Source organism: Crocuta crocuta, unplaced genomic scaffold (assembly GCF_008692635.1).
Source record: "Crocuta crocuta isolate KB4526 unplaced genomic scaffold, BGI_CrCroc_1.0 scaffold367, whole genome shotgun sequence".
Lineage (NCBI taxonomy): Eukaryota > Metazoa > Chordata > Mammalia > Carnivora > Hyaenidae > Crocuta > Crocuta crocuta.
The window spans coordinates 6,288,469-6,432,647 of NW_027527936.1; the positions used below are offsets into that span (position 1 = coordinate 6,288,469).

The 144,179-nt window shown below is 42.3% G+C and overlaps 4 protein-coding genes across 7 annotated transcripts; 2 read left to right on the plus strand and 2 right to left on the minus strand.

The window, feature by feature from the left end:
* Positions 1-4,175: 4,175 nt before the first annotated feature.
* ATPAF1 (ATP synthase mitochondrial F1 complex assembly factor 1) lies at positions 4,176-32,418 on the minus strand. The gene is made up of 9 exons (XM_077752167.1): positions 32,090-32,418; positions 28,914-29,022; positions 24,696-24,746; positions 24,003-24,065; positions 20,773-20,823; positions 19,541-19,588; positions 15,565-15,660; positions 13,546-13,653; positions 4,176-7,092 (listed from the first exon to the last, which is right to left on the minus strand). Exons 1-9 carry the CDS (start codon positions 32,416-32,418, stop codon positions 6,898-6,900), a joined length of 1,050 nt encoding a protein of 349 aa, XP_077608293.1. The 3' UTR covers positions 4,176-6,897.
* A 4,314-nt stretch (positions 32,419-36,732) lies between these two features.
* On the plus strand, positions 36,733-38,214 carry TEX38 (testis expressed 38). Of its 2 annotated transcripts, XM_077752213.1 has the most exons (3): positions 36,779-36,844; positions 36,930-37,069; positions 37,479-38,214. In XM_077752213.1, exons 2-3 carry the CDS (start codon positions 37,066-37,068, stop codon positions 38,084-38,086), a joined length of 612 nt encoding a protein of 203 aa, XP_077608339.1. In that variant the 5' UTR covers positions 36,779-36,844; positions 36,930-37,065; the 3' UTR covers positions 38,087-38,214. The 2 variants fall into 2 exon arrangements, with proteins under 2 accessions (XP_077608338.1, XP_077608339.1); XM_077752212.1 differs by lacking the exon at positions 36,930-37,069 and having other exon boundaries at positions 36,733-36,844.
* Positions 38,215-39,766: 1,552 nt separating this feature from the next.
* EFCAB14 (EF-hand calcium binding domain 14) lies at positions 39,767-78,961 on the minus strand. 2 transcript variants are annotated; one of them, XM_077752168.1, is made up of 11 exons: positions 77,807-78,961; positions 76,211-76,359; positions 69,985-70,130; positions 60,465-60,563; positions 55,445-55,555; positions 53,315-53,419; positions 52,168-52,359; positions 50,386-50,466; positions 47,644-47,755; positions 46,514-46,639; positions 39,767-43,166 (listed from the first exon to the last, which is right to left on the minus strand). In XM_077752168.1, the coding sequence occupies exons 1-11, from the start codon at positions 77,986-77,988 to the stop codon at positions 42,991-42,993; spliced, it is 1,479 nt and encodes a 492-aa protein (XP_077608294.1). In that variant the 5' UTR covers positions 77,989-78,961; the 3' UTR covers positions 39,767-42,990. The 2 variants fall into 2 exon arrangements, with proteins under 2 accessions (XP_077608294.1, XP_077608295.1); XM_077752169.1 differs by lacking the exon at positions 52,168-52,359.
* A 48,470-nt stretch (positions 78,962-127,431) lies between these two features.
* Positions 127,432-142,978, plus strand: CYP4B1 (cytochrome P450 family 4 subfamily B member 1). Of its 2 annotated transcripts, XM_077752214.1 has the most exons (12): positions 127,432-127,611; positions 134,911-135,052; positions 135,235-135,279; positions 135,799-135,926; positions 136,724-136,848; positions 137,166-137,317; positions 137,471-137,577; positions 138,342-138,532; positions 141,190-141,323; positions 142,123-142,187; positions 142,288-142,370; positions 142,795-142,978. In XM_077752214.1, the coding sequence occupies exons 1-12, from the start codon at positions 127,432-127,434 to the stop codon at positions 142,976-142,978; spliced, it is 1,536 nt and encodes a 511-aa protein (XP_077608340.1). The 2 variants fall into 2 exon arrangements, with proteins under 2 accessions (XP_077608340.1, XP_077608341.1); XM_077752215.1 differs by lacking the exon at positions 135,235-135,279.
* Positions 142,979-144,179: the final 1,201 nt, after the last annotated feature.

A 144,179-nucleotide genomic window follows, 5' to 3' on the forward strand; every position in this document is an offset into this window, starting at 1 on the left:
GGAGGGGGATGTGAGTGAGAAAAGGGCAAGGTGAAGGGGTCACTAAGGTGACCTCAGTGAGTGGCATTGTGGGGAGATGACTGCCAGGTGGGCCATGACAACTCCCGAAGGACCGCCACCCTAAATCCACTCTGGCCACCCCAGTAGGTGGCTCAGGTCAGGCCCCAGGGGTGTAGTGCTAGGGTTTTCAGTCCATAAGCAGGTGCTATGGTTTTCAGTCATCTCAGGAAAGATGGAAGGAAGCCTGATCTGCAGCAGAGGCTTCCAGGCAACTTGAGAGCTGTTGTCATACCCCAGCAGAAGAGGCTGTGGAGTAGAAAAGTGAACGGACTTTTCTGGGAGGCTCCGGCTATTGTGGGCAGAATGAAGTCCAGCAAGAAGACAAGAGTGAGGGGTGGCTAGGTCTCAGTACTGGCTGGGGAAGAACTTACCATCACTCAGAGCTGTCTCAGCAGGGCTCAGGTCAGCTAGCAGTGGGGACAGATCCCAAGCCCTGGAAGTCTTCAAACAGTTGCCCAGTGGCTCGATGCTCTAGAGAGGGCTGCTGTCATGGTAGGAGGCTAAACTAGACCACGGTTTCTCAGTCTTTCTTGGGAACGATTTCTTCAAATGACAGCTTATGGAAAGTCCAGTAAATACAACACTGCTTCTCTGGTTGAGTTTGGGGCAAGGACCAGGCTCCCAGGATTCCTACCTCTAAGGAACTGTTGGCATTTCCTGAGGCACAGTTGAAAAGTAGCAACAGGACAGTCTCTAAGATCCTCTCTCTCTCTCTCTCTCTCTTAGGCTCTATGCCCAGTACAAAGCCCAATGCAGGTCTTGAACTCACAACCCTGAGGTCAAGACCTGAGCTGAAATCATGAGGCAGATGCTTAACTGACTGAGCCACCCAGGTGCCCCTCTAAGATCCTTTTAATTAATTAATATTTTTATTTTCTTTCTTTCTTTATTTTGAGAGAGAGAGAGAGAGAGAGAGAGAGAGAAGCAGAATCCCAAGCAGGGTCCATGCTCTCAGTCCAGAGCCTGATGCAAGACTCCAATCCAACAAACCTTGAAATCATGACCTGAGCCAATATCAAGAGTCAAATGCTCAACTGAATGAGCCATCCTGGCACCCCTAAGACACTTTTTTAAAAAGTTTATTTAGAGGGAGAGAGAGAGAGAGAATGAGCAGGGAAGGTGCAGAGAGAGAGGGGAGAGGGAATCTCAAGCAGGCTCTTTGCTGTCAGCATAGAGCCCGACATGGGACTCAGTCCCACAAACCATGAGATCATGACTTGAATGGAAACCAAATGTTGGAAGCTTAACTGACAGAGCCACCAAGGCGCCCCAGCTAAGACTGTTTTTAATGTTAAGATTTGGTAAGTCAAGGCAGGAGCTTGAACATGCTGTGCTGGTACCTTAAAATACTTGTCTTGCTCCAAAAGTTTGGACACTGTCTCTCAGTTCTTCCTGCTTACATATCCTGAACCTGGCTGCCTCCTCTGATGGCTCCGTGGTTTTGTTTTCTATGTGCAGCCTCCATAATAAGAGCAAGCAACACGGCCACTGCCTGAGGCTGGATCCAATCACAGTGTGCTCACCAGGGCTGGATCTCATGGTACAAGGGATGCTTATAGTCACAGGTGGTCTGGGCTGAGCAGGCATCCACGAGGAATTTAGTCAACATTCGCTGGGTATTTTCTCTCTGTGCTAGGCTTCATGGAAAGATAATGTCCAATAAGATGTGATCCCTGTCTCTGAAAAGTGTCTAGTCTATGGGAGAGACAGCCTTGCAAATGTGGAGCACAAAATGCCAGGGAAGCACAGAGGAGCACATGATGGGCATTGGGGAGCATGGCAGATGTCAGGGAAGGCTTTGGATGCTTAAGTGGAGCTTTGAAAGACATAAGAATTAACTTGATGAAGGGGAAATGGGCAGTCGAGGCAGGCAAAAGTATCTAAACAGACCAGCACAGTGGTAAGAAAAGCATAATGTATTCAAGGAACTACTGGTCACCCAGAACATCTGGAGCTAACGCAGTGAGTGGGGGTCTAGCACGAGATGAGCCTGGAGAAGTTGACCAGATCCTTGAAGCTCCTGTGTCCTGTGAACTGATCCAAAGGGACTTGGTTCTGAAAGCTCTAGGGAGCCCGGGAGGATTCATAATGGTTCAAACCAATTTTTCTGGCAGCCCTTCTAGTTCCTGAGGTCTGGAGAGTTCAGAGGTAGCCCTGTGAGCCTGCTCAGTGGACGTTAACAAATGACACCATTAAGTCTGGAGCCTGGACAGTCACTTTCTATTCCTGGCTTGGCTCCTGATGCAGGCAGTGACCTTTAAGCCATCTCTTCCCTTTCTGTGCACTGAGTCTCTCCTTCAGCAGAACAGGGACAAAAGTGCTGCCACCTCTGTGCCACATTCGAATTGGCCAAGACCAGAGTGTTCCATGGTGCACAAAACAAGTTCTCCTTAGAACATGATGCCATTTGAAATAAAGTTTGGAGAAATCAGAAACATTTAACGCGTGCATTTTGTTCTTTAGTTGACAGCAGGAAGATTGGCATACCTGTGTCTCAGAGCAAGGGCTGATTCAAGAGGCACCCATGACTTCTCAGCGCCTGAGCTGGCTGCTGGAGCTGGGGTTAGGGGTACCTGGGAGGCTGCCATCTTCTCGGAGCTGGAAGTAGGGGAGGATAGGGTTGGTGTAGAGGGGAGCAGCGCATCTTACCAATTAGCAGGTTCCTGCTGTCCTCACAGGGTTGTGAGGATTGAGATAATCCATGCAAAAGGCTTACATGGCGCCTGGCACGTGGTAAGCCTCTGATCATCTATGCTAGTGGTACTGCTACTGTGTATATATTGTGAGGTCAGCTCTGAACTCACCGGGCCTCTCTGTAGGGAGCGCATATTCTTTGAGACCTTGATATTGTCTACCTCTTATTCTCTATTACAAGCGTAATTGCTTCATGTTGGGCACCATGACGTGGCAAGATGTGCATCCCCACAGTACCCAGCAGCATTTTTTAGCCTTCTTCACCCCTCTTCCGAGATGGCACTGGTCAGTTTGCCTTATATTGTAATTATTCATGTCAGTGTCTCACTTGCTGAGCTGTGAGCTCAAGGGAATGAACCTGTAAACTGTACCCAGAAACTCTCATCCTTAGCTTGGCCCTGCTTCAAGCCTCAGCACTTGCTGTTCTACCTGGTACTTTCCCTCAACTCACATATCAACAACCACCTCTACAGAGCAGGCTCTCCTGACCACTAAGTTACTGCCTCCACTCCACATTCAGGCACACTATTTTTTTTATTTTCATAGCACTACCAGTATTTGAAATAATCTTATTGATTTATTCATTTGCCTTCTCCACAAGGATATAAGCTCCATGAAAACAGGGGCCTTGGGGCGCCTGGGTGGCTTAGTCGGTTAAGCGTCCGACTTTCACTCAGGTCATGATCTCGCGGTTCGTGGGTTCGAGCCCCGCGTCGGGCTCTGTGCTGACTGCCAGCTCAGAGCCTGGAGCCTGTTTCAGTCTGTGACTCCCTCTCTCTCTGACCCTCCCCTGCTCACGATGTTTCTCTCTCTCTCTCTCTCCTAGAAATAAATAAAACATTAAAAAAAAAAAAAGAAAACAGGGGCCTTATTTGTCCTGTCTATTGCTGTATCCCTCAGTTTCCTGTGACTGTGTTTGGCATGTGATTGGTACTCAATAAATGTTAATGGATGCTAAATCAATGCTAAGTCAAATGACTGAGGGTGGGCATTTACACCTCTCCTCCAAGACTGAATAAGGTCAGTATTGTGGAGACTACAAAAAAACAGAATATGTGGTTCCTGCTTCCAAACTGGTTGAAGAAAGCAGCAGAACTGTGACCAGGTGCCAGATGTGAGACACAATGGCAGAGGGAAGTGAGACTCAAGCTGTGGCCAGAACAGAGCTTGAGGCAGGGATCACCCTACTCATCTTCCTGCACAGCAGTTGGAGTAAGTGCTCTGCAAGTGCCCGCTGAATTGCCCTGGGCAGACGGCCCACCGTGGTAATGCCAGTGGACTGTGAGACACACAGACACTGTGTACAAGCTAGCCTCCTGGTCTGCACAGATTACTACTCAGTAAGTTCCAATCTGTAGGTGTTGAGAGATTCGGTTAAATTCAGAGTATTTAAATACAGGTACACATACAAAAAGACCATGTTTTGGCTAAAATCCACATCATTTATTTATTCAGCAAACAACTCAGTATCTTCTATGTTCCAGGCCATGTCTTTGGCACTGGGAATGGAGATAGACCCTGGCTCTCAAGGAGCTCACAGTCTAGTGGGGAAAAAAACATACATACGTAAAGAATTATACTGTAAAGTGAGCAAAGAGAGACCACTATGGGAGGCAAGAGCAAAGAAACTGATCTTAAGGTTAATGTCCTGTCTGTAGGAAAGAAAAATCTGGCTAATGAGAGATTTTTTGTGAAGAACAGATAAGGCAATGGTTCTCAAAGTGACTGGTGAGTCAGCTACATCCCAATCATCTGGAGCATGTCTTAAACACAGATTCCCAGCACCTTCTGAAAAGATTATGATTCAGCAGGGTGGGGGAACTGAGAATATGCATTTTAAAGTGCTCTAGGTAATTCTACTGCAACTTAAAGTTTGAGAACTTGTGAGATATGGTTTGCTCTTTACACCAGAATGAAGAATGATCTCTGCATCTGAAATGCTGATTTGTGTTGGTCTTTAACGACAGGAGAGAGAGTTGAAAAGAGTGGCATTGACATTTATGAAGCTCTACTGTAGTCTATGGGTAAGACTGTTTAAATTCTCGCAGTAATCCTATGAGGTAGATATTATTATAATCCACATTTTACAGATGGAGAAACAGAATGAAAGGCTTTAGATAATTTGTTCAACATTACAGAGCTAATGAATCCCAACACTGACATCTGAACCCAGATTTACTTAACTCTAAAAATCGTCCACTTCCTGTAACACCATGTCCCACCAGGGTTCAAATTTACTGATCGTTACAATTTTCTTTTAGTTCTTTGCCAGATCTCGCCAGGTAAATATAAAGAGCAGCCAGATGGCATTTTGACCATGTCCAATATAACTGTCCATGTATACATTCTTTTCTGGCAAGTGGGGATTTAGGGCAAAGCTGGGAGGAACGAGCAGCCAATTAATTCTTATTTCTTCTTCCATCATCTTATTTCTTCTCACCGTCTGGTGGAGGTGTTATGAAAATGTACTATGGCCAAGAAGTGGGTCCATCCAGAGGGAAAAGCACACATCACCGGATACCCACAAAAGCAACTCTACCTGATGTCAAAGATTCCTGGGACTCCAAACATCCAGACTCAAGTTCCTCAATAAATAAACTGTCAGAACAAAGGCAGGTCCATAATTTGGATTAGAAATAGCTCAACCTTTGGGGATGAGCACTGAGTGTTATGTGGAAACTAATTTGACAATAAACTATTTGTGTAAAAAAATAAAATAAAATAAAGAATGTCACATAAAAAAAAAAGTAGCTCAACCTTTAGAGAAACTGTGAAAGGCTAGCAGCTTTTCCAGCTTAAATATACACTATCTCTTTCTACACACAGACTCAGAAATACAACAAAATAAGACACAGCTTAGAAAATCATGGGAAGACCAATCTCATCTTAAGAGCTTGGAGACAGGCCCAACCTATAAACAATCTTCCATAGTAAAGAACATATACACACGCAATCTGCAACTCCTGGTTACAGGCCCACTTACCAATTCAGTGTCACACAGGCAAACCGCAGGCAGGAGCAGCAAGGTTGGAGCACGTCAGGTCAGGAAAAGGAAAGGCATAGGAAAGGGGTCGATGACACTGAGGGGCCCCTGGACCCTCAGATTCAGAAGGCTGGTGTGTAACCAAGCTCTTCCATCACTGAGCTTGGAGCCACAACAGTGACACTACGAACCAAATACGAATTTTCGGCGCTGGAGAGCTCCTTTCTTATATTTGGAGTTTTAAGCAACTGCTGAGTACAAAGATGGGTTTTGATCAGTCCACTGATTCACACCAACACCAAGGACAGCACGTAGGTTAGATTTCACTGTTTTGTATAAAAAGACTGTAAGCCAGACTTTATTTTATTGCTAGATTTTTCCCGCACCCAATCTGGGAACATTTGCTTCCACCTACTTTTTCATTTAATACTGGCATGGTTTAGAGTTGTTTAAAACAAACAAAACATGCAAATCTGGATCAATCCTCTCCTTACAAAAGTGTTGATTTATTTACACTGTACTGACTCTTCCCCTCCAGATATGCAGCTTCTAGAGGAGGAGGTGCCACAAACCATGGTTTAACAGTACGCAGGCCGTACTGGTGTGTTTAACTACACCTGAAATCTACAAGACCCTCCGACAGCTACACTAAAGACAAGTCTGGGGACATCTAGATGAAGTCTTAATCCTTATGGCAATATCTGGTTGTTCTAGAGTCTAAACAGGGTATTTGGGCTATGCCTTTGGTCAGCCAAGGGGCACACAGGAAGAGTATGCAAAGCCCACATCTAACTATAGCAGGTCATCAAGGTTATTATCCTGTCACAATTTTATACATATGAGGAACTAGTCATTTGGGAGCTGTGCGGTGCTTAGCGGTATTATTAAACTGTGTAAAGTCAAATCAACCATCTTGTGGATCCTCAGCCCTCTCTGGTCATGACCACAAACGCTTAAAAAAGTGTTTCCTTTTCCTACCTTCATTCCTGAATATCAAGTAAAAGGGCTCACCTCCATGATTACTTTTTGTAATAAGCCTGCAGGTCAACTCATTAGAGACTGCTCCTTATATCTGCTAAGCTCCAAAAGTTCAAGGGGGGAAGTGGGTTTTAAAAAACTATCCAGGGCTGAGCAGACACTGTAAGCCAACCCTTACAGCTTTAAGTCTTTTCCTGGTCCTGGGCACATTTCAGTTCTGCTCCAAGTCCACTTTGCTCCAATTCAGCGATGACAGACATATATTTGAACTCATTTGGCCTGAAGTTAAAGGTCTCCACTAACTCATAGGTCTCCTTCCGATCAGTGGCATAGAAGAGCTGAACTTGGTTGGCAATGCACTGGGCCTCAGCAACATTCTGTAAGATAAAAAGAGTATTGAGGTCCTTCCCTGAACAGGGCCAGAAAGCTCTGTGAGTTCTGTGGCAGGTGGAGGGCCTTACTCAGGAGTCACTGCTTCTAGAAAGCTTCTATGACCACCTGACATCCAAGTCTTTGTAAGGTGCCCCTTGTCTGTGCACCCAAATTACCCCATGCTGGCCTCTACCATAGTATGTATCATATTATATTGTATCTGTCCTTCTCCCCCCCCCCACCCCCCGCCTTTTGCTTTTTTGTGTCTTCCCTAGTATGAATTCCTCAAAGTATGTGCTTGCTCTACATTCCTGTACAGGGTCACATCTGGTGAATGTTTGCTGAATAAAGTAATGAATATGTCAAAAATTCCCCTCCTCGTTCTGTTCCTCAGTAACTGTTAAGTACATCTCAATGGGGGGGGGGGAGAGCAATAGTGAGAGTCAGTACTAAGTTTTTGACTAACCAGACATACTATTGAATAAACACTGTTTCTGATACCATCTCAGTCAGAAAACTAGTGCCAAAGCCAGCTGTGTGGTTCTACAGTTTGTCCACAAATTCTGACACTTCTCTCTTTGAGGGAGCTTAGTTTCCCTTTCCTTGAGTGTAGGCTGTATGTACTGACTTGCTTTTTCCAAATGGACCACGGTGAGATGAAGGAGAATGACTTCTACTAAGTCACAGAAGACACTGTAGCTTGTGTCTTGCTATCTCTCTTGAATTACTCTGGGGAAAGTCAGTTGCCAAAGTCATTAGGACATTCAAGTAGCCCTACAAAGCAGCCAATGTGGCAAGGAAATGAGGTTTCTTGCCAGTAGCCATGCCACGGGCTTGGAGGTCCTTGAGCCCAATCAACCTTCTTCAGATGACTACAGCCTAAGCCAACATCCTGGCAGCAACTTCATGACAGACTCTATGCCCAGAGCCATCCAGTTGTGCAGCTCCTGAATTCCTGACCCACAGAGTCAATGAGGTAATAAATTTTTTGTTTTAAGCCATTAAATTTTGGAAGAATTTGCTATGTAATCTACCAGCAAAACTCCACGGGAAGAGAAGGGTCCACCTTCTCTAAAGCTCAGTGGCAGGGAAATGGTGCACTCTATGTAACAAAGATTGGGTCAGGACACAGGCTATAATCTCAAAACCTGACAAAAGAATTACCTCAAACAACTATTACTTTTGCTTCCTATGAAATTCTCTAGTTCTAGCTGGTCAGAGGCACTTATTCATTATCACTGTGTTCATACGCCCAAAACCCAACCACAAAAGATAGTGGAAAATTCCCACTAAACCTAACTGCCAAAAGTGTGCTATGTCTAGCTACAGAATGATGGAAATGGATTTATAAATACCATAGGCTGCTTTACCTCCACTCCCTCCCATGGGGCTTTTAGGTCATTTCTCACAGGCAGGAACTAATCTCTGAGACTGGATTTTCAATCAAAAGCCTTCTTCTAAAATGCTGGGTATTTCAAATTAATAGAATTTTAGAGCTGGAAAGAGCCTCAGAGATCACCCAGTCTTCTTTTAATAGGCCAGGCAATCAAAGGACATGAAGTTCAGGGATGGGTCCAAGGTCATTTGACTAGCAAATGGCAGAGCCAGGACCAGATCTCTGGACTCCTAGACTGGTACTCCCTCTACTTCATCCTGATACTGTTTCTGGTGGGGCAAGATAATTAACACTGGTCAAGGCTGATAACTCTACTTCATCAATTTTACCTTTCCTATACTCAAACATGCCTCAAGAGTAAACCACTTCGAAAGCAACTGCACTGCCATAATTGGAGGCAGATACCACTACTTTCTGGTCCTATGAACTATAGGGACCTCTGACAATCAACTTTAATTTGAGGCTCAGAATAGTGGCAATAAGGGTAGTTTCATCTATATTCATTCTAGAAAGGTACTGTCCACACTGCAGAGTCCTAGGGATTCTGTGGAGGTGCCTCAGGTCCCTTTACCTCTGTGTTATATCAGAGGCTGTTATATCAGAGGTTTTACATAATAAGATTTTGTTTGGATAAAGGGTTATGACCACTAGTTTGAAGACCACTAGTATGGTGGGTAGGGAGACGTGTATTTGTCTCTCATGGAGGGTTATGGAAAGCCCCACCCCCTGCCTTAGTTCTCAATATGAAGCAATAGTCTCCTCCCTTTCTAGGACTCAAGAAGATAAATATATTCATTCCTATGTTGCTCCATAAGGAGGTTTATTAAGAAGACTGATTCCTCCCTTTCTTTCAATCTTTCATATCAACTTACCAAATCCTGCCCATTTTACTATCTACTTCTAGGGCCCCTCTCTTTCCATTACCCTTACTGCTCTACTTCAGGTCTTCCTGATCTCTTGCTAACACTATTGCAACTGTCTCCTAAATAATCATACTGACCAGGCTAGAACTAAAATATATTTAGGAAGCAAATAATCCAGATAAATGGCCTGGGTCACTCCCTGTTCAAAAACCTTTAATAACACTTTCATGTTCTCAGGATAAAGCCAAATCTCTACACACGACCCACCAAATGTTCTTTTTAATATATAAATGATACTAAAAATCATATATATGCATATATATGATACCAAACTGTTTGTAATACCTCCAGTCTTAACTAAATGTTCTTTTTAATATATTAATGATATTAAAAATCATATATATAATGTTATATATCATATATATATATGATATATATATATATATATCATATATATATATGATACCAAACTGTAATACCTCCAATCATTTTATGCCCCCGAGCATGTACTTACGCTATTCCCTTTGTCTGGAACCTTCCTCTCCCTTGCCTCCCTTTTTATCTGGCTAAATTTCTGCTCCTTCCCAGGTGTCATCTCTAGAATCTCTCTTCTTCCCGCTCCTGGACCAGGGAACACCCCCTGCATAAGCATCCCAGCACTCTATCCTAGCCCTGACTGCATTCCAATGACATCATCTATTGACACAGAGGTAGAACCAAATAAGGTTTTCAAATATTCTACTAAATTTCGGCATCAAAGTTATTAGTTCAGAAGAAACCTCTCATTTCTGTGTATGTCTCTTCATTTGCCTTACTGTATTTAGAAGTACTATGCCAAAGTGCAAATTCACGCACGAGCAGCAAGGGATCATATATTCATATTACATCTCTACATCTCCCATCTCTGAGTCACAGGCTCTACAATAAACTCTAACATGTCTAGTTCTGTACTGCATAAGAAACTCACAGTCACATTGATTTCTATGAGGCAAATGCATGTTGTTTGGCATGCTGTCCAATATTATAAGGCCAGGAAGCAAATTTTAATCTTGATGAGCCCTGTGCTGCAGTTTGAGACCACCAGAGTGAGGTGGTAAAAATGCCAGAGCAGAAGGCCCTCCTGTGACTGCTAGGGTCCACACTTTCAATATGGTTAGATGCTGGACTTTTTTAAAGACCAGAAAGAGAGTCTCTGTGTCACTCCCTCCCTCCTGTGGTCAAATCTTAAACATTGTCATTAGCAGTAACTATATCCTCTCCAAATCTCAATTTGAAACATCCACATTTGGTCTACTATTTCCTATCTTTTAAGCTCACTCCCACCTTCAAAAATGTTTTAATTCCACCAGGACTCACAATTCTCACGGTCTCTAAATCTTCTTTATGTTTTCACTTCCCTCTTTATCCAGCTTGCATCCCAAAGCCAGTAATTATAATCATTCTTCTGCACTCACCTTTAACTTACTGGTCCCTTATACTTCATTAGACCACATGGCTGAACCATAACCCCAGTTAAATCCAAATCTCAGCCCTCTCTCTGTGCCTGTTCCCACACAGCCAGTCTCTCTTCCATTCTCCTAGACCACATGCTGACAAACACTTCCTGTTAAGGGACAGACAGCTAATATCTGAGGTTCTGCTGGCCCTATAGTCTCTGTTGCAACTACTTAACTCTGATGTGGACCTAAAGCAGCCATAGAAAATATGTAAATAAGTATGGCTGTGTTCCAATAAAACTTTATTTACAGACACTGAAATGTGAATTTCAAACACTTTTCACAGGCCATGAAATATTCTTCTTTAGTTCTGCCCCTCCCCCCGCCCACCATATAAAGATAATAGAACACATTTTTAACTCATGGACCTTCTAAAAACAGATAATGCATTAGATTTGGCCCACAGGCTGTGGTTTGCCAACTCTGTCCTAGAAAACCATTTCACACTTTCTTTTTTCCACTCAATTGTCCAATACCTATTCCTTCATCTTCACTCTCAAGCTGATGACCTTTCTTTCTAAGCATTCTGGAGAGAACTTCTACAAAATACCACCTACCACCTTTATCCATTTAACTGTATTTGTGTCTGTGTATATTCTGGCTTCTCTCCTATTATATTTCTGGCAAAGATCAATCCCTCATTTCCAGACTTGCCCACTCAAAAATACTTCAACAATTCTCTCCTCTTTCTCCTGTATTCCTTCCCAGTTATTTCCCTCTCTACTGAATCTTCCCATCTGCATACAAATATGTTATTTCTCTCATACTTAAAACAAAAACCATTGTTGTCCCCACTTGTCCCACTCCAGCTGGTGCTCCATTCTCCCCTTCCCTTCACAGAAACATCCTTGAAAGACTTGTTTCTGCTGACTCTTTGTAATTTTTCTTTCCATCCTCTCTTAAATGTACTCCAATGATGCTTTTGTCCTACCCCTCCTCTGAAACTGTCCATAAAAAGCTTGCTAATGATTTCCATGTTGTGACATCTAGTAAATTCTCAGTCTTCATCTCATTTGCACCACCAGCAAGTGAGACTTGGCCAGTTGAGCATTCCCTATTCCTTGAAACATTTTATCTTAGTGTTCAGGGCATTTTAGCATCTTAGTTTTCCTTCTATCTCACTGACTATTCCTTTTAAATCTTTGCTGATGCTTCCTCATGTCTCCAGGCTTAGTTCTTAGATCTCTTTTCTTTTTATCTTTATTTACTTCCTTGGTGATTTCATTCAGTCTCATGGTTTTGTTTTTGTTTTTAATGTTTATTTATTTTGAGAGAGAGTGTGAGTAGGGGTTGGGGGGAGCAGCAGAGACAGGAGACAATTCCACACACAGTTCCATCTCACAAAACCACAAATCATGAGATCATGACCCGAGCTGAAGTCAAGAGCTGGACATGCAACTGACTAAGTCACCCAGGTGCCCCCAGTCTCATGGTTTTAAATAACCATCTGCATGCTGACAACTCCCATATTTATATCACCAGCCTGGACCTCTCACCTGAACTCCAGGCTCATACATCTAACTGCCTACTACTTGGATATCTAACAGTTATAAATATATATATATAAAACTCGGATTTAATATATCCAAAACTGAGCTCCAGCTCTTCCTCCCAAATCCTTCCTTCCTGCAATCTTATCTATCTCAGTTAATGGCAATTGCATAGGATTTCGGGGGACTTCTAGTTGAGTGTGATGGTGGAAAGAAGAATGAGAGAAATAGGACTGAACAGTTTTAGAAATAATAGACAGGGAAGAAGAGTTCCAGTTCTGGTTCCAGACTTGGGGCTTACTGCTACTGTGAGACACCAGCTGAGTATCCTTACTTTTCCCTTCTCTGTAAGTAGCTGGTAAGAGAGAGAGGAAAAATAAGTGGGTGCTGTAATGAAGAATCTTGCAGGGAAGAGGCACTAAAGTGTCTACTATCTTGAGGATATCCTGAACTTAAATCATGCCAAAGAAATGAGAAAGAAATGAGCAAAGACTAGACAAACTGGTTGTACAAGAACCATAAAACTGCTCCTGGCCCTGGATATACAGAAAGAACAAACACAATGGACATCATTACCTGTGGACATACGGTTGGTGCTCGAGGTAGGAGGAGGAAGGAAATCACTATGTATGATGAAGGTAGTACACGTGAACAGTGTGCAGGAAGATAAGAGATTGAGAACTATTCTAGACTTCGAACTCTTCTTTATACTTAAGAAGCCATTTGCTTGTCCACACTCTCTTACTTGAAACCCCCAGGGCCAGATGTGTTTTGGAGTCAGAATTATTATATTCTATAAAGCCAAGAGGTACATTAGGCAACTCCCCATAATCAAACACATTAATAGTTCCTTAGTAAAATGTACAACTATTCCACATCAAGTGGGATTAATAAGGACTGTAGCCTTACATCAGTTTAAATGAAGATTTAGCTACCAAGTGAGTTCAAGTCAGGTAAGGTTTTGTAACCAAATGAATTATGAGAAAACTTCGTTTTCAGAGGTTATGGGCTTCAAAATTGTGAATAAGTGACTGAGTTAGTGATTGTACTAACTTCAACTTGGAAGAGCTCGTGCAAGACAAAATTATGACCAACTTTAAGTAAGAAACAAGTACATGTAGGTCTCTGGAATTTGACCTCTCATGATCTTTGGCAGAAGAATATACCTTCAGGGCCACCAGGTAAATCCAAAGAGGTAAAAGTTAATTCTTACCAAAAAGGTGGTATCCATTTCTGCTGTCATCAGCACTATGCCCTTTTCTTCCTTAAGTTCAGGGTAGTGATATAAAACCAACTGGCTGGCTGCAGCATCCCCTCGGGTCTGTAAGGAGAAACACTTATCAAGGGTCAATAAGGTACCACAACACAAAACTGCAATTTCAGAGCAATAGAGAGTCTGGAGGAAATTTGGGCTCTTAACAGCCCCTTGGGTGGCCAGTGAGTCAGAGGACTGGTAGGTGGGGGGATGATCAGGCTTGCCAAGGCACTGTGAAACTGACAGTTTGCAGTGTTATTTGTGTCTTCAATTGAAAAAGGTTTGGCTTTTTTCCCAGAAAATGTTTACAGTAGGCAGTGAATCCTTCATCATGGCCGTATATTTAAAAACAAAACGGAACAAGCAGCTACCAAATCAAGTTCTAAAGAAAGCAATATGCCTGTGTAATTGCCACTTTTATGGACTAGTGCATTTCACAGTTGAAATCTACTCCCCTTGGCTGGCTCTGAAGACTGAGCTCTTTTAAGCTGTAGCAAACAGCTGGAGACTTTGCACATGGGCCAGATTTGTAATGTGCAGTTTTAAAATATAATCTGAGTGGGAGATAGGGGGGAAAAGAAGAATGGGAACATCATAATTTCATGAAGAGTGGACAGGGCAGTGGTTATCAGACCTCAGTCCAGACTAGGAAGAGAGGCTGGGTTCAGAGTTAAAGCCCTCATATAGTGCAGGAGGAAACAGCTATACATTTAAAAAAGATCTCTGGGTTTCATCTCTAAGTTTCAGCAAGTCTTTCTATCAATACCCAACTATTGCTAGGGTTCAGCTTCTCAGTTTTCCCCCATATACTTCAAATATATTGATCATTTTGATCATAATTATGTTTCTGGATCTTTTTACTATACTTGTCTAAGAGTTGGCAGGAGGGCAGGGACCATGTTTCACAGGTCTCCAAGTCCTAGCATCGTCTCTAACACAGCAGCATAATGGTTCCATTCATAGACTTTGGAGTTGATCAAATCCAGCCCCGCTTTCACCTATTACCACATCCATCCATACTAGCTCACCTCCTAACTTCTCTGAGCTCTTCTCTCTAAAGAGAAATAATGACAGTAACTATCTCATGGGACATTTGTGAGGATTAAAAGACATACTTTAAAAAAAAAAGATATAATATATATAAAACACTTGATATAGAAAGTGCATCAAGTGTTGGTTATAATAGTATGTGCTGAATAAATGTTATTTTATAATTCATCTACAAAGTAAAAGCTGCTCCTTCATTCTGCTTTTTCTCTCCCCGACCCTGCCTTTTTTTTTTTAAACAAACATGATACAATTTTAGGATACAATCACATGGGATACAGTAGTGAACAAACTCTCATTCTATTTTGTACTTCCTTTTCCTAACGTTCAAAGCCATTATAACACAAGCTTGTGGGTTTTTGGGCCATATTTGGCCTCCAAATACAGAATATCAATCCTAGTTATGATCTGATTTAAACTACTGACTTCTTTTTTAAAAGTTTCAAATGTTTTAGATTGAATTTCTTAATTCTATACTTGGGAATAAAAGAAAGAAAGAGAAAGGAAGGAAGGAAGCAAACAAAACAACACCTATGGAATGGAAACTATGCATCTAGCATCTTGGAAAGTGCTGACTTGGTTAATAAAACACAAATAAGACATGGAACCTACCTTAGGGTTAAAAAGATAACCATCATAGTTCACCCATGTCTGTTAAGTGAGGCACAACCAGTAAATGGTATAGAGGTCTGGGGAAGAGATACAATAGACCAGACGCAGTCAGAAAATATGTTTTGGGGTCTTTTCCAATTTCTAGGTATTGACTAGGGCCTAGAAAGCTAGCCTAATATACAAAGTATGACAATTCATCAAGGCCAAAGCAAATACTGCTGGGACTTAGTAGATACTCTGTGTCCTCAAGCCTCAGCAAGGGCTCATAGTCCCACAAAGGAAGACTCTTTCCTCAGGGGTTGAGCACAGGCCACCTACCTGAATATTTATAAGTGCAGTGAAGTGGAGTTCAGTACCTGTCCATTGTCCTACAAAGAACTCATAACCTTCCCTTCTTGGTAGTGCACATAGAAACTATGGGAAACAAAGACACAAGGAAACAGATGAATAAATAAAATCATTTGTTCTACATCCAACCGCCTATATCATTTGCTCCATTTCTTCACTGTTTGGTCTTTAAACATTTTTTTAAATTATGAAATTCATAATTTTGTGATAATTTAACAAGTACTCATATACTTCCCAACCCACCTAAAAAAGAAAACGTTAGAGATCCAATTGAAGATTTCTCTGTCACCCATTCTAATCCCATTCCAGAGTAACATTTATCCTGCATTTGGTGTCTGTCATTCTCTTTGAGGTTTTATACTTTAAAGTGCATGCACATATCCATAAACAAGAAATATTACATGTTTAAAATCCTGTTGCATATTTAAAAATTTAAATCTTACCAAACTATATGTACACTTTGCAACTTTCTTTTTATACTTTACATTATACTTGAGATTTGTCTGTGTTGATAAATATAACTCTAAATCATTAATTTTCACTGTTGTATGGAATTCTACTATAGAAGATTACTGCAATTTATCTGTTCTTCTGTTGATAGCATGAGTTTTTCAATTTGTAAACTTTCTAATGCTGAATTAACTTTTGTTCCAATTATTATAATTGCTTCCTATTCTATCATCTGAGGCTGATACTGGAGCATGGTTCTAAACACAAAGAAATGATTAGTTTTATGTTTAGAACTGGGGATGAGTGGTGACGAGAATGGTGGCAGAACAAACAAAGTAAAATGAGTGCAATGCATGTTAGTCATGGAACTGTCTCCTTATGGCCAATCACTCAGGCTCTATTTTATTTTTATTAGATGACATAAACTCAGTGCCTATCTAACAGGCAACCAATTTGATTTCTGACACTTCTGGTCAGGGTGCATTTTCTAGAATTTTATATAAATGGAACCAAAGAATCTATACTTCTTTTTACATGATTTCTTTCATTCCACATAATTGTTTTGTGATCTATCCATGTTGCTGCATGTATCAATAGTTCATTCCCTTTTTCTTAAATGTTTATTTATTTTTGAAAGAAACAGAGTGTGAGTGGAAGAGGGGCAGAGAGAGACACACACACAGTCTGAAGCAAGTTCCAGGCTCTGAGCTCTTAGCACACAGCCTGACACAGGGCTTGAACCCATGAACTATGAGATAATGACCTGAGCTGAAGTTGGACACTTAACCGACTGAGCCACTCAAGTGCCTCAATAGTTCATTTTTTCTTATTGCTGAATAGTATTCTACTGTATATGTATATGTACACACAGAACCCCCACTGCCAATTTCTTTATGTACCTGTGATACATTTGGGTATCTTTTAATATTTGGTTATTACAAATAAAGCTGCTATGAACATACGCTTTCAATTCTCGGGGAAATTCTAGTGAGTAGAATAACTGGGTTGTATGTCAGGCATATGTTTAACTTTTAAAGAAACTGTCAGTTTGTTTTTTAAAGCACTTTTACCATTTTACACGGTTATATCAGTAGTATATGAGAGTTTCAGTTATTCTACATCCTTACCAACACTTGGTATCATCAGTCTTTTTAATTCTGGTCATTTTAGTGGTATCTCACTGTGGTTTTAATTTGCAATTCCCATTATGAATAATAATATTGAGCACATTTTCAGGTGCTTATCTGTCATTCCACTTCACTGGTGAATTGTTTGAATCTTTTGCCCATTTTTAAATTGGGTTGCCTGACTTCTTAAGTTGTATTAATTTTTTTAAAATTTTTATTTATTTTTTAAAATTTACATCCAAGTTAGTTAGCATATAGAGCAACAATGATTTTAGAGTAAATTCCTTAATGCCCCTTACCCGTTTAGCCCATTCTAAGTTGTATGAGTTTTTAATATATTCCTAGGTACAAGTCACTTGTCAACATGTCTTGCAAATATTTTCTCCCAGTCTGTGGCTTGTCTTTTCAAACTTCACAACAACATCTTTTGAAAAGTAGAGAATTTCACTTTTTATTTATTGCGGTAAGGTATATGCAACATAAAAGTTATCGTTTTAACTCTTCCTAAATGTACAATTTAGTGGCATTAAGTATATTCACATTGTCGTGTGACCATCACCACCATCCATCTCCACTTTTTTAATCTTTCCAGACTAAAACCCCGTACCTGTTAAATGGGAACTCCTCATCCCCTTTTTCCTCATCCCTTGGCAACCATCATTCTACTTCCTGTCCACAAATTTGACTACCCTGGGTACCTATACCTATTCTAGATCTAAGTGGAATCATATAGGATTTGTCCTTTTGTAACTGGCTTCTTTCACTGAGTATAATGTCTTCAAGGTTCATCTATGTTGTAGTATGTGTCATAATTTCCTTTCTTTTTAAGGCTAAATAATATTCTATTGGGTGTATATACCACACTTTGCTTATCTAGTCATCCATCAGTGGACAACTGGATTGCTTCCATATTTGGGCTATTGTGACTAATGCTGCTATAAACATGACAATATAAGTAGAAAATTTTGATGAAATCTGATTTACTGATTTGATTGATTTTTTTTCTTTATTATAGTTTGGGCTTTTTTTTTTAATTTAATTTTTTAATGTTTTATTTATTTCTGAGAGAGACAGTGTGAACAAGGAAGGGTGAGAGAGAGAGGGAGATACAGAATCCGAAACAGGCTCTAGGCTCTGAGCTGTCACCACAGAGCCTGATGCGGGGCTCGAACTCACGAACCATGAGATCATAACCTGAGCCAAAGTCGGATGCTTAACCGACTGAGCCACCCAGGTGCCCTAGTTTGGGCTTTTGGTGATATACTTAAGAAATCTTTGCCAAACTCAAGATCACTAACATTCAACCTAAGATTGCTTTTTTTCAGAAGTTACATTTATATCTATTACCTGTTTTGAGTTAATTTTTGGATATGGTATAAGGTAAGAGTAGAGGTTCATTTTTTTGCATAAGGATATCCAAACTATTTTGCACCATTTGTTGAAGAAACTATCTTTTCCCCATTTAATTATCTTGGCACCTTTGCTAAAAAATAACTGACCACACATGTTGGTCTATTTCTGGATTCTCTCTTTGGTTCCATTGATCTATATGCTAATAACACACTGTCTTCATTATTGTAGCTTTATAATAAGTCTTAAAATCATGAAATGTAAATCCTCTAACTTTATTCTTTTTTTTCAAAATCATTTTGTTATTCTAGGTCCTTTGGACATCCAAGTAAATGGATGGATTTTTAAAATCACTTTGTCAATTTCTTTAAAGAAGAAAAAAGCCTACTGGAATTTTGATTGGGATTATATTTACTCTAGAGATCAATTTGGGGAGAAAGGACAACAATACTGAGTCCTCCAATCCATGATCATAGTACACCTCTCCATTTACTTAGATGTTTTTATTTTCTCTCAGTAATATTTGGAAAATCTATTTGAGAATCTTAGAAATTATTACTGACACCCAAGTCAGCTGGTCCACTTCATCAATTCCCTTTCCCTAATGTCTTCTGGCAGCTCATTACTCCAGCAACAATATCATAATTCCTTAGGCACATACAGTCAGGATAGCATGGACAAAATTGAAAAGAAACTGCCAATAAAATAGAAACTTAAAGGATGGTGAAAATATTAAGGTCTAAGGCGTTGCCTCCCACATTCACTTATACTGAAAGAGATCCATATCAGAAAGGGCTATGCTGTGTCAGAGAGCTAAAAAGCCAGAGATACTTATTGGGACAAACTTATTGGGACAAACCCAAAATCTCACTTCTCAGTAGTTAGCATGTGAGCAACTTTGTTAAATAAACAGAGCACTGTAACATGTGAGATAGTATCGAGTATGAAGAGATTGGATAGAAAACATCTTTATTTGGTAGAACTGATAAGCAATCCTCATACGGACACTAGAAACTTACTGTTGGACAGGACTGAGCTCGGGTCCAGATCAAGTCAAACTTCTCTTCCTGTAGGTCAGAAAAGAATAAAATTAAAAAAAAAAAAGAAAACATAAGGCCTCAGTTACATTTAAATTCACCATGACTGAACTCTAGAACTAAAACACAATTAAAACTGTCTCTTAAGTTCTGTCATTTACAAATCCCTTTTACAACAGAGAGAAAAATGGGATGTTATGTTTTGCTGTTAATTGTCAGAACTACACACGAAGAGTGGATACTTCAAATGTTCCAAACTCTGCAAGAGACTCTGCCAAGTGCCACTGAGGCTCTCTGAGGGAGAGCCAAGAAGGCCTATTCAAACAATGAGTCAGTATTAGAGATCTAAAATATCACAAAAAGTACAGATCCTTTTGGCTGCTGAACTCAGGAAGGGCAAGGGTATATATGTGTAAGAGGTGGGGAAAAAATGATAGCAATACTCTCAGAGCAACCAAAAGACCTGGCTTTATTTTTCTGTCTCTAAGTTTACCTCCTTAATCTTAAACTTAATACATGTAAACTCAGTATCTATTTGTGTGTTTGATATAACTTCAACAACTTCCTCTTCAGGAAAGAAGAAGAATAGTGAAAGAACTAGCTGATAACCCAGTACGTCAAATACTTCCTTATGGCAGAAGTCGGTGGAAGGACACTGAACCAGAAGAAGCCAGCAGTACCCCTTCCCGGTCACAAACCTCAATGGTCAAGAAGTGGCCAGTGACTATTTCCAATATAGCAATTTCAAGAAGGGAAAAAATAAAGAAAACACCACTTGCTAAGGGGAAATGCCAGAAAAAGCCTAGGAGGAGGCTCTAAGTCAGTTCAGTAATAGGTCACTTATGGACAAACGGGGAAGAAAAGGTATGCTAGAGGCCCTGTCTGAAATTCCAACAGTGTGGCTGGAAAACACCAAAAAGAAGCAAAATACATTTGGAAATTGCTCAGCAACATGAACTTATACCATGTTCCCTTGTCAGAGACTTGAATCGAAGAGACATTTCTAAACCAGAAAGAGGGAAAACAAGAGCCATAAATATACCATATGGAGCTTCCAATCTTTGGTGCTTAGGGCATAATAAAAACCCTCAGAGCTATAAATGTAAGTTCTCAAGAGGCAATAAACACTGGAAAAGTAAAGGCAACTGCCTGCTAAGGGTAGAGACCTGAACTTCATGCTATAACACTTTCATTTTCCCCTCCAAACTACTTACAGGAATAACTGCGTAGACTGTATCCTTTGCTGCAAAATACTGCTGCCAAATCTGTACAAAAAAGAGAGGGTGTCTGTGACATGTGGGTAATCTTTTCAACCTGCGCCAAGAAATGGTGACAGCTTTCATTGCTCAGAGTAATATGCTATTTGACAACAGGGAAGAAAACCCAGCGTAATGCTTTTATTACTAGTACATGATTACAAAAAAGATTTAATACCATCTACTCTTCTAGATGATTAAACTGTAACTCTTAACAAATTCCTGTCAGACAAATGGATTCCGTGATCTTGTTAATCATTTCTCTCAAGATGTGCCTGTAACAGACAAGCTCTTTCCTCATATCTTCTCTTTCCCCTCCCCAAACCCATATTCCCCAGCCAACTGTGGGCCTTCTCAGACAGCCAGGACAGCAGTCATTCAGAACTCAGTGTCTGAAGTCAGGCAGACCTGGATGCAAATGCCAGCTCCAATCATTTGCTGGCTATGCTACTTTGGGCAAATTATTAGAAATCACTGTATAACATCAATATAATCATTGTAAAATAGCAATAAAATCAACCTAACGGGATTGTTGTGAAGACTAGCTGAAATAATGTAGGTTTGTGCTTAGCACAACAGAATCACAATGCAAACCAGAGCCAGGGTGCTCTGAGGGCATCAAAGAGGCACTTAATCCAAATTAGAGAATGAGTGCCAGAGGAAGGGACACTTGGCTGTATCCTGGAGAATGAACAGGCTGTATCCTAAAGAATGAGCCAGGTGAACAAGGAGGCTGGGAAGACAAAGAGCTTGGAAGAGGCACATTCTAAGCAGAGTGACAGCATGGGCAAAGGCACAGAAGTTGGGAAAGGCATCACAGCCAAGGTGACACCTGAGTGAGCTTCTGAAGAACAGACCACCTTCCTTTAGAGATGCTCTGCTTTGTCAACATTTCCATTAAAATGGGTGAACTGAAGACACTAATCAATGTATGATCTGACCAACACAGGGTACAGAAGGACTATTACCTCCCAGGACCTGGGCAAATCACTGTCAATGCAGCCTAAGGCTGCTTTGCTTTTTTTTGTTTGTTTGGTTTTTTTGGCATGTTAGACACTGTCTTTTCATTTTAAGGACAGCACATCCAGCTATTTTTGTTGAATCTATATTAGTAGATAGTATATGAATCAACACCGAAATTTATAAGATGGACAGATGTTTCCTAACACAGCTGACCTTGGCTATTCAAAATTATTTTAGCAAACACAAATTTATGTCTAAAATTATAAGTCTGAATGATATTTATCATATGATCAAGATGCTTAGGCCTGGCTTCTCTCTCTCCTAAAGGACACGCTTGGTGTCCACTTTCTATTGGCACCTCTTCCCAAAGAGGTCTCCTACAGACTTTGCATAAGGCTCTATTAACAGAAGTTAGAACCCTATGCTGTTCTTATCTGTTTTTGTGTCTGTCCTTCTACTAGGCTAAAACTCCTTTACAGTAAGGGATTCTCTCATTTAATTTCTGGGTCTGCCATATAGCCTGACATTTAATAGGTATTTAAGAAATGCTTCTGCCGAAATAAATGATGCAGCACCCAAAGAAAACTCGTGGCAACTGGCACAACTTCCTGAAAGGGAATATGAAGCAGAGTCAAACAGACACGGGTTTGAGTCCCAGCTGTACCACTGACTAAGTTACTTAATCTTACAGTTTCCTCAACTGTAATTTGGAAATAGTAACACCTACTTTATAAGGCAGTTATGAGAATTTAATGAAATAGTGCATATGAAGCAGCAAGTACAGTACCTAATACACAGTCTACTGCTTTTATTATGATTTTTATTTTCTCAATATACTTAAAATAATACATGGAATTATAAGAAATACCAATAGATAGCTTATTACAGTGAAATTAGAGAGAAAAGAATCACAGACATGGAAATGTAAATAGCAATGCAAATCAAGGTATGTGGAATGACCAGAGGCAGGACAGATCAAAAGTGCTTTGAAAGAAGGTGTCCAGAAAGTTTCCTGAAGGAAATCCTATAACAGAGGACTCTGAATGCCAAGCAAATGAATATGGGAAGTCAGTGAACATTTGCAAGCAGGTTACTAACATATTGATTATTTTTATTCATTTACTTAAAAACACAAATGTAACACTTACTCGGTGCCAGGCACTGTTCTATGTACTTTACAAATATTAACTCATTTAATTCCCCAAATACCTCTATGAGATAAGTATATTATTATCTCACTTTATAGATACGGGAACTAAGACCCAGAGAGGTCGACTAACTTCTCAAAGTCATTTACGTAGTAAGTGGCAGAGCTAGGACTTAAAACTGGCAGCTTGGCTCCAGAGTCTGTGTTCTTAACCAACACACTATGCTTCTCCATAACGAAACTGGGAAGGCTGTGAGAGCTGGAAGAGCAGGGGGAAATGAGAGCAAGGAAACCTATTCAGACAGTAGTACAGCAAGCCAGGAAACAGTACTGGTTATTTTATTTTATTTTATTTTATTTTATTTTATTTTATTTTATTTTTTGAGAGAGAGAGAAGGTTGTGCACATGAGCAGGGGAAGGGCAGAGAGAGAAAGGGAGAAAGAGAATCTTAAGCAGGCTCCACACCAATGTGGAGCCCAACACAGGTCTCGATCTCACAACTGTGAGATCCTGACCTGAGCGGAAATCAAGAAAGAGTTGGACATTGGGGCGCCTGGGTGGCTTAGTCGGTTAAGCGTCCAACTTTCGCTTAGGTCATGATCTCACGGTTCGTGGGTTCGAGCCCCGCGTCGGGCTCTGTGCTGACTGCCAGCTCAGAGCCTGGAGCCTGTTTCAGAGTCTGTATCTCCCTCTCTCTCTGACCCTCCCCTGTTCACGCTGTCTCTCTCTATCCTAGAAATAAATAAAAATATTTTAAAAAAAAGAAAGAGTTGGACACTTAACTGACTACGCCACTCAGGCACCCCATTATGGATGATTTTAAATAAGATGTGGGCAACAAGGGTGAAATAGAAAGGCGAAATGTGAGTTGATTAGACATAACGGCAATAAAATCAAGAAGGACAAGCTTTCTCATGCCATTCTTTTTCATGTAATTCATCACTTTTGCCTTCTATGACCACCTTTCATTTTAGCTAAAAAGAGGTGTCAAGAAATGTATGCTCCTTTCTACTTCCAGATTTGGCTTACAGAGCACACATTTTCACAAAGTAGGCCAACCCATTTTCATTTCATTACCTGTCTTATTTCTTCTGCAGTTTTGTCTTTCACCATCTCAATGTTAAAGATTGAACTGAGAGTCTGAATGACAAAATAAAAGGCAATTAACATCCACAATTAAAAAAATAAAATAGTTTAGCTCTATCTGTAAGCCTTGTCAGACACAACACGTCAGGACAGTGGAGTAGATCTTCAATAAGTAGAGAATATATATAAGGAAACCTGCATGCTCAGAGAAGTGAACCCCTAAGCCCAGGCAGGTTTACACAGTACTATTCCTGGGGAGTATCTATAAATATTTTCCGAATGCTTCACCCTCACTAATGAGCACTACAGCACCTTGCAGCTGGTAAGAGGAGAAAATTTGGTTGTTACCTTATCTGCTATTCTACTAGGGGTGGCTCCTTATTTGCAAATTAAATGAGAATAAACATGCTTTGATTTTTCAAAAATACTTCCTATAAAAGGAAAGGGTATCTTTATTTCTATATTACTGTATTTCCTTCATATTTCCTCTAGCATCCTCAGGACCCAGACTATGCTAGAGGTTATATCAAGGACGTAAAAATTTATAGAAATATTTCTCATCTCCACAGTTGGAAAAAAAAATCATGAAATCGCGGAACCATTAGTAAATACGTTTAAATTTGTAACCTCTTGTTATAGATGTTCCATATGACTTCAGACTTGGATCTTTAATTAGAAACCTACCTTGTCCTTAGTGAATCCTCTACTCACAGGCTGTTTCCCCAAGGGGTCCGTCTGAAATACATGATGAGATACGATATTTATCTGTGCTTTGCTCATAAGAAAAAGACCACCAAGCTAGGTGAAGTACCTGATATCTCATTTTAGTAATGTGACACTTGAGAACTCACTTTTCTCCATTCTATATAGTAACCGTACACCCTGTTCGAAGAGTTACTGCTTGTGATACAACTTTTCTATGACTAAGCTTTTGAGATACAGAGATGAAAAAAGATTTCTTTGTTAGTAACTACCATCTGATGGTACTGAGAGTCCACTCCATACCTGCCACTATGGATATGAGGGACTCCTTCCCAGAATGAGGCCTGCTTGGGTTTCCTGCACTCTGCTCTCTGATCTGCTCCACAGTGAGCCACAGAAAAATGGAAAAATGTATTTTCCAAGGCTGCTTCCTGTCTGTGACAGCACTTCTGATGGCAGCCATCCTCAGCAGACTAGGGTCTTTTCTAGCACACACTCTTAATATTCCCTCCATCAAATTAGTGATTATTTCTTCTCCCAGCCTACTATTTCTGAGGAAGGCCACAGCCAGGAAATCCTATTTTGAGATTTCTGATAGTAGGGATGGGTTCTTCTGAGTCTTCCACTCAATTTCTTAGTTCAAGTCCATGCCTTTCAGAAGTACAATCTACACCTGGGATTCTGAGGCTGAAAAACACTTTCTGCACAAAACCCCATCTTTTGTTAGTCTGTGCCTTCACGAATCCAAACCTTTCATAAATGATGGCCACAGACTAGTACCCACAAATTAGACAAAAGTCTGGTATAGAAAAACCTATTGGATACACCCTGGTCTTTTTGGTCATACCCCTATCCTGTGGCAGCATCCTAATGCAGTCTGTCCTTCATATGTAAACTTTCCAGAAAACGGAGAATTGATTTCATTTTCATACCACTCACCTTTCAGGTGCATTGTGAAAACAAAACAAATGAAGCTCTCCACCGGCACTGCTGCCTTCTCCTCTTACTAAGCCTGGTATATTCTTTCCCCAGAATGTCCCTCCAATCCATTTTTTATTTCCATTTGCACTTCTAGAAATAACAAATTTAAGCTCCAAATATAAACTTACTATGTTTTATCTAACCTAAGACACCTCTTAAGAAACACCATTATTTGATGCATCAGAAAATGATGCTAATTAAATAATAACACAGCATACTTTCAGATCATATCAATTTTAAGACAATTTTGGAGATGTTAAAATGTAAAAATAAAGTGGGCTTTGGAAATGAAATAAGGCAATTAAAATTATAGTTAAAAGTATGTGCCAGAAGCTGGCTCAGAGCCTGGAGCCTGTTTCAGATTCTGTGTCTCCCTCTCTCTCTGACCCTCCCCCTGCTCATGCTGTCTCTCTCTCTCTCAGAAATAAATAAAAAACATTAAAAAAAAAAAAAGTATGTGCCAGAAGTCTCAAGAGCACTTAATAAAACATTTATATGGGTATTTTACTACCCTCTACAGATGCTTTGGAAATCTGTGTGGACAACTTTTCTATTATTTAAAAAAAAATTTTTTTTTTAATGTTTTATTTCTGAGAGATTGAGAAGAGAGACAGCGTGAGCAGGGAAGGGTCAGAGAGAGAGGGAGATACAGAATCTGAAACAGGCTCCAGGCTCTGAGTTGGCTGTCAGCACAGAGCCTGACACAGGGCTTGAACCCACGAACTGTGAGATCATGACCTGAGCCAAAGTCGCAGGCTTCACCGACTGAGCCATCCAGGCGCTCCCAACTTTTCTATTATTACAATAGCTGACTGGACGAAGACATTTGTATGTATGGGAGGGGAAGGGGTGTCAGGAGCTGCGGTCTTCCCAATGAGATCCACATAATGAAGAATTTTCCCTCATCCTGCACAACTTTTCAGGGTCTAGTCAGATATCCTCATAAGAGAAAAACCTTTTTATAATTACTTGGGTCTAGAATCTAATTTTCTTTTGCTTTTCTCTTCTCTTTTGCTCTTCTTCCTCCCTCCCTTCCTTCTAACATGGCTTTAACAAACACTGAAATTTTCAGAAATGCAACTACTATTTAACTTAAAAGAAGGTTGTACATTGTGGAATCTCATAGAATCACTGATAACAACACTGCTCATCATGATTTGGTTTTTTTTTTTAAAGTAATAACATAACACCCCTATACCAGTCAGCATTTGCTGCTTATGTATTCACGGTGATTTCACATATAGGTGAAAGCCTCTGATGACTGCATTAGGTTTCACAGCATAGTTGTGCTCAAGAACTTAGATACTAAATTTCACTTATAAATATTTCATTTATATCATTCATTCATATAGAAACATATCATTCATATCATCTTCTAAATAAGTATTTTATTGAAGGCTCTTTCCTTTCTATTACAGGTAGGGCATTACATTGATTTTTTTTTCCCCCTGAAATTATGAGTACCAATGTGTTAACTGTCCACATACCATTTCAGTATAGAAAATGGAGAATTAAAAACAATTTTTTTTAAAAAGGGGATTTTGGGTCTCATGTGGTAGGGAACCAATGACTCAGAGTAAAGAAAAGGCTTTGGGAATGGAGTCATTAGCCCTCTTCTATCTACCTAGATAGGAAAGACAGAAAGTCATTATTTATCCAGGAGTTGCCATAATTTAAATTACATTTTATTTACATTTTTATCTTGTCATCATAAGTTGAATTTCTAAGTCTGTTTACAAAAGGGGACAAAGAGCTTTCCCACGTCATATTGAAAGTTTATAATATAGTAATATTTCCAAGAGCTACTGACTTGTAACTTTGGCACTATAAATGTTTATCATAGGAAATTACATTTGTTAAAATATATGTAGTAGAGACCTGTTTGTTCACATAAAGTTGTAAACTATGTTTGTCATAGGAGGTTGAATTTGCTCCCCAACCTTGTAATGATTAACTCAGTGCCTATTGCTTTTGTTCTAATGAACTCACCCAGTTATTAAAAATCTAAGTGGATTCTCTTAAAATTTAGAATACCTAAGGCAAAAAAAGTTATTCTCCAAATTAAATAAGTATCTCTCATTCTAGAACACAATGTAGAATCCCAATTTTCCACTATATGTTATTTCAAGTCCACACCTGGATTCCTGGTTTTAACCTCTCCCACTCCAATTTGTTCTTTTTCTTTTTTTTCCAAGTTGTTCTATGTACCACCCTAGATTAGTATTTTTTTAATATTTATTTATTTTTGAGATATGTGTGAGTAGGGAAGGGGGGGGTGGAGAGAGAGAGAGAAAGAGAGAGAGAGAATCCCAAGTAGGTTCCATGCTCAGCATGAGGCCCAATGTGGGACTTGATCTCATGACGAGATCATGGCCTGAGCCAAAATCAAGAGCCATACGCTTAACCGACTGAGCCACCTAGGTACCCCTAGGTTAGTATTTTTCAAATCTTAGGCAGTGAAATCAATTTACTAGATTGTGACCAAAGGTTTTTAAAAGAAAATAAGCTGCACTGCATGTACGAAAAGTAAGCATTGTGGGGCACCTGGCTGGCTTAGTTGGTAAAGCGTCCGACTTCGGCTCAGGTCATGATCTCGCAGTTCACAAGTTCGAGCCCCTGCGTCAGGCCCTGTGCTGACAGTTCAGAGCCTGGAGCTTGCTTGATTATGCGTCTCCTTCTCTCTCTGCCCCTCTCCTGCTTGTACTATCTCCCTCTCCCTCTCTAAAAAACAAACAAAAAAAGTAAGCATTGTTTTGTAAAAACTTTGCTTCAGTTATAATCAAATACATACATGTACTGAACTGCAATGTAAAATATATTTCTTACTGTGGCTCATGATCAAAAAGTCTGGAAAAGACTGCATTAGATTTCAACATGCTTTTCCCCAGCTTTGATTCTTGTTTGAGGATAATAATAGCTACAAAGCACTTTTTTGATCCCTGATCCCTACAACCCACTGCCATGTGTACCTTGCTTTGACCACTCCACTGCACCCCCTAGGAGCATGCCTTTTTCATCCCTCCATATCGCTACCATGACTACAGTACCTTGCCGGAAAGAGTAGGACACCCTTTATGGACGGAGCCTGAGATGAATAGAATGAGGCTATATTCATTCATCCAGCTGACCCATCACCGAGCCCACCACCAGGATATGGATTGGCAGGGGGTGGCGGGTGGAGCGCTAGTGAGCCAACAACACAAAGGGGGCAGGTCTTACCTTCTGTTCCACACATTTGATAAAGTCCCCTTGCTTGGAGTGCCCCACTGGCTGCTTCCGAAACTCACTGCGCTTCTCTAGTCGGTATTCAAAAGCAGCTGGATCAGATCTGATTAGAGGTAAACCAAAAGTTAAACTACGTGGAACTTTCTGGATTTGAAAATAACAAAGCATCATGTTCCACTTCCAGAGAGAGAGGACACAGGCATTCAGAAGTTGAAGGATTTGCCTACAAATCAAGAAAGTGGACACAGAAATCCAGTTATTTAGTGGCTGTTAATCCTCAAGGGGCCTGTATACCATCTTCTGCAGGATATTTCCTAGGGTGATGCAGAGCTTGGTCCCTCAGGTACTTATACTCTACATACTTGGAATTCAAGTCCTCAAGATAGAAGAGAACTTTGAAGTCAACTTGCTTGGATGTCCTGCTCAGGCAGGAGTCCAACAGCACTCCTAGGAGGTGTTTTTTACTTGAACACTGTTACTTGAACACATCTATTTCTTAGACATCCTCTTCCCCCCACCCCCAGGTTAAATACCTGTTTATTCAGATGCAGGTGATTCAGAGGCTTTAGGCAGCCTATTTTGCAGGAGAAGATTTAGCATCTAAGTATCTCCCTGATTCTCTCCCCAGACCTTGTTCCTGCAGATGGAATAGCAGAATTTGCCCTCTGGGTCCAAATGAAACTAGTCTTCAGGCCTGAAGTCTATGTTGGGGCTGCCATCCTTGTTAAGAAGTCTTCAGGCTGTGTAGCCAACAAGGTGACACTTGTCACTGTACACTTTAGTGAAGACATCATATGGGGATTCCAGCTCCTGGGCCATGAGACCTGTCTTCGGTGAGGTCTGCAGGATCCAAGGGCATTGCGATCACTTCTCTGGTGAAGTCCTTCCTGGTCAAGGCATTGTATGGGACCCCTCTTCCATAACACTCTATTGTAGAGGTGACGTTAAACACTACTCCCTTCATTGCCATTACACGGACCAATCTTCTTCCTCCCCTCCACAGCAGGCCAGCAACTCAGTACAGTCAGTCCAGGGGTTCTGTCCTGTGGGATGTGGCACCCACCCAGCTGGGACTGCAAATGCCACGATCAAGGTAAGTGCTGCAAGCATCCGCAGCTGTACCTGGGCTTGCCACGGTGAGTGGGTAGAGTGAGTAAGGGGCAGCCCAGGCACTGGAGTCTGTGCACGCCCACCTTGGGCAGCTTTGATTATTAAAAAACATTCTGAGCCTAAATCTATCTGTACCTTTCACTCTCAGGAACAAGGGAAAAAATGTCTAATTCCTTTTATCTGAATACTTGAAAATCACTATTATGTTACCCTCTAACTTTTTCTCTAGGTTAAATTTTCCTTAGTTGTTTTGGCCCTTCTTCATATATGTATTTGTGAATATTTCCTCACTATAAACCTGCTCTCTGGAATCTGTCCACACTCTAGATATAGTGGGTGTGGAGCTAGAATATCCTACCAATTCACCAGAGCAAAGTATGATGTGAAATCCAGATACTAGGCTGGAAGGGGTCAGCAGGGTACAGAGCCTTGTCCTACTGGCTCACACCAAACTTGGGGCTGTTGCTACAAGAGCCCAGGTTTCCGTGAGTAGAGAGAGACTGACAGATACTACAGCATGAGAACTTTGTGTGGAACACTATGGAATATGGACACTATCCAGAGTCAGTGCGGGTGCTTTGGAAAGCTCACTTTAGTGACAGCAGTATGTGTAAATATTGATGGGAAGGAGAATGAAACCAGCCATTCACTGGTTCATGAGTAAGAATGAATAGGAGCTGTGCAGTATTCAGAGTATGTATTGACAACTCTTCTAAGATGCCTGCCTGTCTATGAAAGGGATAGATGAGAAAAGGCTGGGAGGGAATGTAGGTCAAGGAAAGGTTTTAAAGATGAGAAATCCTTGAGTATATCTGAATGCTACTGGAAAGAGAGAAAAAAATTCTTCCTTTATTGTCATTTTTTTTTCTCAAAAAGAGAAGGCAGATCACAATAGCAGCGGTCAGCTGAACTGGGGTGGAGGAGTGGAGAAGACTGGCTGGTGGATGACTGCAAGAGTACAGGAGATGACAAAGGAGTAAATTTCGGCCATGCAAGTAGAGGTGAGACAGGACTCAAAGAAGTTATAGTAATCAGTCTTCGGTTTCCTTTCTAAGACAACTGCCTGCCTACCCTGCCAAGTTCTCTCCCAAGCCACTTTAATTTTCACCTTTGATCTTCAGCTCTTCCCACTTCAATTCTTCAGACCCTCTCTTGGTCCCCTTACACCCACCTCAACCCTCTTGATCTCCAAGTCCTTTTATCCGGAAACTGAGGAGTAGTGTTAGGAGCCCTGGATTCCAAGTCTGGTGAATCCCAACCAGCTATGCGCCCTCTGGCAGGTCTCTAACGCTCATTCTCAGTTTCATCTTTTTTTTTTTATTTTTAATAGTTTATTTATTTTTGAGACAGAGAGAGACACAGCATGAGTGGGGCAGGGGCGGAGAGAGAGGGAGACAAGGAAACTGAAACAGGCTCCAGGCTCTGAGCTGTCAGCACAGAACCTGATGCGGGGCTCGAACCCACAAACCGCAAGATCATGACGTGAGCCAAAGCGGACGCTTAACCGACTAAGTCACCCAGGCGCCCCTCAGTTTCCTCATCTTAATGAGAGGATTGGGTGGATGATCCAACTGGCACAACGTTAGTCTTTGACGCCCTGCTCCCTCCCCCAACCCCCTTTCCTTGTAGTCAGGGCTATAGCTAGAAACCTGGGAATCCCAGTTCTAGGCCAGGCCCCAGTGAATCAATATGTGACCTTGAGCAAGTCAAGTCCCTTCTCTGAAAGGCTCTATGTTCCCATTTCTATAATGAGGGCAGGTCTCTTGGAACTGCCTACTTCATAAGAGCTGACACAAGATTCCACCTCGGCATTTTGAGAACTAGAGCACAAAGACAACTGCGGGAAGAGCGAGGACTTTGCAGAGACTCTCAGCTCTGAACCTAGCTGTGTAATGTTAGCAAGTGACCCTGCTTCTCTGACCCCAGACGCACCACCTATAGAATGGGGCAGTAACTGGGCCCGCATCGCAGGGCTGTCGTAAGCACCGAGGGCGTCGGATCCGCCAGAAACGCGGGCCGCGCGCCGCCCCTCCCCGCCCGCCGCCGGCCGGCGTCCGCACCTGCGCAGCTGCTGGATCTTGTCCCGGTAGCGGTCGTAGAAGGGGTTGGCCTCGAGGTCGGCCCCGGCCCCGCTACCGTCGGCGCCCCCCGCGGGCCGGCCCGAGCCGCGGCGCACCGGGAACACGCGCAGCTGCGCGGGGGACACGAGCCCCAGTCCTAGGGCGCGGCTACGCACCGCGCACAGGCCCCGGTACAGACCGGCCACCTGCAGCACGGCGGGGCCCGTTCCGCCGGCCGCCGCCACCGCGGCAGCCATGGCCACCCCCGCCTCCTCCTCCTCCTCCTCGTGCGCGTCGGCCTCAGCCCGCGGCCCGCGCGCCTGCTCCATCGCGCTCCGGGTCCTCTGTGCTCCGGCTCCTGCACCGAGGTTCCGCGCGCACAAGGTTCCGGGCTTCGGGCGGGCTAGGTGAGGCGCAGCGGGGAGGAGGGGGCTCGCCGCTCGGCCCGCTGCTCCGAGCGCCACGGCCCGCCTCCTCCCTGGAGCCCGCCGGGCTCCACGCCCTCCCTCTCGGGTCCAGCAGTCTGCACTCCACGTCTCCTCCTGAGAGCCGCTCGCACCTGCTCCCGGTCCTCACGGAGCTTGCTCCCTTTCAGATTCTTTTGGCATTCTCCACAGTAGTTGTCCTTCAGCATCCAACGCCCTTTCATCAGCTATAATCACAGGAACAGCGTCTCTTTACTGGGTGTTTTTGTGTGCAGAACACCAACTGCTTCATACACTGTGAGGCAGGCATTTTCCTCATTTTACCAATGGAGACACTGAGGCTGAGCGTCATTAAGAGACTTGTCTAAGTTCTACCCAAGGACTGAACTCTGCAAGATGTCAGCTGCCTCTGGAGCCTTGTCTCCCTGTGCTTCCTGACATCCACTTTGAATGCCAGCCAAACTGAACTACCCTTCTCCCTAAAGAGATGCCTCGGTCTGTCCCTGACAAATCTTTATTTTGGCTGTTTTTGATCCTTGGAATGCTCTTTCTTTTTATTATTATTTTTTAAGTTTATTCATTTCGAGAGAGACAGAGAGAGCAGGCGGGAGAGGGGCAGAGAGAGAGGGAGAGAGAGAATCCCAAGCAGGCTCTGCACTGTCCGCACAGAGACCAAAGCAGGGCTTGAACTCTCGAAAGGCAAGACCATGACCTGATGCTTAACCGATTGAGCCACCCTGGCACCCTGGAATGCTCTTTCTTTCCTCTCTCTTGACCCAATACCATCTTCTTCATTTTTAAAGTTTACTTATTTTGAGACAGAGAGTGTGAATAAGTGTGAAGGGACAGAGAGAGAAGAAGAGAGAATCCCAAGCAGGCTCCCCACTGTCAGTGCAGAGCCTGATGCTGGGCTCAGTCTCACAAACCATAAGATCCTGACTTGGGCTGAGATCAAGAGTGGGAGGCTTAGCTGACTGAGTCACCCAGGTGCTCCACCACAATCTTCTTCATCCCTTTGAACCAAGTGGGAGCTCCTGAGGTCATGGATAGTGACATCAACATCTCTATGTCTCACCTGCTTCCAGCACAGGGCCAGCCCTGGAAAAAGCCACGTATGATGGCACTGATCAGTTTGCCTTCATGGAAGTCTTTCCTGTCTGGGTCTTACCTGGTAGAACCCCTTGCTGACTGGTGGACTCCTCTGGGGGCAGGGACATGATCTTCAACTCTTTACAGTCTAACCTATACTCATGGAGATTGGCCCTAGGCCCTGACCTGTGCTGGAATAATGTGGTAGACTTTGAGATTAGTAAGTCCTTCAAATGTGCTGACCTATACCTGCCTCAGGATCCTTGCACCGGCTGATTCCTCTGCTTTGATCTGCATGAGGCTCCCTTCTCATCATTTATGGCTCAGTTCATAAGTCAGCATCTCAGAGGGACTTTTTTTGATGTCCCCTACCCCTTTATATTCTTTATCCAACTACCTTATTTTATTCTCTTCATAGCAATTCTGACTATCTGAAATTCTTAGGTAGTTATTTCCTTGTTTATTCATGGAGCAGGGTAACATTCTAGAGGGGTAAGAGACAAAAAATAAATAGTTCACCCTTGAATGATATGGGTTTGAATTGTGCAGGTCTACTTACCTGTGGATTTTTTTACAACACTGTAAATGTGTTTTCTCTTATGATTTCCTTAACATTTTCTTAGCTCACTTTATATGTAAGAATATGGTATATTACTGCATTTACAAAATATGTGTTAATCTAATGCTGATGTTATTGGTAAAGCTTTTGGTCAACAGTAGGCTATTAGTAAAGTTTGGGGGGAGTCAAAAGTTGCACATGGATTTTCAATGGTGCAGGGGATCATCGTCCCTAACCCCCATATTGTTCAAGGGTCAATTGTAATGTTAGGTGATGATACATGCTATGCAGAAAAACAAAACAGGCTAAGAGAAATAGAGAGAAGTGGACACTTGTGCAGAGAGTTGACTGAAATGAAGGAATCATCTGTATGGATATCTGGGAGAAGAGCCTTCCAGGCAGAGGGAACAGCAAGTGCAAAGCCTTTGATATAGGAGCATGCCTGCCCTACTTGTGGAACAGCAAGGAGGTTCTTATTTGAAGAGGTACGGGTGGTTAGATCACTTAGGGCTCTATAGACCTTGGTTGAGGACATTGTTTATTCTGAGCATGATGGAGAGTCAGTGTAGGTTTTGAGCAGAGAAGTAACATGCTCCACTTTTTTTTAATCTACTTTTTTTATACATTTATTTATTTTTGAGAGACAGAGTGAGACAGAGCGTGAGTGAGGAGGGACAGAGAGAGAAGACACAGAATCTCCAGGCTCTGAGCAAGCGTTCAGCACAGAGCCCAATGCGGGGCTCGAACCCACGAACTGTGAGATCATGAGCTGAGCCGAAGTTGGACACTTAAATGACCCAGCCACCCTGGCCCCCCACTTTAATCTACTTTCTTAAAGGCTCATTCTGGTTGCTGGCGAAATACAGGGCGTGTTGGGGGAGGGGTGCGGCAAGGATGGAAATTCTCCCAAGGGTGATCAGTTTGTTGTAGTTTACCTGAGACTTTCCTGGTTTTAGCTCCAAAAATCCTCTGTCCTGGAAACCTCCTCAGTCCGGGGCAAATGGGGATGGCTGGGAACCCTACAGGAACCAGTACTCAGAGTGGGGGAGGGAAGGTGCTTAGAAAGAAGTGATAGTGACGGGTAAGTGGTCACATTCTGGATGTGTGTTGAAGGCAAGGCCTAATGATTGTGTTTATGGAGCGAATGCGGCCATAAGAGAATAAAAGGAGTCCAGGGTGGCTTATAGGCTTTTGGTCTGAACAACTGGAAGGACAGAGTTGTCATTTACGGAGAGGAGGAAGGCTAGGGTAGGTTTTGGAGGAAGGATGATCAGAAGTTTGTTTTGGGGCATGTTAGTTTAAGATACCTTAGTAGACTTAATCCCCGTAATGGTAGGCATGTCAACCAGGCTGTTAGGTGAATGAGTCCAAAGTCCTGGGGAGCAGTTTGGGCTGGAGATAAATAAAGTGTGAGTTGTCAGTCAGTGCGTGTATAATATTTAAAACCACAAGTCTGGATGAGATCACTGAGGGAATAAATGTAGACAGAGGGCTGAAGATTGAGCCCTGGGGCACGTCGACATTTAGAGATCAGGGAAAAGAGAAGAAATGAGCAAAGAGAATGAAAAGCAGGAGTGAGTGAGATAGGAGAGCCAAGGGCAAGCGGAACCTGGAGGGAAATCTGTGCTGAGTAGTCACGTGCCAGGGGACCCTAAAGGAGGAAGTAATTGAATGGTGGTGCCAAGAAGCTGAGCTAGGCCCACGGGCGTACCTGCAGGGAGGCTGACTTGGGCTTCATTAGGGAAGGGCTTTCTGACTGAGCTGCCATGGGAGGTGTGGCAAGTCCCTGATTCAGGTGAGTCCTGCAGCTTTGGCTGCTGGGTAGAGGAGGTCTACCTCCAGACCTTAAGCATGACAGGAATTGGACTACCCAGCTCTCAAAGTCCCTTCAAACTGGAGATGATGGGATTCTGGGAAGCCAACAGAAACAACTGTCACGGAGTCGGGGGGCTGAGCTGAGCCTTGAAGGGTAAGTAGGTGTTCAGTCAGGGAGGAAGTGGAGAGGGCACTCCTAGGTGGAAGAGCGTTATGAGCAAATGTCTGGAGATGTGAACAGGCAGGGTCTTGAATAGAGTCTGGCCTGGTCAGAGGGGGAAGGTAGTAAAGGATAGGGAGGAAGGTGAGGCTGACATGTAGGGCCGGATGGTGGGGGAGTTCCCACAGGCCCTGATGCTCAGGAAACATTGGCTAACACTTGTTGAAGGTAACTAAATAAAAGATAAATTGTATGAGCCAAGGACTGAGGCATTGATCACTTAGCTCCCTTGAGCAGGTTTCAACAGGAATCCATCAACTGTCTCTTAAAGCCCAGCAACATGGATAGACCCTTGAGAGACCGGGGGCTCCTTTCCTGGGGGGTTCTGTTCACCATAGGGGTGGGGGGTGGAAAATTCAGTGGGTGGGTCAGTCCTTGGCAGAAGAGATACACCATACCTATGTGACACCATTGGATTAGAGTCCTTTTCCTTCCGTTAACCCAAGACTTCACAAGCCCTGCCCCTAGAATGTTTAATGCTCAGAACCCAGTGACCTCACCTTTAGGGAACAATGAGGCTGAGCATTACAGGGACTCCTATTGGCTGGGCAGATGGGTAGGTGAGCTCCCTCTCCCCAGAGCCATCAGCTGGGTACCAAGGCTCGACCTTATGGATTCGCAGCGGGAAGACCTGAGCCTCCCTAGTGGTAAATGCCCCCCTTCAGTCCCTGCCCCTCGCTTTGTGCCCTTAGTTTGGGGCAGGCACTCAGGGTAGATCTTTTACATGGACAGGGTGATGGCTGCCCGCATGGAGGAGTGAAAAGCATTTAGGATATCGTTTCCTCTAGAAAACTAAGGATTGAGGGCAGAGACCACGTTTCTCTGCTGAACCAGAGGGGGGTGAATACCCTAGGGCCATCACAACTGAATGGGTAAGGGATACGGTGGAATGGGATGGGATACTGGTGTCCCCATCAACTGATAAACTTTTACTTCCTTGATGGGCCTTGCCTTTGGTAAGGCTTCTCAATCTGATGGATTGGATGGGTCCAGGGTGGCGAATCAGAGGCTTGACCAAGCCTGGGCAGGTCATGCCCCCTCTAGACCTAACTTTCCTTATCTGGTAAGGACTCAAGGCGGCCCCTTAAGCTCCCTGGAAATCTAGCATTGACAGAATAAGAGAATGATGAGACGAGTCAATGAGGAGGGACGGGAGGAACAGATAGTGGTTGAGTGGATGGGATAACTGATGAAAGGGCTAAGGAAAAGAATGAGAAACAGCTCAGGCCCCAGATTAGAGCTATCAGCCAGCTTGCCTCTTTTTCTTTCTTATTGCCTTAGTGTGGGTTTCATTGTACTTTGGAATCTTGGGGCTGTGTTCTGTGGCAACCGGTGGCTGCATTCTCTTTCTGCACTGGAGGAAGAAATTGCGACGGGAAGAGCGTGCCCATGAGTGGGTGGAGGTGATGAGAGCCGCCACATTCACCTACAGCCCCCTGTTGTACTGGATTAACAAGCGTCGGCATTATGGCATGAACACAGCCATCAACATGGGCCCTCCCCCTGCTGTCACCAAGACCAAGACTGAGGTCCAGAATTTAGGTGCTCTGTGGGAATTGGACATCCCTGGGCACAGGAGCTCTGCTGCCCAAGACAGCAGCCCCATGGAGGAGGCCCCTGCACTCCCGCAACCTGCACTGCAGCTGGTCCCGCAGGAGCCCTTACCTTCCCCAGTGCTGCAGTCCCGGACCAGCTCCCCGCTCCCGGTGCCCATCTTTCAGGAGGTGCCCTTTGCCCTTTCCCTGTGCAATCTGCCCCCAATGCTGAACCACTCGGTCTCCTACCCTTTGGACACCTGTCCTGAAAGGAATGTCCACTTCCATTCCCTCCCCACTATGGCCCATGGAGACCACTGCTTCAGTGCCAAGCCTTTTGCTTCAGAATTGTAGCCTCCTCTCACTGAGGAGGGGCAGAGGGGCAGAGCAGGAAAATAGAGCTAACCTCAGGGAGCTGGTACTGACACAGAGGCCAGAACCCATCTGGATGTCACATTATTAAAGACTAAAAAAAGTCCAAAGCTCCCTTGTGTCTCATTTGTCTTTAGGAGGGCAATGTCCTTCCCCTGTTTGATGGAGGCACTTTGCAAACCTAGCTGAAGGTCACCAAACCATAAGCGGGAACAAGAGGGCTGGCTGTGGGGAGACACACTGGATCGATACACATGAACTCAACATCCTTCTATTCAGTATTTAAGACCAAAAATGCATGCCAGGCCCTGGGCTAGGTATCCAAAGACACTGCTGTGCTGTGGGATATTAAACTCAGCTGTCGTGAGTGATAGCTGCTGAGGGGGTATGAGTTAGGGCGATTCACAGTGGCCTTGTCACAGACAAGTCATCATGAAATCCACGAGCCACGCTGCATTGCTGGCTCAACTGCGTTATTAATATTGATGATGCATTGAGTTATGGTTGTGTTGTCACTTCTCATACAAGAAAACTGCCAAATAGACATCATAATCCTCTTGGTTCCAAGAACATCTGGCATATCGTTTTTCTGTTGCAAAGCCAGGTCTTAAATTTACATCTTCCTGGCATCAAAGATCTTGAAGCCTTCTCAGCATACCCCATAGTGTCCCTACCCTAATGATGTCTCGTTAGAAAATATTTGGCAAATGATTGTGTGCATGACTGTAGAGTGTGATTAACTTGGTCTATGGATTGGTTTAGGACTGCTCATTAAACCCCCTAAAATTACACACAAAATGTATTTTTTCTCAAATCTTAAAAGTTATGTTTTAATATTTATTTTTCAGAGTGTGAATGGGGAAGGGGCAGAGAAAGGACAGAGGATTTGAAGAGGGCTCTGTGGTGATAGCAGCGAGTGCAATGCAGGGCTTGAAGTCACAAACCATGAGATTATGACCCAAGTCGGAGTTGGATGCCTAACCGACTGAGCCACCCAGGCATCCTGGTTCTACTTTAAATATAAGAAGGCCCAACTCTCCCCTTGGATATAAAAATTTACCTTCACTTTAGGAATGAGGGAATCATCTTACCATATGTGTAAAAGAGCTAAGCTTTCTGTAGTCTTCCCTGAAGGGAAGGGCCTTCAATTGTGTATGTTTGCTTCTGTGTGTGTAATCCCAGGACCCTAGCAAACATGTAGAGCTAATTTTTCTCAGTGTATGAAAAAGCCCCAGCCCCTATATGACCCCTCTCTTAGAATGGATTTCTTCCACCCCCTTCCCTTCAGAAAGCAGTGGAACATTCCTTGTAAACATGCTCTTCCACTGAATCTTTAAAAAATGACTCCCAAGAACCAAAAAACCCCCAAACAGAAAACAGCAATGGAGACGTAAGACGAGCTTGGCTGATACAGAGAAGGGAAGGGCCTCACTTCTCCCTCACCGCTCCCCCCACAACCCCCTATTGAAGTGAAGATGCCCAAGCAGGAGCCTTCACTTCTTTAGGTCGGACTCTGTCATTCTTAATGCACACTCTTTCCCATCTGTTAGTTCTTGCTTTTGGGAGGAGGGAGTCTATAAAAATAGGGATCAAAGGACATTTATTTTCTTAGTAATTGAAGGTCAGAGGGGAGGGGGACCTTTAGTCACAGACACAGTGGGAGAAAAAGGAAATGTTTTATTTAGATAAATTAAAATAGCTGTATTACTGATATGAAATAAGCAAAGCTTAAGTCAGAGACCTTGAATTCACTCCCTACATAGAACCAAAATTGCTTATACAGTACCAAAATAGCTCCACTAAAGCAAAGTAGATTTACATTTCTTAATATGAGAAAACAACAAGGTAGGTTAGGTTCGTATAACAAACAATACACACTCTATAATAAAAGTCTCAGGAATACCCAAATGTGTTCTGGTTTGGATATGAAAGAAGGAACCACATCTAGCTGGTGTTCGTAAGCCAATGAGGTGTGTAGCAAACAAAAGCTGTCACTTAAAACAACTCAACAGCAGGCCATTAGGAGTATGAGCCCATCACAGTCAAAGTCTTCAACTGTGACGAGCAAGACCAGTGGTGGGAGTGAGGGACAACAGGTACGCCCAGCAAAGCAACGTAATGTGAGGAAACACCAATGGAAGGAAAAGTAGTCGGTGGCAGGTGAAGGGTGTCCCCTTTAGCTTTGCTGTATCAGACACGTTTCTAAGTGCCAACCCTCTCTGCCCTTAGGATGGATGACACTACAGTCATCCCTAAGCCAGGTTCTCTACTCCTTTGATTCTTCTCTTCCTAGAATACCTTTTTGGTCCTCTGATTTATAGGGAGGCTCTCTAAGTAAACATTATCCCAGATAGTAAGGCAAAAGAAAAAAAGGGCCAAGAAGCAGTGCTTTGGGTAACTTAGGAAAGCAGCAGCAGTAGGAGCTGCCAGAGTAAAAAGCTAAAAGTATCTGAAACAGAAACCAAAACCCAATCTTCCCCTGAGATGAGGCAGATGTGGCTTGACTACAGCTCAGAAGTCCCAGGCTGGAGAAGTTAGGACAACTTACAAATGAAACTCCCAAATTAACACTGAGTGAGTGGCTTATAAAACTCTTAAGCCAGTGAATCTGCCCAACTTGGAACAAAAGAGCTCAACAAGCCCTGGGTCAGCCCGAGAGACAGGGCAGCAGTTACAGTAAAGGGATTCAGTCTGAGGGTGAAGCAGAAACCCTTCCACCGATGTGGCAGGGAAGACGCACATACTGCTGGCTCCGGGACAGTGCTAGCTAGCCAGACAAGCTGGGGGTGGGAGGGACGGGTGACCAACTGGAAAACAAAACTGACTTCTCCAGGTATAGCTATCTGCTACAAAAGAAAAGTATAGGCAACAAAGAGTTAAAGTGCCCTCAAACGTATCTGCCTATGAATAAGAATTTAAAACTAAAAAGGACAAGCTACATTACCCTCAAGTGTATTTCATATAAATCAGTTCTCAAAAAAATACCTTCCACGTACAGACATACTATTTATGGTACAGTATATACAAATATAGCAGTATAATTCAATTTATTGCTAGAATTTTATTTGGTTGTTACAAAATCTGTAAGGGTATATATATTTAAAAAGGGGGTGGGCATGGAAGGCAGCCAGAAGAAAAAGAGTTATCTTCAAGGTACCTAAAGTGCCAGGCTAGTTTTATACTATATTTTAACCTTCCCAAGAAAGTGAAATAGCTCAGATGGGCAAGGGAAAGGTTTTTTGTGTTTGTTTTTTTGTTTTTTCCAAAAGAGAGAAGCACAAGCCATTATGAGGTAAGCAGACACATTCATGGGAAAAGACTTCATCCTGCTTTAACTAAATTTTAATATTTTTAGAAAAAAAATCAAGGTTAAACTGAACATCATATAAGGAAAAAACCCAGCCCTAAAATGCCCGACTGCATCCATGGGTAACAGGGCAACTTGGATAAAGTTAAAATAGAAATGAGCTCTACTAAAGAAGTCTATGCCATGAAAGCTCCAGTTTCTCCCTGATGTGGCCTACGGCACCACTTAAGTTTCGCAAAGTTTTTCCTTTTGTGTTGTCCAAAGCCTGCCTCTTCATATAGCACAGCACACACACAGGTGTAATTCCTTCCGGTCTGGGGACCTTTCCCACTTTTCTGGGGGCCTACAGAAGTATTCAATGGGAGAAGTATTGCACTTGCTTGTTATGAGATCCGAAGAAACTTGCTACCACCACACGAAGCCCCCGGTACAGGCCTGCTCCACATGGTTCGGCATCCTCTGGACAGAGCCCCTCTAGCTACTTCTGAGCTGACAACTGTTAAGGGAAACAGGATTTCATGTGCTGCAGTTCATAGCTTCTTTGGCCTCAGGCCACAGAGGAACATGAGGTTCTTCTTAGTAAGCCTCCAGGTAAAATCTCAAGGACCTTCCTGGGTCAAAATGAGGAGCAAAGCTATCCTCTAAAGCTCCTCCTGGGTAGCCAGGCTGTGACAGTGAGCGGAAGAGTGCTGCCCTGCCCCTCAGAATGGAGACCGCGTCAGAGGTGGCGGTCAGCTCTAGCTTGAGGATGGACTTAGGTGGGTGAGGGAAGATAATCTAGCTCACTCAGTGGGGAAAACGTAGCTCCCCACTGGATAACAGGATTCAAAGTGAGAAAAAGAACCCCAACAAGACTTCTCTGGTTCAGAGGCTGGGATTAGCTGAGGGGACAGGAACAAAGACCCAGAATATTATTTTCCTGAGCCTGGGGGCAGCACTGTCCTACGGTGTCACCTCCCCAGTCTACTCCTCAGCTTCCAGGCCAAACCCCGCGACAGCACCGTAAGGAGACAGGGACATAGTTTCAGCGGTTAATAACAAGTCATTTGTTTACATCCTGTTTCAAACCGTTCTTCCTACTTCCCATAAAATATGCACAATTCTTTTTCATTTTAAATATTTACAAACAGAAAAGGTCTACCTTTTAAAGGAAAGACATTTTCTGAGCCTGTATAAAGTGCAGCTAATTTAAGGCAAATTTATGTGAAATATAAAAGGTGGCTTATTCTCTCTATATATACATTTTCCCGTTTTAAAAGATAAGGTCTCCTTCCCTAAAAAAAAAGGAAAGAGGAAAAAAAAAGAGGGCTTGACTTTTCTCTGGCAAGTTTGAAATTAAGATCTTAATCGGTTTTAGGAAATGAGGGATTTCTGAGTATCACATAAGTAAAATGGCCTTCTTTTTTTTTTTTTTAAAAATAACTTTTTATAGCTTTTTCAAACAAGTTAAAAGGTGGCAATGTGTCTGCTACAGTAGTTTGGAGGACTGGAGGATTGATGGGTAAGTAAAACAGTTGTTCTTGTTAGGTGCGTAGATATTAGGTAGTCCTGGGTGTATATCTAAAAAAGCCTGATGAGACTAGACACCTAAAGCTACCCTTAGCTCCAGGAATGAATATCTTCCATCACCATCAGAATCAAACTCCTTCAAAGTATCTAGTCCTGGCACAGCAGAGCCCAAGGAGTTCCAGATGTCCTGGTAGGTCAGCTTCCCATCCATGTTCTGGCCAGTCTTGTGGAATAAATCCTGAAGATCTGTTAAAAAGGAATTACAGAAAATATGTATGTCTATACATACATATAGCTACATTTACTTAACAGTTTGTTTAATTTAAATAGTTTATTTTATTTTTATTTTTTTAAATTTTTAAAAATGTTTTATTTATTTCTGAGAGAGAGAGAGACAGTATGAGCAGGGAAGGATCAGAGAGAAAGGGAGATACAAAATCTGAAGCAGGCTCCAGCCTGAGCTAGCCGTCAGCACAGAGCCCAATGTGAGGCTTGAACCCATGAACCATGAGATCGTGACCTGAGCCGAAGTCAGCTTCTTAACCAACTGAGCCACCCAGGTGCCCATAATTAGTTTATTTTAAAGTTTACTAATTTTTGAGAGAGAGTGTTTGTGTGCGTGGGTGTGTGCATGCAGGAGAGGGGCAGGGACAGAGGGAGAGAGAAGATCCCCAAAAAGCTCTTCCCTGTCAGCACAGAGCCTGATGCGGGGCTTGAACGCATGAACTGTGAGATGATGACCTGAGCCAAAATCAAGAGTCAGAAACTTAACTGACTGGGCCACCCAGATGCCCCAAATTTACTTAATAGTTTAATAAGTGGCCTCAACTGAATGCAAAGCACAAAAGAAAACCTATTTTGCAGACTTTGTTTCCAAAAGATAAAGTTTAGTATCTCACTAAACAGAAAGACAATTCTTCATCCTTTACGAATGAGAGGAACTACTGAATGGCACTATCCTTCCAAAATAGAAGCAGTGACAGATAATCACAGGAGAAAGAGTGGGCTGGGCTTTCTCTCTGTCCAAGGCCTTCCTTATAGATTTTCCAGACTTTACTCTTATGTTGAACAGGTAAAAAGGACTGCAGAGGCCTCAAGAGCTAATGATAGGAGCTGAGCCTGTAAAACAGACTCTGGCATATTGTTAGTTAAACAGAGTTACTATGACCCAGCAATTCCATTCCTAGGTATATACTCAAAAGAAATGAAAACATATGCCCACACAAAAACTTGTATGTGAATGTTCACAGCTGCATTATTCCTAAGAGCCAAAAGGTAGAAACAATTCAAATGTCCATCAGCTGATGAATGGATAAAATGTAGTGTTATACATACAATGGAATATTATTCAGCCATAAAAAGGCATGAAATACTGCTACATGCTACAACATAATGGACCCTGAAAACAGGCTAAGTGAAAGAAGCATATACAAGGCCATGGATCATATGATTCTATTTATATGAAACACCAGCACAGGCAAATCCAAAGATTTTGGTTGAAAGATTAGTGGTTGCCAGGGTCTTAGGGGTGGGGGAATAGAGAGTGAGTATTTAACGGGTACAGGGTTTCTTCTGGAGAATAAGATAATGGTGATGATTATATAACGTGTGAATATGCTAAAAACCACTAGATTATACATTTTAAAAGCGTGAATACTATGGTACTATGAAATATATGTCAATTAAAAAAAAGAAAAAAGAACCAGAGGGCTACAGATCTCTTTAAAAGCGATTAGTATATATAAAGCATCAGGCACATGTGCTCTCTCTCTTTCCCCCCAGCTGAGAGACCACTATCACCAGTTGATCTGTAGCTTCTTTTTTATTTCCAAGATATTATTTGAGCCAATAGGATTGGAAAGTTTCTATCAATAGTCTCTTCTGGTATTTTCTCAACGGTCTCATAATGAACACTTAGGAGGGCTGATTATTCACATAGTATTTTAAAAGGAGTTGATTGTGTCTCCACGGAATGACTTAGATTTAGTCTAATATCAAGAGACAGTCAGGAGGCTAAGGTTTCTTTAAAAGTCTTCCTCAATCACTTCCTCTCTTCATGTAGCCAGCTCCACACTTGGATTCTATAGGCCCCTTGCTGTTTGGTACTTAGGAGGAACGGCCTCAAGGGAGGGGAAGCAGTGCATCCCCTCCATCAAGGAGTTCTGCAGCCAAGCTTCTGAAGAAGGCTCTGCTTTCACTCCTGAGACAGCCCCAGCGTAGCAGCTCAAGAGTCTCAAAAGCTCTCAAACCCAGAAAAGCAGGTGGGACGCTTGTTCTCAATGGCTGCCACCAAGTGGCTAGCTGGAAAATGTGTCTTTTTGTGCATATGGGGTATGAGTTTATAAAATGTGCTATGCACTTGGCAGCAGTATTCAAATAAAAATCCTATTGCTGCTTCGGGTTATTTCAAAAGTGTAGTCATCCAAAGTATGTAAGGCCTATGTTAGGGACTGAAGTACAAATGTTAAGGTGGCTATTTCTCAATCTGCTCTAACAGTCTTTCCTCCATGCATTCTCATCAATTCTTGATGTAATAAATGCAGAGTGGGAGAAGGCACCTGTGTTGCCAGTAAACACAATTTAACATTCTTCTGTCTCCCCAGAAGGCAGAGAGAAAAAAGCCTGGAGATAAGAGAAAAAAGTAATGCATTTATATGGCAATAGAAATTTAAGTCTTCTATGCTTTAACATTAATTGTAGCCTGTAGATAACTCAGTCACGTAACAAATATTCACGTGTACCGGGCCTTACGCTAGAGGCTGGGAGTAAAGCCAATTTTCTATCTCCCCAGGAAATTACAACACAGTGACATGTGCTAAACAGGGGCAAACACAAGATATTATAAAAGAGCATACACAGGAAGAACCTAATCCAGTCCTGGGAGGTAAGAAAATGTTTCCTGGTGGAATGGTATCTAAGCTAGGGTGGAGAGCCAGGCAAAGGTAGGTGGACAGGAATGAGTGATTTTCCAGGCAGTTAGTGAATGCAAAATCTGGAGACTAAACATGAAGAATAGTGCACACTGTTGGAAGCAAGGCAGACACATTTTTTTCTATGAATCATATCCTTCTTACTAATGTTTATCTTGCTGGTTCAGCCAGAGGACCCCTCATTTTTAGAGGGCCTTCGCAAACAGGGTCAGCTTGTATTTTGCTATCCCAGGGTATCATAGTTGCCTGTTTGCCTTCTCCACTAGACTGACACATCCTGGAGGAAAGTAGATCATGTCTTACACTGTATTTTTACTGCTTAGCACTGGGTCTAATTAGGCACTCCCTGAATGAATGAAGACTCTATTGTGGATTGGTTGAGAGTGCAAACTTTGGCGTCACACTGCCTCGGTGTGAATTTTGCCTCAGCCTGTTATTTGCTGTGTGGACTTAGGCAGTTTCCCTATCAATAAAATGGGCAGAATACATGAATATTTATGTTCTCAGGATTGTTAAAAGGATTATATAATGCATGTCCTATCAAGTATCTAGCTCACAGGAAGTGCTCAATGTTAAGTATGATTCTTTTTCTTAGAAGTTAAAAAAATGAAAAGGTTATAGCTTTCAACATTTCCCCTATTACTCGATAGTATAAACATTTACCTTTGATGCTAGAGATTCCTGGTAGGGCAACAGGTCTTAGCTGGGCAGTTTTCTCAATGTGAGCTCCAGGAGACTGTGGAAATTCTGACCATGCTGATGGCTTTGATGTGAAACTCTGTACTTGCTCTGTAACAAACACAAATCATTTTATAGTATTAGCAAATCTATACCAAAATAAACCAGTACTAATGGTCACCTTTTAGGGCAGTTACATATGTACCAAGTAGCACAGTGACCATGTGAAGTTACAGGCATGGGTTGGGATATGTCGTGTGGGTAAGTGAAGATCAACCAGTCTCATATAACATTAAGGTTTAAGCTGTGGTCCCACGGGAAGCTCTTCTAGTACAAGTTAGCTTTATATAGGTTTAGATGCTAAGGGTTTAAGCTGCAAGTGAGAACAGCATTGGATATCTGATATCCCAGGAGCCAACCATGCGCCTGATCCGGGGTATGTGCCACCAGATCGGCTGGTGCTGAAAGAGGGCTATTGCACGAGTTATGTAGCATGATGTTAGGATAAGGCCTCCCACTGTAGACTGTTCCCCCACCCAAAAGAGAGTAAGAGAAGTTGTAATGCTTTCCCCAAAGTGAAAAATATTCATGTGGGGGGGGGGGGTCAAAGCCAATCCAGTCCAGTGCTTTAAAAAGTTATGTCCTCGAGGCATCTGCTGATATTGATTAGGTATGTCCCTAAAGCCAATGGCCTTTCCAACTCAATGATCCCATCATTACTTGCTAATGGTTTTTCAGAAGGACTAATATTTATTTTTAAGTAAATTTTATGCACTTAGAGTAATGAAAAGACTCCCATAAACAACATTTAGGGCTGGTTTAATATATACTATGACAGCTACATTTTTGCCCATAATTGGATGCAGACAGCATGGAGAAGTCTATTTCAAGCTAAACATTACCCATTCTTTCCTTAATAGACTGGAATACAAATCATGTACAAAATGGTTTTTTCCTAAATGAAACCAAAGTGTATCATCTTCATCTCGGTGCACTCAGGCATCATTCCCTCGGTCTGATCAGTCCTGCTGGAACACCTGTCCCCACTCCCTGTGTGGGAGGCGAGCTGCCCAAGCCTGCGTGAAATATGCAGAAGCCGGCCCTGAGTATCTCACCTTTGTCGGTGGTGTTTGGAGGCCTGTTGCTCTCAGGTTTGTTTGTGAGAGCACTGATCAGCTGCAGTTTCTCTCTGAGCTTGGATACTTGAGAATCTGAACTATCTTCTTTCTGCCCAAAATAAAGATCACAGAAGGCTTAAGGTGGAACGAAGACTTTATCTGATTCTTCATTATATTCCCAGAGCCTATTTAGCAGGTAGTGCTTGACTCCAGTAGGTTCCCTATTAAAGGTAATGAAGGAATGAATCAACAAATATTAGAGATACCTTTGGTACTGAGTTGATGAGGGCCTGGCTGGATTTGAGACTAGACCATTAAGGGGACATTAGGCGACAGGGAATGTGAGATTCACGGTGAACATTTGGCTGACGGGGGAAGGCAGGCGTGTGTCAGCAGTAAAGGAAATAGTACCCTTGCTCAGGTGCCCATGCAACACCCATTTCCTAAATGAGTAGATATTATTTTCTAGGAGCTATTTCACACTAAATAATTCCTGACTATCTTACTTTACCTTGTGACTAGACAACTTTAGGTAGAGTTTTATGCTCTTATCATCTTGAAAAAAAAAAGAAAAAAAGGCAACCAACCCTGGCTTTTCCTTTTCTCCCCCTTCCACGCCCTTGAGGGCTCAACTGGTGGCAGGAGCCATAGGGCTATAAAATTTCTAATACCAAGTTTACTTACTTATATTTTTTAAAAAAGTTTTTCCCTACACCCTTCCCTCATTTCCAGGATGATCGAGAGTGACATACAAAAAAAATACATTTAATTATAAAAAGACAGAAGTCTGTTTTCTACAAGGCTTAGGTTTTTTATATAAATATTTTCTTAATTTAAAAGAGGGAGAGAGAGAGAGAGCACAGCGTGGGAGAGGGGGAATGGGACAGAGGGAGAAGGAAAGAGAGAAAGAGAGAATCCTAAGCAGGCTCCACGCTCAGCACGGAGCCTGACGCAGGGCTCGGTCCTATGACCTTAGGATCATGACCTGAACCGAAATCAAGAGTCGGATGCTCAACTGACTGAGCCACGCAGGCGCCCCAAGGCTTAGGCTTTTCTAACTGCTTAGGCTAGTGTGATAGGTCCTGATCCTGTGTTCAGTCAGAACACGGACTCATTCTGTGTGTGTGTGTGTGTGTGTGTGTGTGTGTGTGTTTTTAATTCAATTATTTCTCTGACCTTCATTTCTATTCTAATAATTATATAGAAGATCACCCCTTTATTAAGGGGCTAACATATGGACACGATGACTAAAGCTAGGTACTAAATACTTGAAGAGTTTATGAAGAAATTAAAGAGAAATTATATCTGGTTAGGATGCTTAAATGAAATAGGACAGAGGGACCAATGCACTGGGATGACAGTTAAAAACACAAAGGGTCTGAAAGCAAAACCAGGAAATTTAGGCAAAAAATGTGCGCGATTCTGATGTTTATGTGATTCTGACGTTTATTGTTAAAATATGAACTGTTGAGGGGCGCCTGGGTGGCTTAGTTGTTAAGCGTCCGACTTTCGCTCAGGTCATGATCTCGCGGTTCGTGGGTTCGAGCCCCGCGTCGGGCTCTGTGCTGANTAACCACCTGTTACTTTCTACGCTCAACATTTATATCTGGATCTTCAATTTTTCTTGTCATTCACCAGGTGTGGTATTTTTATTTATTTATTTTTTGCAGAAGAGGTTAGAAAATGCAACAAAAGCCTGGCTCACAAAATATGAAAATTTTAATATATCTGGACAATATGAAACAGTTAAGGAAGAACAAATATAGATACACAATATTACATTGAAAACTGCCTGTCCTATGGTTCATTTCCAAGTTCATTTCCTCTGAACTGAGCTCATATCTTTGAGCTCCTCAAACACAATATGCATCTGAGATGGTATTTTAGCCACACAGCCACAATCTTCTTGCCTTTACTTTATCTTAGCCCAGATCATATAGTTTTGAACACTACTCTAATCACAGAGAATGTTGCAAATAAACTCTTTTTCCTGGGACATCAAAGCATATCACAGACTGTCTTATCTTGACAGTATGTCAGGGAAGAACTTAAAAAAAAAAACAAAAAAACAAAAAAACCAGGAAGGTACAAGGTGAAAGGGACTGGCTGAGGCTTAAATGGACTATGTATGTATTGAGACTGCAATCTAAAAATAAATGTTTAGGTTAGACACCAGTTTTAGATGACCTATGCCTCTGTTCTCTGTCATTAGTACAGATAACTTATTGTCTTAGCTTAAAAGTTCTTTCCTTAGGGAAGCTTTCCTGACCTCTGTTAACACCCTCATCATACCCTGTAATTTTCCTTTGTAGCATGTATCATACTCACAGTCAATTATGTAGTAATGATTTTCTGACTGATGGACTTTGAGCTCCACCAGAATAAGGGTCACATGTCTATCCTGCTCATTGTGGTCACCCCAGCTCCTCGAAAAGGGTTTGTCAGGGTAGCTGCCTGACAAAGTACTCACTTATTCACTATTAATTTAGTAATTACTTTGTCTTGAAGTCTCAGCAAATGAAACCAAAGTGCTCCTTTTGAGAAAGAAACAGTCATTCAAATGCACAAAGATGCTGTTGTGTTTTGTTTTGTTTTTAAGTAATCTCTACCCGCAACGTAGGGCTTGAACTCACAACCCCGAGATCAAGAATTGCACACTGTACCAACTGAACTGCCCCTCAAAAGCACAAAGATGCTGATGCATTATTTTTACTTCAAAATAAGCCCCCTGTTACTTACCTCTATGCTCTGGGCTTTTAATGTTCTGTTGGTTCCTTGATGCAAGGACTCTCTTTTCAGAGTGGCAGCTCTATCATCCATCTTAAAGGGTAAAAACAGTAAGATTAAAGGCAAACATTAAAACTTAAACATCTAGCACTTTTGAAACAGAGTAGTCAAACGTAAAGGTTCTCAGAACACTTTCAACAGAAATACCAGTAGGAGAACGGAGAGGAGAGAGGGAGAGAGGAGAGAGGGAGACAGGCTGCTGAGACACAAAGCTGAAACCACTGCTTCACAAACTGTCACACGTCTGAAGTACAGAAGGTGATGGGACTTATACCCAGAGCCAAGCTAGGCATGATGCCGTTGGAAGAAACAAACAACAGGACACAGTGCTATTAACAATTTCTTCTTTTGGAGAAAAATCAAGTGGAGGGGGAGGGACTGTATGGGGAGTCTGGGCAGCAAGTTCTTACAATTGGCCTTGAAAACCTCAAGGCCCAACACTCATCAAACCACCACAAATTCCTAGCCCCTGCTTAGTTTAGTTGAGTTCAAAGGGGCTTTTTAAAATAAGGCTCCTTTAGGGCACCTAGGTGGCTCAAGTCAATTAAACATCTGACTCTTGATTTTGGCTCAGGTCATGATCTCATGGTTTGTGAGTTTGAGCCCTGCGTCAGGCTTTGCACTGACAAGTAGAGCCTACTTGGGATTCTCTCTCTCTCCCTCTCTCTCTGCCTCTCCCTGCTCTCTCTCTCAAAAATAAATAGAAAATAAAAACATTAAAAAATAAATTAAGTAAAATAACACAAGGCTCCTTTAATCCTCACAGCTGTATAGTAAATCCCATGCCCTCATAAAGCAGGAGTGGGGACAGGTCTTCTGACTACACTCTCAAAGCCATGCCAAGCCGCCAAGGCTCCACTGAGACAGAGCTGATTCAAACCCTGCCTTGCAGGTGCCGGAGTTCAACTTTACTTGTGGGCTTGCTTCTAGCTTTGCTACTTACTTGAACTTATGCTACAACTCCCCATTTTAGGTATCCATTTCTTCACATATGCCTGTGTCTTTGTTGTAGGAAATCTTTAAGGGTGGGGCCTGCAGATATTAAAAATCAATCCACATGGATCCCAGCACAATATAGGAAAAACACATATTAACAATAGCATGAAAACCAGTAAACCACATGGTCTGCCAGCACCAATAACTCAGGTCACTGTTTCCTCACATAAAATGGGAGGATGGACTCAATGATCTCTCTAGGTGAGGAGCTGGTCTGACCTGGTCTGTTTTAAAATGGCTTTCTCACATTAGATGCCAAAGGATCCCCCTAACATGCAGACAAAGCAGGATAAATCTGAAAAGCCAAGTTCAGGCTTAAAGGAAGGGCAAAAGATTCTTCAGTTATGGTCACTGTCATTGCTCCCACCCCTAACAACTGAAAAAAGAGCAAGAGGACCTCTCTTGGAAACATGTACCAGAGCTTCCCTACCAGATGGGTCTCTGGTAACATAATAGGCAGCTAGTCATTTCTGCTGTCAGCCTGTGGTGAAGCCTTGGCAAGCAAGTGAGCCCCTCTGCATCTCTCTTCCCAGATCAGGGTTAATTAACTATACCCATGCTATTCACATCACAGAGCCAGTGTGGAGATGAAAGGAGGCAGGATGGAGCATAGTCCACAGGTGTAGCCTCTCAAATAAGCCTGGAGACTGCAGCTGAAAAGTCTGTGGAGTGCCATCCACATGCAGACAAAACACACTGCAACACAGAACATATCACAGAAGAACTGAAGAGGCTTACCACGCTGAGGGACAGGTTCGCTTGCTTTTCTACCTTGCTCATAGCAACCAGATCTGTTTCTATCAAGTTGACTCTCTGGGTAAGGTTCCTGACTGTCTCATTCAATCCCTTGAGTTTAAGATCATTCTGTTTGTGGTACCCCACTAGGGCACTGTTTACCTCCTCTAAAGAGTTGTGAAGGTACAGGATATCCTGGAGTGGAAATAAATCAAATTGCAGAATCCAGCTAAAGACATACATTAGACAAGCAGGCCAGCAGCACTAACAACCATTACCACGTCATGTTACCGAAGTAAACTCCTTTTCCTGGTTTAGACCATTGATTGTCTGTCTTGGCTTTGTCCCTCCACTCTCAATTGCTCTGAGTTTACTCCCTCTGGAGTTGTTTGACCTCAGCTAGACAGGAGGAGGAAAGGGGGACTACCTACATGATTCACTCTCTGGTTCCAGAAAGCTGAGAGCTTGGAAATTGATTTCCCAATGTTTACCTCACCTGCTGGCAGGAAAGCTTGCTGGGTTATTAACTGAAACACCTATTAACCTAATTTGTCAGAACAAAACTACCTTAGGAACAATACCAATTACTGAATTGGCTCATGTAGCAAAACCATAACAAGTAGTGCATTATTTAGTACAAGATTCAATTATTTTTATTGACATCCTCTAGTACTGATTGCTACTTAAAAAGGAATGATGACTATAGGCTTTAGAGGGCATTAAACTCAGGACAGGAATTCTTAGTGAAGATTTCCTTTATTCTCTTTAATGTATTTCTGAAGTCAATAGTCTTTTTCCTCTTCTTGTCTATAGTCTTAGAAAGCATCTAAAATGCTTTCTGTTACGTTAACTTGTTCAGATCTCTATTTTTCATAAACAGTTTCAGGATAATCTGGCTATTCTATGCCTTTCAAGATGTGAAAAGGAATTTACTCCACTGAATTGACATGCAGGGAAAAAAGGAGAGTGCCAACGAAGAGTCAGGATGACACTTTGGACCCCAAAAATAGCAACACACATTGCTCCTGCTCAACTCTCAGGCAGGCAAATATATGCATGGGATGGGGCCCCCCAACACGGAGCCCAACTATTCAAGTGGACCCCAGAGTCCATTGCAGGCACAGGGGGTTAAGCCAGAGACAAAAAGTACCTGTTTCAAATTCTCACTGTGGGTTTTATTGTCCAGTTCTGATGTAGCTGAAGGTGATGGACTGCTCTGGTTGCCTCCACTGGTCTCTTTCAAGAAGTGCTGATTCTGTTTACAGGAATGGAAGTTCGCAGAGGCACGTAATTACCATCTGGGATGGTCCCAAAACTTTCTACCTTCCTAAAGAGGGCATCCACAATTAATCAACACGTAGTTCCCAGGAGCCTATAGGGTGACCAGTCTTGTGCTAGGTCCTGAGGGCACCAGATACTTTTGGGGATGCCAGCCTAAAGTGTGGACTGGACCAGCAGCACCCAGACACCTCAGCGAACTGAGATCTCCCCAGTCTGTTTCTCAGTCTCTGAACGGGATGAACTCCCCAGAAACCAGTCCTCCTCTTCTCCATTCCCTCCCCTCCATTTGCCTTCAGTACTCTCAGAGAAACTGTAGAATCACTGTAACTTCCCAGGGGCCTGAGAACTCAGTCTGAACTTGGCTAGTGTCATCATTTCCCCAGGACTAAAGAGGTTTGTATATTCAAAGATCGGCCAGTCATGTAATCACTGGCCTTGGGCACTGAATACAACAACCAGTCATGCACCATAATTAGCTTTTCTGTTTTAACAGCACATGCCAAGATTTATCTCTGAAGGTTACCCTTCCTTTCCCATCCTCTTCCCACTGCTCAGGTCTCTCTTTGAAGACACTGAAGTATAACACGTTTATATATCCTCTTTTCCTCTAGTGGAAAAACTTTGCACGGCTTAACCTTTCAGAATCTGTACCTATGACTTAACTCAGTATATAATGTGCCAGTGGGAGGATTACCACTGGCAACTATGGAAGTTTAAAAGTGGCAGATTTAATTATAATAGAATGCAACTGGGGGAAATAAATTGTTTTCCCTGAAATCCTAGATATTTTATCAACCCTGCTTTTATAAGAAACAAAAGGCACAATAAAGAAAAAAGTTAAGAGAGAAGAAAAAAAACTCCAAGCAGAAAAAATTCCATGGTTCTCTACAGCATGAAGTTTTGAGTTAGGAAAAAAAGTTATTTTGGAAAATATTTAATTACTTTGAGAAAATGCTCCAGATATTAACATAATAGTAATAAAAGAACTGCTGAGTTAGGGATCTTTATTATTATGAATCCCCCAGTTACTCAGCAGCAGAGTTGGAACTAGAATCCGGAGTTTCTGAACACCTAGCACTGCTTTTTCCTCTGGGTCAGCCCCACGAAATAACAGTGAGGAATGGTTTTGAAGAAATGAAACCCCACCCCCCACCCCTTTCTATAGCTCTAATATAGCCCAGGTCTCCTGGGTACAAATGCCTGGTTTAAAGTCAAAACTCTAAAGCTTGAGAAGAACATGTGGGATAGACCTAGAAATTAGTGAAGACGCTAGGGAACCTTTGTGTGAGTGAATAGTCCTGATCTCACGTACATATAGTGAGGGCTGTGCCATCTTTTTCACCCTTCATAAATCTTTCATGGAGCAGAGTACCCACTAGGTGATGAATTAAGGCCTCTGAATGACTGCAGATAGCTTACACCCACATAACACTAAGAGACATCTGGAAACAATTCTTGAGCACTGCAGGGGTTTGCTTCTGTCTCAGTTATCTGCTGCTTCATAACATATCATCCCCAAACTCTGTGGCTTAAAACAACAATTTATTTCCCATGATTCTGTGGGTTGACTGGGTTCAGTGGGATGGGGGTATTCTTCTGTTTCACATGGTGCAGGCTGAAGTCACACATATGGCTGCATTCTGCCCGAATTCCTAACCCACAAAATAGAGAGAAATAACAACATGTTGTTTTAAGCCACAAAGTTTAGGGTGATTTGTTATGTAGCACTTAATATCTGTGACACTTTCCTTTCCTTCTTCTCCATTTTCGTTCCTACCCATTCAACCCATGAACTATTGTATCTTACTATTTCTTCCACTATGTTTGTAAAAGACTCAGTTTTTAATTTTACCCACCTTAACTGCTTAATTTACACATTACATCTTTTAACAAGGTGCTTAGTAGGGTCTGTTTAGACAAATGGGTAACTGGTATTGTTCCTGTTACACAGAAGGTAGGCAGAATGCTGACTTTTTGCAGCATTTGTAGATTTCCTTACCATATCACTCCTCAGTAAGTCCATGGTTTTCTTATGTTCATCCACAGTTTTCTGTACTGCCTCCACAGCGAGATGGACACTGTTTAAAGTATTGCCAATGGTAGCTACGCTCTGAACAGATACATGTTGTAAGATCAGTGGGTTTTCCTTTTCAAAAATTTTAATAGCTTTTTAAAGATATGACTGATATACAATAAACCTCATATATTCAAAACCTGTAACTTGGTAAGTTTTGACATATATATACACACCTGGGAAACCATTGGCACAATCGAGATAATAAACACTCATCACCCCCAAGTTTCCTCAGGCCCCTTTGTAATTTTTCCCTCTCCTGCCCCCAGGCAACCACTGATCCACTATATATCAGTTCGCACTTTCTAGAATTTTGTATAAATAGGACCAGTGAATGAGCATGTGGAGTTTTTTTGGTTTCATTTTTTGTTTTATTGGTATGGCTTCTTTCACTCAGCTTCATTATTTTAAGATTAATCAATGCTGTAGCCACTTAGCTTGTTGCTGAGAAGCATTCCATCATCTGGATACATCACAATTTATTTAACTACTCATCTGTTGGTGGACATTTAGGTTGTTTTCACTATCTGACTAGTACAAATAAAGCTGCCATCAGCATTCATGTACAAGTCTTTATGTGGGCATATGTTTTCATTTCCCTTCATATGCTTTCTCATCACCATCATACCTAGGAGGTGAGTGGCTGATCATATGGTAGATACATGCTTTTTTTTTTTATTTAAAAAGCTTTTTACTTTATTTAAAAAGTTGCCAAAATCTGTTCTAGAATGGTTATATCATTTTACATTCCTATTGGCAGTGTAGGAGAATTCCAATTCCCTCATATTCTTTTCAATTCATACCCTCAGTCTTTTCAATTTTTGCCATTCCTTTGGCACTGCACCATTTTTTTGGGTCTATCACTGTAATTTTAGGTTAAGCACTGACCAGTGTTTTTAATTATTTCCAGTCTCTTCAAATTGAATTTCACATAGCATATGCAGACACAACTAACAGGAAACTACACGTTTATGTTTATATGTAGTTGGCCCTTCAACAATGCAGAGGTTAAGGTGCTGACCCCTTATGCAATCAAAAATCTACATATAACTTCTAACTCCCCAAAAACTTAACTACAAATAGCTTACTATTGACCAGAAGCCTACCAATAACATAAGCACTTAACACATATTTTGTATATTATATACATTATACACTATGTTCTTACAATAAAGATATTGTTGTTGGCTAAAATGAATAAATCAGGAGACTATAGATGCTGGCGAGGATGTGGAGAAATGGGCACCCTCCTACACTGCTGGTGGGAATGTAAACTGGTGCAGCCCCTCTGGAAAACAGTGTGGAGGTTCCTCAAAAAATTCACAATAGAACTCCCCTATGACCTAGCAATAGCACTGCTAGGAATTTACCCAAGGGATACAGGAGTGCTGATGCATAAAGGCACATGTACCCCAATGTTCATAGCAGCACTTTCAACAATAGCCAAAACATGGAAAGAGCCTAAGTGTCCATCAACGGACGAATGGATCAAGAAGATGTGGTTCATATATACAATGGAATACTACATAGCAATGAGAAAATGAAATCTGGCCATTTGTAGCAACGTGAATGGAACCCGAGGGTGTTATGCTGAGCGAAATAAGTCAGGCAGAGAAGGACAGATACCATATGTTTGGACGTATAGGTGAATTTGGAGGAACTTAACGGAGGACCATGGGGGAGGAGAAAGGGGAAAAATAGTTGGAGAGAGGCAAACCATGAGACTCTAGAATGCTGAGAACAAACTGAAGGCTGATGCGGGTGGGGGAGAGGGGAAGGGGGGTGATGGGCATGGAGGAGGGCACTTGTTGGGATGAGCACTGGGTGTTATATGGAAACCAACTTGACAATAAATTATATAATAAAAAAAGTAAAGTTGGATTTTACTATAAAAATAAAATAAAATAAAAGAGAAAAAAAGAAAAAAATCAGAAGAGGAGCGTCTGGGTGGTTCAGTCGGTTAACTGCCTCTTTCTTGGTCTCAGCTTAGGTCATGATCTTAGAGTCTGTAGGTTCAAGACCTACATTGGGTTCTGTACTGATAGAGAGGAGCCTACTTGGGATTCTCTCTCTCCCCACCTCTCTCTGTCCCTCCCTCGTGTGCATGTGCTTGCTCTCTCAAAATAAATAACTAAAAATAAAAAAAAGAAAATCGTAAAATACATTTACAGTATTGTACTATATTTACTGAAAAAAAAATCGACATACAAGTGGACTGCAAAGCTCAAACCTATGTTGTTAAAAGGATCACCTGTATATATAAAATTATATATAGAAGACAAATAATTTTCCCAATTTAAAGGACTTTTCCTAGAGGAAAACTAAGTCTTAAAAAAAAAATCTAGTTCATAAATCTGGGACCCACAGATAAGGTTCTCCCACAAACAGCCCTTACCAAGCCCTGTGGTAGAGCAGACAGGCAGAAGGCCACAGCTAACACTGTATACTGCCACTGTGTCACGAGCAAATGAGGGCTTTTACAGGAAAATGGGTGGAACCATTATTGCCTTTGGGGGACTCAGTGTTGCAGAGATGAAGGAAAAATTCCATGTGGCAGCATTTGTTCCTCCCTTTGCTTTAGAATCCCATCAGCAACTGCTGAGTGGAATGGACAGCGAGTAGAGGCTTACTTTGTCTTCATTAGGCTTAAGGAGCCCAAGTGGACTGGGGATTTGGGAAACATGATTCCGAAACCATCACTCTAACAAGGCCTGTCTCAGAGAAGCATCCAGAAGAGTGTTACTATTTGGCAGATGCTCCCCTTTTATTAAGATATACTGACAGTTTTGTTGGTTTTATACTAAATACATATTTCTAGCCAAGGCTGTTTTTATTACACTGACAGCCAAGAACCCAAAATCCCAAGAGATGACATTTTCAACATTTAAGAAAATCACAAGATACACTGAAGTCAGGTATCTGAGATGACCTACCACTTCAAAACCGAGCCACTTGTATTAAAAGTAGTTATCTGACAGTATAAACACACAGATTTGCAAAGAGAAAACACACTGGGTACAAGTCTCTAAGTTGGGGTGTTATCTATGCAAGCTGTTGTTACAGAAGCGACAGGCATTCAAAGACATCTACTGTTAGAGAATCCTCTCTTGCTGGATGTATGAGCCCATTAGGATGCAAGACAGTAAGCTCTTGTTCAAGATTTTTTTTTAAAGGAAGCAGCTGACAGAGCCATGTGAACACTAGAGCAAAACCCTGAAACGAGTATTCTTACCACCTGCCAAGTGCCTGGCACAAACTGGAGGAAGCTCCCCAAATGTTTATTGAATTAATGAATGCAATAAACTAATGTTGTTTTCTTTCTTTCTTTTTTTAATGTTTGTTTATTTTTAAGAGAGGGAGAGAGAGAGAGAGCAGGGCAGGGGCAGAGAGAGGGGGAGAGAGAATCTGAGGTGGGCTCCACACTGACAGCAGAGAGCCTGATGTAGGGCTCAAACTCATGAACTGCAAGACCATGGATCTGAGCCGAAGTTGGACTCTTTTTTTTTTCTTGTTAAATGTTGCTTTCTTTTTTTTTTTTTTTTTTTTTTTTTTTTTTNCAGGGAGGGCCAGAGAGAGAGGGAGATATAGAATCCGAAATAGGCTCCAGGCTCTGAGCTAGCTGTCAGCACAGAGGCCGACGCGGGGCTTGAACCCACGAATTGTGAGATCATGACCTGAGCCAAAGTCAGACGCTTAACCGACTGAGCCACCTAGGTGCCCCTCAATGTCATTTTCTAATGCAAGAGTGCCACAGTTGGTTCTATGCTGAAGATTACAGAAGCCTACCTTTCTTCCATTTGACCCTTGGGAATGACAGCAAGAAGAATTTACCTTATTATAGTTGTCCTCCTGCCTTCTCCCTCCCCCACTTTAGGTTGTAAAGCAGATGATCATCTTGGATAAACAGCAAATTATGGAGACAGAGCACATAGGTCATATGGCTATAAAACAGAAAATTCTGTTTCTGCATGTGACATAGTGTTTCACTCCTTTGTGGAAATAATTTCTAGGTTTACAGAGCCTGGCATATAATCAAATCAAATTTATCACACACTAACTTTTAAAAGTCAAAGATCCTAGATTTGGTACCCATTTTTTAGAGCTCCCTTGCTCCAGAATCCCTTCTTACGTTTCCTGCTACAGGGGCTAATGTTGCTTGTGTCTCAATTAGGCACCTCTTTCTCCTTCCTACCCCTGACCACTCTCCCCATTCAGCTCTACAGATCGCTTTATGTTATTCACCTGCCTGGTCACTGCCTCCTGCTCTGAGCCTAAATCCTAGGGATCAAGTAAACAAATTCCAAATTATTTTTATTTGCCTAGGCCCTAGAGTTTAGGATATGTACCTAGGAGCAAACTGCTTAGAGGATGTACACCTTAACCTTTATAAAATAATATATAATGTTTTTCAAAATGTTTTTTTTACCAATTTATACTCCCAGCAGGAGGCTTTGAAAGTTTCCTTTGCGCCACATCCTTGCCAACACCTATCATCTCCTAAACTTTGAATTTTTGCATTTCGCTCAAATTATTATTTTTAAAAAACCTCTTAACCAGGAAAAAAACCCAGCAATTCAGAGCAACTCTCCTGTACAAGTGGTCTTTCATGAAGACATTGTGGATGATGAATTGAAAAGGCAAGTGATGAGAAGCAAACCCATGTTTGTTAACCTAAGAGTCCCAGAAGAGAAATCCTGGGATTCAGGGAACCAAATAAAATGGTGTGAATCCATATAAACCACAACTAAACTCACCTGTTGCAAATTAAAGACCCAACTAACTGAACTAAAACAGAGATGTTCTGAACTGTTCAGAACACAGTGATACGCTCTATTACTGCCCTCACGGAGCAGCGGATTCCAAATGCCATGCTTTCAAAGAAAACTCGTTAAGAAGCTAAAATTACAGCAACAGGTTAATCTCAGTGCCCAAACACAGCACTTACCTTCTGAAGTCCCTCTACAGTGGCAGGCAGGCTAATTAAGTCCGCAGCGGACTTAACATTGGCTTTGAGGTGGTTTACTGCAGAAGTCAACAGAGAAATCTGAAAGGAAAAGAGTAACAAATAATGAAAACAGAATTTGGAGAATGAATGCTTCCTTCACAGACTCTATGGCTGCTGACAGTATGAAGGCTCTCCAGACATTATACCCGTCAGCTCACAAGAAGAGAGGAACTACAGCACCCTGGATAGAACCAAGATCTGGAAGGCAGCAGTAATACCTCTTTGTTCCCTGCCCAATTTGAACACTAGTGCCAAAAAGGGAAAGGCAAGTATTATTGCCTATCCTACTCCTGGCAGCCACAAGATCCAAAATCTTAAGTTACCAAAAAGATGCAGTAATTACAACACAATCCTTCAACAACTGGACAAAGAGGAAGCTAATGATCAAGGACCCCTGAAAGATTTCATTTTGGAAAAAAAAAAAAAAAGAAAAAAGAACACCTTGGTTATTTACTGAACTTTTGTTGCTGACCAAGTGGGAACATACATTATAAAGTAAAACCCCATCATCACAAAATACAGTCTACAGGAACTTATACAACACTTTAAACTACTTGGGGATTCAGTTTTGGTTTAACAATGCGATTAATATTTCAAACTCAATAGCTCAACCAAAGTACTACTCTGTACCTGAAGGGGCTCAATAAATATCCACTGACTTGCTGACTGAATCAGTACATGTATTAAAATAGGAATTGAATAAAAATAAAATGTGTCTTCCCTTCTGCTATTTAGGGGTAGAGTTCTAAATAGCTGGATTTCTCTCCTGAATGAGGACTGGGGAAATCTGTATAACATGTAATTTCAGGCTGTAGAAATCATATTCTAACACCTTTATAGTGTGGCTCAAAACATTCTTGAAAGATTCTTAGTTCCAAACTGTTTCCAAACTGTTTTCCTGTCCCAAATTCTAGGATGAGGACACAGCTCTACCAATAGCAATTATACTCAGAATGGCCTCACTGAGTAACCACTAAAGTTTCTGGCCACTATGTGCCTAACACTGTGGCAGGCACCAGAGGGCTCGCAGTAAACCTGATCCTTCATTCTTTCCTTCAACAAATGCCGGGCATCTCTGTGCTAAGCACTGCTGCAGGCACTATGGAGATGGTGGCAAACAAGACCATGGGACTTGCTCTGGAGGAGCTTACAGCCTAGTAGAAGGTAAGAGAAAAACAAAGAAGAAAAGCATCAGATTAAGTACTAGCAAAGAATTTCAGCAGAGTTCCTGGAGCAAGTGGCAGTGTGTTCAGAATAAGAAGTCCAGTAAGGAGCCCAGGAACTTAGGAACTGAGTTCTCTTTACCTCTTTCCTTTTAGGAGGGTATGTTCAGGGACTTTGGCCCAATTTTTATTCATTCATTACTACAACAAATAAGCCCTATTCCATATCAGTGGTGAATAATACAGATATCAGTGATCTTGTGGTATTTACATCTTAGTGCAAGGAGACAGACAATTTTATATAAGAAATACACTAGTGCGGTGCCTGGGTGGCTCAATCAGTTAAGTGTCCGACTTTGGTTCAGGTCATGATCTCACGGTACGGGAGTTGGAGTCCTGCATTGGGCTCTGTGTTGACAGCTCAGAGCCTGGAGCCTGCTTGGGATTCTGTCTGTCTCTCTCTCTGTCACTCCTCTGCTTGTACTCTTTCTGTGTCTCTCAAAAATAAATAAATGTTAAAAAAAATTTAAAAAAAAAAAAGGAAAATACTGGCCAGTGAGGTGCATTAGAAGAAAACTAAAGTGACTTGGGGTGCTCGGGTGGCTCAGTTGGTTAAGCATCTGACTTCAGCTCAGGTTGATCTCACAGTCTGTGAGTTCGCACTCCATGTAGGGCTCTGTGCTGACAGCTCAGAGCCTGTGCTGACAGCTCAGAGCCTGGAGCCTGCTTAGGATTCTGTGCCTCCCTCTCTCTGCCCCTCCCCCACTTGTGTGCTCGCTTGCTCGCTCTCTCTCAAAATAAACATTTTAAAAACTTTTTAAAAAAGAAAATAAAACTGACTCGATGAGTGATCAGGTTGCTACTTTAGATTAGATGGTAGCAAACAGTAGATTAGATTAAGCTAAGGCTTCTATAAGGAGATGAAAACTGAACAGATCTTAATAACAAGAAACTAGTCTGTTTCTTGTAGGCTGAAAGGGACAGGCTCCACTAAAGGAGGGCTCAAATTAGACTCTGATGGAGAAGTAAGGATTTTTATACATAAAAATAAAGTAGGTATTCTTTCTAGGTTAAATAGGTGAGTGTGGCATTAGGAAATAGAGAGCAACAGCATGAATAGGCATTCATGGCATTTTTCAAAATGACAATAATTTATTTGTGCGATTACTTGATTAAGGATTCTCTCTTCCAATAGACTGTAAGCTCCACAACATCAAGGACCATGTGTATTTTAACATTTTCCATAATATGCCTGGCACCCCGACAAGCATTGGTAAGTATTTACCGAGAGAATGTATGTTTTGCTGAGAAAGTACACTCTGTGTCTAGAATGGACACCGAGAAGACTAGTCTAAGCAGAGTACAGGGTAGAGGCCAGAAAGGAGGAGATAAGCCTAATAAGTAGTCGACTCATTTTTCTCACCAATAAAATGGCTAAAACAATAAAAACTATTTAACAACAATCATCTCATTGGGACGTCTGAATGTTCTAAAATAGGTGTACAAAGTCTTTGATAGTCTTCCCTTCAAGAGGTGAGACATCATCCTTTTCCCGAGTGTGGCTTGTCCCTATAGTGACTCCCTTTCAGCCTACACGATACAGTGGAAGCGACCACAACTTTGGACACTAGGTCTTTAAAAACACCAGGTCCTCCTTGGATCACTCGCTCAGCTGTCGTGCTGTGAGAACACTCATGCAGCCCCGTGGAGAAGCCCACATTGAGAGGAACGGAGACCTGCTGCCAACAGCCACATGAGTGCAGATCCTCTAGTCCCAGGGAAGCCCTCACATGATGCAGCCTGGGCCTACCTCTTAAATGCAACCTTGGAGAGATCCTAGCCAGAACCACCCAACTACGCTGCTCCCAAATTCCTGATCCACAGAAACTGTGAGATAATAAATGTTTGTTGTCTTAAGTAATTAAGTTTTGAGATGAATGTAACACAGTGAAAGATGACTAATACAGGCCATAAGGATTAAATAAGATACATAACTAAAGTTCTTAGCACAGTACATGGTACAAACAAAATACCAAATAAGTGTTAGCTCTTTAAAGGTGAAATTTAATAATCACTTGAAAATGTAATTCTCCATAAATGCTCCAAAATATTCAGAATACTCTTCAACATTCCAACTTTAAGCATTTGAAATCAATGTGGGTGAGAAACCTCAGTCCAGAGAGAGATATTCTCAGTAAACTAAAACCTCTTAAGAGTAGCAATTACATTACAGAGGTTGTTTTAATCCACGCCTTTAATGTTTATTTATTTTTGAGAGAGAGACAGAACACGAGCAAGGGATAGAGGCAGACACAGAATCCGAAACAGGCAGGGCTCAAACTCAAGAACTGTGAGATCACGACCTGAGCCAAAGTCAGAGGCTTAACCCACTGAGCCACCCAGATGACCCTAATCCACGCCTTTAAAAAGACATGAATAATACCGGGATTTGAAAAGGACATAAGGAAATAGGCATTCTTAATGAGAATATAAATTGGAGAAGACTTGTAAGAAGTTATCTAGGAGTATCTGTCAAAATTTAGGGTGTATATATCCTTTAATTTAGCAATTTCATTTTTAGAAATCTATCTACACATAACTTGCTTATGTACACAAAGATGTATGCACAAGAGTATTTACTGCTTCCTTATTTGTAATAACAAGACGCTAGAAACCATATAAATGTCTATTGCTAAGGATAAAGAGATATATTCAGGGAACAAAACAAGTTGTAGTATATATACTGAATGACTCCATCCATTTGGTCTCTCACACACACACACACACACACACACACACCCTAATCCATAAGCTAATTCGTATTAAAAGCTATTATGATTTTGTTAGAAAGGGACTAGAAGAATGCAGCTCAGACTAATAGCAGTGAACACCATTGGGGACCACAAATGTGTGTGTGAAGAGGGAATATACAGAGATGGGGGTTGAAAGGGAATTCCTTATGTATTTTATTAAGCCTTACGTAAGAATACATACTTATGTATATACATACTACTCATAAAGACAAAAAGATGGAAAAGAAATATACACAGAGTAGAAAGACACTGCAACTCTGGAAGGGTTTAATAGATTTCTTTGGCTGGCCCTTTCTTCCAAGCCCTTAACTGGGCCTTCCATGGCTATCTGAACATGCTCGGCTCAATCCTAAAGTGCTAGAAAGGAGGCCTCCCTCCAGGCAAGTATGTTTTACTCAGTACTCCAAAGTATGTACACAACCAACTCAATACCAACTTGATGGGCGAGACCATGGCTATTCCAAATGCCCCATCAATTGTGCAGTTACCTTTTGGCCACCTGAGGGAACAAATTCCTTCCACTGACAATAGGCCAGATCCTAAAAGATACAAGCTGTGTTCTAGGTGGAGTGATCTAGGTAGACACTATTCTCCCAGGTATGGCAATATCCTGAGGCTATGGTAGAGCCTGATGCTACTCAGAAGTATCTCAAGAATGGCAATTGCCTCCCAAATGGCCAGTGTAGGATGGAGGCAGGGGTGGGGGACACCTGGAACAAAAAATCCAAAAAACAAAAATCCCCCACAAATGACCAGTGTGGTTGGGGACAGCCACCACTTAACCCAAAACCAGAGGAGCAGGTGAAAGCCAGGCCTACGGTATCAGTTGCCTCTCTGAAAGAGTATGCGCTGACCATTAACTCTCTAATTACCAAACATCACTCAGGACTTATTTATAAAGCCTGAGCCCCACTCTGGTCACTAGGACTCAACTATATTCCCATAACTGCAAAGCTGGCCTCCATCTGTCAGCACCCCTCTCTTAAGACTGGAGTAGTATTAATATCTGTGGAAAATTTCAGCAAAGCTACGTGTGGAACTAGAGTGGACAGACAAGGGGCACTCTCCTTTTACTATCTCTAGGACTCCTCTAGTCTCTGACAGACATTCTAGAATGTCAAATCGGATTCAAGTATGACAGAATTTATCTCTAAAAGTCACATGCTGTAGTTCGAAGAGTCTAAAAAGTTGAATTGAGAAAAAAATCCCACATTCCAGCCAAAAGATGATTCATGACTTTTATGCATATTACATGACTTTTCATTAGCAGAATTAAAAATAACTACTGTAGACCATTTGATTATCAGACCATCTCCTACTATAAAATCTGAAATGCTGCTTTTTTTGCTTTGGGGCTAAAATTAAGGATTCTTTAAATAGTAAGTAAAAAAGTTACTAAAACAGATAATCATCAACGTTGAATAATGACTCTTAGGAGGAACCTGACATCACAACCTTTCAACTCATCTCCTGAGCACTTTATATCCTGTAGAGGATATAAAGATCCTATAGAGGATATAAAGATGTAAGGCAGAATGGAAAACTGGAAAGAAAACAGGCTCCCATGCCTTGAATACTTTAATGCTGGCAATGCTACACAGCTGTGTAACCTTGAGCAAACTACTTAACCTCTTTGAGTTTCAGTTTTCATATATGTAAAATGGAGATAACCACCTACTTCAAAGGGCTATAGAAGCAAAAAAGTATGTAGTGCATATAAGAGTGGACTGCACAAAGAAAACATTTCATCAATGGCAGTTGTCATCTTAACTGCCATCATCATTCCCATCATCATGCTTAAAGTTCACAGTACAGTGTATAACCTTCTTGTGTAATTAGATGCATACACAAATAACTATAACATAAGGTAGCAGGACTGAGTGCCAAAAGGGATATAGAACATACTATAAAAAGGTACTCAAGGTCCTCTGGCTCTTGCTGACGTATCCTTATTTCTGGCCTCTTTCTGCCAAACTATAGCTATAATGAACTACTAAAATTCTCTAAACACACTGGTTTTCATTTATCTATTCTTTTGGACAAAGAATATATTCTCATTATTCATAATAGTTATGTTCTAGAAAGTTGCAGCAAATGTTGAGTTAGTGAATACTGAACTAATTCACTGCTCCTAAGGGACGTAGAGGGTTAGGTTCCTGAGAACTCTCTGGTCATGTTTTTGGCAACTGATCAATATAATACATAATCCTTGTTTTATGTGTGTTTCTGTTTAATGACACCTTATTAAATGTATATTGCTGAACTCATGCCTGAAACTTATCTAACACACGTATTTCCTCTGTAAGGCACATCATAGCCATCCTGCACTTAGGAATACTGCAGAGTACTTCAGCACTATGCTAGGGGGACATTTTGAACAGTGAAATCATCAAAAAAACCACAAAAGTGTGAAAACATGGCACTAACTATAGTTTGAAAAGGAAATCTGTTTACAGTATGTGAGCTGAAACAAGGCGGAGTGTTACCTTGTTTGACATCAACTGGAAATGTTAGTGTTGGGTAACATCCACCTGTCAGTGGATGACTGTGAGAGCACCACAAGTAAAGATTTGGGGGTTACAAATTGTAGCAAGTAGGTGAATTCACAAATATGGACTCTCCAAATGAGGATCAACTTCACTAGTGCTTTACCTATGACACTCGTCTTTCTGCAAAATTCACCTGGCCAACTCCTACGTGCCCTTCAGGACTCAGCTCAAGATACCTGAGAAGCCTTGTCCGGCCCCAGCCATTTTGGTTAATACATATTTAAAAATACCCCCACAGCACTCATGGGGACCTGTTTCTTATTGCTCAAGAGGCTGTTTTACAACTGTTTACTCTCATCTCCTCCATTTGACTGTAAGATCCTTGAGGCAGAAGTCACATCATTTTTGGTTTTGAATCCAAGGCCTAATTCTAAAAGAGCAGCTCATTAAACATTTGTTGAATTAACAGCCTGCAAAGAAGGGGGAGGAGACTCCCTATAATGGTTGAGAATGGCTATGCGTATGAAATCAGAGGTTTCTCATGAATAAAACAGAAAAGTAAATGAGATTTTAACTAGTAGCTTAAAGGTTTCCAATGCAAAATCTGATTTTAACTTATTTCAAATTAATGGCTTTCTTTTTTCAACTCATACTGTGATAAGGACGGTTCTTGTTAAGTAGTATAATCCATTTTCTTATTGTTTAAGCTACTCTGAGTTGTTCTTTAAAAAGTAATTTGCCAATAAAAGCATCTTAACTGACAGTTACCCTTAGAGATTGAAATATGGTTAAATACTAATTTTATTTCATTTTATTTTTTAATTTTTTTAATGTTTATTTATTTTTGAGAGAGAAAGAAAGAGAGAGAGCAAGAGCGAGCATGAGCAGGGGGAGGGCAGAGAGAGAGGGAGACAGAATCTGAAGTAGGCTCCAGTCTGAGCTAGCTGTCAGCACAGAGCCTGATGCAGGGCTTGAACTCACAAACCGTGAGATCGTAACCTGACTGAAGTTGGCCGCTTAACCCACTGAGCCATCCAGGTACCCCAATACTAATTTTATTTTTATACCTATTTTGATTTAGGACAAATACGTTTTACTTGAACACATCAACAGATATGTGTAACATGAATTTCAGAAAATCACTCAGAGAGTGATGGCCTCCCCTTGGACCAAGATAAAGCTCACTTCACTACCACACATCCTCCTGTGCCCTTGCCAGAAGAGAATTCCTCTGCATCAGCCCGGTCTTATTAGTCCCCTCATGTCTGAAGATCTATGGGGACTAAAATGGAAAGGGCTTCAGTTCAATCTCTCCCAGTTTTATACAGGGGACCCTGGAACCGAAGTAAACTTTTCTGTATACCTGCCTTCCCAGGTATTTTTTGCATTAGAAATAACAGCCAGGCCAAGAACAAAATGATTCTTTTGTTGCTAGATTCCTGATTAAAGAGAGCTCAGAAGCCAAAGTATGTAGCAAACATTTGAAAATGTGTGTGACCTCTCACACCAAGTACCAATATCTCCTTTGACTCTTTCCACAATGCTGGTTTACGTGAAGGAGATGGGAAAGGGTAACACAGACTCTTCATCTTGAAAGATTTCATTCTTGCCTCTCCATGACTGACTACATCAATGGAATCCATGGCTTGCTCCAGTGAAAGATGCTAATTAATAATTAACTATTTCTCAGTGCTTTGCTGTGGTCTATTTTCACCTGATATAATCTCTGGCCAAACTGCTAATTTGCTCTGTCAATATAAGCAAGGCTACAATTTATCCTATTCTTTTTACAAAAACGGAGTGAATACTTGCTTTTCCTTTATTACTGAGAGTCCAAAGATAAATGATAATGAGTAAACACTAGGTGCTACAACCCACCAATTATTTCATGAGTGATTTAAAAAGAGTGAAATAGAACTGAATAGAAACTAAAATATCATAAGGCATATTAAGGTAAGTTACTATTTTCAGAAAGTTTTATTTAGGTTACCCATATATGTTATGTAGATAGGTGTTTACTGGGTAACGACATAAAACATTTATTTTTATGGGTTCGAGGCCAAAGTCTGAAAGCCACTGTCACAGGCCACTGATCCCTGGTCTTAAGTGCCGAACTGCCCCTCTCACACTGCTGCTGAAAGATGAGCGTAGCTTTGGAAATGTGTGTAAGTACTTTATTCTAGTACAGTGCTCCCTGCCAATGGCTGATTCTGAATGCTGCGACTCCATTCTGAGGAAGAGAATATCTTCTTAGCTCCAACGAAGATGGTATATTTATTTTTAAATACTTTGCAGGTATACCATTTGCTTGGTACTTGAGTTTTCTTGCCAATGCACAGCTTTTCTAACTAAACTGCAAAAACTGAGGACGGAGGCTATGAGTAGTGGCAAGTATAGCACCTCATATGTAGGAGATTCTTGATCAACATCCTTTGCATTAATCCTTTTCCTGTGGCAGAACCCCTCTTTTGGAATCAATGCCTACTGAGAACTGGCCAATTTAGCAACTGAAAAAGTTTTTCTATAGACTTGCTTGCCTGGCCAAGGTATTTAACCAACTCTGCTACCTCCTCCAATAGTGTACAGCACTAAACACAAGGCTGCAACTGGAAATTTATGAACTCTTATTAAACAAAATAAGCTCTCATAACCTAATATAAATCGACTACCCATTTTTCTTTGAGGTTAGAATGACATTCTTTATCTGACATCTATAATGCTCCTTAGGAAAAGCTGACTCAAGAATTTCTAACACCCTCCAAACTACTCTACTTGGTAAAACTGTTCCTTTGCAGAAAGAGCTAACATCTTAAATATTTGGTAAATGCAGAACTACTACCCATTCTACCTGACTGTAATGTGTTTGGACCACAGTACACAAAATATCATTTCAAAAAGTAAAACAACTGGAAGTGAGTGCTCTATACCTACAAATTCATACTAAACTAACTAAATATTCGCAGCTTACCCAGAAATAAAATCACACATTTGCTACCTGCTTATTCATCTCTGTGATATTTATCCAGACTTTGTTCAATCCCAGCTCCCCAGATTCAATCTTCTCGAGTTGTTTTTGTTTGCTGAGTAGTTCTTCATTAAGTTTGGGAATTTCTTGGAATGAGCTTTTCTGATTAGATTCCACTAAAAGCAAAAATAAGAATAATTATAAATAGCCAGAGTTTGTTCATGACTCCAAGCTGAAAAAATGATCATACGGTAGGAAAGAAGGCAGATTAGTAAAAGTTAATCCTGGTAGGATGACTGAATTTGTATCTATCAGCTATACTGTTCTTTTATTTATACAAACATTTATCTTTAATACTAAAGCTCCATTTTAACTGGGGCTACTTCACTATGGGCAGTACAACTTTTAAAAGTCAGATGGCATCTCAGTGTGGTTTTGATTTGTATTTCCACCTCACGCCAGTCAGAGTGGCTAAAATGAGCAAATCAGAGAACTCTAGATGCTGGCGAGGANGAGTTGGACTTGTATCTCAACTGTTTAATTTACTGTGATCTTGAGTAAATTCCTCAAATTGTTTGAGTTCACTTTCCTCATCTGTAATACAGGGATAAAATACACTTTTAAGGACTTTTATTTTTATTTATTTTTAGTTTTTAATGTTTATTTATTCTTTGAGAGAGAGAGAGCGTACAAGCAGGGGAGGGGCAGAGAAAGGAAGACACAGAATCTGAAGCAGGCTCCAGGCTCTGAGCTGTCAGCATGGAGGCCAATGCGGGACTTGAACTCACAAACTGCAGGATAATGACCTGATGACCTGACCAACTAAGCCACCCAGGTGCCCCCAGGATTTTTAGAATTAAGTGAAAGAATAGCTGTAAAGTAAGTACTAAACAGGGCTGGCCAGGCATACAATAAGTGATAAATAAATGCTAAGTATTAACCAGAGCAATTAAGGAGCTTTGTGATTAGTCAGTGAAGATTTATAAACCTTACTCCATTAATGCTCAAGGTGACATCAAAAGTTGTATCTCTAAAAGCTTAGATCTACTTTTTTCTGTATCTCAAACTGGTCAAATGGAAGATGGGTTCTTAACCATCTTTCAAGTGCTGCTATGAGGATTATGATTCTAAATCTTTTTCATAAACAGCAGTGTTTCCTTAAATCTTAAATCAACCCAAAAGCTCAAAGTGAAATAGAAGATAAAGGACCATGTTAGGTGAAGCATACAGTGATATTTGGCTTTTCCTTTGGGAAACCATATCTTCTGAATGGTTTAGATTTACCAGCCTGAAGGCAGAGGCCTGAAAGAGTCCTTCCTCTTCTGTCTTTAAAGAGTATTTTTCCTTTTCATGAAAAATAAAATGTTAATAATGGCTGATCGTCTAGAATAAAATCCACATCATTTCTTTTTAAAGCCATAGACTTCCTGATTAGTTATTATACTTCCTTTAAAAAAAAAAAAAAGCAAAAAAACACAAAACAAAAAACAAACAAAAAACCTGGCATACAGGACAGATATATAACAATTAAATTAAACAATTAAATTTTTACCAAAATTTAAGCACCATGACTTTTTTGTTCCTCTCTGTGAGGTCAGCTTTGGAATATACCTGGCACATCTTAGGCACTCAGTAAGTATCCCTGATCGAATAAATCTGGTCTTTGCTACCTCCCAACCACATTTTTCATCACTTTATATAACTCTTCAAACTACTTTCCCGCCAAGTAGATTTTCCAGACATAAACCTTAAGCCTCAGTGGCCCTGAGAACACTATTCTTTCTGCCTACATGCCCTTGGCTTGCCCCTTCTCCATTTGTTACCTCAGCCTACTTAATTCCTTTCAATATTCAACCTAAATAGCTGGGGGTCCTGGCTTGGACCACCACCACTTCACAGTTCCAAACTCTGCAAACTTAATACACTGAGCTGTAACTATTTACTCATCTGTCTCCTCTACCAGACCGAGAGCTGCTTAAGGACAGGGACCAGGTCTTATTTGTCATGTATTTCCAGCGCCCAGCAAAGTGCCAGGTACACAGAAGCACCCAAATGCTTGACCAGGGAAATAACTGTAGGGTATGAAATGGAACTAATGTTATCTTAAATAAAACAAAAAAAGTTCAATCCAACAAACTCAACAACAAAAAAATCCCCACAAAAACTGGGGATGGGGAGGTGGTGGTATCCCTACTGCAAACAAAACCCCTAACTCAAAATTCAGAATTATTTAAAATATGATATTTTTATTAATTTTTCAAAAATATGTGCAAAATGGTTTCTTTATAAATGAAAGATTTCCCTCAGTGCTTTTGTTTTTTTCCCTTCAGTGCTTTTAATGTAATATCTGATTCACAGACAGTTTGCAGGAAAACATCCATCCAACGGTAAGAACATTTTACCAGCCTAAATTAATACAGCACTTAGCATTTCACTGAATTTTACATTTTCAGTAAGGCTGTGAAGTAAAACTTATCCCACACATGCCTGCTGTCATTCTCAGGTGGTCAAATGTCCCACGTGGGGGAGGTGGCGGGGAGGAGACAAATATATAAATAACTTGGGTTACAATTATTGACTAACAAACAAATAAAGCTGACAAGCCCTAAAAACACTCTGGAAATTTAGGATTACATGAGCTAACAGATGATCATTTTCATTACCTGATTTGGAGCTTTTTGGGAGAGACCAGCTAAGTTAAGGTATTTTGACTACATAAATGCGAGGAAGTATAGCAAACAACTTATGATGATTAACTGATGTTCCTTCAACATGGAAAGCAACTCATTTAAAATTTGATATATTAATACTCACAAGAACTCACATAGCTCTTTTTCTCATCTCTAAGATCATGAAACAGAGATTTCTACATATACTCTTTGCACAGAATAAATACAAAATGGTGCTGTCAGTATTGTATGTAAACACTTTAGTTTGCAATAAACTTTTTGTAATCATTCGAACTTGTTATTGAGTCCCTAATGTGTACCCAGCCCTGCACGCAGCACTAGTACATACAGAAGACCCTGAAGCTCTCAGTCCAGGGGGTGGCAAGGTGTCATCACAGAATTACTATGCAGTGTGACAGATCTTATGACAGACGCCCAAAGTGCTTTGGTAGCATAAATAGGTCTTTGAGTTTTTATGGATGAGAAAATGATGGCTCAGAAAGAATAAGTGACTTCTCTAAGTTTTACAGCTAGTAATGAGCAACCTAGGATTCATCAGTCAAATCTTCTGCTCTTAGGACCAGAGCTCTCTCTAGAATACTCCAGCTGTCAAGACACTTCAATCCTAATGCCCTCATCACCACAAGAACACTTTTAAGTTCTGTACTAAATGACCACAAACTGCTACTCTGCCTGTGTGACTGAAGAGGAAATGGCCTGATTTATTAATATTTTCCTTCTTTTCCAAATTGTTTTCCTTCACTCTGGTGTTTCATTGTTGAATGACATGGAGGGATGGTTGAGAACAGAACCTTCCTTAGAATAATTGTGGAGGTCTTCTGAAGTGCCTGGTTCTGGAAAGAATACTGAGCTGAGTTTCAAGGCCAGTCAATACCTTCAGCTTCAGGATCAAGTTACTCCTGGACCACAAGGAAAAATACCAAGTCTATCAGCTTTGCTTTCTATTTCAGATATTTCAGCAATCCTGCCTCCTTTCCTGACAAATGTCCTTGAAAACTTATTGAAATAAAGAACAAGGGCTCTGAATTTCTCAAAAAGGTAGTAAAACCAGACCAGCAGGTGGTCTTAATTAAATCAGTGGTTTCCGGGGTCCTCTTGAAAAACAAGAAGTAGGGGCGCCTGGGTGGCCCAGTTGGTTAAGCATCCAACTTTGGCTCAGGTCATGATCTCGCGGTTCGTGGGTTCAAGCCCCGCATCGGGTTCTGTGCAGACAGCTCAGAGCCTGGAGCCTGTTTCAGATTCTGTGTCTCCCTCTCTCTCTGCCCCTCCCCTGCTCGTGCTCTGTCTCTCTTTGTCTCAAAACTAAGTAAACAAAAAAAAAATTTTTAATTAAAAAAAAAAAAAGACAAGAAGTAACTTCTTGAAATACACTTAAAGTAGAAATGTAATTCAAAGAAAGACCATTTAAGCTTAACACGACTGACCTCATTTACTCAAGATAATGGTTTTCAGAAAAAAGCTCTGATGCCAGTGGTCCACAAGGTTCAGCCTACGGACTGACTATGCCCCTGGCTCCACCCCCTAGAAGTCCTGCTTTAGACATTAGAGGGCTGACATTTCTATTGCAGCAAACCAAAGACAACAAAGCAGCTGGGCTGACAATTCCAAATCTGCTTCATTCAACTGGCTGACAAATGTAGTCAGGGTCCCAGGGGATGGTTGCTGAATAGTAGAAAGCAGGGCTCAGAGTCCAGGGTGCAATTCCTGGCATCTCCTGAATATGGTATTTCCAGGGATTGATATTAACAAGCGTTCAACAAACATTTGTTGACTGATTGATTGCCAGGTCAATTATCTGTACACTTCAAATATACATTTCTAAAAAAAGAAATCCCCTGAAAAGCTCAGCTAAGGTATAAATTGCATGGGTGTCCTATAAAAACAAGCACAGAGCAGTCAGAGAAAGGAATCTCTGGAGGGTAGAAGTGAGCAATGTTTTGAAATATATAAATAATTGCTATACAGGATCAAAACACGCACAAACCTAGGTGGCCCAATTAATTACAAAGAGAGGAGGGCACAGGCAGGTGTCTTTAGTGGTTATTTATAGTTAAACATTGTTTCTGAGAACCTCATTTCCAAGTTATGATTACTGCTTACAAAGAAAACACTGGCCTTAAAAACAGTTTGCAATACTGGTATGGACAGCCATTAAGGAGGGAAATTAACTAGAATACAAAATCTCCTTTTTTCTTATACTATACTCTGATTCCACCAGTTGATTAAACATATAGGTCAAGATGATTCTAGCAGAGAATTGTGGTTTACCCAGGCCCATTCCCTGAATCAGAAGAAAACCAAAATGAGTACTTCAACATTTTTTTCAAGCAACATCACTAAGAACTTTACTAACACAGTAACTAAGGATTAGCTGTCCCTAGGTCAGGCTTGGAACTTGAGTAACTACAGGCAGCAAAGAGAGGGTGGGGTGAAGGAAAACCTGAAGGCTATGACCTCCAAAGGACTGAGATGGGAAGAAGGGACATAGCCCTAATTCCAGTTCAGGAGCCGGATTTTGTTAAAACCTTGAGAAAGCCTTCAGTTTCTCCATGTGCTAATACTGCTAGGGTTAAGGCATTTGTGATTAACTTGAAACTGGTTCCTTACTGAGGTGCCTGAATGGGTCAGTCAGTTTAAGCGTCTGACTTCAACTCAGGTCATGATCTCACAGTTCGTGGGTTCGAGCCCCGCATCAGGCTCTGTGCTGACGGCTAGCTCAGAGGCTGGAGCCTGTCTTCAGATTCTGTCTCCCTCTCTCTCTCTGACCCTCCCCTGCTCATGCTGTCTCTCTCTCTCTCTCTCTCTCGAAAATAAATAAAACATTAAAAATAAGAAAAATAAGAAAAAAAAAGAAACTGGTTCCTCAGCTTAGAAAGTTAACCTTTGAAACCTAGAACTAAAGATCTCAGTGTTGCTAAAGGAAGATACTTAGGTTAAATCTGGTGGAAGCTACTATGCAAACAGAGTACCTTGGATGTGGCAAAATACAGCTTTGTAATTTAGAATATATAAAACTCTTCAACCTAAAAAAAAAAAAAAAAGCCTCTTAAACTGTCTCACTCATGAGACAAATATTTATTTGTGACTTGGTACACAGTAGGCACTCCATAAATGCTAGCTATTATTATTGCCCATTCCTGCTTCCATATGGTGTTTCTCAAGGAGGAAACTGACAGACATTCCCACATTGTTTCTCAAATGGCCCCGTGAGGAGGAAGGAAATAGCCCAATGTTGCTACTGCCTCTTTATCCTTGGGGAAGTATAAGTGGCAACAGGCAGAGGTTCACCAAGGGTCTAGACTGCTGGACTTTAGTACTTCCTTTCTGTACCTTAAGTGATGACTGCATGCCCATGATTTCAGATGCTAATTGTCCTGATGGTGCATGAGCTTTATTTTTTGTTTGTGGGTTTCAAAAAGACAAACGGCTGTTCCCACATTCAAGCTGACAGCTAAGGAAAAGTATAAGAAGGCTGGAAGGAATATATAATTGAGCAAACTCTTAATTCCACTTTGTGGACCTAGACATGGAAATAAGATAATACTCTGAAAAGGGCGACCACTTACTTGTTCTAAATTTTTCCTTGAGGGCATCCAGATCTTCCTTCAGGGCAACTTGCATCCACACCAAGCCAACGCAGGCCACAACACAGGCAGCAAGGATGACAAAAGCACAGAGGGGATAACAAATCTTGCAGCATCGTAAATAGTCTCCCCTGATCATAAAAATAGATTCAAACAGGAGTACAAAAGTGATTAGGAGTACAGCTCTATTAGAAATAGTATACATGTGTTGCCATATAGTTGTTTACCAGGGAAGATTGGGAAACACACTTAAATCTTAAATTCAACAGCAGGTTGAAAGTGACTAATATGACCTTACGAAGAGTTCATCTTTTGGATACAAAGGTTTCAAACTTCACATGACACAGAAAGAGGTTCTATGGGCACTGCAGCCCACAGCCATCATCATGGATTCAGGTCTTTGGAGATAAACTCATGTTAGGAAAGTGTAAAGACCAGAGTTTCTCTGCAATTCCATCACACCACTACAATTTCTCTCCTTCTTGCTCTCCAACATCTATTCCCTCCAGGAGACCCTGTTTCATATTACTGAAACTTCACAGACTTTTGAGCAAGTTTTACTGCAAACAGAATGAAAGAAATAGGAACCGCAGGTTTAAGTGGACACCTTGTGCACTCTAGCTTATTGACTCAGAGGGCAGGAAACGTGGAAAGGGGTTATATTTCACACCAAAACTTCAACCAGCACTCAAGGTCTAAAGTAACCCAACAAGGCAACTATTCCAGTAAAACTATTCCACTTCATCATCTTTTCATTCCCAAATCTAAGACTGCCCTTAACTGCTTAATTTGACAAAGCTCATTAGAAACCAAACTCTTCCTTTAACAAAATAAAAGGACAAAGACGCTCTAAACAAACAAAAACCTCAAAGGAATTCTCTTTTAGCACTGGAACCTTCTGTCTAGTCCTTGCTTCCATATCCTCAGGAGAATTCTTTTGGCGTGTTCTCTGAGTGGGTCCCAGGGCCCCTTCAAGGTTCCCTCCAGCCTTTTTTCATCCTGGGCCCAATTCCCAATGTTCTCAAAGTTCACTACTGGATCTGCCAACTGGCTGCACCGTCTCAAAGTGGTTTGGGAAAAGGGTTCCTCATCTATTTGTCTCCTACTCTCCACATATTCTCAAGGCTCACACTTTATATGTTCTTCACCATATCCTCCCACCATCAAGATTCACACTCACCAAGAGTGTGAAAAATAATCTGCAGCCTTAAAGTCCCTGTCTCGAATACATTTTTAAAAAAGGTCTAGTCCTAAAAGCTTCTTTGCTCCTATGCACCTACTCTTAGCTTTTCTGCCACTCCCAATTTGCTCTCTCTGGGCTCTTGGGACATTCCCCAAGTCCATGCTTCCACCCCGGATTCAGAGTTCTTTATAAACTTAAAAACAGATGTCTAACTTATCCTTCATTCAGAACCTGAGCTCATCTTCTCCCTAACATCTTTTCTTCCTGTTTGCTGTCCAAGGTCTACTCCCTTTTTGCTTCCTAAGAACACCCTTCTCCTTTCTCTCAACTTTCCCCTTTGGTAGTATACGGAAATGCCTATTGCCCACCCCACCCGTCACCACTGCATCACTCACTTGACAAAACGAGAGCGATTTCCAACTAAACTGAATTCCTCTTCCTCCTCAGAGCTGGATTCAGAGTCTGAGTCAGGAGGCTCAGTGCGAAGGAGTCGATGGCCTGAGCCTTTCTTGGGCTTCTTTCTCCGACTGTCTCCAGCCAAGCCGATCAATGCATTGAGCTCTTTGCGCTTCTTCATCTTCTTGTGTGGGGTGAGTGGAGCGCCCACTCCTGAGCTGCCAGGTTCGTACCCGACGCCCAATTCTCTCCCTGCCTTGGAGCTGCCTTCCAGGGTGGGAATCTGGGCCAGAGCCCTGGGTCACTCCCACCCAGGGGTGGGACTGACCAGATCCGCTGGGGGCTGGAGACTGGAGCCCAGAAGAAAGTGGAACTCAGATGGGTGGGGGAAGTCACATAGAGATGGCCAGGGAGCTGGTGATCAAAATGGGTAAGGGTCTAGGCATGGAGTATCAATTAGATAAGAAGGTGGATAGAGGAGCAACCTCAAACTCCCGATAAGTAGCTCTTTCTAACTGTGCTCCAGGAGCTGGGGAAGGACTCACAGATGGGTGTTCTGGCCTTCCGGGGCAGGACTTCCAATAGAGAGCGAAAAGAAACTTGTTCTTGAATGAGAGGAGAGGCGGAGGTGCAGAGCTAGACAGTGGGAACGCGCTAGTCGTTCTCTAGCTGGAGAGGTGACAGCGGGAGGGGGCTCGCAGCCGCTACAACCCCGACACAGCCTAGGCGCCAAGAAAATGCGCGGGTCGGGGGTGATCACTGTCCTCCAGCCTCCGCCCTGAGTTTGAAGGAAGCCCGAGACTGAGGAAGGCCTCGAGCCCGGCTTGGAGTGCTCAGCCTGCCAAGTGCCAGTCCCTCACTTGGGAGACCTCGGCCCCTGCTGTCAGGGCCAGCGGGGTGGCGCGGTGCGGAGGGGCTACGGCGGCTCAGCCCACCTGAAATGCTCCCGCCCAGAGTTCGAGGTGTTCCGGGAAGGGCGACTCTCGGCAACTCACACGCGCCGCTTCCACTCCAGCCGCGACTCCGGCCCCCGCTCCGGTTGCAGCCGCAGCTGCTCCAAACGTGCAGGCGGTGGTGGCGGCGGCGGCGGCGGCGGCCGCGGGCTCCAAACCCGGGCCATCTCTCCAGCCCCAGCTCACTTCCCCTTTGGCAGCAGTAGCCGGCGCCGCCTGCCAGTAAGCCGCGCTTCCATTGGCCGCCAGCCGGGTGACGTTACACCAGGACGCGCGTGGCGGTGAGAGGCGGGGCGTTAAAGGGGCCCTGGCTCCGGCCAGGGTTGGGTCCCGCAGGCTGATTGAGAGGCCCCGCCCCCAGTAGGGCCACCAGGGACCTGCGGCTCACTAGGCCCGAGGCGGAGTTTTCTTTCGCCAGATGCTGGGAAGAAGGCCCGCAAAATACCCAGCTGCTCGACCTGCTTGGAAAGTGCATCAACCACCTGACCCCCATTTGTGATTGGGGCTAACACAATCTAGAGCTCCGCCCCTATGACTCGGTTGCTGTTTATGACAAGTTTACGCGTGTTACAGATTAATGACCCAGTTGAACACATTCTTTCATTTTATAAATATTTACTGAGAGCTTACTACTTGTCAGGTGCAGCTCTAGAGCTGACGACCCAGCGATGAGCTAAATAACCACCTGCCTTCCTGCGTAGGGTTGTCAGATTTAACAAAATAAAAACAGGACACTAGGAAAACGAATTTCAGATAAACAACGAATTCTTTTTTCAGTGTATAAGTATATCCCATGCGACGTCTGAGACGTTTTCATACTGAAAAGACAATCATTTTTTTAATCTGAAATTCAAATTTAACTGGGTATCCTGTATCTTACCTGCCAACCCTATTTCTGCCGCTTATACTCTAGTGGGAGGAGAGCAATAACAGGCAAGTATATTAAATGTCAGGAGGTGATAAATGTTATGAGGAAAACTGAAATGTGATAAGGGGATAGGGAGTGGCTCATGATAAGGGAAGGGGCATTTGGTTAGATACTGGGAGGAGGAAAGGTGGGGAGTTGTGCAATGGCCTTGAGGAAAGAGTGACCTGGAAGATCTGCTGTGGTTGGACCTGAAGAACAAAGAGGAGAGTGGTAGGAAATGAGGGCAGACAGAATCAGGGGCTAGATCTTGTAGGCCTTTATGGACCATGAGGAAGACTTCAGGAAACCATTGGTGCTTAAAATTGTGTCAAAATTTCAGAAATAACAGAAGTTAAAACCAATGGATCATAGAAACAACAATTAGTAAAAACTCTATTGGACATACACCATTTAAAGACAGTTTGCAAACTAGGAGCACCCAAACTAAAACTTGGAATTAAGCTCAGGGATATATCACTATAAAGAAGCTTGTATAGGGGCACCTTTGTGGCTCAGTGGCTCAGGTCATGATCTCAAGGTTTGTGAGTTCGAGCCCCACATTGGGCTCACTGCTCTCAGGGCAGAGCTCCCTTCAGATCCTCTGTCTCCCTCTCTCTCTGCCCCTCCCCAGCTCTCTCACTCTCTCAAAAAATAAAAATAAACATTAAAAAAGAAGAAGCTTGTATAGTAACAAAGCAGTGACTTCACAGTGATTGGTCATAACTATTAGAATTTTCTTAAATGATAGGGAGTTGGCCAGTGGTTACCTCATATCAACTTTAGAAACAATTTTAAGTTTTGCTTATGATTTCCAGGGCCATAAGGAACTCAGGTCAAGTTAGCCTTGCAAACTTAAAGCTAAATTAAGCTTTATTTGTTTGATTAAATTGGCTTTGTCTGCTCAGGGAATTTTCAAGTCTGTCTCCATTTGTTTTTTATTTTAATGCCCCCCCCCCCCCCACATTTTTTCTTTGTCTCAGCACGCTGAGAGTATGACCAACCAATATAGCATTGTTCTTGGTTACTACCATTGATGTAGTCAGGCCAAAGAATCACACATTCTACGTTTCCAGTAGTTGAGTCATCAGGCAGGAGGGCCATGTAGTTACCATCTTCATCATTTACGTGGTTATTGCTGACTTCATTCAGTTTTCTGATCCCGATGGCTACCATTTGGCATATGAGTGGCTGCTGACAGGCATTTAAAACCCTCCAGAGTATACAACATGCTAGAGAGGTTATTGTGATGACTGTAAGGAAAACAATAACCAAGGACTGAGAAATTTCCCAGAGCAGAAATTCCCAGGAGCCAAGATTTAACCATCCAAATAACTCAAATGGGTTATAAACAGATTCGTGTTTTACCTAAGTCAATCTACATTTTTTTGAATAATGTGCAATTGGGTTTCAATTTTTTTATGACTTATTTTTTTACATAAGCACCACCACATCATGTATTAGCAAACACATACCCTCATGATTAGTTAGAACAGGCTGAACTTGAGGAGGTTGTAGGTCAGAAGCAGGTGTTGGCTAAATTAGCTTCTATTTGATGTGAGCAATCAGGTAGTTTAATGAGAAGGATTTCCATGGAAACAAAAGAAAAGCAAAGGTTAAGAGCTCAAGCAAATTATAAATACTGCTTCTGAGTTGGAGTTATGATTCTGTATAGTCATCCCCATTTCTATCAAAGATAACCACAGCAAGACTAGTTTGTTTACAAATTAAGTAGTTTCAATAAACTGGGCCTCATTATTTATGTAAGTACAGAAAGAATAGTGATTGACCATATAGCTCTTTAAAATCTGCTTTGCTAGGGGTGCCTGGGTGGCTTAGTCGGTTAAGCGTCCGACTTTCGCTTAGGTCATGATCTCACGGTTCGTGGGTTTGAGCCCCGCGTCGGGGTCTGTGCTGACTGCCAGCTCAGAGCCTGGAGCCTATTTCAGAGTCTGTGTCTCCCTATCTCTCTGGCCCTCCCCTGCTCGCTCTGTCTCTCTCTCTCTCTCTCCTAGAAATAAATAAAGATATTTTTTAAAAAATCTGCTTTGCTAGAACTTGTCTCAGATTGGACTGTCCAAAGCTTTTTGAGACTAGGAAGCCAAGCCAATGACTTGTCCAATTGTGTCTTGTTACAAGGAGAAAAGATTCCTATGGAATGTAGGCAAATATATACATATATATACACACATAATATATATAATACACATAATCATAGAAAACAAAAATAATAGGAATTTCTGAATACTGGAGGGATCAGGTAGGGAGAAAAAGATAAATGTTTTAACTTTGGTCCCAAAGACATTTTACCAAATTGCTGTAAGTTACCGAAAGCATGAAAGAAAGGAGAAAAGGGGGTTCTTTAAATCTGGAAAACAAAGCATTAAAGAACTAGCAATGTTTTCAATGAAATCATAAAAATTAGAACCATCACATCAGTTCCTTCGGCTAATTAATCCCTGTTTTGCTTCATCTTCAATTAGCAGCTTTATGAATCAATCAGCTTTCCATTGGAGCTTTAGAAATTCTTTATGTGATGTTCTGACCTTAAAGATACCAGAAACCTGAATTTTAGAATACTTGTCAGGGTTTTTTCCATTTATCTCTTTGAAGATGAAGCACTTTTGCAGGAATACTTTTGCAAAAGCATTAGAGTAAAACAATGACACTCTATAAGTGACAAAAGAGTTTAAAGTTTCGGTAAGAGTTCACATATACATACAAAGAGAATGATGAAATTGACAACTCAATTTGGTTCTTTTTGTGACATACATTTAAAAATCATGACTGATAACATACCAGAACACATCAGATTTTTAGGAATTTCAAACCATCTCTGGAACACTTATATTAACATACATAAGCATAAACTAAAGAAAGTTTAACATCGCTTCTTATTTGACTCACTTCCCATGTAATTTAACATCTCAAATGACTAAAGAAATTAACATTTTTCTTATTACTTTATTCAGAATTTAATCTGGGGAAGTTTGTTAAAAATGTCAAGACTTAAATCATTTGATAAAATACAATCATAGATCACTGTGAAACAATAATCCATTAAACCAAAGTGACAAAAGATTTAAAAAGCAAATGCAAAAAGTTACATCCTTATAAAAAAAAAAAAACCCAAAGGCAAAAAAGCTTAGCTCTTTTAATAGAGTAGACTCTGAGTTTTTCCCTAAATGATCAGAGCCTTGATAAAGATAAAACACAGACTCTTTGTTTTCTAGGCAGATTACATTAAAGGTAAAGAAAAATCTTTGTTTATAATTTTTTATTAAGAGCAGACCAATAATCTAAGAAACTTTTGTGCTTTTAACAGAGAGAAAACTAAATTCTTATTTTGCTTCAGTATACTTTTGATAGTAAAACTCTCTTTTTTTTTTAACATAAATAAATCCATTTCAATCTTAATCAGCTTGACCACACCTAGAATTCCCTTCTCAAGATTCCTTTTCCACAAACCTTATACAATTTTCTCTATCCATTTAGGTTTTGTCTTATCTTTTCCTTTCTTAATTAGGAATAATCATTTTACTCTAGGACAAATTACTTTCTTTGTTCTTTTAACAAAACCAAACAACCAAAACTCGAAGCAAAAAAAACCCCATGTCCTTCATGCCTTTCCTTATCCAAAAAACACATTCTACTCTTCTTACCTTTCTGCTTTCCATAGACAGTTATTTTTTCAACCCTTATTATTTCTAATAGTTTTAATTACATATATTTATTAAAAGTTTTAACCCTTAGAATCCTTAATTCCTAATATAAACTAAAAAGTAAGCAATTGTTGGACTAGCAAATTTGTAAACACATTTCATAATTTTTTTAATGTTTTTTATTTATTTCTGAGAGAGAGACAGCTTGAGCTGAGGAGGGTCAGAGAAAGAGGGAGACACAGAATCTTAAGCAGGCTCCAGGCTCTGAGCTGACTATCAGCACAGAGCCGGATGCAGGGCTTGAACTCACTAACGGTGAGATCATGACCTGAGCCAAAGTCAGACGCTTAACCAACAGAGCCATCTAGGTGCCCCAACATTTCATAATTTCTAGAAGCATATTCTTCCTCATGGTAACTTTTTCAATGTGGCCAAAACATGGTTAATAAATCCAATATCTTTTGTGTTTCTGTAAAAAATTAGAAAGCCAAAAGTAGATAAACTTACATTTAGCATGTAATGCTTATTTTATTTGGAGATGATTTATATATTCAATGAATATCTATTATCTAGTTTAACTTCGTATAAACTTTTATCTTATTTACATTTATTTATTTAATTTGCTTTTAACATTTATGCTTAGATTATAAACAACTAATCATCTTATTTTTCTTGTTGACAAATTTTGAAGACAGGGCTGCTTTTATTAAACCAACAAAAATTTTTTTAAATGTTTTTTATTTATTTCTAGGAGAGAGAGAGAGAGAGACAGCATGAGCAGGGGAGGGTCAGAGAGAGAGGGAGTCACAGACTGAAACAGGCTCCAGGCTCCGAGCTGGCAGTCAGCACAGAGCCCAACGTGGGGCTCGAACCCATGAACTGCGAGATCATGACCTAAGCAAAAGTCGGACACTTAACCGACTAAGCCACCCAGGCGCCCCTAAACCAACAAATTTAAACTAGCTTTCATTTATCAAAGATTATCTCAAATCACGGGAACTTGAAAAACGTTTGGATTACCTTCCATACTTCTGAGAGTATACTTGATTTGTTTAAATGCTTGATTTTCTTTAAGCCAGTTAAACAGAGCTCTTCACACATTATTTTTGGCAGTATCACCTGGAGGTAGAAAAATATCACATACGTACATGGACATACATGAAGATACAGACAGACAGAGAGATTTTACAGCTTTTTAAAAAATATTTTATCCATGTCTCAGGTATAGAACTCAAAAGAATACTTGGATTCAAATTGTGTTTCTGGCAGATGGACTAAGCTCAGAAGGCCAAAGAGTTTTTACTAGAGGTTTTTTATTTGCAGTCTGTAAAAATCCTTTTAGAGCTGTTTTTGGAGTCTTTGTCATGTAGAAGCTTCTACATATCAATTAAAGAATGCATTTTACTGTCTCAGAGATTTGGAATCATTTCTTTTAAGGGTATCCCCTTAAGGTGGACTTATCTAAGTGAAAGATTTCACAGTGAAGTTGGAGAGCTCAAAACACAAGAGAGTGGAGCTTGGATTCAAAACATACTTATCCTCAATCTCAGGGTCGATGAGAAAGCAGCGAGCTCAGTGGGCTCTGTGGGTACCAGCACCTGTTGGCTCACCAGCTTCGAATTTGTTTGAGGTCCACTTTGGGCTCCACTTCTGATGACATGAAATGTCAAAGTTCAAAAATAACAGAAGTAAAACCAATGGATCATAGACGTAGTAATTAGTAAAGATGTGTTGTACACACACCAAAAAGAGTTTGTAAACCAGGAGCACTCAAACCAAAATATGGAATGAGGCTCAAGGTTATGTTGTTATAAAGCTGCTTATATAGTAGGAAAGCAGTGACTGTTCACAGTGATTGGTTATAATATTAAAGTTTTCTTAAACTACAGGGAGTTGGCCAGTGATTAACTCATAACAGCCTTGGGAAAAGGTTAATTTTGCTTATGATTTCCAGAGGCAAAAGCAAGAAACAACTCAGGTCAAGTTACCCTTGCTAACTTAAAGCTAAATTAAGCTTTGTTTGTATGATTAAACTGGTTTTGTCTGCTCAGGGAATTTTCAAGGCTGGTCTCCATTTGTTTTTGATTTTAAAAACTAAGAGGAGGGGCACTTGGGTGGCTCAGTCAGCTAAGTGGTTGACTTTGGCTCAGGTCATAATCTCAAGGTTTAAGCTTTGTGTTAGGCTCTGTGCTGACAGCTCAGAGCCTGGAGCCTGCTTCAGATTCTGTCTCTCTCTCTCTCCCTCTCTCTCTCTCTGCTCGTGCTCTGTTTCTGTCTCTCAAAAATAAATAAATGTTAAAAAAAAAAAGCTAAGAGGAGTTATGCTCTGGCTTAGATTTTGAAAATATCACTCTGGCTTTTCGAAGACAGAGCTAACGATATTTGCTGATGGATTACGCAAAAGGTATAAAAAAAAAAGAGGACTAATAGATGACACCACAATCTTAGTGTGGAACAAATGAGAGAAGGATTGCTGTTTACTGAGATAGGGAAAAGCCATTTAGGACAAACTCGAGAAGCCAATTCAACGTTCAGATGAACTGTTTGGTGTATAGGCACACCTTGGAGATGCTGCAAGCTCAGTTATAGACCACTACAATAAAGTGAATATCTCAATAAAGTGAGTCAAATGAATTTTTTGGTTTCCCTGTGCATATAAAAGTTATAGTTAGGGATGCCTGGATGGCTCAGTGGATTAAGCATCCAACTGTTGATTTTGGCTCAGGTCACGATCTCACAGTTCATGAGTTTGAGCCCCGCACTGAGCTGTGCTCTGGTGGTGCAGAACCTGCGTGGGATTCTCTGTCTCCCTCTCTCTGCCCCTTTTCTTCTTGTTCTATCTCTCTATCTCTCTCAAAAAGAAATAAATAAACATTAAAAATAATAAATAAATGAAAGTTGTGTTTACACTATACTGTCATCTAGTAGTAAGTGCCCAATAGCACTATGTCTAAAAGACAATCTATACTTTGATTAAAAACACTTTATCTCTGAAAAAGTTAACCATTATCTGAGCTTTCAGTGATTATACTCACTGACCATGGATCACCATAACAAATACAATAATGACAAAGTTTGAAATATTGTGAGAATTACCAAAATGTGATACAGAGACTGGAAGTAAACAAATGCTATGGGGAAGATGGTGCGAGTAGACTTGCTTGACCTGTGGTTGCTACAAACCTTCAATTTGTAAAAAATGCACTTATCTGTGAGTGCAGTAAAACAAAACACAATAAGATGAGGTATGCATGTATTCATCCGGAGTTCTGGGCAGAGGCTGGGGTCTGAAATAGAAATCCGAGAGCTATCAAATGTAGGTGGTTTTCAAAACAAAGCGCTTTGAACTACTTGGAAAAAAGTCACTTGAAGTAATTTTTAGGTCCCCATTTTATTGTGGTAATTATTCTATCTTTGTCTAGGATACCCCCTCCAAAGCCTAGGCCTGTCTCTTATTTGTCTGTATGTGTCTAGCCCAGAGCTAGGCACCTAATAATAAGGAGCCAATAAATATATAATGTCTACAGAAGTGGGCAGGGTTGAATTGAGGTACTAATAGAGTTTTGGAATCAAGAGCTCTGGGATGAAATCATGCTAGTAATACTAGCTCTGTCAACACGGAAACCATTTATTTAAATTCTCTGAGCTTTCAGTTGATTAAGCATCAGGCTCTTGGTTTCAGCTCAGGTAATGATCTCATGGTTCTTGGGTTAGAGCACCGTCTCAGGGTCTGTCCTAACAGCACAGAGCTTGCTTGGGATTCTCTGTCTTCCTCTCTCTCTGACCCTCCTGCATGCTCTCTCTTTCTCTCTCAAAAAGAAATAAATAAACATTAAAAAATTCTCTGAGCCTTAGTTTTCCCCTTTGCAGAACGGGGATTAACATTTGTTTCACAGGACAGACAAATGAGAAGGTGCCTGTGAAGGGACTTTTGAAGCCTCAATCATGGTGAATTATTCTGTTTTTATTGTCTCCTTTTGTTTCCAGAACTGCGCTGCCCAGTATGGTAGCCACTAGCTACACATAGCAATTTAAATTGACATTTAACTGAATTAAACTTAAATAAAAAGTTTAAATTAGTTTCTTAGTTTCACTGGCTATTGTGTTCCATAGCCATATGTGGCTGGTGGCTATCAGGCAGCACAGAACATTTCCATTACTATAGGAAGTTTTATTGCACTAGTGCCTTCCTGAACCTCTGGAGATGAGCAGTAAAGGGTCCTGACTTCAGGAAGCATTTCACAAACACATTTTGGGGTCATGAGAGGCCCCAGGCAAGAGAGGTGGCTAGCTTAGGACAGACCTTCCCATGACTTTCCTGTGTTGTATATGTTATATCGTCACTCAGGGAATCAGGGACTGACGAATCCAGGGAAGTGGCACAGGGCCAAGAAAGCATGACTTAGCTGCAATGACTTCAGGTCAGTCAGATGCTGCCCTCTCTGCAATTGGGGCCCTACCCAAGGACTGGCCAGTGGGCTAGTCATGGATGGGGAGGCTTGAGGAGTGGAGCTGAGAGCTAAGGGGATATTTCTGCTCAGTCTGTCATTTAGCCCCTCTGTCTGTCTGTCGATCTATGGATAACAGCCCTCCTGTGTTGGGTAAACATCCCAAAGGATTCTGAGGACCTTTGAAAATAGCTGGTCAGGTGTCTTCTCTCAGGAGCTCTTGGTGCCTCTCTGGCCTCGTCCCTCATACCTGGAACTCTCAAGGCCAGAGGTGAAATCAACCTTCTCAGAGCAAGGGCTCCTGCACTGAGAAGTCCACAGTGCGCTCCCACACCAGGACTCTCCAGTGTTGTGACCCATCTTTTCATTTGGGGATGTTCATATGCCTGTGGGGCCCTTATTACCTTTCCAAAACTTGCCTGAAATGCAGTTGAACTTGACCAAATCACTCTGTGGGTCTGATGCTTCAACTTCCCTGTCTGTAAACTGGGGATAAAAATATTCCTTGCCAAGCTTTCTGCTCAGTGCTTTTTAGGGGCAGGAGTGGCATGAAAATGCTTTATGTGCTATGAAGGGTCATGTAGGACAGGTGATGCCTACTAAATCCTCCTAGCATCTCTGTGGGGAAGGTGGGCAAAGATGACATTCCTGTGCTCAAAATCCCAACCCGTATCGGTGGCAAAGCCAAGTCCTGAGATCCTCTGTTACCTTGAAAAATTCTACAGAGCACTATCACTTGGGGAAAATGAGGCACAGAATGGGGGCAAACTTGCCCAGTGTCTCAGTCAGAAATCAGATCCAGGGCTTCTAATTTTTGGGTTATGGCTCTTTAAGATCTCAAACAAATCCTTTCCCCTGGGATCCAAGTCCATGCCCGAACTCTGCCACTTGGTAGCTGTGTAATCTCAGGAAAATTACTGAGCCTCTGTGAGCCTCCACTTTTTGTGAAATAGTATCCAGGACCAACTACACAATTTGTGGGATCCAGTGCAAATGAAAATGCAGGGCTCCTTGTTCAAAAAGCAGGAAAAAAGTGTTTTTCCTTGCTTCTGTGATTTCACACTCAACCTGTTTATTATTCACTATTTAAAGTTGCATTCCTTTGAGCACGGAGGTACTCACAGGGCTATGGGGCCCTGCCTCATGACTTGGCAGGAGTCCTCAACCCAATTTTCCCTATGCCTGAATCCAAGCCCCTGCCTGGGACAGAGGCCAGGGAGCAGGCAGCCAAGAGCCCATTCTGGGGAGAGAGAGGTGGGGAGACAATGAGAGGCAGAACTATGTCAGTTGAGTTTCCAAGTTCCCAGAGCATGCTACATTATTTCATTGGACTTCACTTACAAAACACAAATTCAAAGTTAAAATTACTAAGAATTTTAAGATGATAGCCACAGAGTATTAAATCCCAGTTATGGAGTGCCCTTTTGAGTGGAGAGCTCTGTATAACTGCATTATTCACATATCCATGAAGCTGGCCCTGATAATACCCAGCTCACAGGGTAGTGGTGAAGAAGTGATGTGCCTGTCCCATAGCAAGTGTCAATAAATGTCTCAATAAATGTCAGCTGTTTCATTAATGTCATTGTTAATTATTAAATGTGATTTATTACATTTTGAAATTTGATTAATTTTTTAAATTGTTCATTTATTTGAGAGAGAGAGAAAGAACAAGCAGCGGAGGGGCAGAGAGAGAAGAAGACACAGAATCCAAAGCAGGCTCCAGGCTCCGAGCTGTCAGCACATAGCCTGACCCAAGGCTTGAACCCACGAACAGTGAGATCATGAACTGAGCCAAGGTTGGACGCTTAACTGACTGAGCCACCCAGACGCCCCTAGAATTGGATTTTAATGATGACTTAGTTGGTAATACATCTTCATTTACCTAATCGAATGTGCTGCTTCCATCTGCTATAAGAAGCCTCTCTGCCATCATCATATTTCTTGGTGGTTTGCTATGGTCAAAGTGGGGGGAAGGAACATAAACAGACATTTAGAAGTACTTAGGTATCAGGTATTTTGGTGTTAATCATCACCACAATAAGCCAATCCTCACTAGGCATTGCATTTTACCATGCTCTAACTGAGAAGAAAACTGATGTTCAGAAAAAGAGTCTTGCCCAGAGATATACCGTACATCAGTGGCAGATGCTAGGGCCTGAATCTGTATCTGTCTGCCTCTGAAGCCCGAGTTCTGCACCCAGGGAGCCCGCAGCCCCAGGCCTTTGTCTGCAGCTCTTCTGGGAAGGGACCACCAGTAAGTGTCTGTCCTCTCCTAGAAGGGCTTCATCTGCTTCCCCCAACCCTTTCCCCATTCTTTTTGCTGCTTTGCCAGCAGCTGCATCCTGTACCCTGAGGAGAGGCCTAAGGACAATGGGAAAGGGAAGGATTGGGTAGTAGGAAAGGGGCCAGCCTCCAAGCTAAACAATGGTTTCTCTCCCAGTGGGTCCCAGGCAGCCGGAAACAGCAGCTAGTTCCCAGCATTATTATGGGCAGCAGTGAGAGCTGGCCCCACTGGGATTATCCTTCTATTCTAGGCACAGCCTCTTCTGAGTTGCTGCAAGCTTTTGTGCCGTGGCTGTGTCGTAGCCTCAGTTTCCCCATCTGTCAACTGTGTCTTTAGCCTCCAGAACAGGGCCCAGTCCTGGCAGGACCTCAGGGACTATTTGCTGAATTAAGTTCTGGGGGGAGTAGATGAAACTCTAAAGAGTTTCCAGACATTGTCCCTCTTTTTGGTTACTTTATCTATCCAGCAACCCTGCTCTGAGGGAGCCTTTGCAGGGGGCTGTGTGAAGCTCTGGAACACACCAATAATATCCATGCTTTGCCCTGCAAGAGCTCCCAGGAAGCAGGCAGTGGCCTTGGGGGGTAAATGCCACAGAAGAGGTTTATACTGGAAGGAAAAAAAAAAAGCAAGTCTGGAGTGACTGGGCTTATTTTAGGATGAGAACAATAATGCTGGGAAGAAAGAAGCTGCACTGTGGCCTCCAGCCCACCTGCCCTCTTCCCCTGAAGCCTGAGCTGGAGAGGGGGCTGCAAGTGGCCCTGGACTGGCACATCTGGGGTCAGGCCTCACCCTTTCCACCCACTAGCTGTGTCACTTTAGGCAAGTTCCTTTTCCTCTCTGAGCCTGTTTCCTCATCTATAAATTGGAACTAACAAAACTTACCTCCTGGCAGTGCTTGTGGTAAGGATTAAATTTAAGTGATATGTATTAAAGAGCTTCAAGGGAATTAGCAAAGTGCATTGAGTAAACGGGGAGGCCAGGAAACAGACCTCTGAGAAATCCCATTTTAACCATGAAATTTAAATAGCACAGGCTGGGAGAGAAGGTGATGGGATCGTGAAAGGAGAGCTCTTCTGCAAAGAAGAACTGTGTGTGTGTGTGTGTGTTTGTGTGTGTGTGTGTCTGCTTCCTCAGTCAAGGCTGGGTAATTATGGATGAAGGAGTAAATTGGGAGAGGCTGAATCAGCAAAGCCATGTGACAGGCCAACTTAAAGGAGACTTCCTGGGCTCTCTTGAGTCCTTTTCTGAGGGAATAGCACTAGCTCTGTGTGGCTAAGCCTAAGACTGAAAGTCCAGCTCCATCTGAGACCAGCTCCCACCTAGAGAAGACTACTGGGACACAATAAACACATGCATGGCCTTGTGCTGCCCTCTGCTGGTTTTCTAGAAAACCACTTTTAAGATGTGGACAATTTCCATTCATATAAATGGTAACTCTCCTGTGACCAGCCCTATGTCGGGAGGTGGGAACACACAGATAGACGAAATCATATTCCTGCTATTCAAGAACTCCTGGTGTGTGTGTGTGTGTGTGTGTGTGTGTGTGTGTGTGCGCGCGCACGCGCGCGCACGCGCGTGTGCATGTGTGTGTAAGAGAGTAACAGAGACACACAGAGTAAGAGAGAGAGAGAGAGAGAGAAAGAAAGAGAGAAAGAGACATAAACAGTAAAGGTGTATCAGCACCATGATACAAGATGCAGAAAAGTTAGGGATGTCATTTAGGAAAGTTTTTGAAACTTCATCTATCCATCCATCCATCCATCCATCCATTATATATTTATTGAGTCATTGATGTATTATAAAAACTTAGCTTTGTATTTGGGCTACAACTTATCTTTGTGCTTGTTACAGCTGTAACAAAATACACAAAAATCTCTGCCTGCCTGGAGCTTATAGTCTAATGAAGGGAAATAATTCAAATAAGATACTATGGGATGATGAGCACTAAGGAGAAAAATGAAGCAGGAAAGGAGGACAGGGAGTGTTGTTGGAGTGATTGCAACTTTTGAAGTAACATTTCAATGAAGTAACATTGAACATGAGTGAGTAAATTGTACTGGACTTTCCCTCTTGCATAAACAACTAGAAAATTGGACAAATATATGAAACAACTATTCAGACATTGGACAATGCTAGCACAGGACTATGATCCATGAAAGAAGGAAAACAAATAAGGTGAGCCTAATGATTACCTTAGTTTTATGTCTGAAGGCACTTTCTGGAAGAGCAGTGACAAAAAACTCAAGTAGAGTTTCTAGGAATAGAGTACCTGAGAGGAAGGACCTACTCAGAAAAAAAAATTCCAGGAATCTATGTAGGGGTCTCTCTTGAGTCTTTGTCTAAATCCTAAATTGTGCAGGCACAGGATTAAACTTGGTGAGTGTGGGCAAATAATAACTACTGGGTAGGCCTAAGCTGAACCAGGTTGGGAGACATTAAAATTTCTGCTGGCTGCAGGGGAGAGAGTTTGTTGAATACCTGGGCATTCAGTGGAGACCTCAAGAGGGTCATAGTAGTAGGGCTAACATAGCTTCAAAGTAAAGGTACTCTAGAGCTACCTAAATAAAGCTTAAAAAAGAATAAAACTGACCCACAATTAACCTAAATTTCTGACCAAACAAAACGAAGTTCAACATTCTTTAAAGGCAGGAAGCGAAATTCAGACCCTCAACAATGGAACGTTCACAATGTCTAACATTCAATAAAATGTTTAGACATTGAAGGAAGCAGGAAAATATGACCTATAACCAGGAGAAAATTAATCTATAGAAATAGATCCAGAAATAAGGCAGATGATGGAATTAGCAGTAACAGACTTTGAAGTAGCTTATCTATCAATCATCTATCTATCTATCTACCTATCTATCTATCTAGATGTGTATAATCTATAGATCTATCTATATATATATCTATAGATAGAGAGAGAGAGATTTAAATGAAAACATGAACATATGAGGAAAGAAGTGGAAGTTACCAAATGGAACTTTAGGTGTTTACAAGTATAATATATGAACTAAAGATTATATTGTGTAATTTAAAAACCAGGTTAGGTAATGAAGAAGAAAACATCAGTGATCTTGAAGACATAGCAATTAAAAATATCCAACCTATAGCAGAAAAAGAAAAAAAGACTTAAAAAAATAAATAGAGCTTCATTACCTGTGGAACACTGCAGTGATGTAACATATATAACTGGGATCTCAGAAAGTGTAGGGCAGAAAAATATTTGAAGAAATAGTAGCCAAAAGTTTTTTGAAACAAGAAGGCTATAAACAACAAATCCAAGAAACTCAACAAACTCTAGTATAAACACATAAAAAACCATACCAAAGCACATCATAACAAATTTACTAAAAACCTAGTGATAAAGAGAAAATATTTGAGCCAGACATAAAAGAAGATATGTATTATATACAGGGGAATAAAGATAAGAAATAGCATTGAGTTCTCATTAGGAACAATGGAAGACAAAGACAAAGGAGTAAATTCTTTAAAGAACAGAATAAGATGGGGTGCCTGGGTGGCTCAGTCAGTTAAGCCTCTGGGCCAGGTCATGCTCTCATGGCTTGTGAGTTTGAGCCCTATGTCCAGCTCTGTGCTGACAGTTCGGAACCTGGAGCCTGCTTCAGATTGTGTTTAGCTTTTCCTTGCTTGCACTCTGTCTCTCTCTCTCTCTAAACAATAAATAAATATAAGAAAATAAAGAATAGAATGAGGAAAAAAAGATGTTAATCTAGAATTGTACATCAGGGAAAATACTCTTTAAAAATGAAAGAAAGTAAAAACATTTTCAGACAAACAAAAGTTGAGAGAATTTATAGTTTTTCACTTTTAAAAAGGCTAAAGGAAATTCTTCAAGCTCAAGTAAAATAATACCAGGTGAAAATTTGGACCTATACAAAGGAATGAAGAGTACCAGGAATGTTAAATATAGAATGATTTTTTCTTAGTAAAAAAATTTGAAATTAACTGTTTAATAAAAAAAAAAAACCCAACCCAGGAACATTGTATTATAGTGTTTGTAACAAATGTAGAAGTAAAATGTATGACAACAAAGGATAGGAAGGAATTATTATAGGAAGGAAGCATATTATTATGTCTCTTTCAATATGCATTAATCAATATAATATTGTCTGAAGATAGATCATGGTAAGTTACAGATGAATATTGTAAAACATAGGGAAACAACTAAAATTAAAAGATGCATGGCTAAAAAAAAAAGATGCATGGCTAATAGGCTACTGGTGGAAATATAATGAAATAATAAAAACAAGGAAAAACTCTAAAGGAAAGCAGGAAAAGAGAACAAAGGATATCAAAATTTGAGGGTTGTGGCTAATACTACACAGAGGAAAATTTATAATTTAAATTCTTATGTTAGAAAAGAAGAAAGGCTGGGGCGCCTGGGTGGCTCAGTCAGTTAAGCATCTGAATTCGGCTTAGGTCATGATCTCACGGTTTGTAGGTTTGAGCCCTGCATTGAGCTATGAGCTGACAGCTCAGAGCCTGGAGCCTGCTTCAAAATCTGTGACTCCCTCTCCCTCTGCCCTTCCCCTGCTCGTGCCCTGTCTCTCTCTGTCTCACAAAAAAAAATGTTAAAAAATTAAAAAAAAGAAAAGAAGAAAGGTTGAAAATTAATTATATAAACATTTACCTTAACATACCAGAAAAAAAGCAAATTAAATTTAAAATTAATACAAGGAAAGAAATAATAAAGATAGGAGTGGAAATCATTTAATAGAAAACAAACAATAGAAAAAATTAAACTGAAGACTGGTTTTTTGGAAATATCATTAAAATGAGAATATCTGTACTTAGGTTGATCAAGAGAAAAGAGAGAAGACACAAACTATCAATATCAGGAATGAAAACAGAAACATCACTTTCCATCCTTTGGGTGTGAAAAGGATAATAAGGTAATATTTTGAAAACTTCATGCTAATAAGTTTGACAATTTAGATGAAATGGACAAATTTTTTGAAATTTGAAAACTGCAAATGTTACTCAAGAAAAAAAGAGATGTCCTGAACAGCCCTATATCATAAAAGAAATTAAATTTGTAATTAAAATCTCTTCCCTCTCTCCCCAAAAAATAATAAAGGAGAAGTAAATCCAGGCCTAAATTTCTTCACTGGTGAATGTTATCAAACATTAAAGGAAGAAATAATACTAACTCAACACAAACTCGTTCAAAATATAACAGAGGCAAGGAGCTTTCTCCAACTTACCTTTGGAGATCAATATTCTCCTGATATTTTAAAAAACGACAAAGGCATTACACAGAAAGAAAATTACTCACTTTTTCTTATGAAAATAGATGCAAAAATCTTTAACAAATACTAACAAATTATAATCAGCTACATATAAAAGGATATATCATGACCAACTAGAAGTTCATCTTAGAAATTAAAGTTGGTTTAACATTTGAAAATTAGTGTAATTCACCCTATTATAGAATAAGGGGAGAAAAACAATATGATTATCACAATACATGCAAAAAAGCATTGACTACATCCACCATCTTTTTAAAAAATTATTTATTTAAATTCGAGTTAGTTAATCTACTTGATTGGTTTCAGGAGTAGAATGCAGTAACTCATCACTTACATACAACACCCAGTGCTCATCCCAACAAGTGCCCTCCTTAGTGCCCATCACCCATTTAGCCCATCCCCCCCACCCAACTCCCCTTCAGCAACTCTCACTTTGTTCTCTTTATTTAAGACAAAAAGCTTCTGCACGGCAAAGGAAACAATCAATAAAACTAATAGGCAACCGACAGAAGGGGAAAAGATAGTTGCAAATGACATATCAGATAAAGGGCTAGTATCCAAAATCTATAAGGAACTCACCAAACTCCACACCNGGAGGGAGGCAAACTATGAGAGACTCTTGAATGCTGAGAACAAACTGAGGGGGTTAGGGGGAGGGGAAGGGGGGTGATGGGCATGGAGAAGGGCACTTGTTGGGATGAGCACTGGGTGTTATGTGGAAACCAACTTGACAATAAACTATGAAAGAAAAAAAAAGAGTCTCTTATGGCTTGCCTCCCTCTCTATTTTTATCTTATTTTTCCTTCCCTATGCTCATCTGTTTTGTTCCTTAAATTTCAAATATGAGTGAAATCATATATTTGTCTTTCTCTGACTTATTTCGCTTAACATAATACACTCTAGTTCCATCCATGTTGTTGCAAATGGCAAGATTTCATTCTTTTGATCTCCAAATAATATTCCATTGTATATTTACACACACACACATACACACACACGCACACACACCCCACATCTTCTTTATCCAATTATCAGTTGATGGATATTTGGGCTCTTTCCATAATTTAGCAATTGTTAATAGTGCTGCTATAAACACTGGGGTGAACGTGCCCCTTTGAATGAGCATTTTTGTATTCTTTGGATAAATACCTAGTAGTACAATTGCTGAGTAATAGGCCAGTTCTATTTTTAGTTTTTTTGAGGAATCTCCATACTGCTTTATAGAGTGGCTGTACCACTTTGCATTTCCACCAACAGTGCAAAAGTCTTCCCCTTTCTCCTGATCCTCACCAACATCTGTTTTTTTCCTGAGTTGTTAATTTTAGCCATTCTGACATGTGTGAGGTGGTATCTCATTGTGGTTTTGATTTGTATTTCCTTGATGATGATTGATGTTGAGCACTTTTTCATGTGTCTGTTTGCCATCTGGATGTCTTCTTTGGAAAAGTGTCTATTCATGTCTTTTGCCCATTTCTTCACTGGATAATTTGCTTTTTGGATGTTGAGTTTAATAAGTTCTTTATAGATTTTGGATACTATCCCTTTATCTGATATATTATTTGCAAATATCTCCTCCATTCAATCAGTTGCCTTTTAGTTGTGTTGACTATTTCCTTTGCTGTGCAAAAGCTTTTTATCTCAGTGAGGTCCCACTGTTGCTTTTGTTTCCCTTGTTTCTGGAGACATGTCTAGTAAGAAGTTGCTGCAGCCTAGGTCAAAGTTGTTGCTGCTTGTTTTCTCCTGTAGGATTTTGATGGTTTCCTGCCTCACATTTAGGTCTTTCATTCATTTTGAATGTGCCTTTATGTATGATGTAAGAAAGTGGTTCAGTTTCATTCTTCTGTATGTCATTGTCCAATTTTCCCAACACTATTTGCTGAAGAGACTGTCTTCTTTCCATTGGATACTCTTTCCTGCTTTGTTGAAAATTGGCCATACATTTGTGGGTCCATTCCTGGGTTCTCTGTTCTGTTCCATTGATCTATGTGTCTGTTTTTGTGCCAGTGCCATACTGTCTTGATGATTACAGTTTTGTAATACAGTATGAAGTCCAGAATTGTGAGGTCTCAAGCTTTGGTTTTCTGTTTCAACAGTACTTTTGCTATTTGGGGTCTCTTCTGGTTCCATACAAATTTTAGAATTGTGTGTTCTAGCTTTGTGAAGAATTCTGGTATTATTTTTATAGGGATGGCACTGAATGTGTAGATTGCTTTGGGTAGTATCAACATTTTAACAATTTGTTCTTCCAATCCATAAACATGGAATGGTTTTACATTTCTTTGTGTCTTCCTACATTTCTCTCATAAGATTTATATAGTTTTTAGTATACTTTTTTTTTTTTTACCTCCATGACTAGGTTTATTCCTAGGTATCTTATGGTTTTTGGTGCAATTGTAGATGGGATCAATTCCTTGATTTTGTTCTGCTGCTTCATTATTGGTGTATAGAAATGCAACTGATTTCTGTACATTGATTTTATATCCTGCAACTTTGTCAAATTCAAGTCTCAGTTCTAGTAGATTTTTTGGTGGTCTTTCAGGTTTTCTACATAGAGTATCATGTCATCTGTGAAGAGTGAAAGTTTGACTTCCTCCTTGCCAATATGCCTTTTATTTCTTATTTACAACACCCACCATCTATTCCTAAGAAAAACTCTAAGAGATGGGGTGCCTCAGTCAGTTGGGTGTCTGACTCTTGATTACAGCTCGGGTTATGATCTTTAAGTGGTGAGATTGAGCCCTGCTTTGGGCTCTGCACTGGCAGTGAGAAACCTTCTTGGGATTCTCTTTCCTTTTCTCTCTGCCCCTACCCTACTCACATGTATGTGGTCTCTCTCTCTCAAAATAAATAAATTAATATTTTTTAAAAAGAAAATATATTTTATTTTTTTAATGTTTATTTTTGAGAGAGAGAGAGAGAGGGAGACGAGCATGAGTGGAGGAGGGGCAGAGAGAGAGGGAGACACAGAATCTGAAGCAGGCTTCAGGTTCTGAGCTGTCAGCACAGAGCCTGATGGGGGGCTCAAATCCATAAGCCATGAGATCATGACCTGAGCCAAAGTCAGATGCTTAACCGACTGAGCTAGGGGCCCCTAAAAAGAAAATATATTTTTAAAAACTCTAAGAGAAAATTAAGAGCAGAAGAGAACTGGGGCGCCTGGGTGGCTTAGTCGGTTAAGCGCCCGACTTTCGCTTAGGTCATGATCTCGCGGTTCGTGGGNAAAGTTTGACTTCCTCCTTGCCAATATGCCTTTTATTTCTTATTTACAACACCCACCATCTATTCCTAAGAAAAACTCTAAGAGATGGGGTGCCTCAGTCAGTTGGGTGTCTGACTCTTGATTACAGCTCGGGTTATGATCTTTAAGTGGTGAGATTGAGCCCTGCTTTGGGCTCTGCACTGGCAGTGAGAAACCTTCCTGGGATTCTCTTTCCTTTTCTCTCTGCCCCTACCCTACTCACATGTATGTGGTCTCTCTCTCTCAAAATAAATAAATTAATATTTTTTAAAAAGAAAATATATTTTATTTTTTTAATGTTTATTTTTGAGAGAGAGAGAGAGAGGGAGACGAGCATGAGTGGAGGAGGGGCAGAGAGAGAGGGAGACACAGAATCTGAAGCAGGCTTCAGGTTCTGAGCTGTCAGCACAGAGCCTGATGGGGGGCTCAAATCCATAAGCCATGAGATCATGACCTGAGCCAAAGTCAGATGCTTAACCGACTGAGCTAGGGGCCCCTAAAAAGAAAATATANACTCTCTCTCTCTCTGACCCTCCCCTGCTCACGCTGTCTCTCTCTCTCTCCTAGAAATAAATAAAACATAAAAAAAAAAAGAGAGAGCAGAAGAGAACTTCCTCAGCGTGATAAAGGGTATCTATGAAAATCTTATAGCTAATATAGTTAATGCTGAAAGATGGAATACTTTTATGTTAGGTAGAAGTCCAGGATGCTTGCTCTTGTGGCTTCTACTCAATATTGTACTGAAGTTCTAGTCAGTGTTATAACAGAAAAAAAAGTGTATAGTTAGATATAAAAAAGTAAAACTTTTTAAACTTCCAGATGATATGATCATATCATGTAAATAAGAAATCCTAGGGAATCTTCAAAAGAATGAGTAGAACTAATACATTAATTTAGCAAAGTCACAAGCTAAAAGTATTTTTAAGTAGGCAACATGCCCAATGTGGGGCTTGCACTCATGACCCTAAGAGCAAGAATTTGATGCTATACTGACTGGGCCAGCCAGGCACCCCTAAAAGTATTTTTTATACTAGTAATAAACAATTGGAAAATTAAATTTAAAAAACAACACCATTTATATTAACAAAACATGGAGTGAGTATGAATAAGTTTAATGAATTATGTGTAAAATCTGTACACTAAAACTATAAATTGTTGCTGAAACCAAAATAAGACCTAAATAAATTAAGACATATACCATGTTCAATGATTGAAAGACAATACTGTTATTATGTCAATTGTTCTCAAATTGATTATAGACTCAGTACAGTCTTTAAGCAAAATGCTAGCAGGTCTTTCTTTCTTTCTTTCTTTCTTTCTTAGTAGAAACTGCCAAGGTGGTTCTAAAATATATATGGAAATACAAAGAATGTAGAATAGCCAGAAACTTTTGAAAAAGAACAAAGTTGAAAGATTTACAGTATTTGATTATAAGACAATAGAATGCAGCAGTAACTGAGATCTGAGGGAAGTAAGAGAATAAGCTATGTGAAAATCTGGGGGTAAAGTATTTCAAGCAAAGAAAAGAGAAAATGCAACAGCCCCAAGGTGGAAGCATGTTTGGCACATTTGAGGAACAGTGAAGATATCAGTGTGGGTGCAGCATAATGATCCATGCAAGAGTAGCAGATGTGGTCATACAAGTAACAGAGACCAGGTAACTTAGGAATGTGTAGGCTACTGCAAAGATTACAGATTTTACTTTAAGTGAATTAGGGAGCTATTAGAGGATTTTAACAAGATAAATTATTTTTTAAGTTTATTTATTTTCAGAGAAAGAGAGAGAGAGCGCGTGTGTACACACACACAAGTGGGGGAGGGGCAGAGAGCGAGGGGGAGAGAGAGAGAATCCTAAGCAGGCTCCACACTGTCAATGCAGAGCCCGATGCAGGGCTTGAACTCATGAACCATGAGATCATAACCTGAGCCAAAATCAAGAGCTGGGCACTTAACCAACTGAGCCACCCAGTCTCGGTTATTATGTTTCCACCTAATGTTTTAACTGGATCATTCTGGTTGACATGCTCAGAATAGAATGAAAGGGTTAAGAGAAGAAAGAAGGAATCAGTTTAGAAGCTACCAAAATAATACAGAGGTGATGGTGATTTGGATCAAGATGGAAGTGGTAAGAAATGGTTAGTTTATGGACACATTTTGAAAGTCAAGCTGACTGAACTTGTTGGTAATTCGATGTGAGATATGAATGAAAGAAAGGGAGAAGTTAAGGCCTGAGCAACTGGAAGACAAGGTGCTAATTACTGAGCTGAGGAAGATGGTGGGAGGAGTAATTTTGTAAGAATGACATCAAGGGTTTCATTAGAGATGTGGTAAATTTGAGATGCCTATTGGACATCCAAGTAGAACTATCAAGTAGTTAGTTAGGGATACAAATCTAAAGTTCAGGGTAGAAGTTTAAGTTTGATTGGATGAGATTAGTAATGAGATGAGTAGAAATAGAAGGAGAAACTTTCCAAGGACTGAGTCCTGAGGATCTTCCAACATCTGATCATCCAAGCAGAGCTTGGAGGATAGAAGGGATCATCAGAGAAGTAAGAGGAAAACCTTTGCCATGAAAAAAGAAATGAATGCCAGGCTAGGGGGTCTCACCCAAGACAGAGTCATGGTCAGATTCAAGATGTAGAAAGATTGCTCTAAAAGGACTGAGGTCATGAATTGGAGGTTAGAGTGGTGTAAGCCTGTAGGCAGGAAGACCAGGGAGGAGGCAAGAGCAATCATGAGGTCATCATATCAGCATAGATAAGGGCTGATGGTTTCCTCATCTTGGATTTCCCTGTCTGTGGGCTCCTCCAGCCTGAAGTGTCAAAGTCTCCAGGGATTTGTCTGCCCAAGAATTTAGGCAGGGCTTCCTGGCTTGGCCTGCTCTCTGACAAGAAATTAATTGCTGTGGCTCCTGTCCATGGTGCTGATTTGTTAGCCTCTGCCTCTACCTCTTGAAGGCACACAGGCATTCCAACTTCAGCTCTCAGGACTCGCACAGAATGAGCATGCCCAGAATCACCCTAGATATGTCCAGAGGCTCAAAGGCCTTGGGATCTGATAAAAAAAAGATTGGTTTCGGATTGTGTGTCTGGCTCTACCTCTGTTCAGTTCCCCAGGTCATACTTGCTTTGATGAAGTCTTGCTGGCCAGACCAGGTTAAGAAACCTTCATGCCTAGGGAATACAGGTCACTGGCCAAGTCACCTTCCTAGGCTGCACCCCACCCTTATGGTTGAAGCTGTTGTAGGAGGCTTAAAACCTTTATACTTCCTTAGTCTTGTTTCTCACAGTGGACTGGTTTTCACTATGCTCAGCAGTTATTTTTAGCAACCAGTAGACCAAAACTTTCTGACCTGTTGTGTTTGTGTGTTAATTTTTCCTGAAAAGCCCTTTTATATCTCCATCACCTAGATAAATCCTAGGTGCTCTTTAATGCCAGAAAGCCTTTCCAGATCCCTCTCAGGTTGCTTAGGTGTCTCTTCCTCTTCTCCCTCCTCTTCTTCTTTTTATTTAACATCAGTTGCACAAAATTGACTTATCCATAATCTTGGCTCATGACACTGTCATCATTAGTCCTTGCACAACTTCTTTTCCTCCCTCCTCTTTTTCCTTTCTCTCTTTATATGTACACACACACACACACACACACCATTTTTAAGTTTTAGTTGTTTTTGAAGTTTAAAAAAAGTTTATCATGCTATATGCAATTGTCTGAGACTTGCTTTTGGCCTTCAATATAAATGTTCCCAATATTCATCCAAATTTTTGTATGGACTATAGCTCATTCAATTTTGCTCCTATATATATTCTTCCATGCAAATACTATATCACAATTTATTTATTCAGTTTCCTGTCAATGGGCATTGGAGTTGTTTCCATTATTTTGCTATTACAAACAGTACTGCTGAAAATCATTATATATGCCTCTTGGTGCATGTCTCTTTATATCCACTCACACGCACACACCTTGAAGAGGAATTTCTGGGTTGTTGAGTATATGACAACTCAACTTTATAAGATGATACTAAATTGTTTTTCAAAATGGTTGTGCTAATTGACGCTCCCACCTTTACTATATATTCAGTGTACAGTAGAATGGTTGACCCTCATTGTCTTTAACATTTGTTATTGTCAGACTTCTTAATCTTTGTATATTGAGTGGGAATGATTGATATTTCATTGTAGTCTTTATTTTTATATTATTTATCACATCGTAGTCTTTTATTTTTAATTATTTATTACTAATAATATTGAAAAACTTTATTGAAGGTATGGTTTCTTTTTCTGTGAAGTGCCCAATCATGACTTTTGTTCATTTTTCTATTGTTTCTCTTCCTATGAATGATTTGAGACATTTTATAGATCCTTGATATAAATCCTTTGTTGGTTATCTTTTACAGTTGTTTTCCTATGGTTTGTAAATTATTGCTTCTCTTTCTTTAGAATAGCTTTTAATGATCAGATGTAATTATTTTAAAATATAGTAGTTTATTATTCTTTTTATGATTATCTCTTTTTGTAAATTGTTTAAGAAATTAGTCCACAGGTCAAAGTTATAAAGATATTAACTTATATTTTATACTAAAGTTTTAAAATTTCATATTTTATATTTTGATCTATATCCATTTTAAGTGGATTTTTTTTGTGTGTATGAGGAAAAATATGGATCCAATTCCACATTTTTTCATTTCTGTCGTGTCACGTGATAGGTGTGTTTTGAGATTGTCTATTCTAAGCCATATTGGTCAATATGTACCATCATACTGTCTTAATTGCCTTTGTTACATATTATGTTCTAATAACTGATAGGGCACATCCTTCCTCCCTATTCTTCTTCAGAAACATCTAGGATATTCTTGGGCCTTTCTGCTTTCATATTAATTTATAATCAGCTTGTTACATTTAATTTTTAAATAGCGCTGTGGGGATTTATACTGGGGTTGCATTGAATCTAAAATTAGCTGTATTAAAATATTTCTACTTAGTCTTACATCTGGGGTCTTTTTTTTTTTTTTACATTACAAATAGTTTATTGTCAAATTAGTTTCCACATAACACTCAGTGGTCATTCCCACAAGTGCCCTCCTCCATGCCCATCCCTCCTCCCCCCCACATCCATCAGTCCTCAGTTTTTGTCAGCATTCAAGAGTCTCTCATGGTTTGCCTCTCNTACATCTGGGTTCTGTTTAGTTAAGAGTGCCTTTTTCATTTTGTAAGCAAGAAATAAAAAAAAAGAAACATGTGTAAATACTGTCTCCACTTATTTAGATCTTTTTAAATAGCTCTTACAAGGTTTTTTCCATTTTTTTAAATTTTAGAACATGTTAGGGCTATAAAGAATATCCACAAGTGTAATAAATCAGCAGCTGCATAATCGTGCAACATTTGCTCTAGCTCTCTATACTTATATAAGTATTAATATGTTCTTTTATCCTGAACCATATGAGAGTAACTTAACTTCAAATTATGAAATTTTACCCCCAAGTATTTCTGCATGTAACTCAAATATAAGGACATTCTTATGTATGAGCACAACATAATTATCACATTTAGAAAACTTAGCTCTGATACATTATTATTCTTTAATATACAGCTCATATTAAAAATTCTCTGATTCTCTTAATGTCCTTTGTAGTTGATTTTTTAAAGATTCAGGATCAGGGGCGCCTGGGTGGCTTAGTCGGTTAAGCATCCGACTTTCGCTTAGGTCATAATCTCGCGGTTCGTGGGTTCGAGCCCCACGTCGGGCTCTGTGCTGACTGCCAGCTCGGAGCCTGGAGCCTGTTTCAGTCTGTGACTCCCTCTCTCTCTGACCCTCCACTGCTCCCGCTGTCTCTCTCTCTCTCCTACAAATAAATAAAACATTAAAAAAATTAAAAAAAAATAAAGATTCAGGATCAAATAAAAAAATCTCACACCATATTTAGTTATCTTATCTTTTTTTTTTTGCTTCTTTAATCTAAAACAGTTTTAAGCCTGTCATTGACCTATGTGAATTTTGTCTTTCATGATAGTATTTTGAAAGTATAGGCCAGTTGTTTTGCAAAAATGTTCTTCAGTTAGATTAAAACAATTTTGCTGACATACAGTCTTATCAGCAATTGTTGTATGATTGTTTCTTCATGTTTAGACTCAAGTTAAACATCTTTGGTATGAATCTTATATCACTGAGATGAGTGTTTCACATCTCAGAGTACACAATGCCATTTATCTAATTATTGGTAACATTGAATTTAATCACTTGGTGGAGGAAATATCTCTCGATAATGTATTGTAATTTTTTGTATATAGGTCTTATGTAACATCTAGTTATAATTATGCCTAAGTCCTTTATAATTTTGTTGCCATTTTTAAAATATTCTTTTCTATGGCAACTGTTTGCTGTTGGTGTATAGAAATGCAATGATCTCTGAGTATTGATATTATAGCCAGGTGCCATGCCATACTTTCCAAATAATCCTCATAATCTGTGGATGTTTTGTTTTGTTTCATTTTATGAAGAAAGTTATATTACCTGTACATAATGACCGCTTTATTTCTCCCTTTTCAATTGTTTATGTCTGAATGTCTTTGTTACTTATCAGGGCTGCTTTTATGCTCTGAGTCCTGTGCTTCCCTCAGTCATGGCACTGATAAGAGGGTATTATTATTGTCTGATCACCTGTCTATCTTCTTTACTAGCTTCAGAATTCTTTAAGGACACAGATGGATTTGTCTCTGAATCCGTGCTATTCAAACAAGTATTGACCCAGAGTGAGTATTTGAAAATAATAACCATCTTTTGAACACTGTGCTATACATTTTACATAAATAATTTTATTTAACCCTCCTAATGACATTACAAGATGGGTACAAGTATTATCTACATTTTAAATGAGGAAACTGAGACTCAGAGAATTTAAGCAACTTACCAAAGGCCACATAGCCAGAAAAAGGCAGAGCTTGGATATTAACTCAGATCTAACTCTTAATACATTTTTCTTAATCACTATTCTTTTTTTTTGTTTTTAATATTTTTTATTTATTTCTGAGAGAGAGAGAGAGAGAGAAACAGCGTGAACAGGGGAGGGTCAGAGAGAGAGGGAGACACAGAATCGGAAGCAGGCTCCAGGCTCTGAGCTAGCTGTCAGCACAGAGCCCGACGCAGGGCTCGAACCCACAAACCATGTGATCATGACCTGAGCCAAAGTCGGACGCTTAAACGACTGAGCAGCCCAGGTGCCCCTCTTAATCACTATTCTTTACAGTTTCTCCAATGAATTAATGGGCAAATGGGTAGGAGGAAGGATGGGGAGGCTCCTTCCAACTCCAGGGTTTTGGAAGGTCTCTTGGAGTCCCTCTTTCCTTGGAAAGTTTTGAGCTTTAAGGCTACTGGTTCTGGATCACCCTGGGAAGCCCTAGTGGTCTCCCTGCCAACACAGTGAAACTTATCTTACATTCTGAAGTCCCTCCAGCTGTCCTTGGGAGCACAAATATGCTAAAGGTTTAGGATCTAGCAGGGCCATTACAAGGGCTGCTGTCCTGGGACAACCTTTACAAATTCAGGCAATTCGAGAGATGAGCTAAGGATTTTACATGGGCTGAAGAGGTGACCAGATAGCTCTGAATCCTCAGGGATCATGAAGTCACCATCTATCCCACCTGTCCCCAGCTTTGGTGGCAGATGGTCTGTAAGCCTTCAGCCTAGGAATTTCCTAGGGGCAGTCCCTTAAGGCTCCATTGCTGGCTTTTAGCCTTGGTGCTGGAAAGCCCAGCTGAAGCTGCCTCCTCAGCCTGAAGCTGTAAAGCTTTTGCAGGGCTGGGAGTAGCCAGACCTAACATTCAGGGACTTATATTAGTGAACATGGTCTAGATTCCAAGGATGGTCAGGAGTGAGAGAAATTATTTACCTATCTTTAGTAGCATCTGTTCCATATTACTATGGAAAAACATCTATGTCTTATCCAGAAGTCTTGAAAGATTACTGAGGGAGACAAGTATGTCTCAACCTAAGCTACATACTTCTTGCAATTACACTTGAGCATTATGGTTAGTACTGGAAGCCAAGGTACAAAGGGAAGCACAATAGATACCAGCATTTCATTTCAAGAAATATACTCAGTCCCTTAAGATATTATTAAGTGTGCCTTTAATAAAAGCTCCTTAGTCAAATAAACTCGAGAAACATTGCATATACCAAAGCCCACATCTTGTTTGAAAGAGGGGAGGGGGGGGTGATGAGCATGGGGGAGGGCACTTGTTGGGATGAGCACTGGGTGTTATATATAAACCAACTTGACAATAAACTATTTAAGAAAAGAAAAAAAAAGAAAATTCTTAATGGCATTAAACATTGAAGGCTCCTGAGACATTTTGCACGAAATTGAATTCTTTTTACTTAGAGTTTTCCAAATCTAATTGATCATAGAGTCACTTTTCCATGGAACACTTATTAACATCTTGCAAGGAATCAGCATTTTTGAGTTGTTCAGTTTGGAAAATGCTCATTTATATAGTTTTCTTTGTCAGGCAAAAAAAATTTTTTTCTTGATGCTAAATTCTAAAATAGGGCCAAATAACTGTTATTCAACATAGTATTGGAAGCCTTAGCCTTAGCAATCAGACAACACAAAGGAATAAAAGGCATCCAAATCAGCCAGGAGGAGGCCAAACTTTCACTCTTCACAGATGACATGATACTCTGTATGGAAAACCCATAAAATTCCACCAAAAAACTGCCAGAACTGATCCATGAATTCAGCAAAGTGGCAGGATATAAAATCAATCCACAGAAATTGGTTCCATACCTATATACCAATAATGAAGCAACAGAAAGAGAAATAAAGGAGCAATTGCATTTACAATTGCACCAAAAACCATAAAACACCTAGGAATAAATCTAACCAAAGAGGTGAAAAATCTATATGCTGAAAACTATAGAAAGCTTAAAAAGGAAATTGAAGAAGACACACACACACAAAGAAAGGAAAAACATTCCATGTTCCTGGATAGGAAGAACAAATATTGTTAAAATGTCAATACTACCCAAAGCAACCTACATATTCAGTGCAATCCCTATCAAAATAACACCAGAATTCTTCACAGTGCTAGAACAAAAGGTCCTAAAATTTGTATGGAACCAGAAAAGACCCTAAATAGCCAAAGCAATCTTGAAAAAGAAAACCAAAGCTAGAGGCATTACAATCCCAGACTTCAAGTTGTATTACAAAACTGTAATCATCAAGACAGCATGGCACGGACACAAAAACAGACACATAGATCAACAGAACAGAATAGAGAACCCAGAAATAGGCCCACAAACATATGGCCAACTAATCTTCAACAAAGCAGGAAAGAATATCCAATGGAATAAAGACAGTCTCTTCAGCAAGTGGTGCTGGGAAAACTGGACAGTGACATGCAGAAAAATGAACCTGGACCATTTTCTTACACCATACACAAAAATAAGTTCAAAATGGATGAAAGACCTAAACATGACAGGAAAACATCAAAATCCTAGAGGAGAAAGCAGGCAAAAACCTCTTTGACCTCAGCTGCAGCAACTTCTTACTCAATATGTTTCTGAAGGCAAGGAAAATAAAAGCAAAAATAAACTATTGGGACCTAATAAAAATAAAAGACTTCTACACAACAAAGGAAACTGACGGAATGGGAGAAGATATTTGCAAACAACATATGAGATAAAGGGTTAGTATCTAAAATTTATAAAGAACTTATGAAACTCAACACCCAAAAACCAAATAATCTAGTGAAGCAATGGGCGAAAACATGAATAGACACTTCTCCAAAGAAGACATCCAGATGGTCAACCGACACATGAAAAAAAGCTCAACATCACTCATCATTAGGGAAATACAAAGTAGAATCACAATGAGATACAACCTCACACCTGTCAGAATGGGCTAATAGACAACAAAAGATGTTGGCGAGGATGTGGAGAAAGAGGATCTCTTTTGCACTGCTGGTGGGAATGCAAACTGTGCAGCCACTCTGGAAAACAGTATGGAGGTTCCTCAAAAAATTAAAAATAAAACTACCCTACANATGTTTATAGCAGTGCTATTGAAAATAGCCAAAGTCTGGAAAGAGCCCAAATGGCCATGGATAAATAAGATGTGCTATATACATACAGTGGAGTATTACTTGGGAATCAAAAAAATGAAATCTTGCCATTTGCAACTACATAGATGAAACTGGAGGGTATTATACTAAATGAAATTATGACTTCACTCATATGAGGAATTCAAGATACAAAACAGATGAACATAAGGGAAGGAAAGCAAAAAGAATATAAAAACAGAGAGGAGGACAAAACATAAGAGACTCTTAAATATAGAGAACAGAGGGTTGCTGGAAGGATCGTGGGGGTGTGATGGGCTAAATGGGTAAAGGGCATTAAGGAATCTACTTCTGAAATCATTGTTGCACTATATGCTAATTACCTTGGGTGTAAATTATAAATAAACAAACAAATAAAATTAATTTAAAAAGAAAAAAAATAGGGCCAAGTATATCTCTCTTTCCCTGCCAGATTGTCCTTGTCTGTCCGTCTGAATCGTTGTCCCTGTGATTCTTTGTCAATATCCATGCTCTCAAAAATATCTACATTTGGGTGGAAATCTACTAGATCTAACAAGATCTAACAAGATCATTGAGGTGACGTCAAGACAAAGCTTTGGAGGTGAAAGTAACTTCTTTGGGAGTTGGTCTAAGATTTCCAGTTAGAATTTATTACGTAGTAAAGTTTTAAGAGCTGTACCCAGATATGAATTGGGTTTATACTTGAAGACAGCTATGGGTTTAGCCAATTGATTCTGGTGACCTCCTTCGACATTTCCCTGTTCACTGGTTTGGGAGAGATGGGCTTGAGAAGCAGAAAGAAATATTATGCCAAGAGATGCAATGATTGGAAACCGAAAGGTCATCCTGGATTTGGCTTTAACCTCTGCCCGTTCAGGGCTGAACTACTGGGTCCTTGGAACAGTCTGACACACATATAGTCACACACAGTCCCCCAACCTATCCCATCAATATATGCCTGAAGCATGACTGTCTCTCCCAGCAGACTGGAACTCTTCAATAGCAGGGCCAGCTTCTTACACTTTCCAGGGACCCCCAGCACCCAGCATGGTGGGCAAGGGGCATTGAAAGTGCTTGACCATTAACATTTATGGGGTAGTTCATGTTTTCTAAGACTTCCACAGTTATAATCTTGTCTGTGATCCATAGAAAACCTGTGAAACATGGCAGGGAATCTACCTCATTTTATAGCCAAGGAAACAGGCATAGAATGGTGAAAAGATGCATCCAACTTCACAACGCTGGTAAGCAGCTGGTAGTTTATATGTTGCACCATATCTGCTACGTCTGGAGGGACCCACTTTGAGGCTAGTTTCCTCCCACTGGGGATACTCCATGTAGGGGGAATCCTATTCCGGATGGGAAACCGAAAGCTCTGTATTATCTTAGGATCCTGCCATTCTCTCCCCAGTGGAGTCTGCCCCTTTTGACCAGCAGAGCGAAGCACAGACATACTGAACTATTTATTTAAAGTCCAGGACTGGTTTGGGTTCATTCTCACTTTACATTATCAGAACCTCAGCAGAATTCTAGGCAAATAATGACTGCTATTTACTGAATACCTACTATGTGCCAAACATATTATTATTATCCTTATTATTCTTATGATTATTATTATTTCTAATCTCTGAAACAACTATATATGGAAGGGATGATCATTTCATTTCCCAGATGGGAAAACTGGCTCTGAGATTAAGTTACTTGCCTGAGGCCATGGAGTTGGTAAATGGCATACCAGGTCTGCTGTTTCCAAACGATTGTTGCCTCTCTCTCAGCAGACCCAGGACAAATGTCTATTGAATGAACTTGTTGAATGAAGTCAAGGAAGGGTCCTCCTCCTTCCCAGCCATTCTACTGCTCCAAGTCAACACCACACAGGGCTGAGTGCAGATCCTGAGCTCAAGGAGGAAGTCACCCTGCTCCCTGCCTCCCCCACTGGATTCTGTCACTGCCCAGCATCTTCCTTGAGGCCTTCTTCTCTCTCTCTTTTCTTCCTGAAGCTGGTCCCAATCCTTCTAAAAAGGAGAAAGCTTCAGCTTTTTATCTTTGTAGGAAAAGCAGGTTCTTTCCTACTGGGTATTTCCTCCCAGTGACTCTCCTTTGCTATCCACACAGCACATTTCACTTTCCGGTCACCAAATGTGAGGAGGGTTCTCTCCACACCAAGCAGTTATCTGGACACCAGTGGGGTGCCTTATAATTGTAGTCAATTCTAACACTATCTGCCTAGAAATAGTGTTTAATCCCACAGGTTAAGGGCTCAGTCTTACAAGTGCCCCCACCTCCCCTGACACCAGTCACAAGTTCAGTTTGTCACCTGTGCTTCTGACCAGTTAGCTATATATGGATCAAAAATTCCAGTGAAACCCTCCTTGCGCTAGATTAGTTTGATAGAGTGGCTCACAGACTCAGGAAAACAGTTTAATTATGTTTATTGGTTTATTATAAAAGGATATGATGAAGGATACAGACAAACATCCAGATGAAGAGATAGGTAGAGTGAGGTCTGGAAGGGTCCTGAGGACAGGACTTTCTGTTTTCCTGGTGTGGATGTGTTTGCCCACCTGAAGCTCTCTGTACCCTGTACTAAGGGACTTCATCTTGTAGACATGATGAATCATTAATTCCATTTGCAGCCCTTTGCCCTTATTAAGAGAATGGGAGGCAGGGCAGAAAATTCCAAGCTTCTAATTATGGCTTTGTTTTTCTGATGGTTAGCCCTCATCTAGGAGCTATCCAGGATACATCCAGAGTTGTCTCATTGGAATGAAAGGTTTTATCAGAGTTTTAGGAGCTCTGTGCCAGGAACCAAGGGAAGAGTAATATATATACATACATATATATACAAATATATATATTTGTTATTATATATCACAATATCACATCTTTTCACCCAAATCTGGGATTGGAGCCAGGTGCTTGGGACTACTAGTATCTGGGACACTAGACACCTGGATCCTGACCACTGGCCTCTGGCTTGGCCCGTTATCCCAGCCTTGCTGGTGCTAGTCCTGCACCTAGATGTTCCTCAATAGCCCCTGCCCTGGTGTAAGCCTCCGCCACCTCTTGTCAGCCCTCCCCATTCATTGATCTCTCACCCTCCAGGCCTTTCTACATCCTCACATGGATCCCTACATCATAGCCTCAGTGGGCCTCACTGCCAATGGTTCACTTCCCTTCAAACCTTCCAGTGATCCCGATGGCCTATAGGGTAAAGCTCCAATTCCTCCAACTTCTGTAATGCTGGGCATGATCTGGGCCTGGTCTGCCTCTCTAGGGTCTTCCCTCAGTCTACGCAATCCTCACACCTAGTGCCCCAGCTATTCCCTGCCTCTGTAATCTTGGCCATCCACATTACTTCCTCTGCTAAGGAATGCTTGTTTATCTTTCCAGACTCAGTTCTAGTGACCCCACCCTGGGAAGGCTTCCATGACCTCTCCATCCCAGCTAAAACAAATTCCTCCTCTCCTCCTCATGTTCCAGCACCAAAAACACTGACTGCCCTAATTTGTTCTGTGTCTCTCCCATTCACTCCAGCCACTATGTCTGAGATAGCTGTGTCCCTAGCCCTAAGCCACTACCTTAGTGGGCGCCTGCTGAGTGACAGACAACATGTCATTTATGTATGAACATGTATGAATGTGATCTCAGACAGTTTCACTGCTCAGGTCCATGGCTTTTAGTTCCTGCTGCTCCAATCTCCTCTAAGGTTTTGGGAAAACTGTACCAAGTGGCATGAAGAAAGAGCTGGCTTCAGTGTCCCTGCTGGTCAGGTTTCCTCTTCCTCCCAACATCCTTCCTCAGGTAGGGCATATCCCCCACCACACCCTACCATGGCCAGAGGGAGAGCCTGTCTTTGAGTTGTGCTTTGAGGACCATTCCCTTCCTCCTTCTCCCCAGCCACTTCCCTCTCCAAAAGTCTGCCCACGGTCTTTATAAAGTCTCTGTGTAGCTCCTGGCCTCCACATTACCCATCCCCTGTTGTCATTTATCAGGAGAGAGGGCAAGGGAGAAGGTGAGGCTGGAGACAGGAGAGAGCGAAAGTGGACAGGTTGAGTAATATGCATGTGTTCTAGGGCTTCCATTCTCTTAGGGAAATGGCAAGCACTGATTAAGCAGAAGTAATTCCTCCTCTTCTGCACTTGCTTGCAGGGAAGAAAAAGAACGGTTTACTGTTAGGAGACTCAGCCTCTCCCAAGGGAAGGTCCTCAGAGGCAATGGAGCTGGTGAGCCCTGAACTTTTTTCCTTTTTTGTTTTCTTTTGGCAGAACCTCATTCACATTTTCTGCCCTTGTCCTCCTCCCACTCACAGACATGTTTGCAATACACAGGTCTGTTTGTTTTATTATTAGACACTAACTGTGTTGTGGAGGGATTAATTTTTCAATCTATCTATACTGATTTTAACTGCCTGGTTTAGTTTGGGAGTTTTGATCACTGGAGGAACCATTGCCCACCCCTGGGTGTGTCCAGAGGAGACCTGGTCAGTCCCAAAGTCCATTCCAGATGCTCATTTCCATGTCTTGTAAGTATCGTACCCTTTCTTGTAGCAATGCTCCTTTGAGCACTATGCATTTTACAAATTTATCATATTGTAAGCAAGCATGCGCTCACCACAGAAACTGAAACCCTGAATGGTTCAAGTTATCCTAGGTTACTCATTCATCTGCACAGTCCAATGCCCAGGGGCAGAGAGCAATGAATGTGCTGTCTGCTGAGGGTGTCAGTCGGGCAAACTGGTTCCTCAAAGCCCCTTAGCCTCTCAGATCATCATGCTCTTTGCTACTCAAATAGAATCATCTGAGACCCTTCTTCACCACAGTGGGGAAACTAGCATGACCCTCACAGTCAATATTTTCAGTGATTATCAGAGACTTGTGTTTCTCCTGGTCACTTTTTGGCCTTTGTAGTGGTTTTAAGCATTCTGCCAATTCTCTAATACTCTTCCTATCAAGAAGCTGAGTTTAGGGGCACCTAGGTGGCTCAGTTGATTGAGCTGTCAAGCTCTTGATTTCTGTTCAGGTCATGATCTCACATTTCATGAGTTCGAGCCCTGCACCAGACTCTGCACTGAAAATGCAGAGCCTGCTTGGGATTCTGTCTCTCTCCTTCTCTCTCTGCCCATCCTGTACTCACTTACTCTCTGTCTAAATAATTAAATAAACAAACTTGAAAAAGAAAAGAAGTTGAGTCTAACCCCTCCACTTGAGTGTGGGCTAACCTCAGTGATTTGCTCTTAATAAACAAAATGAGGTGGAAGTGATGCTGCCTGATTCCTGAGTCTAGATCATACAAGATGATAGAGCTTCTATCAAGCTCTTTCTCTGGCCACTTGCTTTTGGAACTTAACTGCCATTCTGTGAGGGAACCCAGGCCACACAGAGAGGCCATATATATGTGTTCTGGCAAATAGCCTCAGCTGATATCCCAGGTGAACTGTAAGTGACACATGAGTGAGGGAAACTTTGAGAAGACCCCAACCCCAGTGCCAGCTGGCTGCGTTCATCATATGTCCTGGCAGTACTGTCCTCTTTCTTTTTTTTTAATTTTTTAATGTTTTACTTATTTCTGAGAAAGAGAGAGCATGAGCAGGGGAGGGTCAGAGAGAGAGGGAGGTACAGCATCTGAAACAGGCTCCAGGCTCTGAGCTAGCTGTCAGAGCCCGACGCGGGACTCGAACCCACGAACTGTGAGATCATGACCTGAGCCGAAGTCGGACGCTCAACCGACTGAGCCACCCAGGCGCCCCGTTACTATCCTCTTTCTTGGTGCTTGGTTGCATACACACCGTTGCCTTTCCTTCTTCATCCTCACAAAGTATCACTAATGCAAGACTCGTATCTGTAGTGGGTGAGACTGACAATTTGGGGCCACAGAGGGGAGCTGCAGGAAAGACCAGGACAGGAGGGAAACACAAGTCCCTGAGAATCCCCAGGGGCAGAATCCAACCGTTGGGTAGTTCCCCATATGAAAACCGGAATTAGCTGAAGAAGTAGCTGAAGAGGCACAGGAGGACTGAGGGTGGAGGAATAAAGAAAGGCCTGAGATGACAGCAGAGAGCTTTGGCCCAAAGGTGAACAGGACCAGTGAGAATCCCCTGTGAGGTGGAGTGTCTACAAACTTGCACTGAAGTAATCCCCTCATTTTCAACCTCCAGCTTCTCCAGTTCCACCTCCCTCCCAGTTGCTCCTGCAGGAAGGTGGCCCTGACTAACCATGTATTTCTCCAGATCTACTATATGTTATAGAGTTGATGCTCCAAATCTTTCAGGGCTTAGGCTTTTGAAGTTCAAAGCCTAGGTTTTTGGAATTCAAGGTCTCAACATTTGAATCCCCAAATCAAGAATTTAACTCTGATTGCAAAGAGCCTGAGCCTACCTGGCTGCCTGGGTGGGGACCAGAAGAGGCAGGGAAAGCAGCGCACAGAGACAGCAGAGCCCTGGGAAGGAAACTTTTCACAGAGCAACTTAAACTCTGTCCATTCAGCTCACATCTAACCTATGGCCATGGCATTTCATCAAAAGTGACCTCTTAGGGCCTTTCTCCAGCCAGTAGAACATTTTTTACCTTAAGAACGTCTCTACCAAAACAATGAAATCTGGCCATGTGTAGCCACATGGATGGACCTTGAGGGTGTCATGCTGAGCGAAATAAGTCAGGCAGAGAAGGACAAATATCATATGTTTGCACGTATAGGAGGATTAGGAGGAACTTAACTGAGGACCAAGGGGGAGAAGAAGGGGGGAAATGGTGGGGGAAAGGGAGAGAGGCAAACCGTGAGAGACTCTTGAATGCTGACAAAAACTGAGGACTGATGGATGTGGGGGGGAGGGGGGATGGGCATGGAGGAGGGCACTTGTGGGGATGAGCACTGAGTGTTATGTGGAAACTAATTTGACAATAAACTATTTGTAAAAAAAAAAAAAGAAGAAGAAGATGGGGTTTATCTATACCGTGGAATACTACATGGCATGAGAAACAATGAAATCTGGCCATGTGTAGCAACATGGATGGACCTTGAGGGTGTTATGCTGAGCGAAATAAGTCAGGCAGAGAAGGACAAATATCATATGTTTGCACGTATAGGAGGATTAGGAGGAACTTGACGGAGGACCAAGGGGGAGAAGAAGGGCGGAAATGGTGGGGGAAAGGGAGAGAGGCAAACCGTGAGAGACTCTTGAATGTTGACAAAAACTGAGGACTGATGGATGTGGGGGGGAGGGGGGAATGGGCACGGAGAGGGGCACTTGTGGGGATGAGCACTGGGTGTTATGTGGAAACTAATTTGACAATAAACTATTAGAAAAAAAATAAAAATAAATAAAAATAAATATGAGAAAAAAAAAAAAGAACGTCTCTACCTTCTTTCTTCCTAAGCCAATTGGCCCAGAATGCAGATGCCTTTAAAAAATAGCACTTTTCTCTTTCCTGTTACATAAGTTAGGACACCTGTTATATAATTATAAAACTGTAACCAGAGCTGTGGTGGAGGCCAGCACTGGGGACCTTGGGACAGAGAACAGGGAGTATCCAGTTGCAAGGATAGGCCCTGGAAGGCTTCATGGAGGAAGTAACATTTGAGCTGGTGAGATCATTCCAGGTAGAGGCAACAGCATGAACACAACTGCAGACCTTGTCCTGGGTGTGAGGAGCAGGAGATGAGGAGGGAACAGCAGGTGAGGAGTGGATATTGGGTGACGTGCAGGAATCTGCTTGTGCCAGGGCCTGGGTGGCAAAGCATTTGACTTCCATCCTGAGGGTGAGAGGTGTGATCCCATTGGTAGCTTCTAGACTGAGTAGAGCCATGTTTCAAATAGTTTTTTTTTGTTGTTCCCTCTTGTGGCATTTGCTCACTCTGCTCTCCCCACCTGAAGTGCCCAGTGCCATTCTCTTCCTTGTATGGGGAGGATTTCTGGACTGACTCAACCCTGTACACTGTCTCCTCCCCTCTTACTCCTGAACCCTATGTCTCATGGTACCTTCATTATAGCCACGCTGCTTTTGTGATGTCCTTTTCATCTTCTACTTTTCTACCACCTTTGTTTTTGCTGTTCCCTCCTCCTGAAATGTCCTTCCCATACTCCTTTCTGTGTGTCTATGTCTTACATATACTTCAGCTCTGTAGCTACTTCTCCAAATCACATCAGGGCCTTTTCCCACAGATGTTTCTGATCTGTGACTTTCTAGTGTTTCCAAGGAGGACCCAGCCTAACCTTTGGCCTGTGGACTCAGCTCCCAGACCAGATTTCTTGGGCAAGATGGTTGCATTCTTCCTGGAGTGGCTTCCTTTGATAGAAGAAGCAGGGAGGTAAGGTGGGCAGCCTTCCTAGGTTCCGGAAGACTCTGGAAGAGAGTCAGAGGAGACTCTGTTTCTGACCTAGTATACAATGGAATTAGCGGGCAGATAATTAGCTACAAGTGAGGGTGTGGTGCCTGGGAAAGGAGTCAAGCCTTATTCTGGGTTCTTTGGCCTAGCTCTGGCTTCAATCAGAAGATCTGTGTCCTAACCCAGCACCAGGACTAATTTGCCTGGTGACCCTGGTGAGTCCTTCTCCCTCTCCTGAGCCTCAGTTTCCTTATCCATCAGAAAGGTTACACTAGATGATCTGTTTCTGGGGTCATCTTAACAAGTATTCCCGAGTACCATGCTGGGTCTCCAGTCCCCGTTCCTGCCCTCTGGAGCCCATAGTTCAGAGCAGGGCAATCAAGGCAAAGTGGAGAGGCTGGGCTTTGTGGCCAGACTGACCTGGGCAAGTCCTGGGTGAGTCATCTTGGGCAACTGTCTCAATCTCTCTTAGCCTCAGTTCTCCCTTTGGTAAAATGGGGATGGTAATTCCTGCTTATGGACGGTGTGTTATGAGGGTTAAAGGAAAAAATAAAAGCAACATACCTAAAGATCTGGGTGCTCCTGGCACTATTGCAGGGGTTGTGATTCTCAAGACAGGCCTGTGGGGGCTTTCAGGGTGGAGGGGTTCACTCTGCCTGGGTGGCAGTGGACTGGGGAAGGCCCCAGGCTGGGTCTTAAAGGATGAAGAGCAGTCCCTGAGGAGCAGCCAGTCAGGGTACTATGGGCAGGTGCTCACAGCCCATTATCGCTGACACTGGGCTAAGCTCTCTATCCAGGGCCACTATAGACCTCATAGACTCTGTACACCCTCCACTCCAGCCAGGTTCTGTCCTCCTTCAGCTGCCTTCAGTATGTTGCACTTCAGCTCATGCTCTGTTCCATGTCCTTTCTCTGAGACTGTTCCTGAGCTTCTCTGGGTGGCCACCATTTCCTATTCATGTCTTCTATTCAGAGTAACCTCCCTTCTGCCCAAAACCTGGCTTCTGCCCTGAGAAGGATCCAGCATTCTTTTTGCTCCTCTAAGAACCTCACCTTCACCCCTTCTGCCCACCCCACTTTCTTGCATCTTCTCCACCTTGGAGTGGCCAATCCTGTACTGGAGTTTTCATGTCTTCCTGCCTACTTAGGACCTTGGTTCATCTCTTATCCCTGTGCCCTGCATTTTCAACCTTGTTCTCTCCCTGCATTAAAAAATCCTCCCTTCAGCATTAAAAAATGCTCCCATCTCTCCACCTTTAAAGTAAAGCACGCTTTGGTGCTCCCCTCCTCTTCCCAGCCCTGCTCAGTTGATCCTTGACCCTCAGTGTCTACATTGTTCACTCCCCACTCACTCCTCCATCCACTGTGTTCTGATTCTGACCCCAGAGTTGTTCCTCTGTCATGGCTCTGGCCCAGGTCACCAGTATTCACCCCTACCCATTCCTGCTCAACCAGCAGGACTTTTCTCTGAGCCAAGCTTTTTTCCTAAACCTGCTCAGCTCCACCTCAGCAGGCCTGAGAGCCAGGAAGTGTTTCCTGATCACAGTAAGGGGAGCCATTCCCAGGGCAAGGTTGCAGACTGCACAAGGAGACAAAGGTACTTAGCCAGGTCTTAGGGTTTTTGGACATTGTCCTAACCCTAAATTCTGCCTAACTGCCTCAGCTGCCATAGGGCAGGTACAAGACCCACAGGATGGCAGAACTGCAACCTTAGCCAGGTAACTTGATCACTTGCCCTGACCTGTACTTGACCCAGCCCATTGATTGTCCTCAGAGAATGGACCATCAACAGGCCTGCTTTGCTCAAGTGAAGCCCTATTCTCTGAGCTAGGCAGAAAGGAGTTTCTGAGGCACTGACTCAGCCCCTCTTTCTCTCCCTCACTGACTGTAACCCTAGCCCTGCTTGCTCACTTCAAGGTGATGGGGAGTTTACCATCTCAAAGCTCAGGTGTGCCTACCTGGCAGGCTGGTTGTCTATTGGGCCTGGCATGGTAAGCGTTCTGTAACTGTGAGCTCTTGTTCTCTTGTCCTTTTCCTATCTCCAGGCTGCAAGTCATGTCCAAGAGTTTTCTCCCCATTGAGTCTGATACCAGGCCTCTTATAAGTATTTTTACAATATTTTATTTTTAAGTAATCTCTACTCCCAACATGGATCCAATTCACAGCCTAGAGATCAAGGTTCACAACCTCGTATGCTCCACCAACTGAGCCAGACAGGTGCCCCTAAGCCTCTTGTATTTTTGATGTGCCCCAATGGTTGGCTTAGTCCTGTCCTGTGCTCAGGAAAACCCCAGCGAAGGGCCCATGAAATTGATGGGAGCACCTTCTATTTTTGCATGTGCAAATTAAACATCTAATCTGCACAGGAACCCTCAACTGGAATGGGAGGTATGTTTTGGGGGAGGAGTAGGGACTACCTAGAGCACTGCTTTTCTACATTTGCATAACAAGTGCTTTGTTTTTACTTAAATGGTATTTCTGAAGGACACTAGGTGGGAGCCTCTTGTAGGTTATTGAAGGTTGGGGATCAAAGTCAAGAAAGTGCCCTCAGTACCATCTGCATACTTCCCCAGTCTCCCTGTCTCAGCTGGGTGCAACACTGCCCCTTCCCCTGTCTCCATTTTGTTTTGTGCTTTCTATTTTCTATTTCTATTAAAGATGGCCTTCCACACCTCTTCTGTATTTCTCTGTCTTTCCTTGCTTTCTTTTGGATTGACTAAACCTTTTCTCTCATTCCATTTTCCACCATGGTTAAAAGTTGTTGAAACATATTCTTTTTTTTTTTAAATGTTTATTTCTGAGAGAGAATGTGTGTGAGCAAGACAGGGGCATAAAGAGAGGAAAAGAGAGAGGGGAGAATGGGGGACAGGCAGAGAGAGAGCCCAATGTGGGGCTTGAACTCAGGAACCCTGAGATCATGACCTGAATTGAAGTTGGATGCCTAACCAACTGAGCCACCCAGGTGCCCCATAAAAGTTGTTGAATTATATTCTTAAGTGGTTACCTAGAAACTTTATCATAAAAAACTTTACATATCAAAGTTTAAAGTTAAAATAAAGTTAATACTTTATCTCCTCCTGAATAATCTAAGGACCTTTGGACACTTTACTCTTACCTTCCCCTCCTCTGTCTTTTGTTATTACTATAAGTTTATTTGGTAATCTCTCTCTGTCTCTGTCTCTGTCTTTCTCTCTGTTTTTAATATTCCATGAGACACTATTGTTGTTTTATACAGTCGTGTTTTTTTTACATTTACCCATGGATTTGCCACTTTCTTTACTCACTACTGCCACTCAGACTTTACATCTGGGATCTACTTCCTTAGTTTTGAAATACATTCTCTTGTTTATCTGAAAATGTCTTTATTTCCTCTTCATTTTTGAAGGATAATTTTTCTGGGTATTCAAATCTAGGTTGATGGTTGTTCTCTCTTACACTTTGCAGAACAGCAAAGACCGAAGGTGATTACCAATAAAGGAAGGAAATTAGATTAATGAATTTCTTTTCAACAGCAATTATAAAGCATAGAAGATGGAGAATACTATCTTCAGACTCACTGTGAAGTGTTGAGATGTGAGTTTCTTCTTCATCTATCCCACTTAGAATTTATTAAAATTCTTGATTCTAGGGATTATGTCTTTTATTAGTTCTTAATGTTCCCCCTTATTATTTACTCAAATGGTCTCTCCTCCATGCTCTTTCTTCTAATTCTAGAATTCTCCCAGCTGTCTTCAGACTCACCCATGATTTGGGGATAGCTCTGTTCTCTTTTTCAGGTGTCAGACTCTTTCAGATATGAGGTTTCAGAGCAAGATGGGACCTTGTCCAACCCTTCCATTCACTGAACACATGAGCAGATTGAAGACCTGAGAAGGAACATACTTGCTCAGGATTATACAGCAAGTCCATGGCAAGGATTGACCTGGAATTTAGCTTCCCAGCCCAATAGGTTGCCCAGCACACTCTCAAATCCATTATTCTAGGGACCTGATCCTGCACTCTCAGTCAAAGGCCAGAATCCTGGCCTGTCTTGTTGGGTAGTGCCTGAATGGAACGTGCCGGCTTCCAGGCCTCCTGATCCTACTCTACACTGCCCACATTCCATAGCTTGAGCTGTCTCCCTCAGCTTCTACCTGCTTGGGCCTAAACACCAGCCAGGGTAGCTGGCATTGCTCTGAAGCCAGTCTATCTCAGTGGGACAAGAAGTTCTGAAGATAAAGCTAGACGTTGTCTCACCCATTCTCCTTTCATTGATTATACCCATCCAAAAACAATTGTAAGAATTTTAAGCTTAAATTTACTGAGCACTCAGTGTGAGAGCTGGGTGTTTTATACACTTTATATCATTTATCCCTCCGAGCAATCTTATGAGATAGATGCTATTATAAACTCTGTTCTACAGGATTAGCAACCAGAGAGCTAGAGAGGCTAAAAGACTTGCCCAGGGTTGGATGTGTGTCTCAGGCTACTCAAACCTTAGGTGAGGAAGCTCCTGGCTGTCCCAGGCATCTTGTTTATCTGAGGAGGAGGAAGTGGGAGCCAGGCAAGGCTTAGATGGTGAGTGGCCTGAATGCCAGGGCAAGGGTTTGGCTTTTGCTTGACTCCCCCAGCCAGGCTCCTGAGGGCAGAAATTATTGGAAGTTATGTCTAGGAAATACCAAGTGGAATAGGGCTGAACAGGTCATGAAGGGAGGGATGTAAGAGTCCATACACCCGAGGCCATGCCCATGGGGAAATATTCCCTTTTACCTGGGTTCCTCCAGTGAGGAACAGAAGCCCTATTTGTCTGAGCTTACACTGCCAACTCATCTATCTTTCCTTCAGGGGGACCACTCAGGGAAAGTACTGAGTCATCATCTCTGGTGGAAAACTGTTTAAAAAAGGGACAATAGGCACAAAATGGAGTCATTTGTGTGGAGCCAACTTCACCAAACTGAAATTTAATGCCTAATTTAATTCAGTTTCAACCACTCCCAGGAGTAGAATCTTAAACTAGTCGAGCTGGAATCACCTGGCCAGCACTAATGAGGTAATATTCCCAAGAGACTCCTGCTGTCCCCTAAAGGAAAGTGACTGCCAGAAACAGCCCACTTTTTGCTCATAACTTCCTTGTCCTGCCCCCTTCTACTTATAAAAGTCTTTCATTTTGTATAGCTCCTTGGGGTTCCTTTTCATCTGCTAAATGGTTTGCTGCCCCATTCAAATCAGTTTTTGCTCAAATAAACTCTTAACATTTTTCATATGTGTCAGTTTATCTTTCAGCAAGAGGGAGGGGAAGAAGAGGGGAGAAGAGAAGGGAAGGGAAAGAGACAAGGACAAAGGTCTTTTAAGAATGTCAGAAAGAATTTCCTCTGATGTGCCCAATACATGCCTTCCCCCTGTGGGTTCTGCAGTGATTGAGAAATACCCATATCATTTTTTCTTGGTACCTGGGAAACAGGGTATTCACATGGGGGTTGCTAAGCTTCACGATTCCTCAGACTCAGAATCTACTGCACAAATCAGTGCAATAAGATGGCATTAACCCATCCATGTAGCGTTCACATGTAAACCCCACCCCCTGCCTTCCGACCACTGGCACTCCAGCACCCTCCATCCACCCAGGGTCATATCACCATGAGTCATACAGCCATATGGCTTAGCTTGGGTTTCCCCCAAAATGCAGGGCTTGCAGGAAAGGCTCATCTGCAGGTAGCTGATCACAGAAAATAGGAGTGGTCTGCCTGGGACAAGTAAACAGGGGAGGAGACAAAGCTGATCAACACAAGGTGTGTTATTGAGCTGGTTGCCACTGAAGGCAACCAGTTCAGTCCTGCTAGTGGAACCTCTGAAGAACTACATAGAATGTACCTCAGAATTGTTTGTCCAGGATATGGGAGAGGAGAGTATTTATCCACTAGCTCTTGTTCTTCATTGGTCAAAGCTTGCCTCAGGTGTGGGAACTTTCTGGCCCTACTAGGTGTAGTACCTATAGCAGCAAGGCAGTCCTATGGCAGAAAACAAGAGACAAGAGTGAGGTGAGGTGCCAACAGGCTACACCTGCATGTAACAGGCTACTGCAGAAATGGTCAGAGCAAAAACATGGGTACAGAGGATGTAAGATGGGATAAAAATTCTTCCAGGGCCAAATTTGTACCATAGTTTGTATTCTGGAGAGCATAGAGCATTGTGAGGCTCTCAGAATCCTCACCACAATCCCATTAACTCCTAGACACCATCTGATCCACTGACATGGGACAAATTGAGGCACTGAGAACAGCAGAGTTTCATTGGAGGCCACCCACTGAACCACAAGACTTGAAACCAAAACCTGTATTTCCTGAGTCCTCACCTCTCCAAACGTCTTAATTTTACTGGACTTATATAGCGTGATCTTCTCAGGGAAAGGAGTGGTCACCTCGCAGGCAGGGAAAAGCCTGTGTTCTGGACCTCAGCTCCTGGGAATACAGGGAGAACTCTGTTTTTGGCAGAGCAGTGTTAGAATGTGAACTCACTGCGGTGGAGGTCAAGGAGATTGTTTCCTGCTTTCTCCTCTAGGGTTTTGATGGTTTCCTGTCTCACATTCAGGAATTTCTTACTTGACACATCCCTAAAGGCAAGGGAATCAAGAGCAAAAATGAACTATTGGGACTTCATCAAGATTAAAAGCTTCTGCACGGCAAAGGAAACAATCCATAAAACTAATAGGCAACTGACGGAATGGGAAAAGATAGTTGCAAATGACATATCAGATAAAGGGTTAATATCCAGAATCTATAAGGAACTCATCAAACTCCACACCCGAAAAACAAACAACCCAGTAAAGAAATGGGCAGAAGATATGAACAGACACCTCTTCAAAGAGGACATCCAGATGGCCAACAGACACATGAAACGATGCTCAGCGTCTCTCCTCATCAGGGAAATACAAATCAAAACCACACTGAGATACCACCTCATGCCAGTCAGAGTAGCTAAAATTAACAAATCAGAAGATTCTAGATGCTGGCGAGGATGTCAAGAAACTGGCACCTTACTACATTGTTGGTGGGAATGTAAACTGATGCAGCCCCTCTGGAAAACAGTGTGGAGGTTCCTCAAAAAATTAACAGTAGAACTCCCCTATAACCCAGCAATAGCACTGCTAGGAATTTACCCAAGGGATACAGGAGTGCTGATGCACNAACAAAGTGAGGACTGATAGTGGTGGGGGGGACGGGAAAGGGGGTGATAGGCATGAAGGAGGGCACTTGTTGGGATGAGCACTGGGTGTTATATGGAAACCAACTTGACAATAAACTATTAAAAAAAAAGAATGTGAACTCACTTTCTGTTTTGTATATCATCTTATTTCAACATAATATCAGAGAGAAGGCACCAAAAAAAAAAAAAAAAAAAGATTAGCTAGCAAGGAATGCATTGTTTAGGCAAGGTGGCCCTCCTAAGGGGGAAAGGGTCCCTGAGGGGGTTGCCTCTAGGAAATCCCAGTGTAGCTGATTAAAGGTTACATTTCTGAGGGGGTTGGAAACTGCAGTTGGGTTAAGTATTAAATCTTAGTTTACTGACATGGGACCCTAATTTAAGTGGCTCCATTATGATCCAGTGGTTTTCTTTTTGACTCAGCCAATGCTCAGCTCAGTATTCAGCCAAAGCAGGTCAGGATTGCTCGTGAGCAAATACAAATCTAGGTGGAAGGATCTGGGCAGATCATAAAGATCAAGAAGTCCCAGATGCCAGGACAGGGAACCATCTTCCTTGCTTCCTGCTTCCCCCTCCCCCTGACCTCCCAAATCGCTTTGGACACTGACTGTAGCAATGAAAAACATCCTAACTTGTGTATTGAACTCACAGTGGGCCCAGAGCATTGCCAAGCTCTCAGCATTCTCATCCCAACTCTGTGTAGAAGGCCATGTAACCAGGAGAGACAGATGTGAGCAAGCACAGAGGATGGGGATATGTCAAGAGCATTGGACATTTTTAAAGCTCTCCAGGTGATTCTGATGTGCAGCCAAGATGGAGAATGAGTGTTCTACACACAAGTCTTCCTGATTGTAATCTGAACTCACCTTTCCCCTATCAAGGAGTTTTATATTCCACCACTCACTCAGTTGGCCTGACATCCCTGGGAAATTGAGGTAGAGGTCAGATTGAGGTCGGTAGTGAGTTTTGGTCCTCCTATCGAACAGCAGCTTCTGGGGCCCACCCAAAGGGGGTGCCAACAGCATCATCCAGAAGGGCACCAGTAGGGCATTTTCCATATATTTTGCATTGGCCAGTCACCTTTACTCTCCTTCTCTTCCCCACATCCCCTGCCATAGCAGCCAATCCTTGCAGCATCCATTCGACAAACAAGTATTTATTAAGTGCCATTTTATGCTGTGCTGGGGAACAGAGAGGAGTCTGACATAGAGCCTCCCTTGGAGGTTTATGGAGTGGCTGGGAGCAGGGCAGTGTGGTGAGTGCACATTGCCAGTGTTCTCTCAACTTTCATAAAACTCAGCACCTTCTGAACCCTCAAGGTAGTCCATTCCTTCATTTATGCACCTGATCATGCATTCACCGAGCGCTTATGTCTTGTCTGTCCCAGCTCAGCCAAGCAAAGTGAGGGAAGAGACAAACTTGACTTGGTCATTGGGCTTGCAGCAGAATGGGAAGATTTCAGGAGAAGCCAAGCCCTCAGCTGCTGCAAGGGAGAAAGGGAAGAAATTGAGGAAGAGCTACAGGCAGAGTTGGCAGATTTAGAAGACTGGCTCTAATTAGTGTTTCTGAGGTGGACAACAGATATGGAATGAAGGGATATTGGGGAGCATTTGGGTAAAGGTGAAGTCTCATTGTCTCCATCTCAACATGTTCATGCCTGGACAAGGGGTTCTCATCATGTTTTTCTTTACAGCTAAAATTTCCTACTGGGCCTTTGAGGGCAAAACTAAGACCAGTGAGTGGAAACTCCAGGGAGACACATTTTGGCTTCCAAGAATCACACTGCCAAGGCATCTGGAAGCGTAGCTGGTAGGGTGAGGAATTGGCTACTGCCCAGTCTCTGCATGGTGGCCACATGATGACTTGTCTTTGGCTCTAGAAGTGTGAGTGGCTGCTAAATTTCAGCCAGAGAGTGGAGAGTGATAAATAGGCCATGAGCATCCAGCCATGTCTGTGGCAGGACAAGGTATGTAGGACCTCCGAGGCTTAGGCAATATCCATCCTGCTGAGCTTCTCTATGACTTCCTCTTCCTGATTGCGAATCCAGACTCTAGGCTTCTTCTACCCCAGTCCAGCTCAGAGCCATGGCACATACACAGAGGGGGAGATCTTCTTGGAACACACCTCTGACAATGCTTTTTCCTCTTTTTCAACCCCCTTTAATAGCTGCCTCCACCAGGCTTCAGCAATGCTATTTCTTCCTCTCTGCTCAGTCTGAAAACCTGGGAATGGTTTTCTCCAGCCTCTGGGCTTTTGTTGTTGCTACTTTCTGGCTGCAACTTCATACCTTGTTTGATTCCTTAACATTGACTACCCGTCTGAAAGGAACCTGATGCTAGTCTCTTCATCTGAAACATCTGCACCAGCGACGCTGACTATTCCAACCTAGAGTGGAGGGAGAAGTAGCAGACTTTCCACAGGCAAGTCTGGGGCCTGGGACAAGTTTGTTCTTCAACAGAACCCTGGCCTGGGGAATTGAGAATTGCCATTGCCTTACCGTGAGACCCTGCCCCTCTCTGGTCCCAAATGGCTTGGTCCATCAATCCAGGAGTAATTAGATTTAATGATCTCTCCTCATTGCCCCCAAAGTAATATTTAATGGTCCTAAGTGTCAAGTTTGTACTAGGATCTTGAGGGTAGAGTTGGCCTTTTTCTGACTTAAGATCTCCTTTTTGGGGCTAGAACCTTGTTCCTGAAGATGCCTCAAAAAAAAAAAAAAAAAAGACTCAAAACATTATGAGCCTGGCATAAATGCAAGCCCTCCCAGAGGTCCATCCTGAAGAAGACAGTGGAAGCTTTCTTGTGAGAAAGCACAAGCAAGCTGAACCTCAGTTTCATTATCTGGAAAATGGGTATAAAGAGTAAGTAACTATGACCTCCTTGTTTGGGTAAAATGAGATAGTGTATAGAAAATTCCTGAAACATACAAGGTACTTGTGCGAAAAGGAAGTCATTATTATGTTGATGATTATACCCAGAATTGCCTTTTGTTTTCTCCTCCAAGAAGCCAAGAAGGCATACACATTGCCTGGTTTCTTTGAAGCCCACAGCCTGGTTTTTCTTCAGCTGAGTTTTGGAAGGAGTCAGTCAGGCTGTCTCTCTGGTGCCTGTGACTTCTGGGGCCGCTGTCTCTGCCCTTTGGAGCTCAGCCCAGCCTGGGTTGCTGCTGGCTGTAGGGTGTGGCCAGGTGTGGGGGCTGTCAGGGCGCCAAGTGCACAGTATAAGGGAACCCACGGTAGCAGGAAGGAGATCAGAGCCTTGGTGGTTGCCGCTCTAGCCATGCTTTCCATCTTGCTCTCCTTGAATTTCGTCCACCTGAGCCTGTGGGCTTCTGGATTGCTCTTGGTCTTAGGCTTCCTCAAGCTCATTCGTCTGCTGCTTCGGAGGCAGATGCTGGCCAGGGCTATGGACTGTTTCCCAGGACCCCCCACCCACTGGCTCTTCGGGCATGCCCTCGAGGTACGTGAGGAGGAGGGGTTGGAGAAAGGAAACAAACTCCTTTCCTTCAGAGAGTACAGCCTAATCCCCCAGGGGATATGAAGGGGGCCCCTATGCTTGGACTAGAGGTTGATGTCCTTGGAGCCACAGTTTCCATTCAGGTTCCCCACTAACTCTCCCCCTCCCCTCTGCCTTCTGGGCCAGCTTTGGAAGTGGGAACACTTAAATGTTGGAACCCAAACAGGCCACAGACTCCTTATTCTCAGGCTCAAGATTTTGGCAAAAGTCTGCTAAGGGCTCAGCGATAGCATTGGGGAAAACCACCTGCAAAGGCCAGTAAACGTAGGCTATCTTGTTTAGGGCTTAAGCACCATCCTCTTTATTCTGTGCAATGTAAAGATTTCTATTTTTAAGAAAATAAAAGTGAAAACAGAGATGGGTGCTGTTGCTCCTAAAGAGCATCTCCTGGAGCACTCCTGGAGACACCCGCCCCCCACCCCCACCGGAGCATCTAAGTGATTGGTGCCCCCAAAGATGGGGTTCTCTCTGTCATGTCTATGGGTTAATTTGGAGCCATGGCATCTTCCTGGGTATAGGTCCTGGCTTGTCCTCCCCAGTTACCTCAGGATGCTGAGGTCCACCTTAGCATCCATTGTCAGGAACACCTCTAGTTCCCTGCCTTCATGGGATCGAGACCATAGTTTTCTGAACATACAGCAAGGGGCACCTGCCCTGGAGAGCCTAATTAACATATCTGAACTGGTGGTCTGAATTTATTTATTTTAATTAAACTTTTTTTTCTCCAGGTTTATCCATGTTATTGCATATGGCAGAATTTCCTTCATTAAGTTAAATTTTAAAAAATCAAAGTGTAGTTACCATCTGTCACCATATGAAGTTATTACAATATTATTGAGTATATTCCCTATGCCATACTTTTCATTCCCATGACTTATTTATTTTATAACTGAAGTTTGTGCCTCTTAATGTCCCTCACCTATTTTGCTCATCCCTTCACTCCCCTCCCCTGTGGAAATCATTAGTTTGTTCTCTATTATTATGAATCAATTTCTCTTTTTCTTGTGGTTTGTTTTGTTTTTTAGATTTCACATGGTGAAATCATATGGTATGTTTTTCTCTGTCTGACTCATTTCACTTAGCATAATACCTTCTAAGTCCATCCATGTTGTCATGAATGGCAAGATTTCATTCTTTTTTATGGCTGAGTCATATTCCATATATATATGTGTATATATACGTGTATATATATATATATATTCTTTATCCATTCACCTATTGATGGACACTTGGGTTACTTCTATGCCTTGGCCATTGTAAATAATGCTGCAATAAACATTGGGGTCATATATCTTTTTGAATTAGTGTTTTCATTTTCTTTGGATAAATATCCAGAAGTACAATTACTAAATTGTACAGTACTTCTATTTTTAGTTTTTTGAGGAATTTCCAAACTGTTTTCCATAGTGGCTGTACCAACATACGTTCCCACTAACAGATCACAAGGGTTCCCTTTTCTCTACATCCTTGCCAAGACTTATTATTTCCTCTCTTTTGATATTAGCCATTCTGAGGGATGTGAGATGATTTCTCATTGTGATTTTGATTTGCATCTCCCTGATGAGGAGTGTTGTTGAACATCTTTTCATGTGTCTGTTGGCCATCTGTATGTCTTCTTTGGAAAAATGTCTATACAAATCCTCTGTCCATTTTTAAATTAGATTGTATTCTGTTTCTTTGTTTATTGTCTTTGTTGTAGTTGATACATAAGGATTTATATAATTAGGAGAGGAGGCTGAATTTAAAAGCCTCTACAAGTGTTTTTTGCTGTGCATCCAGGTTTGGGAACCCAGGTATAAATGCCAGAGATTAAGGTTCCTACTTCCTGAATACCCTTTTCCCTTTCACTGTGTAAGTGATTGCTTCTCCTTCATGATTCTGGGAATGAGCTTGACCTCCAGGTAAGGACTTCCCAGACTTAATCTTGCCCCTACAAATAACTACCTTCTCAGGATGGCTTAGTAACCTACATATATCATGGAGAAAACCAGGAAAGGAAAAGATGGGTTGGGGAGCTGAATCAGACCCAGGCCCTGCTCTCAAAGAGCCTACTATCTAGAGGTGAAAACAGACACCAGGGACTTTCCTGCCCCAGGTTGAGTGGGATGCCTAAACAGGATTTTGCATCAGCCATGTGCTCTTTATCTCTATATAGTGTACCTGTCCCATTGGGTGGTCATCTTCTGTTTGCTTGTTCATCTTGCCCGCCAGACCATGACTGCTGGAGGATGGAGATCTGCTCTGTTTCATTCCTGTACCCTCAGGATCCATCACAAAGCCTGGCATAGAGTGGGCATCACTGAATGAACAAACAGTGAATGTTGAGGAGTAGGGAGGGTTTTGATAGAGGAGACAGTGATGGAGAAGACAAGTGGTGAGACCAGGCAGGTTTAGGAGAGGCTTTGCTAAGTACAGAAGGAGGTCATGGGAAGGTCGCCCCTAATGGAGTTGTAAGAATCATTTAGGGAGACCTTCAATCCCTTGCCTCTCACATCCTTCCACTTCTATTTACCTCCACCAAAGCTAGGCTTGCCCTCAGCCCATGGGCTTCCCTAGGACAGGGACCTTGCTCCCATACCTCATCTCAGACCTGGCTGCCTTTCTCTCCCCCAAATGTCCTGTCCCCCACCTTGAGAGTGTATAGAGGGCTTGGAGCACAGCTTAGCTCTGACTTCTTAGCTCTTACACAAGAATCTGGAGGGCCTTGGCACTAGGAAGAAAGAACAAGGGTTGGAGGGGAGGTTGTTGTGGGGCCTACAAAAGTTTCCTGAGGAACCATGACAGGCCTGAAACCTCTTCATTTCTCTGAGGTTTGGCACCTCTGCTATGTTGGATCCACACCTGAGCCTGAGGAATGGGGAGGGTAGGGGTAGGGATTGTTTTTCCAAAACAAGATGAGGAAATTGAGGTTCAGAAAAGGGGAGATATTTGCCTATGTCCATATAGTAGCTCAGGAATTGAGTTAAGGCTGGGTGCAGGATTCATGCCTTTTCATGCAAGACATGATCTGTCCATACAAAGTGACTGCAAGTTTGCTTCCTAGCCTAGTGATTGTGGGACTAGGAAAGGAAGGGCGGGAGGTGGGGCAGAGCTGTCCATCAAGATTAGCTTCTCCCTTTATTTATTTTATTTTTTACATTTTCTTTCTTTCTTTTTTTTTTTTTTTCGTTNTACGATCTCTCTCTCTCTCTCTCTCTCTCTCATTTATTTATTTTTTTTTTTTCAATTTCTTTCTTTCTTTTTTTTTTTTTTTTAGTTGTTTTTAAAATTTGATGTGGGGCTCAAACTCATAAGCTATGAAATCATGACCTGAGCCAAAGTCGGACGCTTAACTGACTGAGCCACCCAGGCACCCCTAATTTTTTTTTTAACATTTATTCATTTTTGAGAGACAGAGACAGAGCACAAGTGGGGGTGGGGCAGAGAGAGAGGGAGACACATAATCTGAAGCAGGCTCTAAGGTCTGAGCTTTTAGCACAGAGCCCAACACGGGGCTCAAACTTACAAACAGTGACATCATGACCTGAGCCAAAGTTGTATACCCAACAGACTGAGCCACCCAGGTACCCCTTAACTTTTCCCTTTTTAAGTCTGATTACAGTCTAGAGGCCCTGGATGCATCTGCCTATCATCCTATTCAATTCTCACAATGTGTTGCCTTGAAGTGAGGTCATGTCTTATTCTTCCAGGGCCCCCCTTCTTCTACTCTGGGGCCCAGAGATGACCTTGTATATAGTAGGTGTCCTGTCATGTTGTTGGTCTGACGTTGGGAGGGGATGGAGAATCTGGACTGTTGTCAGGGGGAAGAGCGGAAAATTCCAGCTCCAAGCCCAGAAAATGTGATCCCCTGCGACTGCATAGGCATCCTCCCTGGCCCCCTTCATCACTGGGACAGTGCCCCTGACTTTGTATTGTGGAGTGGAGAGTCCTGGCAGGGGTCTGGAGCTCTAACTCATTTTTATTCAATAGTCATTGATGGGCCTTTGCCGTGCTTCTTGTCTGTGCTTCTCTTTCTTCATCAACAATATGGAGATAAGCATTTTTACATTGTTGGGTTAGGAAAGGATCAAAAAAGATAAAATATAGATAGATACTTTGCAAAGTTCTGGGCAGATGTCAGCTGATAAACCCCTGTAGAGAGATTCTTGCTGCAAAACACTCTGAGGCCTTGGCTTCCTTCATCCTCTTCCTTTCTCCAAATCAACCCAGTCTTTGGGAGAGAGATAACGTTCCTCTTTTCTCAAATAGCTGGTATCTGATCAACAACCCTGGGTCTTGCCCTCTGCTGAGGGCAGAGGATAAAGCAGTAAGATTAGAGCCAGCCCTAGAGTGACCTGGTCTGTAAGAGAGACAGATAATAGCACGGTGTTCCAGACCTGTGGGCCTGGGCAGGGGATGCTGAAGTGAGTCCTGAAAGATCTGGATGCAGCAGCCCATGGAAGTGAGGATGGAAGGGTGGAAGGCACTACCTGCGTAGGGGCACAGGGCTGGAAAGAGCATTGAGTGTTAGGAAATTAATTTGTTCAACCAATATTTCTTTCTCAAGGTCTAATATGCTTGTGTTCGTGGCTCTACACTTCTGGAGTGCTGAGGGGGAGCACAGAAGCTAGAGGAGGAAGCTGGAAGGGGGCTGGTGCAGATCACATAGGACTTTGTAGTCCACATCAAGAGTCCACATCTGAGTGCAATGGGGAACCATTGAAGAGATTCAAGCCAGGAAGTGATGAGCTCAGATTTGTGTGAGCACTTTGGCTTTGGGATTGTGGCCAGATTGGTAGAGACCAAATAGGAGGCAGGAAGAGCAGAACAAGGCTGAGGCTCCCATCCAAGCAGATGTTAGTGGAATGATATGTTAGTGACATGGGGATGGGTATGAGGTAGAGCAGGCTGTCCTGGCATTGAGGGCTTGGGAGAGGCTGGCAGTAAGGCCTCCTCTGCAGCCAGATGTAATGGTGTTAGTGAGGTCCCGTGTATTCATGTGTGTTCACATGTACATTTGTGGTAAAGCACTTGTCTCTGAAAAAGAGGATGAAGGGTCACTAGGGGGGGAAATTGCCTCTCTGCCCCATAGAGCATTACACACCCCTCCACTCTCCTCATGACTCTGTGCTTAACCCCATAGAGTTTGTGTAAATCCAATCCATTTTCTTAAACTGCTTTTTATGGTTATTTCAGAGATGCTGCCTCATCTCAATTGTTGTTAGTTCTTCTTGGTAGATATTTCTATCCTTTTAGCTTTGAATCCATAGTTTTGCTATCCTTGATACTGGTTGGGGCTTATACATATGCTTAGTCCTGCCCAATCTTGTGGAGAGGGGCAGTGGCCATGAGGTAGAATGGGGGAGGACTGAGACTAGAGCACTCACGGACCCTTAAGGATGTCCACCCTAGAGAGGAGCAGATCTGGGGAATCTGGCCCCCAACTCCCAATTCCAGAACTTTCCTGGGCAGTGGGAGCCTATGTGGCCCCAGAAAGCAGAGTGAACACTAACAGAGAAGACCACAGGCAGTTACCAGGTTTCCAGGGGAAGGGAGATGGAGGGTGTAACTCAAGCTCAACCCATGTGACTTGGGACAAGGGTTAATCCTTTATCCATGTGTGGAAGCATCTTAGGGCATGTTCAGAGTGAATTCTTTAGTGTAGTTTGGGGTCATTTGGGAGTAGTATATGACAGGAGATGCAGGGAGGAGGAAGATATTGGGGAAAGGTAGGCTTGAAGGGGAGGGAACTATGAGTTAAGGACTTACCTTGTGCAGGATCCAGTGCTGGGTCCTTCCATACAAAATATCAGTTATTTAAAGTTAAGGGCTTTAAGTGCTACATAGCCTCAACAAATAACACATGCCCTGCATGATTTAATTAATGCCCCCAAATCCTATAAGGTAAGGTATTCCCATTTTACAGATGAAAAGAGTAAGATTCAGAGAGCCTAAAGATGTCGCCCAAGTCCACACATCTAAAAAATAGGGGACACCAACATCAAACCCAGATCTTTCAATCTCCAAAGATTGCAGGTTGTGAAGTCGGATTTCCTTAGTTCACATTCCAGCTCCCCAAATAGCTTATAACTATACCTCTTCACAAACGCTGGAGCTCAGACTTTATTCTGAGGCCCACGGGCAGGCCACTGAAGGGTTTTAAGTATATCTCTGAAAGACTTCCTCTGAATAAGGGAAAATTGATAAATACATAATGGTACGTCACTAAAGTGGAATACCATGCAATTGAAATAGCTAAAAATATTGAGGGACAGTTAAATGCACACATTTATTTATTTATTTATTTANCACACATTTGAAAAGAAGGGCAAGATACGTTAAATGAAAAGTCAGGTTTCAGAAAAGTATATTTACATCAAACATCTCTGGGTGAGTAGATGCGGCTAGAAAATCCCCCAAAGAGCACCCACCACCCTCTAGATAATCTCTCCAACCTCATCTCAGGCCACTGTCCCACTGAGGGGCAGCTCCTGGAAGACACCACATTCCCCCCGCCACAGAGCATTTGCACTTGCTGTTTGCTCTACTCAGAATGCTCCTCCCTTACTCTTCACATTGCCAGCTCCTTGTCATCCTTTGGTTTTCACCTTGAGTGTCCTCTCCAACATGAGGCCATCCCCTGACTAAATAGATCTTCCTTGTTAGTTTTTCTCATAGCAATGTGTTTGTTCCTTATTAGCACTTACTACTGCCTGTATTCATTCTACTTAGTTGTTTAGTTGAATATTATCAGTCTTCCCCATAGAATGAAAGGGTAGAATCATGTCTGTCCCATTCCCCTGGGACATCTAGACAGTGCCCTGCCTATAGTAGGACCTCAATACAAATCTGTTGAATGACATACAGGGAAGAATCAAGCAGACTTCTGCATTGTAGACCAAGATGGTATTATCTTTCTCATGAAAAAACTTAATGCTGAAAAGAATTCGCTTTTTTGTGAGCAATATAGATAGAGGGTTGGTGACAGGCACCTGATGGAAGCAGGTTGGCCAGTTTGGGGTTTTTGAGCTAACCCACATATAGTAAGAGGATGGCTTAGACTTATAGCAGTGGCTGTGGGGCTGGAATGGGGACTGACCCCAAAGATGTATAGGACTGAGACTGGCTGGGAGAGGGATACAGGAGGAAGGAAGGATGCTCCAAGGGTCTCTCTAGGCAACCTCCTCTCTTCCTGCCCAGGGACTTACGGCCTGGCTGATGACAGTGTTTCCTGAGTGTTATGGCCTTCTTTCACCATTTCAGATCCAGAAGACGGGGAGCCTGGACAAGGTAGTGTCCTGGGCTCACCAGTTTCCTTATGCCCACCCACTCTGGCTTGGACAGTTCCTTGGCTTTCTGAACATCTATGAGCCCGACTATGCCAAGGCTGTGTATAGCCGAGGAGGTGAGGATTCCCAGGAGAAGGTGGGGTTTCCTGAGAGCAAAGGCCTCAGAGCTACAAGTGGGGAGAAATCCTGGGGTCTGCACCTTAAGCCTGGGCAGCTGAGGTCTACATCCTATTGATTAATAAGCCCCTTTGGGTATCTCCTAGTTTCTGTATCACCCAATCTTCTCTTTCTCCTGCAGACCCCAAGGCTGCAGATGTGTATGACTTCTTCCTCCAGTGGATTGGTAAGTGGGCACCTGCCTTCTCTGACCTTAGTGCTGGGTTACCAGAATCCTTCCCTGCCCCATTGCTCTCTGTCCTGTGCCCACTCAGTCTTATCTCATCCATGGGAACACCTGGCCCCAAGGGCCCCTCCTAAGCTCAGCTGCTCAATGGGGAGGCAGGGTAGCTCCTAGCTGGCTGTAGGAGTGGGGCTCAAGGATCTTCTCCTGCTGGGTGTGTTCTCTTCCATGGACAGGCATAGCAAGGGCTCTGGAAAACATGTGAGTATGAGGAACAACTTCCTGGAATAGGTGGCCCTGGAGTGGGATCCTAGGAGAGTTTATTGGTGGTTCTGGCCAGGCAAAAGCCTGAGGAGGAATTGATGGCAGGGCTAAGGCTAGTGCAAAAGCTGGGCGGCTGGAAGGCAGAGCTGTTGGGACAGGAGGCTGGTCAAGGAGGATTGGGGTGGGAGCCCCAAGCTGCCAGGCATGGGGCAGGATCTTGTGGACTGATCAGCTTTCCTTCTGCCATCTCTTTCCCAGGGAAAGGCCTCCTGGTCCTCCAGGGGCCCAAGTGGTATGAGCATCGCAAGTTGCTCACACCTGGCTTCCACTATGATGTGCTGAAACCCTATGTGGCTGTGTTCAACAACTCCACGCACGCCATGCTGGTGAGCTCCCAGTGACAGGCTCCTGGAGGCTATGGCTGCTGGGCCAACTCCTCCCCACCCCCAAGCTTCTCTTAGGGAGGGCCATGAGGAGAATTTCTAAGGCCCCAAAAGCCTGTTCTGCCTGTAATAGCAGTGCCAAGCCCTGCTGTGCCTGGTACCTGCTGCATGCTGGGTGCTGACCAAGTGCTGAGGCTCCAAGTAGCCAGGCAGCTCTGGCCCTTGTCTCCACTGGGAGACCCAGGCATCCCTTTTCCTAGAACAAAGGGCTTCTGTGAGGTCCCAGTAGGGATCCTCCTGTAGCAGGCTGGAGGGATGCCAATATCTGAGAATATTAGGAAGGTCTTTCATATCTGGAAAGTGCTTCCTCTTCATTCTCTGTCTACCACAGCTATCAGGCATCTCTGAAAGGGATGCCAAAGATCAGGGATCAGGCTCTGAGTCTCAAGGATGGGTAATCCCTAGAAGTTACCTAGGCTAGTCTTTTCCCTTGTAGGAAATTCCTCGCTAGCATCACTGCAGGCCTGACTTATACACAGGCTCTGCTCCCCACCTCTCAGCCTTCCTTTTCCCTTTATGTAGGCTCCCTGGCTCAGTGTCCATGTGTGCTGTGCAGGCCTGCGTCCTGGTCCCGCCCTAGCCTGAAGATCCTACCTGCCCCACACCCCTACATTCCAGCAGAATGGAGGCCAAGCCAGGGACTTGATTCATGGGAGAGAGGATAGGCTGTGCGTCCTGGAAGGCAGGGGTGGGGGTGACCAGCTGACCCCCTGACATTACCTTCCATCTCTGGGCTCCAGGACAAGTGGGAGGAAAAGGCTCGTCAGGATAAGAGCTTTGATATCTTCTGTGATGTGGGCCACATGGCACTGGACTCACTTATGAAGTGCACCTTTGGCAAAGGAAACAGCGGTCTCAGCCACAGGTTTGGGGGTACCTGGGGCTGACCACAGTCTCTCTACCCAGGCCAGCTCAGTGGGGAGTGTTGGCAGGACTCCAGGGCCCTGGTTTGAGAGGACATAGGGTGCTGCCCTGGGAAGCCCCAGCTTGGCATGGGGGGGGGGGGCAGCTTGGCCTTGCCCAGAGTTGGAAGACAGATTCTGCCTTTGGTGGAGAGGCTTAATGGCAGGGAGAGGAAGGGCAAGAAGCACTATGGTTGGGGCTGGATTCTGGAATGGAATTGCCCCAGGCTCCTCTGTGGGTCAGGGTCTAAGCGCTGCTCTCCACTCTTGTACTGTGTAGGGACAGTAGCTACTACTTGGCAGTCAGCGACCTCACTCTGCTGATGCAGCAGCGCATCGAGTCTTTCCAGTACCATAACGACTTCATCTACTGGCTCACCCCACACGGCCGCCGATTCCTGCGGGCATGCCAGGCAGCCCACGACCACACAGGTGGGCCTTTTCTGCAGGGTCCACCCACAGGAAGCCCAGGGTCTAGTCTAGATTCTCTAGGCCCATCTGGGACCCCTGCCATTGCAGAATTTCAGTACCACTTCAGGTAGAGAATGGATCCCCAGGCAGTGACACTCTGTGCTCCTGGCCCAGACCAGGTCATCAGAGAACGAAAGGCAGCCCTGCAGGATGAGAAAGAGCAGGAGAAGATCCAGAACCGGAGGCACCTGGACTTCCTGGATATTCTTCTTGGGGCTCGGGTGAGTGAGTGCCAGCTGGCTCTCAGGTGGGCTACCCCTACCTGAGAACTTGTCCCAGCGGTGTCTTCAGACAATGTTCTGGGACAGGGCTCACTGGACAGCAGCAGAGGCTGGTAAGCACTTTACTTCTTTTTCCCTAGCAAATATGACCTCTCCTTGTCTTATGATGGACATCAGCAAAAGCTCATAGATGGGAAGGTGTGGCTGGCTGTGGCAGTGGAGAGACATGTAGTAGCAGGAAGCTTGGGTCATATGTTAGAAGTCCTGAAGACCAATTCTAGGCTTCTAAGACTCTGGAGTCCTTCCTTTCATTCCTTTCCTTCCTTTCCTTCCTCCCTTCCTCCCTTCCTTCCTTCCTTCCTTTATTCATCCACTCTACAAACTCACTAACCCCTACCCTGGGTTAGTTCTTGTGCAGAAGATGAGAAAGACCTGGCCTTGGATCCAGACATTTACAGTCTAGTGGAAGAGAGAGGAGGAAGACATTGACAAAGATCCCTTCCTCAGCCATGTGTCATTCTGAGCAGAATTGACAGGGCTGGGTAGGTCACAGGTCACTTGGGTAGAGGGATCAGGGAAGGTTTCCTAGAGTAGGAGGCATCCAAGCCATGCTTGGGATGAGAATCTGGGGGAAGGCCTCAACTCCCAGTTTGAAAAGAACTTTCCGCCCCTCCCTCGGACCTTCATTTGACAACTGTTATGATGTCTTCTTGATAACTATCTCAAATACTTCTAGCTGTCCCATTATGCCTTCCCTAACCCAGGATGTAAATGGGATCAAGTTGTCCAATGCAGAACTTCGGGCTGAAGTGGACACATTCATGTTTGAAGGCCATGACACCACCACCAGTGGCATCTCCTGGTTTCTCTACTGCATGGCCCTGTATCCGGAGCACCAGAGACGTTGTCGGGAGGAGGTCTGCGAGATCCTTGGAGGCCGGGACTCCTTCCAATGGTGAGTGTGGCTGCAGCTAAGCGCAGTGTCCTGCTTCCCTGTCCCAGCAATGAGCTGAGCCTCTGGTGGTCGGGTGCCATTTTCAGGTGATACAGTGGGGCCATCCTGGATACTAGGTGAGGGTGGTGCCAGTCGTCCCATTCCCTCCAGTGCTGTGGTTTTTGGGGGTGCGTGGGGGACCTCTGCGGACACATCCCTGAACTCCTCCCACAGTGGAGCCTTTTTCAGGTTGAGTTGCCACCAGGAGGCCAATTTTTGGTGTACTGACTCCCTCTGCTGGCAGAACCTGACTACCCTCCTGGGGTGCTGGATGGAACAATGGGGCCGGCTGCTGGGAGAGAGGAGGGAACTAGGGGTGGATACAGCTGACCACACCCCTCACCTGCCTTTGGATGGGGTGCAGCCTCTAGACCCCTCTGGTGAAGGAGAAAAGCCTGTTTCCCAAACCCCACCACTTAAAATCTTTCGATTGTTCTTTCTTTTTTATTCCTTTCCTTTTTTTTTTTAAGTTTATTTATTTATTCTGAGAGAGAGTACAAGCAGAGGAGGGCCAGAGAGAGAGAAAGAGAGAGAGGGAGAGAGAGAGGCTCCCAGTAGGTTCCAAACTGACAGTTTGGAATTGTTCTTTCTTTCTTGATTCAAACTTGAACTCATTGATATGACACCGACTGATGCTGACCTCTTTGCAGGGTCGTCTCTGGGACTCTCCCACAGGCCCCTCTTTCCCTGCTTCCTCCCCTCAGACCTTGGCCTCCTGTCACCCACCTCACCTTTCTCTCCAGCTCCTGTGCTACCTCCAGCATGGGGTTGGGCACACAGTGCAGCACAGCAAATGCTCCGTCAGTGGGACAGACTTTAAGTTCACTGGAAGGAGACTGACTTATATTTCACGATCTGAGATTTGACATCTCCACTATCCACTTTTTTTTTTTTTAATAGTTTATTGTCAAATTAGTTTCCACATAACACTCAGTGCTCATCCCCACAAGTGTCCTCCTCCATGCCCATCCCCCCCTCCCCCCACATCCATCAGTCCTCAGTTTTTGTCAGCATTCAAGAGTCTCTCATGGTTTGCTTCTCTCCCTTTCCCCCACCATTTCTGGGAATGTAAACTGGTACAGCCCATCTGGAAAACAGTGTGGAGGTTCCTCAGGAAACTAACAATAGAACTCCCCTATGACCCAGCAATAGCACTGCTAGGAATTTACCCAAGGGATACAGAAATGCTGATGCATAGGAGCACATGTACCCCAATGTTCATAGCTCCACTATCCACTTCTATTGGCCAGATGTTGGAAACCTCCAACAGAGTGTCCAGCCATGTGCCAGGTTCTTCTGGGGGTGTGGATGGGAAGAGGAGGAGAAGGAGCCAAGTTGCTGCTCTTGGGAGATTTTTTTAGAAAGATGAACTCAAATAACCAAAAAACTAGAGAAAAACCACAGAGTGCAGTAAGATTGAGTGGCCCTGTGTTGAGAGTAGAGGAATCAGATGGGGTGGGGCTCGGATTGGTTCTCTCTCTCTTTTTAAAAATAATTAATTAATTAATTAATTGAGAGAGAGAGAGAGAGAACAAGCAGGGGAGGGGCAGAGAGCGAAGGAGAGAGAGAATCTGATGCAGGACTCGAATCCATGAACCATGATATCATGACCTGAACCAAAATCAAGAGTCAGAGGCTGAACCAACTGAGCCATGCAGGTGTCCCTTGAGTTGGCTTTCTAAGGAGGGGTGACACTCAGGCAAAGGAAGACAGAAACAGGCATTCCAGGTAGTAGAACAACATGAACACGGCTTGGAGGCAGGGAGGTAAAATATTTGTTTATTTTATTTTCACTTCATTTCGGTTAGAACTTGAAGCAACTTAAAGGATACTTATTTAATACAAGTAATAAAACACAAGAAAAAATGATTACTGGTATATAATACTTTGTTAATGTTAATTGAAAATCTCTTCTCCCAGTGCATAACCTGCCATTTAATCTCTAAGATGTCTTTGATGAATAAAAGTTCCTAGTTTTAATAAAGTCAAGTATATCTAAAAAAAAATGAGGACCTGTCCAAAAAAAAAAAAAAATTCTTAAGATTTGAGACTCTGTAATAAAGTGCTGCATAGTGGTCATGGATGGACCATATTTGAGTATGAGTTTCCTGGTGGCAAAGGGGAAAAGAGAAATATAATTTTTGTTATTTTTAAACTAAGCTTGTCATAGTTTATGCATTTATTTCTTCATTCAACCAATGTATACCAGCCCTTATTTTTTTCCACCTCAGCTCCATAGGGAAAACCAAGTGGAACTTAAAGAATTGTCCTTTATGGGGCTTCTGCAGGGCCTTGAGAGACACAGGAGTGACTTTGTCTTTGATGGCTGACTACACATACAACTCTAGGGTTCTGTGCTCTCCTTTCCTAGCAGCAATTATGGGGGGGCGGATGGAGAAAAGTGGAATCAGAAGGAAAAAAAGAAAAAGTGGAGCCAGAACCCCTGGGTCTGAGTGACTACCCCATTCCAGTCTGGTGTAGACACCTGAAGCATTTATGTTCCTCTCTCTGTTGGATGTGTGATGGTGGTTAAGGAGGAAAGGTGGGGCTGGGGCCTGCCTTCCTGGGGAACCCTGTTGCTTCCCATCTCCAGAAAGGCTTGGTTGTATTGCTGGCAGGGATGATCTGGGTAAGATGACCTATTTGACCATGTGCATCAAGGAGAGCTTCCGCCTCTACCCACCTGTGCCCCAGGTGTATCGCCAGCTCAGCAAGCCTGTCAACTTTGTGGATGGCCGTTCTCTACCTGCAGGTGAGAGGGAGTGGATTGGGGGATGGAACTGGAGTCCTTGTGGACACTTCTCTGACACTTTTTGTCCCTTTGTCCAAATCTTTGCACCAATGGGGAAGAGCTCAAGCTTTGTGTTTGGCCTGGGTCCAAATCCTGGTTCTATAATGTATGGACAAATCTCTCTACCTCAAGCCTCTGTTTCCTCTTCTGTAAAACAGGGACAAGAAGAGTATTTGCCTTATAAGGTTGTTGTCAAAGTTAAAGAGACAACATTCATCAGGACTATCACGTGCCACTATGTTGGTTGTGTCCTGAACAACTTCAGGAAACACCATTCACATAGACAATGATGATGTGCAGTCTACAACCTGTACAACTGTATGTAGTAGCTTTGTAAGGAGTGTTTAACTGTATCTGGCACACAACATGCCAGATGAATGTAGATGTTACTATTGATATCATAAAGTTATGAATAGTAACTTCCCTTGAGCAAAAATTATTTGAAAGCAGAAAGTGTTGTAATTGTCCTTTCCTGTCCTATCTCATTGTAAGGTGGGTTTAATGCTCCTTTTTCTTCTCTCCATTCCATGATGTCTGTGTCAGGTGCTTGTGTCCAATGATGGGGCTGGAGGAAGTAGATATGAGGATAATCAAAAGCACTTTGATGTCTTGAGCATGGCAATGAACCCTCCATCACTGGCAGTGCTCAGGCGGGGGCTGGTGCCCAGTTAGAAGGACACTAGGGGATTCTGGCCCTGTGAGGAGGTGGCCATGGCTATCTGAGGACCACCTACCTACTAAGCCTCTGCTTTGTCCACAGGCAGCTTGATCTCTCTGCACATCTATGCCCTCCACAGGAACAGTGCAGTGTGGCCTGACCCTGAGGTACCCCATCCTGGGCCTGGAGGTCAGATGGGATGGGAGGCTATGGAGGTCACCCTCCCCCAGGACCTGGAAGATACTTAAACAAAGATTCTCCCCTTAGGTCTTTGACCCTCTGCGCTTTACCCCTGAGAATGTGGCCACACGCCACCCCTTTGCCTTCATGCCCTTCTCTGCTGGACCCAGGTAACGAGAGGATCAACATCCCCAGGCCCTTAGGACTGGGGAGGGGAGAATGGAAGATGTGGGTAAAGCATCATTTGGTGGAACTCTGTGATAAGGGAGCTGCCACTGGGTTTTGGGTGATCCTAAAGCAGGGTAAGTTCCTGGGACTTTCTTCTTTCCATTAGCACATTCATGTCCCTAGCAGGTGGTGGGCTGGCTGAGTCATTCCAAGAGAGGCCCCCAAACCAGAACTCCCAGTGTGAATCTACTCAGTCTGGGACCCTCACTGTGCTCCCAAGATCTATTGCCTATGTCCAAGTCAATCAAGTGATCAACCAATTATCCATTCACAAATAGTTACTGGCTTTTTTGGCCACTAAGAGTCTTGGACTTTCTCACTCTGGACACCCCATAGTCTGATGCCACCTTGTGCTGCTCATGGTAGGAATTGCATCGGACAGCAGTTTGCCATGAATGAGATGAAGGTGGTCACAGCCCTCTGCTTGTTCCGCTTTGAGTTCATCCTGGACCCCTTGCAGCCCCCCATCAAGGTGCCCCAGCTAATCCTGCGCTCCAAGAATGGAATCCACCTCCACTTGAAGCCCCTGCGCCTGGGCTCTGGGAAGTAGCTCTGCCAAGAGTAGAGCCCCACACAGCCCAGACTGTGGCCTCTCCCTGGGCTCTGTCCTCCCCAGGATGCATCATAGAAAGCTATGGCTCCCTGTCTTCGGGAGACTTACAGTTTAGAAGGGGAGCAGGCACTCACATAAACAGTCACCTGGAGGGCAGTGACATGTAAGCATGTGTGTCAATAAATGCTTATTATGCTAAAGCTCATTCATTCATTCATTCATTCAACAAACATATGGTAAGCATATACTTGCTTCTAGGATCTCTCTTTATCTTTCATAATTGGCAATCTTTCTAGAATGTGGCAGAAACTTACATGCCAGCCCTGATGATGCAGTGAATGCAATGGAAGCTTTGTCTTGGGATTCATGATTCTGATCAAGCACTGACCTACTCCACATGAAAGAGAGATGGCTTTTGGGGCTTACCCCCTCACTGAGATGTATTTCTCTGCTTAACTCTGTGTGTGTGTGTGTGTGTGTGTGTGTGTGTGTGTGTAATATAACAGACAGAAGGAAAAAATTACCTAAACAAAAAATGTACAGGACAATGAATTTCTAAAGCAAATTCCCAGGTAACCACCACTGAAATCAAGGAATATGGAACATTGTTTCCCAAGTCTATCTTCTGCCCCTCCTGAGACAGATCTCTGAAGCACTCCTGCCATTGTCAGCGTCTGTGTCAGTCACCCATACCCTGAGTGTTTAAGCTTTTGCTGGAGAGGGTAGCAGAGTGGCATTAAAGGGGAGAGGGCTTCTTGGAAGAGATGGTGCTTAAATCAAACTTTGAGGCAGGTGAGGTACAAAGGTACAAAGTATGGCTTTAGGGGAGGGCCTCAGACTGGGGCCACATGATGAATTAGAAATTCTTCCTCAGTAGTCCCTGCAGCACCTGCCTGATGGCTGGGGTCACATATATCTCTAGGGTTCAAGGTCTAAGGCCACTATTGAGTTCCAATTCAGGAATTAGTCAACAGTAGAAGGGAGGGCACTAGAGATGGAGGGGAAAGAGAAGAGAAGAGAATTCTAGCTCTAGGACTTNATAGCAGAGTGGCATTAAAGGGGGGGAGGGCTTCTTGGAAGAGATGGTGCTTAAATCAAACTTTGAGGCAGGTGAGGTACAAAGGTACAAAGTATGGCTTTAGGGGAGGGCCTCAGACTGGGGCCACATGATGAATTAGAAATTCTTCCTCGGTAGTCC

What these genes read in the sequence shown, in the direction of transcription:
- ATPAF1 (XM_077752167.1), bottom strand. Translation starts at nt 32,418, where the DNA reads ATGGAGCAGGCGCGCGGGCCGCGGGCTGAGGCCGACGCGCACGAGGAG. An exon ending in AAGATCCAGCAGCTGCGCAG is followed by an intron (nt 29,023 to 32,089) that starts GTGCGGACGCCG and finishes ACCTCTAATCAG; the next exon opens with ATCTGATCCAGCTGCTTTTG. An exon ending in TCAAATGTGTGGAACAGAAG is followed by an intron (nt 24,747 to 28,913) that starts GTAAGACCTGCC and finishes CATGTATTTCAG; the next exon opens with ACGGACCCCTTGGGGAAACA.
- TEX38 (XM_077752212.1), top strand. Translation starts at nt 36,808, where the DNA reads ATGGATTCGCAGCGGGAAGACCTGAGCCTCCCTAGTG. An exon ending in AGACCTGAGCCTCCCTAGTG is followed by an intron (nt 36,845 to 37,478) that starts GTAAATGCCCCC and finishes TTATTGCCTTAG; the next exon opens with TGTGGGTTTCATTGTACTTT.
- EFCAB14 (XM_077752168.1), bottom strand. Translation starts at nt 77,988, where the DNA reads ATGAAGAAGCGCAAAGAGCTCAATGCATTGATCGGCTTGGCTGGAGAC. An exon ending in ACAGTGAGAATTTGAAACAG is followed by an intron (nt 52,360 to 53,314) that starts GTACTTTTTGTC and finishes TTTCCACTCCAG; the next exon opens with GATATCCTGTACCTTCACAA. An exon ending in CGAACCTGTCCCTCAGCGTG is followed by an intron (nt 50,467 to 52,167) that starts GTAAGCCTCTTC and finishes TTACCCTTTAAG; the next exon opens with ATGGATGATAGAGCTGCCAC.
- CYP4B1 (XM_077752214.1), top strand. Translation starts at nt 127,432, where the DNA reads ATGCTTTCCATCTTGCTCTCCTTGAATTTCGTCCACCTGAGCCTGTGG. An exon ending in GGCAGCCCACGACCACACAG is followed by an intron (nt 137,318 to 137,470) that starts GTGGGCCTTTTC and finishes CTCCTGGCCCAG; the next exon opens with ACCAGGTCATCAGAGAACGA. An exon ending in ATATTCTTCTTGGGGCTCGG is followed by an intron (nt 137,578 to 138,341) that starts GTGAGTGAGTGC and finishes TCCCTAACCCAG; the next exon opens with GATGTAAATGGGATCAAGTT.